General features: G+C 40.9%; 9 protein-coding genes, 1 long non-coding RNA gene and 12 other non-coding genes across 28 annotated transcripts; 4 read left to right on the top strand and 18 right to left on the bottom strand.

The window, feature by feature from the left end:
• The first annotated feature begins 27,369 nt into the window (after positions 1–27,369).
• Positions 27,370–32,846, top strand: badb (BCL2 associated agonist of cell death b). 2 transcript variants are annotated; one of them, XM_034105779.2, is made up of 4 exons: positions 27,370–27,462; positions 29,154–29,306; positions 29,573–29,793; positions 30,362–32,846. In XM_034105779.2, the coding sequence occupies exons 1-4, from the start codon at positions 27,444–27,446 to the stop codon at positions 30,479–30,481; spliced, it is 513 nt and encodes a 170-aa protein (XP_033961670.1). In that variant the 5' UTR covers positions 27,370–27,443; the 3' UTR covers positions 30,482–32,846. The 2 variants fall into 2 exon arrangements, with proteins under 2 accessions (XP_033961670.1, XP_033961671.1); XM_034105780.2 differs by lacking the exon at positions 27,370–27,462 and adding an exon at positions 28,319–28,489.
• An 87-nt stretch (positions 32,847–32,933) lies between these two features.
• LOC117463515 (glyoxal reductase-like) lies at positions 32,934–36,387 on the bottom strand. Its single transcript, XM_034105778.2, has 6 exons — positions 36,243–36,387; positions 34,923–35,214; positions 34,521–34,666; positions 33,831–33,970; positions 33,583–33,741; positions 32,934–33,471 (listed from the first exon to the last, which is right to left on the bottom strand). The coding sequence occupies exons 1-6, from the start codon at positions 36,292–36,294 to the stop codon at positions 33,292–33,294; spliced, it is 969 nt and encodes a 322-aa protein (XP_033961669.1). The 5' UTR covers positions 36,295–36,387; the 3' UTR covers positions 32,934–33,291.
• A 205-nt stretch (positions 36,388–36,592) lies between these two features.
• On the bottom strand, positions 36,593–41,584 carry LOC117464093 (glyoxal reductase). Of its 3 annotated transcripts, none has more exons than XM_034106632.2 (6): positions 41,457–41,584; positions 40,615–40,907; positions 40,337–40,482; positions 39,889–40,028; positions 39,633–39,791; positions 36,593–37,153 (listed from the first exon to the last, which is right to left on the bottom strand). In XM_034106632.2, the coding sequence occupies exons 2-6, from the start codon at positions 40,857–40,859 to the stop codon at positions 36,974–36,976; spliced, it is 870 nt and encodes a 289-aa protein (XP_033962523.1). In that variant the 5' UTR covers positions 40,860–40,907; positions 41,457–41,584; the 3' UTR covers positions 36,593–36,973. The 3 variants fall into 3 exon arrangements, with proteins under 3 accessions (XP_033962523.1, XP_033962521.1, XP_033962522.1); XM_034106630.2 differs by having other exon boundaries at positions 41,453–41,582; XM_034106631.2 differs by lacking the exon at positions 41,457–41,584 and adding an exon at positions 41,165–41,391.
• LOC117464094 (membrane-anchored junction protein) lies at positions 41,351–47,581 on the top strand. 4 transcript variants are annotated; one of them, XM_034106634.1, is made up of 10 exons: positions 41,351–41,421; positions 42,087–42,194; positions 43,040–43,085; positions 43,243–43,318; positions 43,679–43,789; positions 43,982–44,016; positions 44,114–44,238; positions 45,670–45,736; positions 46,630–46,793; positions 47,232–47,581. In XM_034106634.1, the coding sequence occupies exons 2-10, from the start codon at positions 42,094–42,096 to the stop codon at positions 47,269–47,271; spliced, it is 765 nt and encodes a 254-aa protein (XP_033962525.1). In that variant the 5' UTR covers positions 41,351–41,421; positions 42,087–42,093; the 3' UTR covers positions 47,272–47,581. The 4 variants fall into 4 exon arrangements, with proteins under 4 accessions (XP_033962525.1, XP_033962526.1, XP_033962527.1 ...); XM_034106635.2 differs by lacking the exon at positions 41,351–41,421 and adding an exon at positions 41,722–41,847 and having other exon boundaries at positions 42,092–42,194; XM_034106636.2 differs by lacking the exon at positions 41,351–41,421 and adding an exon at positions 41,722–41,847 and having other exon boundaries at positions 45,673–45,736.
• Positions 47,582–53,470: 5,889 nt separating this feature from the next.
• gpha2 (glycoprotein hormone subunit alpha 2) lies at positions 53,471–54,901 on the top strand. Its single transcript, XM_034105786.2, has 3 exons — positions 53,471–53,545; positions 53,737–53,921; positions 54,011–54,901. The coding sequence occupies exons 1-3, from the start codon at positions 53,473–53,475 to the stop codon at positions 54,113–54,115; spliced, it is 363 nt and encodes a 120-aa protein (XP_033961677.2). The 5' UTR covers positions 53,471–53,472; the 3' UTR covers positions 54,116–54,901.
• Positions 54,902–55,960: 1,059 nt separating this feature from the next.
• On the bottom strand, positions 55,961–58,334 carry LOC117463972 (glycoprotein hormone beta-5-like). Its single transcript, XM_034106502.2, has 3 exons — positions 58,277–58,334; positions 57,245–57,446; positions 55,961–56,163 (listed from the first exon to the last, which is right to left on the bottom strand). The coding sequence occupies exons 2-3, from the start codon at positions 57,443–57,445 to the stop codon at positions 55,975–55,977; spliced, it is 390 nt and encodes a 129-aa protein (XP_033962393.1). The 5' UTR covers position 57,446; positions 58,277–58,334; the 3' UTR covers positions 55,961–55,974.
• A 4,678-nt stretch (positions 58,335–63,012) lies between these two features.
• On the bottom strand, positions 63,013–103,858 carry ppp2r5b (protein phosphatase 2, regulatory subunit B', beta). Its single transcript, XM_034106386.2, has 13 exons — positions 102,552–103,858; positions 80,175–80,371; positions 78,706–78,807; positions 77,934–78,026; positions 77,445–77,575; positions 76,269–76,328; positions 70,130–70,238; positions 67,499–67,552; positions 66,379–66,429; positions 66,185–66,304; positions 65,571–65,698; positions 64,592–64,693; positions 63,013–64,010 (listed from the first exon to the last, which is right to left on the bottom strand). The coding sequence occupies exons 1-13, from the start codon at positions 102,742–102,744 to the stop codon at positions 63,776–63,778; spliced, it is 1,575 nt and encodes a 524-aa protein (XP_033962277.1). The 5' UTR covers positions 102,745–103,858; the 3' UTR covers positions 63,013–63,775.
• Positions 103,859–107,446: 3,588 nt separating this feature from the next.
• Positions 107,447–113,493, bottom strand: batf2 (basic leucine zipper ATF-like transcription factor 2). Its single transcript, XM_034105525.1, has 3 exons — positions 113,144–113,493; positions 111,735–111,842; positions 107,447–109,725 (listed from the first exon to the last, which is right to left on the bottom strand). Exons 1-3 carry the CDS (start codon positions 113,225–113,227, stop codon positions 108,757–108,759), a joined length of 1,161 nt encoding a protein of 386 aa, XP_033961416.1. The 5' UTR covers positions 113,228–113,493; the 3' UTR covers positions 107,447–108,756.
• A 1,550-nt stretch (positions 113,494–115,043) lies between these two features.
• arl2 (ADP-ribosylation factor-like 2) lies at positions 115,044–118,007 on the top strand. Its single transcript, XM_034105958.2, has 5 exons — positions 115,044–115,498; positions 115,808–115,918; positions 116,535–116,697; positions 116,923–117,003; positions 117,568–118,007. The coding sequence occupies exons 1-5, from the start codon at positions 115,434–115,436 to the stop codon at positions 117,700–117,702; spliced, it is 555 nt and encodes a 184-aa protein (XP_033961849.1). The 5' UTR covers positions 115,044–115,433; the 3' UTR covers positions 117,703–118,007.
• A 1,023-nt stretch (positions 118,008–119,030) lies between these two features.
• LOC117464117 (small nucleolar RNA SNORD31) lies at positions 119,031–119,102 on the bottom strand. The gene has a single exon (XR_004554012.1). It is a non-coding gene; the product is annotated as a small nucleolar RNA SNORD31 (small nucleolar RNA).
• Positions 119,103–119,267: 165 nt separating this feature from the next.
• On the bottom strand, positions 119,268–119,337 carry LOC117464115 (small nucleolar RNA SNORD31). Its single transcript, XR_004554010.1, has one exon. It is a non-coding gene; the product is annotated as a small nucleolar RNA SNORD31 (small nucleolar RNA).
• A 460-nt stretch (positions 119,338–119,797) lies between these two features.
• Positions 119,798–119,861, bottom strand: LOC117464168 (small nucleolar RNA SNORD29). Its single transcript, XR_004554058.1, has one exon. It is a non-coding gene; the product is annotated as a small nucleolar RNA SNORD29 (small nucleolar RNA).
• A 1,032-nt stretch (positions 119,862–120,893) lies between these two features.
• On the bottom strand, positions 120,894–120,957 carry LOC117464167 (small nucleolar RNA SNORD29). The gene has a single exon (XR_004554057.1). It is a non-coding gene; the product is annotated as a small nucleolar RNA SNORD29 (small nucleolar RNA).
• A 1,024-nt stretch (positions 120,958–121,981) lies between these two features.
• LOC117464114 (small nucleolar RNA SNORD31) lies at positions 121,982–122,051 on the bottom strand. The gene has a single exon (XR_004554009.1). It is a non-coding gene; the product is annotated as a small nucleolar RNA SNORD31 (small nucleolar RNA).
• A 177-nt stretch (positions 122,052–122,228) lies between these two features.
• LOC117464173 (small nucleolar RNA SNORD31) lies at positions 122,229–122,300 on the bottom strand. Its single transcript, XR_004554063.1, has one exon. It is a non-coding gene; the product is annotated as a small nucleolar RNA SNORD31 (small nucleolar RNA).
• Positions 122,301–122,950: 650 nt separating this feature from the next.
• LOC117464162 (small nucleolar RNA SNORD29) lies at positions 122,951–123,014 on the bottom strand. Its single transcript, XR_004554052.1, has one exon. It is a non-coding gene; the product is annotated as a small nucleolar RNA SNORD29 (small nucleolar RNA).
• A 652-nt stretch (positions 123,015–123,666) lies between these two features.
• Positions 123,667–123,738, bottom strand: LOC117464171 (small nucleolar RNA SNORD26). Its single transcript, XR_004554061.1, has one exon. It is a non-coding gene; the product is annotated as a small nucleolar RNA SNORD26 (small nucleolar RNA).
• Positions 123,739–124,771: 1,033 nt separating this feature from the next.
• LOC117464113 (small nucleolar RNA SNORD31) lies at positions 124,772–124,841 on the bottom strand. The gene has a single exon (XR_004554008.1). It is a non-coding gene; the product is annotated as a small nucleolar RNA SNORD31 (small nucleolar RNA).
• A 178-nt stretch (positions 124,842–125,019) lies between these two features.
• Positions 125,020–125,094, bottom strand: LOC117464177 (small nucleolar RNA SNORD31). The gene has a single exon (XR_004554067.1). It is a non-coding gene; the product is annotated as a small nucleolar RNA SNORD31 (small nucleolar RNA).
• A 1,692-nt stretch (positions 125,095–126,786) lies between these two features.
• LOC117464166 (small nucleolar RNA SNORD29) lies at positions 126,787–126,850 on the bottom strand. Its single transcript, XR_004554056.1, has one exon. It is a non-coding gene; the product is annotated as a small nucleolar RNA SNORD29 (small nucleolar RNA).
• Positions 126,851–127,054: 204 nt separating this feature from the next.
• LOC117464160 (small nucleolar RNA SNORD29) lies at positions 127,055–127,118 on the bottom strand. Its single transcript, XR_004554050.1, has one exon. It is a non-coding gene; the product is annotated as a small nucleolar RNA SNORD29 (small nucleolar RNA).
• Positions 127,119–132,868: 5,750 nt separating this feature from the next.
• LOC139435713 (uncharacterized) lies at positions 132,869–133,864 on the bottom strand. The gene is made up of 2 exons (XR_011644926.1): positions 133,184–133,864; positions 132,869–132,963 (listed from the first exon to the last, which is right to left on the bottom strand). It is a non-coding gene; the product is annotated as an uncharacterized lncRNA (long non-coding RNA).
• Between the last annotated feature and the right edge of the window lie 7,398 nt (positions 133,865–141,262).

Genomic DNA, 141,262 nt, shown 5'->3' with positions numbered 1-141,262 from the left:
AAAATCGAAAAAGAAAGCTGGTAAATTGTTCACTTCAAGCGATAAGGGCATGTTGTAGGTCTCGGGCAAGTGGATTTTAATTCCACACTAAAATTAACTGTAATAAATGGCTCCTCAAAAGCTCCTTATCCTAAACCTTAAAGCTGCACGTCCTAACACTTTTAAATTAGCAATAGGTCAAATCACTACTGTACATGTAATGTGAAATGGACTCGCATAGAATTATCCCCCAACTCTGTAATTCCCCTCTGCTCTACGGAGCACTTTAGCCTCTTTCAGCTTGTTGTTTGGGTTCACTGTTATCGACTTCATCCAGCTGCAACGATCATCTGTTTTCAGCTTAACAAAACTCTACATGTACAATACGTCTATGCTACCATACATCAAATGGACATAGAAACTGGAACCTTAATCTGCTAAAGAATTAGATATTTTCCCTAGGAAGTTAGTTGAGTTTTGCAAATACGTTCACCCCCAATAGGTACAAAAAAATGCAGCTTCATTGGGCTAAAGCAAAACTTATAGCATTGTTACTTAAAGTATAGGACGATACATTCCCCATTATAAAGTAAAACAACTCCAGTGTTACTCTGCAAAGCTGTACATGCTTAAAATAAAGAAAAAAGCTAAGATTTAAGAACTGAAAACAGTTAAGTCAAAGTAAAACAGGCTACGTGGTATTGATGATTGGCCCGCCATTCACACGGGTAAAGAGCCTGCATTGCAATTTCTCACAACCCTAAAACATACGTGCGTGTGTGTGCATCCAGTAGTTCAATCAGGGACGTCTTGCTTCCACAAATGAGTCAAATTAAGGCCGAGCGATCGATCTCCAGATGCAGAGGTCGATGTGACCCAACTGAGGCAAGCATGAAAGAGCTTTTCAAAGCGCTCGACCCTCGCCCGACATCCTTCTTAAACCAGCGGATCTGAGAATAACAAGCACTCATTACACAGGCAATCCCGCACACAAATATTTATGCCGTCTAAACATACAGAAAAACCACACACAGGTTTGATCTAATGTTCCTGCTTTCACTATCATCAATATGTAATGGGTGTATGTACAAAATTTGAGTGTGTGGGTGAAATTTCACAGATCACACGGCGCACAGCATTTACTCGTATTCTTTGAAGCCGATAATTGCCAACAGGCTCATTGTGGAGATGTGGAGATGCATGTGTGTGTGCCTGCATAATGTGTGTGTTTATTATCTACTTTGATCCGTGTAAAAGCATGTTTGAAGCGGCGACTGAGATCCAAGCAAGCAACAGATTGTCATGCTGGTAGCGGCAGAAGAGAGATATAAACGGGAGGAGGATGTTAGTAGACTAGAGAGGGAGAGATGGAGCAGAGGTAAAGAGTAATGGAGATACAATACAGAGGAGGAAATGAGGAAAGTGTCTGCGGGGCCTTTAGACTGAAGAGGCCAGAAAAGGTTTGGTGGAGTATCAGCAGACAGATGAATGGCTAAGTCAGCGTGTATGAATGTTTCATTCCACCTCCAAATTAGAGAACAGACTTAATGAACATTTCCCCTGGGCTGGAGGTTAATAACTACTGTCCATAAGCTTTATAGAGACATGGTCAATGATCAGAAGGGGGGGAATAACTCAATGGACCCCGGTCGGTGAAAGAGGATCATCCTAGAGCCGTAAAAGTCAGCCAAAGACAGACTGAGATTAAATGGAGGATACAAACCTACATACTGTATACTCTGTCATGTAGAGAAGAGATTGGAACTATGATTCAAATAGGTTGGTTAATGTTTCAATAACCCCTCTACATCATCGAAAACTTGATTAGCCTTTCTGTTGCATTTTCATACTGAATGAACACAACATTCTCTGGCAAATTTGGATAAATTATGATTATTTCTAGTGTGGGATTCCTGCCTTTGGTTTAAACTGATTGGGGATTTGATGGAAAAAAATGATAGCAATTTCAGGCCTTTCCAATCCCTACTAAATGGATATCATTGTTGTTTTATCTAAATTAACTTTGATTGTTGCTCATCTATCTTTATTCCCCAACTTTAAAATGGTTGTTGTATCAATATGCAAACTTGGTCTCCTTAAAAACTAGCAACAGAGTGTAGGTTCACATATTATAGGTTAATAGATGATTAGATTTTGACATGATATGCGTGTTTCCAAGCCTTCACATCAGGTTCAAAAGCAAATGCTGGTCAGGTGGTGTTGTGTAATGTTTTCATAAAATATCTGTCCTTTTAATATAATATGAAAATGCCCACATATTCTCACGTATAATATAAAATATTGCTATAAAATCCTTTGTAATCTGGCTGATCTCTGGTGTCGCCACCTGGCCCAGACCTTAATCAGATGTAACTTTTTTTAAATCAATCCCACATAAATTGGCATGATTGCATAATGCTCGACTCTGATTGGCTGGTGGGTGAATGCAATTTAATGTATACTAGCAGAAGGTGTTTGATCCCCGTTTTATATAAATGCTTAATTAATCATGCAATGTCATGTGATGATGTGCCCCCTCCATGCAGGAACATATTGATGTCCAGGTGTTTAGAAAACAAACTGTATGGTAGCAGCGGTGTTACTGCACGCTGTGTGAGGGTACGCCTGCCTTTAAATGGCAAAGGCAGTTTGAAGGTCTCAAACTGTGGCATGAGATAATCCCTATAATGTAATGTATGCAATCTCATAATGCATATTATGGTTTTCTATTGCGTAACACAGATTCGGCACAATCTTCCCCCGGCTTTCTGTGGATGGGATGTCATAGATATGTTTGGTTCCCGAGCGCAAGTCATATTGCAGATGTTCATATCCAGTATCTGCCAGCCTCTGTTTGTTTGTTTTTGCCTCTGTGTGTGTGCGTGTGCGTGCGTGTGCGTGTGCGTGCGTGCGTGCGTGTGTGTGTGTGTGTGTGTGTGTGTGTGTGTGTGTGTGTGTGAGATATTGAGAGGTACTGGCAGCACGGTGCTCAGACTTCCGTCCCCTCACTAATGTCACACACAGAGAGGATAGCGGATTGCCTCGGGGAGCTAGCTAGCTAAAGCCACACACACACGGTTATCATGCATAAATAAATGAATATGAACATTGAGAATGAACATTTAAACTCGGCACACTGGCAGCAGCGCACCATTCTTCCACGCAGCCTGTTCTATAGTGTTCCTTCACTCATGGATTTATTTTTGCTACAGTGACTTGGTGACACACACACGCAGTTCATTTAAGTGTTATTTCTCTGCTGCTGGGCCCAGGTGACACATGCACTCACATGGTGTTCACAACTAAAAGTCATTATGTCGTGTGGGCCTTTCCATCACATCGCTCTATACATAGAAGTGCTCTCTGGCTCTGTAGCACACGCAGTGAGCACCAGCCGTCCTGAGGGATCCTCTGCCTTTGAACTATAAGCTCACCCTAGTCGCCTTTGCACCTCCACCCAAGGCTTCTCTCAATGTTCATGTCAAGGCTGAGGAGTGACTGAGGAGTGACTTGCAGTAAGTACAAATCATAAAAAGAAATCCGGATTTGAGCCGACCAGCTATCCCTTTATGAATAAAGCTTCATGAAATGTGGATTAAGCCAAGTGGACGTTTTATAAATCAGCAATGTCTTGTCCCATTCAACATCAAGGAAGGGGACTTTCTTTAAAGAATGTGGACAAAATGCAACTCCTTTACGCAGCTCAGCTATAGGCAAGTCAGTTTGATACATTTAATACATTATTTATCGAATTTAAGTTAACTAGGATAAGGGCCAAATTAGTCGGTTGTAATGTGAGGGACATCTTGTAAATTATCCAAAAATATGTTTAAAATCCTTTTGACTTTTCAAATTGCTACGTCAGAAAAACACATTTTGTAAAACCCTACTTCCAATGTCTTCTTAAGAAGTTTGAAAGGATGATTTATGACTTTTAATATGTTGTATTCAGTTCAATTAATCTCTTCAGACAGCTGGAACCTGCATCCTCCATTTCCCCTGAGATGATGAAGTAACACTGCTTCTTCAAATGAATGCCAAAAAGAGGTGTGTCAAATTGCGTGTGTGTGTGCACGTGAGCGCTGCCAACAAGCGGTACAGTTTGATAAGAGAGCAGATGGATTACACAAGCGTGTTTGATTTGTTTGTGGCAGGAAATGAGAGCAACAGAGCTGCAGTCAAACTAATGAAGTTAAATGGAACCGAGTCTTTCATTAGCACAAAGCTTTCCCGTATGATATAAAATACCCAGGCTGGGCCCTTCCTTTATTTCACAAGCGCGGGCAGTGAAATCCCTCCAGGTCCAAAATGTATTATCAAAAAGAGGGGATTATTTTCAAATCGTAGAAGGGGGATTAAAATGACTTTTGGATTCTTGCTGACACGTGTGCCCTTTTGAAAACATTTAAGTCTGAGTGCCTTGGAGAGAATGTTAAACTTCCACAAACTTGAGCAAGACGAGTGAAAACGCTGGAGATTTGCATTGCTTGTGAAACAGAAGCAGAGAGACAGCAGCAGCATGCCAACAGAGTGGATTACGGTTATTTGGAAGCGCCTGTCGTCCCCTCCTGCGTCATTATAATTGTTATTGTTTTCTCGTTTATCGCTCCATCGCTTCTGATCCTCATCTCTTCTTTAAACCAATCAGGAAAAAAAACAGGCACGACAATCCTTCCTCGACAGTGTAGAGGAAGGATTGTGTGTGGGCTGCTCGCTCTCTTCTCTTGATCGCCCTCTCTCAGAGAACACTTCACTGCCCGCTTCATTGTAGGATTTCTGCCATGTCTCTACTTTGATTTGACCATCTCTGTTCTTAAGTTATGGAATACTAAATAAGTAATTAGATACCTTACACATTACTGCGCTCATAAAGAATGATAAGAATAAGAATAATGCGTATTGAACTGGTTTAATTAATTAGTGAGTTTATTTAAGGTAATTATAGAAGCCCTATTTTATCAGTATGTCTGCAATGGTCAAACTACATTGATATGGACCGCAAAACATGTCCCTGGTTTTCATTTTAAAAATCAAGTCACCGAATGCAAGTAGTTGCCTTAGCTTATTTTGTTATGAGATGATGATGTGAATTACTGTTCAAATTAGTTGATGTAATAATCGTTTTGGTCTTATATTTTTTTTCGGGGGGAGGCCCTTTTTCCAGTTTAGAGCAATAGCCCCTCCAAGTGTCTGTGCACGTCCCTGTGTGTGCGTGCGTGCGTGCGTGGATTCTTATCAGATTACATCAAATAGGTTTGGGTTTATGCTGCTGGGACAGATTACTGGGCAAGAAAAGGACAGAAAGATCCAGAAGAGAGGAAGTAAATTAAGATATAATGTAAGACTAGAATGGCACTCAGAAGTCCGCAAAGGCCAATGATGCATTCAAATCCTGCTCGGATTGTCCCATTTATCGATTTAGGAAGTCGCTCTTCCGATTTGCACACGAACATGAGCTTTAGGCCGTAATCTGTTGTAAACTATACAAATGATATCTGTTTTTATTCCGAGTTGATGGCTTCCGAATGAGGATTTTCCCAGTTGGGTAACCTTTTCCTGGATTATTTTGATACCGCAGCAATGTTAGCTAAAGTGGAAAATAACTTGTGTATCTGCCCGGTGATTCGAGTTCGCTTCAAAATAAATGGGCTCTTTTCTTGGTCCATGCAACCCTCTTTAACCAAGTTTATGACAAGATGTCCAGAAGTCTTTTCATAATCCTACTGACGGACAAATTGAGCAGAAACTTAACCTTATTCGTAGAGGTAATAACGAGTTATGGAGCAGGACAGGGTAAGGACTGTTAAAACTAAGAGGATGTTGAGCTGGGCAGAAAGAGACAGTAATAAGAACATTTGGAGTGCTGAGGAAATTAGAAGGTAAAAAACAACCCAGGAGGAGGGTGATGTTGAAGGGCACCGGGTGAGGAGGCCATGGGGAGTAATGGGTGAGAGGAGATGAAGCAAGAAAAAGAAGAGGATTTGTGAGAGGACAGAATGAGAAAGACACTGATAGAAAGGGACAGCCAGGAGTAATCCTGACGAGAGGTGACAGGAAATGAAAAGTGACATTAAAACAAAAGAAAAGAGATAAATAAATATTAAAAAATACAACTATTCAAGTTTCAACGTAATCATAAATCACAAACCAAGGGATTTCACACCATGTAAATTATTTTGTGTCATTGTTTGTTTGTCTGTTACCTTACTTCACTTGTACCACTCCTAACCTTCTTTCCAGGAGCAACATGCAGCAGATGTATTGAAAAAGTCAAGACAAACCCCGTAACGCCAGTAAACAAATTGGAGCATTTAGAAGCTAAATTGCCACATATCTCCCACAATAAAAATGGTGGAAAAGAAAAGATAAAAGGAGATTGGATATATCAGGTGGTAAAAAGAACAACGGGTAATGAATGCCAACATTGTTCTGTGTCCGTGGGTGTGTTGAAGGTAATTGTTCTGCAACAGGTAGGTAGTGATTTGTATAATGTTGTGTTTACAGCTTGTTTAGTTCAGGCCAACAAAAACAGAATTATATGATCTTCCCTTTTTTTCCCCAGTTACTAGTTTATGGTATGTGGAGGTTATTACTGCGTGCAGTGGGGCAGACAAATAACACTATGATAAAGACAGAGCCATTTTGACTTGTTTGGCAGTTTGGGGCACCTGAACATGAATTATGATTGGCTGTTTGTTTTAATATTGGGCTACTCTGAGAGGTTTACAAGTGAAATATCAAGGTTAGATTGCCATAGATAGCAGTAATGGAGATTGGACTTTCATTTTGAAGGGTGTTGGTTTGTTGAGTAAATGTGTTTTAATACAAAGTCTGTGTACTTAACTGTTTTATTGGTTGTGTTTTGAGAAGGTTTACCAATTGTTTTGTTTTTGAGAGAAATGTAGTAAAACACATTTAAACCCACTTAATGTACGCAAGCTAAAGATCCTGGAAAAGGCAGTGTAACACATTATGTAATAACACCATATTCTTCAATAATCTGATATATGTTGTAATAAGAGGGCCTGAATAACATCTGTATTCCATTTAACAAGAATTTTGAAGTAAATGATCACATATTACAATGGTTATTAAAAAATGTGAGTGGCCATTTTTTTCATTGAAATGTAATAATACATGCAGTATGTATTGCAATGAGAGCGAACGAGACGAATAGAGGAGTCAAACGAGTGCGACAGACACGGAGACAGGAGAGATGGAGTCAATTAAGGAGTGGAAGCTGAACAAACAGGGGGGAGAAGGAGCCAAAATAACAGAGCAGAGGAGGGAGGGAAAGGGGGAGACGGACACAGAGAGAATAAATAAATCCATGCGTCAGAGACCTGTGCTTCATCACTTCTCACGACGCCTTTTCAAGCCCATTCATTCAGAAATGCTTTAAGGGTCAATGTCTTCTTCATCGGTGGCCATTTTCACAGTTGATTGTATAAGTCTGTGGTTATCCATTTCGCATCAAGCCTCCCATTCATGAATTCAAAAGAGCAGATTGTGCTGAATATGGCCTCCCGGAGCGACTGAGAAAAGGACAAAAGCACCTCTTTTTTTCCCTCTCACTGTCTCTTCTACCATTTCCAGAAATTATCTCCACAGTTGTCACTTTTCTCCACTCAGCGCAGCCCCCTGTTGCCAAGCATCAAGCTATTCCAGAAATGTAATTTAAGGCAACAACAACAACAATCTCCAGGACAGCCCCTGCATACAAATCAATAGACAAAGACACAGTTACTATCTCTCAAAGACTCTTGAGCCAGTTCATGTGTGTGTCATAGGCTTTTCCGAAAATAACCGTCTCCTCTCCACCTGGGAGCTTTCTATTCTTAGCAGCAGCAGCAGCAGCAGCAGCAGCAGCAGCAGCAGCAGCAGCAGCAGCAGCAGCAGCAGCAGCAGCAGCAGCAGCAGCAGCAGCAGCAGCAGCAGCAGCAGCAGCAGCAGGGCGAGCCCTCCTGCATATCAATGCCCGGCTCATCTTTAAACATCAACTGGTGGGGTGGCACAGATGATGGCGCCATCATATCTGTTTGTAAATGTATGTCAGTCTAAGGTTGTCCTGAGCGAAGTGTGTGTGTGTTCACCTTTGGATTACGAGGGATGTCTGCCTGTGTTTGATAACCTGGTGAAGGGGGCCTGACAAATCTTACTTCATGCCTGATTCTGCAGAAAGATCCTCAGCCAGTGAGATTAAGATGGTTTATCTAAACAAGTAACTGTTCCTATTTATATTAAAGCAACAAAATGCATGTATTAGTTGGAATGCCTTAATGCTGCTATATGTCCATTAATAGAACCAGAATCCAGATTTATTGGAATGACAGTCACGAAAAAATTGCATGAAGATTGAGACTTCTTGAAACCGTGCAACATTTGAATTCTTACTGATTCAAGTAAAAAATATATTTAACGCAACATTGCTCAATTCAATACTGATGCGATAACAAATGCAACAACTGCTGTGCCATGATTGAGTATATGTCCATTAATAGGACCATTCACATAGGAATCCAGATTTTATTGAAAAACAATCACGAAAAAATGGCATTAAGATTGAGACTTCTTGAAACCGTGCAACTTTTCAATTCTTACTTATTCAAATTTGAATTTAAAAGATATTTAACTCAACATTGCTCAATTCAATACATTGAGGGATTTTGCTGCTGCAGCCTTTCTTTGTGTGCTATGACCAATAGGTCAAAAGCAGGTTGCTGAATAAGGCTTTTTGATTAAGTGGTACACTTTTCATTCTGGTGCATCTACAATTCCTCCACCTACATCATGTACATCCGTCACTAAGGCTGGAGAAAGCCACTTGAGACCCACACAGGCTGCAGTGATGCTGCACTGCTCCTTAATCTATTGAGGTATCTCCGACTGTGATGGACTGTTCCTCCTTTGATTGATTGACATCAATCAAAATGGGGTCATCTGGAAATAATGTTATACATGTTCCACCTGTGTGTTTTGTGAGATAAAATACTGCATGACATAACAAAACAAAACGCTGTAATAAAGATATTAAAGTGGATGTCTACTTTATCACTCATCTCTCAGCATGCACAGCCTTCTCATTCATAATATACAATCTGGAGATGTATGGCTATATAATGGGCTTCATAGAAATAAATAACTTTACACTCTTTTGAATGTGATTAAATATCATTTACAAGAGGCGTGTGGGTGATAAATGGAGTAAATGCATACAATAGATTACCTTCACTTCTAGGTGATATAACACAAATCAATACTGAGAGGAAAATAACACTGAATGTGAGTTAATTTGCAGCTTCACTCCTGATGGCCAAATCAGTCTGCCGTGCAAGTCAGACCCCTTTTGGTGCATCAGGAACTGCCGCCCAGCTTTGAAATCACACCATTGGGCAATAAACGTGTCAAATTAATCCCTGAAGCGATGCTTTAGGGGTGATTGGAAACTGAGCGGAATGAGTGATGGAGGCCCCATGAGATGAATCAGGTTTATATTAGGTTAGCACTACTCCTCTTTATTGTTTTATTTTTAAATCACAAGGTGTTACTTTCACAATGAATCATGGTTCCAGCCCCGTGCAAGTGATTATAGTGTGTTCGGTCCCTAGGTCACCTCGTGTTAAATATATTTTTACATTTTCTCCGAGTGTTTCCTGCACCATCAGGCTTTAGCTCCAGTTATATTTTCAGATATTACAGCTAACAACTCTCTGCACCGACGGTAAAGTTTTAGGTTAGACAGATTAGTTTGATAGTATAAGCAGCACCCTTGGCCTCCATCCACAGTAGCCTCTAGTCCAGCCAGTGTTTAGCTGCCAATATGTGATGTACTAGCGCTGGGGCAGAGCCGGCAGCATATTGGGCTCTTGTCAAGCACTGCATTAAATAAAACAGGATAGGCCAACAAGTCTGTGCCACAGCCAGGAAGAGATGAACACCACGATCTATCACTGTCAACACATACCATTGTTATAGGAACTTAATTAATCAACCTGCAGGAGGATGGCATGCTTGCTAACGCCCAAATGGGGGGGGCTCGATTTGTTCTTAGGTGGCAGTGAGATTAAAATGCCTCTTGAAATCATCCTGAGTAAAGCAGAAGTCTAAACACATAAAAGAGATGGAGTGGGCTTTTTTAAATCAACAGGCAGGATCCACGTGTTGTAGTTGGTGAGTCAGTCACAAAGCTTGGGGTGGGAGCTGAAAGTGTAATGATCACTGTGGGGGAGGCATGAGGAAGCAGAAATCAAGCATATGGAGCCCCAACGTGCTGCAATATAAAGAATAGCACTGATGTCTAGGTCATTTTTATAAACAACTATGTATTTGTTCTAAAAGGCCCTTCTGAACAAAACCTGATGTCTAGATGTAAAGATTATGACTTAGAATCAAAGCCATTAAACACTGTTGTAGGTCCGGAGGCCATAAGAGGACCATAAAAAAAGATTGGTGAGTGATTAAATATTTGAACGCTATGCCTCAGTTAATTAAAAACCTAAACATCATTGTCAAATGTCCTTTTTTACTCAGTTTTTACAGAAGCCATCAGACTATATTCCTCTTCCTCTTCTTAATTTCTTCTTTTTCTACTTCCCAGTCTTTATCATCTTCCTCCTGACACCAAGCAGACACAATGTATCTCCAGAGCTAACAGCCCCTCACTGACAGTGCTAACAGCATGTAACACACACACACACACTCAGGAGAGAAGAGGATTATGACCGCGGGGACTTTCCTGTCCCTCCCAGCTATTAGCCAGACAAGGTAAGCTGACAGTAGCGGGATCCCGGAGAGCCGGAATTGCTAACCACACAAGTAACCCTGAGTCCAGTGCCAACGATGCACAACCAGATTAACGTGGACAAGAATAGAGGCCAATACAGGGACTTACCACCTTCTCAAGCAGGGACGTGAGTGTGTTGTTGAATGGGTCCATTGAGGACACAGTCACAGGTAATGAAGCACCGGGCGGGCATTAAGAGAGTGTGGGATATTTTTGGCTCCAAAACAAACAGAAACTAAGCAGGTACGGGAGCAGCATGCATTATGTGCATACACAAAACACACACGTAACCCGTTGCCAAATGTGACAGCCTGACCAAATCAGACAATATTGACATTTCTAGGATTAGGCCTTGGAAAAAAGAATGAAGAAATGCATGAGGTTTTACTTCCAAACACATGTTTTCTCTGGACTTTCGGTCATTTACAGACGCAGCTTACGCAGGATGAATATTTGGACAGATGGAACTAAATCAACACGGATGGAAGGAAAGCCCAAAAACATACTGCTGCTGTTTAAGGGCAAAATTAAGGGGTTGTCTTTTTATAAATGAGAACTTTGAGTGAAGTTCCATTACATCAGCGTTTCAAGAAGTTATTTCTGTGTCATGGCCTATAGACCAAGGCTTCACTTGAGAAAGTTTTAACCTTTAATCATTAAATCATGCAATCTTACAGCCAGGAAAAATCGAACAATATTTTTGACCCTATACTAGAAGCTGGAAAATGCTTTGCACGTCTGAACTGTCAGAAATGTTCCATCACCGCCCTGCAGACATGCAGCAAATGCCCAGTGGATCGTAGCAGCCAACTAGATGGCTTCAAGGCTTCTTAACACAAAGACTCATTGTTGCTGATGGAAGCTTAAAAATGGTTTGAGATATGCAAATTAATCTATAGCCTACATTTCTTTAGACAGCTTGGGTGTTTGAATTATTAAGAAGGCGACATATCTTCATGTTAATTATTTATCTTTGTGGAAAAAAATCATCATGCTGTCATAAGCTCAGCTATTATTACAAAACTAACACCACACCATTTTCAACCACATCATTCACAATGTTGCTGTTATCAAAAGGCTACCTTCACAATCATCATCATCATCATCATCTTATAACAACATCATCATTAAAACCACTGCCACATGCTACCATAAGGAATTTTTACTGGAAGCATTTTCATCTTAATGTTCCTCAACATCATCATGCTGCCTTTATAAGAAGTGGATGTGATCACTATGATGTAATCCATCGCGAAGTGGACTACAGATTTGGCATTTCTGCTGTTGCCATTTCGTTTTTTTCGAACCAGGAGTGACGTAAGAGACGATCAAAATATGTTTAATCTTTTATTCCCTAAAAGGGGATCATAAATTACATGTTGCATCGATGAAGATTTGAAACTAACAAGTGACACAGCAAAATGTTTGATAAATCAAGCAAGATGTCGGGTCATTTTCTCATCGACTTCTATAGAATCTGATTTATTCTAGTAAGCAGGGAAGTCGCCCCCTGCTGGCCATTAGAAAAATGCCAAATGCCAAATGCCATTCCTAAAATGTGATTCATGGTAATTGTAAAAAATGTACAGATGCTTCAATGTAATCGTCTGACAAAAATAAATAAAGAGAGAAATGAAGGTACTTTTGCTTGCGTTCAGCTAATGTATCATCTTTACAGGTACCTTCATCATCCTGCTCCTCTCCCAAAATCAATTCATCAATAAAACCATATTTGTTTATATTTCTTATATTATTACTTTGTTTATAATATAAAAATTGTGATTTCAGATGAAAAACTGATTATGAACAAAAGTACAACTATTTAAGACGAATGCAAAAACGAAGAGAATGTCATAAAACCATTAAAAATAGAGATCAACCAATCATCAGCAGCAGTGCCATCATCGTCACAGCACGAATAATGTCTTAAAAAAGCATTATGTAATCATTCCTACCTCTATAGAGCTCTTATTTCAATCAAATAATCCAATTGACTGCAATTCAATTGTCATCATCATCATGCTCTCTCACCGTTCAAATGCCTTCATCAACATCCCATTCTCAGTGCATCTATGTGCTGCCCTCGCCTATCTCCTCTTGCACCCTGGCTGCAGTGCTCAGTCCCTTTAGACCCGGGTGCGTCCACTATAACCTGACCTTAATCTCATCATGCTGCCTCCCCGGCCACCGGCACCGCAGCCCCGGCCCAAGGGGTGAAAGCCCTGTAGCTTCACTGTCACTCACCCTTCTTCTAGCGCGGAGAGGAAACTGCGCTGTGGGGTGAATTGGAGCGGTACTGGATGCGTCTCGCGGACAGGGACAGGGGGCTCAGCTCAGTGAGACCCCGGGCACGCATTGCTGTCCGGTACATTCCTCTCCCTCCCTTTTCTATTAGATCACTTTCCTTTTCGCTCGTCTCCCCCTTCATTTGATCTCGTACCGACAGGTTTTGCGCTCCTTATTTACGCACGCATGCACCGATCTCTTCAATTAACGGGCTTCACATACGGCGTGTGTGGACACTTACCGACTGCCTCCTGTCACACAAACGGCTCACATATGACATCAAAGCAATCAGAATGCACGCACAATGAATAAGAATAGTAATACACACGTGGTTTGAGTCTTCGGTTCTCTGGAAGAAGCCCGGGTCGGGATCATTCATTCACTCATCCCTCTATCTGTGCATCCTTCCCTCCGTCCCTCATCAGCAGCTGAGTAAAAGCTCCTCTGCTCTGAAACGGCGACAACAGAGCACGCGCACTTCACCTCGCTCTTGCGCCCTCCTCTCTCTCTCTCTCTCTCTCTCTCTCTCTCTCTCTCTCTCTCTCTCTCTCTCTCTCTCTCGCTCTCTCTCTCTCTCGCTCTCTCTCTCTCTCGCTCTCTCTCTCTCTCTCTCAGCATCTCCAATCTCGTTCTCTGGCTTTCTAGTGCATCAACAAGATAGAGAGGGAAGAGAGATAGAGAGAGAAGGAGGGAGGATGAGTGGAGGAATAAGACAAAGAGAGCTAGACAGAGGGTGAATGTGAACCAAAGGACACAGATCATTGGAGAAGAGATGAGACATAAAAGGAAAATTGAAAAGTTCAGGGCTGCATCTAAAAATATCTCTGATGTGCCTGATGGTAATAAGTCAAAAACCATACGAATAAATCAAGAAAAAGCTGTTTGGAATTATATGTTTCACTGGTGGTCGCATTACCTCTTTAGGGTTAGACCTTTTGCATTTACAAAAGTTGAATGAGTCTACCTGTTACTTGATATAGTACCAACTATTACTCAAAAAAGGAACCCAACAAACTTACGCAGTACAATTGACAAGAGCTGCTGTTCCTATGTTTGAGTAATTGTTTCATGCAAATTTAGATTAATTGCATGTAAAAAAGTTGGAAAGGAGTCAAATGATCATTACAGACACAGGTAGTACTTATTACTTGACTTGTGAGAGAGACCTTAAAGTATGTAGTTTGGATGGGAGTGTATTTAGTGTCTACAGAGGAAGAGGAAAAGAAGGATAACCTCCGATGAGATTAGACAGGGGTGTGAGGGGATGAGAGATGGATGAGGGAGAGAAGGGCAGTGAGAATAATGGAAAAGTGGACACAAAAATAAAATAATAATGTAAGAAATGAAAAGATGAAGGCCAAAAGAGGAGAAGGGAGAAAAAGGAGGGAGACAGAGGAAGCAGTGGGTTGTGTGAAAATGGGAAGAGGAGAGCAGCTGGAGTCAATGTAAATAATGAGAGAGAAAAGAGGAGTACTTTTACATTATCCATCTTTTGGACACAGTTGATCAGAGTTCTGTCTCAGCGTGAAGCATGGCCTCTACACCGCAAGCTCATTCACACCCCGAGGGGACATCACTCACACACACACACACACACACACACACACACACACACACACACACACACACACACACACACACACGTGCACACACACACACACACACACACGTGCACACACTGACACTGAACAATTACAGCCAAACTCTTACATTCGCTGAGAGACACACACGTCCATACACATTCCAGCTAAATGCATAACTGCAAATTCATAGCCGGACAAACGAGCACATTTGCACACACAAAGAAAATATGCATGAAAGAACAGAGCACATAATCACATGTGCAGACTTACACATACACCCACACAGACTTGTATTACAGACTATAAGTGAGGATTCTGTGAATGGTCTTGCATTTTATATTAAAGCACATTATTCATTTATGAATAACATGGTGGGCGGTCCACCGTTGTCACATGACAGAAACAAAGCGCATCAAGCCAAAGGTAAAGAAATGCGGGTTTTTTCCATAATGACACTTATAAGACAATCAACGGCTGTTTTCCGAAGAAGAAAAAGGGACTATAAGTGGATGTAAATTGACTGTGCAGGATTACCCAATTACGTCACAGGCTGTTAGGTGTGTCAAGAAGAGTTACTTCTCAATACTGAACTGAATTACAGAACTGATGTACCTGTAGTCACTTAGAAAGAGAAACATAGAAACAATAGCAATGTACCCTTTAGTCTCTGGTTTTGTTATCGTCAGGAAATCCCATGGAAAGTCCAAAAGCTTTAAGTAAGTTTGTACCCTGTTTAAGGCTCATAATAAACTACCGTACCCACAGTCATGAAGGTGGGTGTGGTTTTGGACAACAATAGAGCTGTGTAGTAAAGAGGATTAAGCTACAGTTGGTCATGCGAAGAATAGACTGACAATCCACAGAGGGAGGAAGTCAAGGAGGGTGGGTCAACAAAACGTTAACCATTAAAAAAACAGGAGCTGATGCTGGTTAGTTAACCGTTTCATACTGAAAGTCAGCATTGGCCAGATACGTTCCCTTTCCTAGACCAAATTATAACATCCATCAAGGTCTTGTTTAAAGTTCCCCGATGTTCATGGAACTTGGTGGCAGTTTGTTACATGGACCAAAAAATAAATGATCAGAAGAAAACAGGAGTGGATCAGCATCACAGGCTGGATACACAATTATCTTTCACTTTCCTTGCGAGATATGTAGCTACTTGCCAAAAGTCTACAATCTCCGAGGGCTTTACTTCATATTTAAACCATTAAAACAAGGACCCCCAACCGAACATATTGAGTTTCTCGACTACGTTTTTTGTTGTTTAATTTAACTAATCATAACAATTGCGGCATTAGATCAACAACCTAATCCTTGTTGTTGTTTTTATTGAACAAAATGGTACAAAATGCTAAGAAAAAAGCTTTCACTTTAACAAATGTTTCTCCAGAGATTTATGACACTTATAGAAAAAGTTCCAGCAATGTGTTCCCACAGTAACATACAGGCTTAAATTACAAAAGTTTAATTTATCTTGCCAAAGAAAACAATGACGAAAACATCACCAAAAATATTTTTCTTCTAAAATAAAAAAATACTGTATCGGGAACTCCATTTTTCATTTTAACATTCAATTCCTCAATTCATTGATTAGCTGCTAGAAAATTAACCACTGAGATAGCTCGTATCATTCAATGGAAATGCCAATTTCTGACCGCTGCAGGGTCAGAATCCCATTGATTGAAGGTAAAGGTTATACATCACAGAAACAAGAGTCTAACACCCACACTGCAGACAAAAGGCAATCAAAAAACAACTAATGAATTCAATGTGAGAACAAGCGAAATAAATAATTATAGATCGAGTTTTACGTCATTGTACCAGAATTCTGTTCCATGTATTGAGATTACTGGGAATGCTGTATTCCCTCCTCCCTGCACAACATCAAAGCATCCCAGATTCAGCGCCTAGTAACCCTCCCCCATCATCTCGTAGTGCTTCTGCCTGCCTCACTACTACACTGCAAATCAAACCACAATGATAACTACAGAGAAAGCTACATTTTTCCCAGTTTCTATGGCAATGAGAAAATAATCGGATCCCTCGGTCTTATTTCTGTAATATAGCAGAATACCATGAAGTGTGAACACTTTCTGCCCGGAGGTTACTTTCTGTTTTCCATGAAATATTAAGTCGCTTCTCTAACTTGATATACAACTGTGACACAATGGGTACAGTCGTCTTCGTCATACAACAAGATGATTTATGAAATCTAAATGTGGTTATTATTTATCTGATCGCAACCTAATAGTGGAATACATTATGTACATACAATAGGCAATTGGTATACTAGAATGTCGCTCAGGTCCAAGACCTTTCTTTGGCAAATGAGAAAAGCCTTCTCCTATACGAACTACTCATGTTTTTAATTTTCCTTTACCAATTCCTTTGTCAGGAGAAATAAAGAGAATAATGAGAATTGTCCCATGTTTTGGACTGACTCCCTGGTCTCCTTCATGTATTACAGACTCTTTTGGCAGACAAAAAGACTAGTTGGCACAGCACAAAAGCCGGTTCAAAAGTAGGCTAGGTTTCTTCACACTGATTTGGCCCCTGTTGATGTTCCCTACAACAATCCCCTTTGTACTCGATACAAGCTGGTCTACACTGGCTGCATTCATTGTACCTAACAGTAAGCACCAATAACACACAATTCCTTTCATCTTGTATTCAGAAATGCAACATGTGTTTAATTTTATGGTAGGAGGATTATTTGATATATGACAGGGGCAACCAACTGTACCAGCAGAGAATTGCGGATGTACTGTCCCCTCTCATGTCTGTTTTGTAAATACGAAGCTAACAGCTAGTTAGCTTAGCATGAACGCTTTGAAAAACAGTTCGCTTGGCTTTGTTCATAGGTAACATAAACCAACTTCTAATAAACAGATTTTACATTCTTTGTTTAAAGTGACAATAGACAGGTTATTTGCTCAATCTTATCATTATGTAGTGAATATTGATTGCACAGTGAACTGGCTGAACAATAATGAAGCAATCAGCGTCTACTTTGGTCCCATTCAAGCATTTACTATGTTATTCTATCCGCCAACGCGTATGAGCCCTTGGGAAAGTGAAGACTCCATTTACAGCACTCAAAGGAGGGGATAGTGCTCGAGTTGACTTTATCCTCAAAATGTCAAACAGTTCTTCATAGTCAAGATGAACCAAACCCTTTCTGACCTTGTTGACGGTTGACGGTGGACCATTCTACACCAATTTCACAACCAGTGAAAAAAATAATTGACTTCTCATTTCTAAACTCATCACTTTCACTTCCTGGAATAGCATCGCTTTCCTGAGAGGATCAAAAGGTCTATAGACAACATTCAACCACTAATACTATCACCGACTGATATTATTTTGTAGCTAGAAAGGAGCAACTGTGATTAGAGAAACCATCTTCGGTAAATAAAGGTAAAAACCCCAAATCTCATGTCAGAATCCTCTCGTGTGCCCAGGAACACAGCTCAAATACTGGCCATGAAGACTACTAATGAAGGCATTCTGCTCCATCTCTAATCTTACAGCGTTGTTGGCTGCTGATTATTACCAAGTCGTCTCGCACTCATTGTGTCAGGCCAAGGAAGCAATTGTAAGTCATGCTGAGTATGTTCCATAGGGGAGCTGTAAAACACAACTAAATGATGATGAGGAGGATTGCAAGCAAATGAGCCTTGATCATTTGAAAGGGAGAAGATGAGCGCCGCCGCTACAATACACCGCATCTCTCTCACACCAGCTGAAATATGCACGATAATACATTCTTTCCTTCTTCCATAAAGTCATGTTCAGGCTAATTAAAACCACACATGGATCAGAATCACTGATACATACATGGTCGAATTCTTTCTGTCCACACAAGGTTAATAAGGCTTTAGCAGACATACAAGTGTATTTGTCGCTTTGGCAACTTGCCGTTAGGCCACCCATCAATCACAACAAATGTCGATGGCTAAGTGCTTAAATGGGGCCGATTGTTATGGGCACAAACACACACACGCTGTGTTCTCACTATAGCAACATCTATCCGTTTAAATAAAAGACATACCTTTTAAGCAGATGCATGCATTTAAACTGTCATGGTCTGATACCGTATGACACTCAAACACACATACAAAAGATTCAGACGAGGTGGGGAAACCTCCATCAGCCTGCTGGGTTATTGACCAGCATTGAAATGGAGCCGCATATCAATCAGGAGGCTGAAACCAATCAGATCTATCAAACGCAGCATCCCAGCATGTGTCCTGCTTGATCTTATTGAAATCCCATATAAAGGCACCCTGAATGACGGATGTATGATGCCGATGTTACCAAAGGTGGCACTAAGCTGTCATTAGAAACTAAAAGCCAACAGCAAAACGAGAAGTGATTTACTTTAATTGTTAAGACGCAATTTATGACGTACATCTCCACCAATAATGAAATGTTTTCCTTGTCTGAGGTTCTTATGTCCGTTGTTGCAGTTGTGTAATTGTTCAGTAAACGTTCATAAAGGAGAAGTAGCTGCCAACGAAACACGTCTTAGGAAACAGCTACCATGGGAACTTGCTGCAGGTTTGCAACCAGAATTATTGTGTTTTGTCACAAGTATATTTTTCTTTTTGTTGCAATGATAGATGCTAAGAAGCTATAGGTCAGGTTGAACGCCGGGCATCTTTGAAACTCCACTGAAAAAAAGCTCAAATCAAACGTATTGTGTGTACTTCATCATCTACACGCCGCTTCAACTTGTAAGCAAACACAAACCATTTGTATTAATGTTGTAACTTGTGTGCACACATACTTTACAACTAACTTTGTCTCGGCTCATTCACAAACAGAAAAACACACGCAAATTCAGGTGCAAAAAAATGTGTATTCAAATGCACCTCTCTACAATCTTTCTTCCTGTGTCTCACACACACTCAAGCAATTCAAAATAACCTGAGGTGTTGCAAAGTAAATGGTACCAAAGTGCTATTCATCACTTCTGTCTCCTCTGTCTCTTCTACCCACAAGCAATACTGACCTTTCCCTATGATTCATACGACTGCAAACACAGACCACTAACACACACAAGTGTACTTCCACACACATGTTGCATTTTGACACACGTATTGTGTTAACTTTCAACTTGTGGCTTTTATGCTTTTCCATTTAGTAAAACTGAGGTGTTTCCCTCTTTGCAGAAATGTGTAGTTGATGGGATGTGGAACCGCCTGCAGCGGGGACTGGACCCACAAGACTTTAGCTGAATGATATAATGGGCTTCAAGTATCAGAAGTGGGATGAAAAATACTTTGGGTAATTGGCAAATGTATTCCCATTCCTTTCCTTGTAATGATGGCCATCTATCACAGCCGTTATTTTATTATTTTGTAAGCAGATTTGTATTGTTGTGATAATTACCGTTACTTATCCCCTTGCTGTTTTGCTGACTGGGACTTGCTGGAGCCAGGAGTCAGTGTACGTTCTCATTAGTGTCACCCGGTTTGTTGATGTAATTGTGCTGCTCCTTCAACCGTGCTTTACAGCACTTTTCTAACTTTACAGTTATTAGGGCAAAAGCTAAAGTTGTACAAAATGAGACTGTATGGGGAAAACATCAGGGGTAGAAGTCAGTTTTGTATTTAAAATAACACCAACATTTTAAAAGTTAAACTCCTTCAATCATTCTAAAGTATAGTATAGTAAAGTACACAAGAATGTTGAAGAAATTGTAATTAATCAGTATATAAATGGGATCCTCAGTCCTGACATTATTAATATAATAATAATAATAATAATAATAATAATAATAATAATAATAATAATAATAATAATAATAATAATAATAATAAGTTTCATTTATAAAGCACTTCATATTTGACTTCAAATCCCGAAGTGCTAGAAACTAAACAATTATATATTGTTACACAGCTTAGTTGGATTCTGATTGGTCAATTTGGACATTACAGAGATTGTTAATACTCGATAACACACTGCTGCTAAGCTATATAATGACAGTTGCACCAGGGGCCTATACTGCGAACCTGGTTCAACCTAACCTGGATATGTTTGAGTTAGCCGGTTGGCTTAATCCAAAACATACGCGCTCTCGCTAAACTGTACTACGACGCTGGTTATCAAGTGGATCGCTCAAGCCAGCCGTGTCCTATCTAGTTAGGTGCGCGTTCACATGAAAGAGGTGGTATTTGGAGCATTCGACCAATCACAAACATGGAGAAGCGCACTGACAGCGCAGCGTCATACTTCCTGAATGAAAAGTGAACTTTAATACTAGTCAAAAATGAAGAAGTTAAACTTTAAACATCCATGACTTAAACACTTTATCCAGGATCAAAGCCACATAGCTGCACCTGCAAGGTGAATACAGCTGGCAAAAGAAAAAGTGTTTGAATGCGTACATTAACAGGTTTATGATAACACTGCCCCGTCTAAAACACGATCTGACTTCAATTACATTTGTCTCGAGTGTTTCGTCAACTTATGTGTTGCTTAAAATAATACTTCTGCATACAGTATGTGACGCTGTGAGTGTTGCACGGCCAGATACGGCTCAGCTGACTCAGATAAGGAGAGATATGATACATTATGAAGTGATATGCCGCGGACTGTACTTAATGTACTCTGATCCGGTTACTTATGTTGTGGCCGATATTTAAGTAAGCTTTCTTAACGCTAATGTTATAATAGTCAGATTGCTCTGAAGATGGGAGGTGATATTCTATTAATGTTCACGTTCACACAGTCGGTGATTTTTGCCGGCCGTCTTTCCTGCGACGGCAGTTTTTCTGTATTTCCTTTCTCCTGTAATATGACTTGATCGCTTTAAACTCCGCACACTGAGCTCTGATTGGTCAGCAGGCGGTGCTTTCACTGAGTTGAGCTCTTAGCCTGCAACCTAACCTGCTCCCGACCAGGTTAGCTGCTTAGCATATATTACCATGGAGATCTAGCCTGCTAAAAAGAGAACCAGCTTCGTAGGACCGGAAAGCCGGAGTTTCCCCTGAATTTAGCCGGCTAAGCGAAAATCCTGCTTCGTAGTATACCCCCCTGGTCCCGACCAGGTTAGCCGCTAAGCATAAGTTACCATGGAGATCTAGCCTGCTAAAAAGAGAACCAGCTTCGTAGGACCGGAAAGCCGGAGTTTCCCCTGAATTTAGCCGTCTAAGCGAAAATCCTGCTTCGTAGTATACCCCCCAGATCCACCTGATGGGCCCAGCCTAACTGAGCATCAAAATAAATCCCCAAATATTTAAAACGTGAAACCTGCCCAACTCCTTATGATTATTGATATGGTGCAGCTGGCTGAAAAAGAGGTTATTGTATGCATTTTTGTAATCAGTTGGGTGGTTTTAGTTACTGTAAAACAATGCATTGTATTTTATATACTCAAACATCTTAATCTGAAAATAACCAGTAACTAAATTGTTCATATGTAGAGCAGTATAATTTAAAACGTAGCATAAAAATACAAATCAAAAAGACTTAAGGAAAGTACAAATACCTTCAGAATTGGGAGACACTCCAAAACTGGTAATCACCCAAGATTATATGATTCTGTGACTCCAAACACATTGTGTTTTTAAAGCTTTTATCACATTTTGATGTTAAGCTTGTTCTGGTTTTAGGGCAAAATATGAAGACTTTGTTACCACCTGACTGAATCCAACAAGCAGCTTGTCTCTATAACAATACATCAATTAAACAGGGGCCATGACGCCACCAGCAAGCAAGCACGACATGAACTAGTTCAGTCAGCAACCCAGATACACAATGGGGGAGGTAAAGATGGGGGAGAGAGAAGGGGGAGACAGAGATTAAGACGTGAGGTAGAGATGGAGAGAGCTTGAGACGGAGATTTGAGAGAAGAGGAAAAAGGTAAAAAAACGAAAGGCACGGATGGACCAAAAGTGACAGAAGGCACAAAAGGCAGGGAAATGGAAGAGGAGACACAATGGTAGAATAAAAAGGGGGAAACGCTGGGAGTCTGAGTGGGTGAAATGAGAAAGATGGGGCCTCTGCCATGAAGGCAATGGGGGAAGACGGATCTGCAGATACCGTGTTTTCTCATCTTGTTTTGTACCACGCTGCGCCTCTCCATCCAATTTCCTGCCTCCCTGTCAAAGCAAAGCAAATCAAATCTTTAAGGAGGATGGATTACCTAGACTTCTGGTGATGATGGAAAGATAAACGGAGGCTTGGAGTGGCACCTAACCTAATAATTGCTAAGCTACATTGTCTGGGAGTAGCAGTTTGACAGGCCTCCTTAGTGGACTTTAAAAATAAAATTCCACAGGAAAGCCAGGGTTTTCTTTTTTTAAACTACACAGTTTAGTCAAACATTGTTGATTCTACATATTCCGGTCTTTTTTTCAATTATAGATTTGAAATAACAATACAATTCATAAAGTTTGACTGGCAATATCATTTCAAACATTTTAAGAAAATACTCAAATATGTGCTTATTTTCTGCTGCTGCTTTTTTTCCTTGTTGCTTTTGGTATTCCTTCATAACAAGTAAAACATATGTCCTTTAATTCTGTCATGTCTAAAGTAACTTGAGAATTGATTTTTTTCTTGCAAATGTTAGCTAATGTTTAACTTTTGTAATACATAAAGAAATGTTATACCTTAAAAGGATAACATTTAAAAGAACGTATATACAAACCTCTTTAATACTGCTTGAAGTAATTGATTATTTTGTCTTCTACTTTGCACCTCACTGTGTGGACAAAAGACTAATACGGAGACTCTGCCATGATAATTAAGTGAAGCATGAAAAATGTTTTGCTTCAGGCAGACCTCAATGGTGGAATACATAAACCGATTAGCCAACAAAAGCTAAATTAATTGCAGTCAATTAAAGCAGCATAGTGATAATGCTTACTTAATGATCTATTATTAAGTTGCAGCAAACAGTGAATAATTCAAACACTGAGCTTGTGCACGTCTATATGCCAGGACGCAATGGATTGAATGTGAATGATTGCAGAACAGGACGTCGCTTATCATGATTTTATTTCCACAGCCTGAGCCATTCAAAGACTACATCTACTCATTAACTATTATTAGAAAACATAATGACAGTGTGCACCTAACAGATTTCATATGGAATACATATGTTTCCGAGCAGCATGTATACATATACATTAACTCTCTGAGCACACGTACCACTCACACCACATGAAAACAGCCCAACCATAAGTGATGATATTAGAGGGTTGAGAAGGCCTGGATGAGAGAGTGGGTGGCTTTCACGTTGACAAGATAGAGAGCAGGCGTGGGTAGGAGTGAGTGTGTGTGTCCACTGAAGTCAAGGCAGGGGTTAATTACAGTGTTTAACCTGGTTTTTAAACTTAGCCAAGCCAGGACTGGGAAGACTTTTACTAAAGTCCCATTTACGCATGCAGTCTAACCCTACTGTATCATATCATGCAAAGGAACATGAATATCATGAACTTATTTTCAGTCAAATCTGTACTGTTGATTTCCCCCAGACCTAGACGCATTTAAGGGGGACATGCTGATAAAAGACTAGCCTGTAAATGCCATAACATTGCAGGGACAAGCACACATGCGACAGATGAGCTTAACACCTTTTATGCTCGTTTTGATCTCTTCAACAAAGAGTCTGCTGTCAGTCTGCCCCGCCTCCAGAGGACCAGTCACTGTCAGTCTACAAAGCGGATGTGAGAGGACTCTTTCTAAAAGTGAAGACGAGCACTGACATCAAGTCCATTCTATACCTAAACATTCTTCTGGTTCTACAAAACAACAGCCACCCTGGATCTACACCATTCTGCATACAGTACAAAGCAAACAGATCGTTAAAAGACACCTTCTACATTGCCCTAGCTCCTCTGAAAAATAACAACACTTACTTTAGAATGGGGTTTGTGCAGCATTCAACACAATCTCCCTCATGAAACTGATTAGCAACTTTCGCCCCTTAGGCTTGAGTATCACACTCTGCGATTGAGTATTGGACATCCTTACAAATAGACCTCAGGCTTTTCAGAAGGGTGGTCATACCTCCTTCGCTCTACTGTTGAACACTGAAGTCCCCCAGGGCGGTGTGCCCAGCCCCCTCCTGTTCATGCTATATACCCACGACTGCTGCCATCAACATGAAGAGAACTCAGTTTCCGGATGGCATCACCACGATTACATACAATGATGAGAAAATGTGCGAGTGATGTGCTTTCTGTCCAAAATCATACATTTCCATAAATGTCAAACCGTTCTTTTAAAGTTTAGAGATATTTGATTGACAACAGCTTCTTGAAACAAAAACTTTTTTTGCACAGGGGAGGGGAAAGTTCCCTCAACACTGACAGTTTTCTCACTTGTCAAAAGAAAAGAAAGATTTCAGCAACGGTCCTCCATCAAATGTCTTGCTGAAGGGGACATTCTTTGTATTTTTATCTACCTAAGAAAAAGTAAGCAAACCGTTTTCAGGCCAAAACTTTAGTTTATAAGAAGAGCTGGGTTATAAGATTGGAAGGCTGCACCAAGGGTGGGGTGGATGAAATTAGAAAGCTGCCTTATGCCGCCCTTGTGATCACAGTCTGTGACTTAGTTATATAGCGAGGGAGCGGCTCGTAGATAATGAGCATGTACTGAAAGAAACTATGAAAGTGCTCCGGTTGGTAGCGAAGGCTGGAAGAGTGTATTCACTCTGATGTAGGTTAGGTTTGCTTTTTTAGCTCTTCTTTACACCTTTGCCATTCCTCTGATATCCGTCTCACAGACTCTTCCTCAGTCTTCCTAAAGTCGGCCAGTTATTCTGCTCTCCTGTCCTTAATTCTCTCTTTGCACTCTTAAGACACATCTCTTATGTCATGACTGCCTTTGATCCTACATCTGTTGCTTTCTCAATAACTGTGTCCCTTCTTCCTTCATTTTTAAGTGCACACTGTCAGTATTTCTGGTGTACTTCTAATCTTTTTCTCAGGGATTGGGAAACCCACTTCTTTGACACCATCTTTCTTCTTCTCTCTAAGCTTTCCCACTTCAAATAATTCAAAAACCTGCTCTGCATCCTGCTCAGTTCCCACATAGACTGAGCTGGAGTCTGCAGAGAGGGGGAAATGTTTCAAAGGACGGTGAGTGAAGCTGCGGCGGCGGCAGACAGACAGACAGTGCCCTGGCATTAAATTGGAAGGAACATTTGGTAGCCGCTAGGAAACGCTGCTGCTCTCAAACAGCCACACACACACACACACACACACACACACACACACACACACACACACACACACACACACACACACACACACACACACACTGAGTGGTGGTTTAGAGACAGTGTGGGAGTGTGTACGCCTCTGTGTCCCAAAATAATCACCAGATGAGGGGCAGGGAGGCAGGGCGAGGCTGGTACAGGAAGATATAAATGGATGCTAATTGCAAGGTTCCTTAAGATTACACTGCAAACTTAAACAAACTCTGTCTGTGTACGTGTGTGAAAATCATCCAGCATGTACAGGACAGTCTTTCTCCCTCACACACTCGAATGGATACTAGTGTTATGACTCTAAAAATTGTATAAATGTAGTACAACATGGCTTTACACTAGCACACACAGATTAAGATTGTAATAACTGTATGGTCTCTCATACAACCAACCAAAAGAAAACTGAGCTTCCATGTATTATTTCTATAATCCCTCTAAAAATAGTTCAAAAGAGGCAAGTCTTAACTGTAGCTTTCCAGAGCTGCACCATCCTTACACCAAAAGCTGACTCTGCCTGTTTTTCTAAGCTTAGAAACTCACATTAGCTCTGTTTGGATACACTGAATTAGAAGAAGCTGCATCGCATCGCCTCAAATCCCATCACAGTTTCGACAAAAATAGTTTGCTCCTCCTACTCAAGTGTCACTTACTGATTTAGCAAAATACACTAATTTTCTTTCTAATCCCACAAGAGGCTCTTAATGCAAGAGAGGCGAGAGAGAAGGATGATGTCGAGGAGGAATGGAGGCAGCTCTAGATATAAATGGTAGATAATTACATAGTTGACTCTCTCACATTGATGTGAGGAAAGTGCAAGAGAGCAAAGTAGAGAGGCAATCAGTGGTGGATGCACAGATACACACCCCTATACTGTAATGATTTCATAAAAACAATAAAAGACATGTTTTTAAATAAGAAAGACTCAGTTAAAAGCATCCCTTCTGCAATTCCAGCTTTTCAGGAAATAAGAACGGAGATTTCATATTGCAATTTCAATGGAAAACCCCCATACTGACATCAAGAAAAATACACATGTTGCAAAACACGTTATTGGAAAATCAGAAAACTAGACATGGGATTATTCTCTATTTTCACAGGAAACCACACAACCTGTGACAGATGATGTAGCAGTGAGACCAAAGAGGAACACAGCTCAGCAACACCAGTACAAATGAGTTTATGGGCCTGAATCGCCATCTGCTGCCCATACCAGGCATGACAACAAACTCTATCCTCTCCTCGTCTTACATTTATCAGTAAGAGAGAATAGGAAAAAAAGAGTGTAAATGTCTAACACGTCATACACAAATAAAAATCACTTTAAAGAATGATTATTTCCTAATGTTCAGTAAGACACAATCTGCATGTTTACACAGGCATGCCCGCCCAACCCTCTGCTTATCAGCTTCAACATCTGACAAAAGCAAACCTCATATAACTGTTGTGTAACATGGGACTGCCCTCCGTGTCTATGTCATATTAATTAACCTTTACCCTGCAGTCTCTGAATTCCTTTAGGAGAGAAAGTAATGAGTGTCTTTAGGAAGAATGAAACTCGTTTTATATCAGCAGGCAACCCAACATGGACCAAGCCTATTCAGGTATTTCCATATTTCTGGTCTGTCAGTCAGTATGTATGTTAAGTGTTTTTTATAGATGTTCTCTTTTCTAGACAGGATAGAGAGAATGGATATAATGGAGAATGATACTCAACTTTACCGCTAACAGAGACAATAAGTATTTATTCTGCCATGTAATATAATAAAGCCTTGATACAATTAATTAGTGCACAAATACAATTTAGAAATGCCTGTTGTTTACTTCAGTAGTCATTGTATGCTTTCTTTTACTTCTACAAAACTTCATTGTCATTTGAAAGCTAAGTTAACCTTGGCTTTTAAGATTTTACATTCAAAACAGATAATCTGTCAATTAAATATGATCCAATTGTATGTATTAAACCCGTGTTTTGCAAACTTTTTGGTCTGAGTTACCACATTACATAACTGCAACATAACCACCCAACAGTAGGCTATATAGGCCTAAGTATAGGCCTAAGTAAGTATAATCTCCACCTAGACCAGCTACACAATTAAAAGGTTGCTACTTACACAATAAGCAGCTACAATATTAAAAGGCTGCTTGCACATTAACACATTAGTAATAATATTCCAATAATACAGTTAATAACAAAATGCCTCTTAAAAGGGACTATTCTGCTGCATATAAAAGATAAGTAAGGACTTTAACTTGTAATGGAGTTGTATACAACTGTAGTATTACTTTTAGTAGTATAAGATCTGAATCCACCAATGATTCAAATAGAAAAAGATGGATACAAGTACAAATGCCAATACTTCTGTGCATTTTAAATCATGCTGTGCCTCTAATATGAGCATTACGGTATCCGGTGAGACAAACAAAGCACCAGCCCAGTTCCTAGCTCGCAACAGTGACGTCATCGCGCAGCGGCGGTACAATGACGCTCGGCGATTGGGTGAGCGAGGAGCTAAAGAGTATTGTACATTAAAAAGACAAGACGCCGATAACCAAAACAACAGCTGCGGCCGCATGAGGCCAGCTAAGGACGCACTCGCACTTTTCGGGCACCTGCTAAAATGATTTCGGGTAAGGAAACCTATTAATACACCTTTTTAACGAACTAATTTAGCTCCGGAGCAGCTTCCGCCCTGTAGTAAGTTTCTTTTGTCCTCTTCAGTCAACAACAACAAAACAACCGAGTCAGCGTGTTGACCGGAGAGGAAGGTGTGCTGGCTTCTTTTAAAAACAGTGTAACAGCGGGTGATTTAGGATATCAAATATTGGTCCGTGTTGCCAAAACGGGTCTGTTATCTCACTGTGAATACCTTTGGACTATCTTATGCCAGGGAAGCGTAACATATATGCTGCTGGGTGTGTTAGGCAGCATCAGCCATACAATGGATGATGCCATTTTAAAATGCTCGAATAATTAGCTTAGTAAAACGAAAGCACACTTGCTATATGGACACATTTTTGTAGCCATGCTCTTCTTTATAATAGATATGTACTGTATAGGAACACATTTAGCTTTACATTATAATGGACAGTCACATTTCTATGTATTATCTCATACAGGTCAAGTGCAGGGCAACACTGATATCAGCCAGCTGTGGTTTAATAACAATGAAATGTACTCACAATAATATGTGCACAGCATGTACATCTACTTATGACTATTTCATTGTCTGCCATATGTAGTAATTCATTCATGTTTACCTCTTTCCAATTTTTGGGAATCTTACTTCTCTAGATGTGACGATGGCTGCACACTTTAATATTTCTGACAGTGAGTCAGATTCATCAGAGGGGGCCGAGGAAGGAGAACATATCCAACCGTCCCCTGTGCAGGGGCAGCAGCTCCCTCAACGACACTCCGTCACCCTTCCTGAGCTCAGATTGACAGGTAGGAACACTCAAGGAATTGTGTGAGAAATGGGAATGAAATAAACAGTGCTTTAAAAAATATTATACATTTATACTTATGTACTTGGTGAGATTGCATTTTGGGTTGAAATGTAAGCATTTGAAATGTAAATCCCCCTAGTTTGACATTGTTGAACACGTTTGTCCAGCCCAGTGGTAACTAATGATTTCTTTTCATTCATTCTCATATAAGCCCTCATGCTCCTGTGATCATTACTAACTCCTCTCACCTTTGTCTCTTTAAAGGGACCGGGCGAACCAGGCTCAACTCAGAGTCCCACGCCTACTCTGTCTCCAGAGACGGGGAGCTCCAGGCTCGGGGGGAAGACGAAGTTGGCACGCCCACGGAGGGTGCTCCATTCAGGGGACGGTCCAAGTCAGCTCCCCCTGCTCTGTGGGCAGCCAAGAAATACGGCCAGCAGCTCCGAAGGATGAGCGACGAGTTCGACAGCATGCTGGACAAAGGGGTGAGAGCGAGGGGTCAGAGGGTGGAAGTCCATCTTCAGTTGTATTTGAAAATGTGGGGAATAACGGCTAAAAAAAAGTACAGTTTTAACATTTCAAAGGATTGACTAAATCTATGTTATTCATTTTGTTGACAAATGTTCCAACAGTTTTCAAACTCAGAGAAAATGTGATGTTTAATTAAGGGAACGGTGTGTTTTATTTGGCCGCCAGTAATGGTTTCTTATCCTTTTAGAACATGCGTCAGCGCGTTGAGGTTGTAATACCTACATTTACTTATATCCCATTTGAAGCCACATTTTTATGATCTACTTTTTAGATCCTAGATGTTTTTAATTGTATATCAAATCCAGTTTAAAGATTGGCTCATCAAGCGTTCAAAAAGCCTTAACGGTTACAGGGGGAAAACACTGCCTTTAACACGAATCTGCTTTTTTTGTTTGTTATTAATTGCAAAAACGGCCATGATCCCACTCTACTAGGGCATCAATTGTTATTTGTTGATTGAGATCCCCCTAGATAATATCACATAATGTCACGTGTCTTAAACATTGTCTCTATTTTGCGCAGGAAATGAAAAAGGTGAGAAGTCCCGGGCCGGCCAAACAGATGCCACACTCGAAAACCTGGTGGAGCTACCTCTTCAGTCACCAGGAGATGGAGGGAGAGAACAACCACCGCAACGAATAAGCATAAGAGAGAAAATTAAGAGGGACTTGAGGTTCAAGGAATGAGCAGAAAGCAATGGGGAAGCCAGGAGAACAATCGTGATGAGAACAAAAAGACCTGCTCTGACCAAGTGTCCCATCCTAGTCATGTCATTTTTATACGTCATTGGTAACTACATTTAGGTAAATCTTTTTGCATTTGTGTTGGTTTTGATGTTAACTATATAGCTGGGCAGCGCACTGTGAAATGGTAAGAGTCACTCAGGCATGAGGATGGACTGGTGGCTATCTGAACCCCATAGAATGGATCAAAAGACGGGCCAAGGGAGGAGAGAAGAGCTCTTGAAAACATAAAGAAAGACCAGCATTAAGTGGATTTGAGCGGTGACTACTCAGTTTGAAACCACTTCAGTTGTCTCTCCCATCAACACTATGCAATATACTGTGGATGGAGAGGTATAAATGCACTGGAATCAAAACACCCAAGGCCACCTTGAATGCTGTTAGAATTTCCTTCCTCATCTTCTTGAGGACATGTTACTTATGCTTGTTTTGCTTCGAATGTTAGTTCGTGGAGACCACTGTAATTGTGTGCCAAAATAACCTGCAGGTAACAGAGGATGGAGGATAAAATGGGAAGGATTTTTTAGAGTATTCAGCTCAGGCCTTTATCTAACTTCCTTTACTACTACCTGCAAGCTAGTACAATTTAAACAACTGTACGTACTTGACTATCATTAACTGCTTTATATCTGAAATTTATCAAAAGAAGAACAATCTTGTACAAGGACAATCTATAACAGAAAATACTATCTTTTGTAAGACTTCAGGTTTAGATTATATCTGAAGAAAATGATATTACTATAAAATAAAAAAAGCACAAACCAATGTGAATTTATCTTTTCAAAGCCTTTGATGAGCAAAAAAAATAAGACCTTGTAACTTTAATGTGTAAATATTTTGTTAATATTTTATCAAATTGCAGGGGTAGGGGTGAAGGGTTGCTTTAGCCAGATTTGTATTTATCGAGTTCCTATTTTACAAGGTTACCATGCTATTTAATAAGGTTGGCCAACCTAGGAATAGGCAGTGTACAATCCATGGCTGTTGCGATAGATATATTAACTGCTATACAAGAAGCCTACACACAAGCCTTTGGCCTCGTTTTAATCAGCAACGAGTGCATAACGGAGGTGGATTTAGAGTACAATCACATTTCAAACACTGGTGGAAGGGATTTAAACTTGTCTTTATAAAACTATCTGTTCAGGAAAATCAGTTTCCTGTGCTTTTAAGGTTATAAAACAATGAGTTACATGCAGGTTGGTCACTCTTTATCTGCATTAGGATCTGAATAAAATGGATCTTAATGTATGAAGCCTTAAGTCTAAGTGCTGATCTAAATTTGCTTTGTATGCGTTATATTCTGGCTTATATATTAACTAAGATCGGGACTTCTACATGGATTGGCTATTTGTGAATTGTTTATCAATGTGATTATTGAAAATGGTAATAGGTTTGTTCTTCTTGTCTAACTCTCTTCCTCTTGACTGGTTGAGTTGTGAAGTGATGCAGGCTGAGGGGGCTTCATTTGTATCGTCTTTTAAACTAAAAAACCTTTATAGCTTTTCTTAAACTTGGTTAAACGGGAGATTTTTAGACAATCTGAAAAAGGGGCCATTGTTTTTTTGAGATTTAATCAAGTTTACTATATGTTTTGGTAAAGCTCCCAACTCAATGACTACAGTTAGACTAGGCTGTTACATTTTGGCTACATTAAAGTGACTCCATTATTTGATATCCCATTTCATAAACAGATCAATAGGGAAATGAGGAAAGGGTGTTTAAATAAATATTGTTTCCACTCCTAGTAGACCTGTACTTTGACACAAGAACAACAGTAAATCAGCTGATAAAGAGTTTGTACACGGTGTTCAGAGCTTAGGGTCAGATATGAGTTTAAAAGAAAATCATATTGTCAACATGAATGCCTTGAACATGCTGTAACTGGTGTACCTGTGCATTATCAGCCATGTCTGTTTACCGCCTTACATTTTACGGTCAGTCACCTTTACGCTCAAGAAAAAGTCACAACTGTGAGAAAAATATAAAATGTCGATTGATGGAATTCACATTGTGGTTTTGACTGTTAAACATTAGTAGCAGTGAACACACCCCAGAGGAGAGACCTGCCTGGGAACCTGGAGTTTTGCAACCATCCTTGGTATTACTTGAATCTGGAGATGTGTGTGGGGAGAAAATCGAATTTGAATATTCCCTCTTGTTTTGGAAATTCCTTTTATTAATATCTTTTGCAAATGTTCTCTACAGCTGTGAAACTTCTTGTATATGCGGTCTTGAATAAAGAATTTTAGAGTCGTTTAAAAGTGAGTCGCTGTGTAATTCTTTAAAGTTCTCTAGTACAAAGGACACTGAAATCATATTTCTTTCAATGCAAATATGTTCATTAACAATTCAAATGCAAAGCTAGAACACAAACAAACGGAATAATACTTTGAAGTCTAAACTAGTCAGTTTACTAGTTATAAAAGGTGGCACATATGTCAACATATTGTTGTTGTTGAAAGGTTCAGTGTTTCATGGATTATTGGTCATGATAAACAGTATACATTATTGGAAACATGTGTCCCAAATGTTACTTGAGCTCTTAGATATTTCAGTAAGTACATTTACTAAATCCTTAATACATCAGCCCAGCACATTTGATACATTTCTAATTTCCCATTTGTTCTGGTTGTGGTATCCTGTAATTGCCAGTAAAAACGAAAGAACAGCATTTAGGACGCTTAATATGAGCCCATGTGTGGTTTATCAAACCACCTGTGATGCGTCCCGGCAGAACTTGTGCCCACAGTCCAAAGCTGACAGTATGTCCATGTCTGTGTCACTCAGTGTGAAGTCAAAAATCCTGGCATTGTCCTTTATTCTGTCTGGATTTGAGGACTTTGGCAGCACTGGGACACCCTGCTGCACAGCCCAGCGCAACAGGACCTGCAGGGGAACAACAGACCTAAAGGTTTCCAAATAATGTCTAGAGGGGAGGCTGCCACAAAAATATGTTCATTGAGAGGTATTTTATTTGTTTGTATGCGTGTGCGTTACCTGTGCAGGCGTGCGTTCACAGTTCTTTGCCACCTCCAGCACCACAGGGTCAGTGACCAGATCTCCTTTCCCCAAGGAGGAGTATGCTTGAAAACACACTCCATATTCCTCACACACTTTCCTCAGCTCTGTCTGGCAGAACTTTGGGTGAAACTCTACCTGAAGAAACAATTAAAAACACAGTGTGCATCAGCTCTTAAAAGACTATTATACATGTGATCCATCCTCCTCCTCTATCAGTGTCCTACCTGCAGCAAAGCAGGAGGGATCTTGCAGCTCTGTATCAGTTCTCTCATGTGTGCTGGTGTGTAGTTGGACACTCCGATGGCCTTCAGCTTCCCCTGGGCATGCAGCTCCTCCAGAGCGGCCCAACTCTCAGCTCTGTTACCTGCAATTAAATATTCATCAGGATCTTATCATCCGTGTAACTCAAGTACAACTAAACTGTAGCGGAGCGTGAAGAGATTGAATCTTAACTCTTAATTAGTAAAAAGCATTACATTATCAAATATTGCTACACATGGTAAAAGTTATTCAGTGTCTCTTATTACAGTATATGTAATTAATTTAGTAATGCATGTAGCTATAAAATGCATTTCTCTCTCAAATGTAAAAGCTAAAGGTAAATTCCTCTCATGTAAGGTAATTTAATCTTAAAATGGATAGTTAGGTAGAGGTGTATTTGTTGAAATTGTCTAAATGATTAGCTTCCTCTTGCCCATAAACTAATGTTGTCTACTTTTGTGAGGGTGTACCTTAACATCCCAAGTAAATACTGTCAAAAAAGTATCCTTTGAAGAAAATGTACTTTAGATAATGTGGACCTTTACAGTCTTTTTTGCTGAACACATTTATTGCGACTGTCCTGCTTTCGTCCACTAAAATTAAATCTGTTTTGCCGTCTACCGTCTTAAGCAGCATGAATATGAATTCTTTACCAGAGTTGCGTGGGTCAGTTATCTCTAGATCCTTTGTTCCAGGCCAGTGGATCAGGTAGAGGTCAATGTAACCCATGTCCAGATCAGACAGGCTGTGGAGGGCTCCTTCCATGGCTCGCTCACCCTGATCCTTGGAGCCCAGCTTACTGCAGGGAGAAAGAGAGAAGTTGAGTATTGTATGCTGTGCCTTTGAGAGTCATCAGTGCCTCAATATGGTTTCTTAGAGAAGATAAGGTTATGAGGAAACCGTACATTGTAGTGTTTATATTTGTCATTTTACCTAGCATCAATTTGATTATATTCCAGCTGTATTCAAGTTTAAATACATTTAAACTTGCTACTATTGTACTTCATAGATCCCTTATTTACTGACATAATGTGCTCTTTTGGAAAGGACATCACCTGGTTATGAACACATCCTCTCTGGTTAAGCCATGTTTGGGCAGGAGCTGCTTAAGCGCTCGGCCCAGTTCAGCTTCATTCAGGTATACGGCTGCACTGTCAAAAGCCCGATAACCAGCAAGCAGCGCTGCATCCACAGCCCGGGAGACATCTTCAGGAGACACCAACTTGTAGGTCCCAAAACCCAGGAGGGGCATCTGAACCCCGGTTTTTAGGAGGACAGAATGTGAAGAGGAAGACATCTGATCTGAAGGCAGTTCTGCTTTTCTGTATCCTGTTGGTTTACCCAAAACTGTGAAAGAAAGAGACAGGGATTTTTCTTGTTGAGACAGTAGATTGATTTTATACATCGACCTTTAGCAACAGTTTCATTCATTACAGAGGAAGGTCCGAGGGTTTTAATGTGGAATGTTTTAAAGAGGGATAAGGAATGTAGGGATGAATTATGTATTGCATCTTGTTGTATGGTCCTATATTGTTTAAGTTTGTGTCAGGTATTGTTCTGTCTGTATTATTTTTTTGAGTTTTGTGTATTTAATCTATCCATCTATTATTAAGTGTGTATTCTGTACCATCATTTGTGAATGTGTTGTTGAGTTTTATGCATTTTAATAGGCCAATATAGGGACAGGCTTTACACATATGCATGATAACAAATGCTGTTGTGTGGCATTGCTTTATGCTACATACCTGTCCCTATACAAAAGATACAGTGTTCATGCAATATCAGGACATAAGGATGTAACAGTGCAACTTGGAGTGCAATGTGGCTGTGGCAGTAAGTGACTGTATATGCAAAATACAATGCTATCTGGTAGTACAGTTTCTCATAACAGATCATGTAAACGTGGTTAATGATCTACAATGAAACAGAACATGACAAAGTACAGACTAAATGAGCAGAGCCATGCCATATAGAGGGGTCACAGGAAAAACTGTCTCCCTTTAAAGCAGGGCTGTGCTCTCTCTGCACCTTAACAGAGCTACACTTTCACACCAAATGTGAAAAATAAAAAAGCGTTAGGTAATTCTTATTGTATTTTAAGAGTTGCTAGCTTACAGCAATCTTTAAGTTTCCGTCTGCCATTATAACTGAAGGACAGTGAGGGATATATTATGTACACGTTATTTTTGGTTGTTTGTTATTTTTGCTGTTTTAAACGTCACAGAATTACGAACATAACCGCAATTATGTTAATATTGGCAGTGTGACGGCTATTATGACACAGTATTCATAAAAACGAAGAAACCGTTACATTACCGTAGTATAGTGTAAAACGCGATTAAATGCCATATTTACAGACAATATTTTCATCTCACCTTTTCCGCTGAATACTTTCCAAGAAGAGTAGCAGCATTTGTGAGTGACCATGCAAGGAAATCTCTCCTTATTTCTAATTTTAGCCGTTACACAGGAGTGTTTACAAGTATTTCTTCCTGCTACACGTGGGAGCTGACAACCATGTGACAGTTAGGACGCTGCTGATTGGTTGAAGACAATCAGAAGAAGCAGAGCCGTATTAGAAACCGGAAGGCGGGAATGGGACACCTTTTCTTTCTTTTTTTTAAAGAACACAATCAAGTTAGTATCTTGTATATTAGATTGAAGAATAATAATATGCACTGTACACATTTATATTTCAAATTGAAGACATTTAATAAACACAATGTTTCTGTTTTTTAATTATTTTATTCTGACTTTGCATATGAATTAAAGTGTGAGACACCAAAGAATATAGAAATAGTCTTAACATGATGACACGGCTTTGCTCTACATGCAGCACATTTAGGCCTAAAAGGCTTTGCATGTTTCATGGCATATGGGTGACAATTAAAAAGGACCACTTATAAGTAAATGTTTTCTAAAAGGTTTCCTGAACTCTCAGAAGCTTAGTACATATATTTGCCAAATTTCTGAATACATCAGTCCAGTGCATTTATTACGTAACTGAGTTGTCCATATCCAACCTCTCACCTTTACCACCACTTCGTTTTTGCAGTCAGAGCTAAAGAACAGCCAAATTAAAGAGGCATTGTGAATATGTGGTCTTTCAAACCACTTCTGATGGATCCCAGCAATATTTGTGTTCACAGTCCAAAGCTGAAAGTCTGTCCATGTCTGTGTCACTCAGTGTGAAGTCAAAAAGCCTGGCATTGTCCTTTATTCTGTCTGGATTTGAGGACTTTGGCAGCACTGGGACACCCTGCTGCACAGCCCAGCGCAACAGGACCTGCAGCGGAACAACAGACGTCAGTGTTTGTACAAAAATACTGTTAGTCAAGATACTCTTAGGCTGCGGCCCCACGAGGACGAATTTGGTCGTTTGCGTTACTGTTTAGTGTCATATAGACCGTTCGGCCACACGAGGACGACCGAATATGGCACTAAACGACAACGGGTCCCAAGGTGGATAGAAATGCATACGCCACTCTCTGGGGGGTCAAACAGCTCCGTGTGTGCGCCCTATACGGACATTTTCAGATCACTGATAGTGATTGCGCAATAGCCCCGCCTCTCCCCACCTCTTCTGCTCACCTCCGCTTACCCCGCGCCAGTGCTGAAGTGTTTCGCCACCAACAACAACAACACTGGCGGATCGCAGAGTTGCTATCGTGCTCCGGACGCTATTGACCATGCTACAGTTGTTTGTGCAACATCTACAGCAATAATGATGAGGCAATAGCCCCGCCTCTGCTGCTCACCCCCACGTCAAAGTAAACTGCACCCTGAATTCAGATTATTTATCTTTCTCTCGCGAGTGAAATCTAATCTGACAGGACGGAGACACGCAGCTCTGCTCACATGCAGCTCCTCCCGCTGCAGCAAAACACACACTTCAAGTCAGATCATCACCCTTAGCTATTTTAATTACCTCTCAAACTCCCTAAACTAGTTATAAATATGTTTATTTTTACAGTCGGCCGGGTCACTGATTACTGGATGAGCTGCTGCATGAGACAGACGTTAGGCTTGTTTGAGACACATTGCGGCTCGCCTCGAAAGTAGACGAGAGTAGCCGATCGCAGCCGGGGGAGGTGTCAAAAAGCTCGTCTTAAATCGGACAGCTCGGACTCGGAGTCGGCTTGACTGGCTGGGTTTGCAATGGCGGAAATTGCGTTGGCGTTTTTCGTTGCAGATGAAGTGGATGTAATAGAAATGCTCCTCCCTCTTAATGTTTGCAAAACTGATAGGTGGACAGGCTACAAATGATCAGTCCCTTCAGATCCGCACACATGAAGCTGAATGAGCATGAATTGAACAGACCTGCTGCTGTGTTAACTCTTTAGCTGCCACTTTAAGCTTTATGATGTGTACAACATGGATGCAATTTGATTTAATCTTGCCATTTTAAATGATGTATTCAATAAATAAGGTTAAACCAAATCATTACAATATATTTTATTTTAATGATTTGGTTTAACTTAAAGAGAAACTTTATTGTTATTGCACATATTACAGGTACTGAGACAACGAAATGCAGTTTAGCTTCTAACCAGGTGCAACAAGCAGCGAAGTGGAAAGTAATGTACACAATCTACAGAATAACATATAGAATGAATGAAATGATGAATAAACAGTGGGGTATGAATACACTAGATATCAGCCTGTGAGCAGTATGAACAGTGTGTATGAATACACTAGATATCAGCCTGTGAGCAGTATGAACAGTGTGTATGAATACACTAGATATCAGCCTGTGAGCAGTATGAACAGTGTGTATTAATACACTAGATATCAGCCTGTGAGCAGTATGAACAGTGTGTATGAATATGCTAAGATATATAAAGTATGAAAACGGTAAGCAGTGCAAGTATAGTATAAAATATATAGATATTAATTTCATGATGATAAACATTGTGGAACAATGATGAAAAATGGGAATGGATGTGACGACGTAAAACTGACACAAAACAACAACAAACTTTTGCCAGCCAATTGGAGAGTTTCATCAGCAGCACGTGGTAAAAACCACCAATGAGCGCTCAGCTCGAGATACCAGCGAGCCGTTTCCCATCAAGCATTTCGCTTCCGCAGCTCGTGGAGAGCAAGTGCGCCAACTCGCCTCGCCTCGCTCTCAAGGCTGCGGGCGTCTTTGTCCCGCGAGATTTCAAAGTCTCATGTGGGCGAGTCTCCAGAGCAAGTCGGACAAAATGACTAACCATCATGCAACGCACCAGCAAGACGTTGATCGCAATTGCGCAGGTCTGCGCAGGTCTTGCTTGTCTCAAACAAGCCTACTGGCGCTGTCCGAAGAGAGGGAGGAAAAAGAGAGGCTCCGTGTATTTTATCATTATATTATATAGAGTCGTTATTCATTTGTTTTAAAGCTCAATAAATAACAAAGAAGACCTTTGACCGGCACTTTTATAATTTTGTCCGGAAGATTTCAACTTTAATACACGCTGACTGGCGAAAAACTCTGCCCGGTTCCCTCGGCCCCCACCGCGGAGAATAAACAGAAGGGCAACCATGACAACCATGCTTCTTCGCTGCTTTTGTGGAGGAAGTTACAGCGCCACGTAGAGGCTCCTGCATATGTACTGCAGCTTCTCCAGCGGTTGGAGCTAAACGGAGCGGTCTCGTGTGGGCAGACACTATCCGGATAATTATTGCATGTGGACGGAAGCCGTTTGCGATTGCGTTTGCGTTAATCCTATGCGTTTAGCCGTTTTCGTCCTCGTGGGGCCGCAGCCTTAGTGTGTGTTTACCTGTGCAGGTGTGCGTTCACAGTTCTTTGACACCTCCAGCACCACAGGGTCAGTGACCAGCTCTCCTTTGCCTAAGGAGGAGTATGCTTGGAAACACACTTCATACTCCTCACACACTTTCCTCAGCTCTGTCTGGCAAAGCCTTGGGTGAAACTCTACCTGAAGAAACAACAAAAAAAAGAAAATGTGTGAATTGTCTCTTTAAAAAAAAACTATTATACATGTGATCCATCCTCCTCCTCTATCAGTGTCCTACCTGCAGCAAAGCAGGAGGGATCTTGCAGCTCTGTATCAGTTCCCTCATGTGTGCTGGTGTGTAATTGGACACTCCGATGGCCTTCAGCTTCCCCTGGGCATACAGCTTCTCCAGAGCGGCCCAACTCTCAGCTCTGTTACCTGCAATTAAATATTAATCAAGGACTCAATCAAAGATAAGATTCAAGATGTCAGTTTATCTCCCTCTTCCATAATGTAGCTGTACTTGGATAACACTGACCATTAGTGAAGCAATTGTTTATAAAACATTTGATTCATGGGTAACTAGGATTTTGAACAGAGAATATGTTTACACTGATGTTACAACTTCTATTTAAGTTAAAGATATGAGTACTTATTTCACCACTGAACACATGCATACGGCAGTTATGATTTAAATTACATTTTTGTACCCGAGGGAAAACTTTGACTTTATCCGGATTCTTTACCTGGGTTGCGTTGGTCAGTCACTACACGCCCCTGTGTGCCAGGCCAGTGGATCAGGTAGAGGTCAATGTAGCCCAGGTCCAGCTGAGCCAGGCTGTGGAGGGCTCCTTCCATCGCTCCCTCCCCCTGATCCTTGGGGCCCAGCTTGCTGCAGGGAGAAAGATCACATGATATGGGTTATATACAAAAAACGATTTAGTTTCGAATCAGTAATCAAATATTCCAGCTGCATTCTATATGTATGTTTTAAATGAGTTATGGGCAAACCCATGTATATCACCTTGTTATGAACACATCTTCTCTGGTTAAGCCATGTTTGGGAAGGAGCTCCTTCAGCACTCGGCCCAGGTCAGCTTCGTTTCGATAGACGGCTGCACTGTCAAAAGACCGATAACCTGCCGCCAGCGCTGCATCCACAGCCTGATAGACATCTTCAGGACCCACCAACTTGTAGGTCCCCAGACCCAAGAGGGGCATCTGAATCCCAGTATTTAGGAGCACGGAAGGTGAAGAAGAGGAAGACATCTGATTGTTCTTTTTGGCACCCTGTTAGAACAGTTGGTCTACAACAAACTGGTAAAGGGGGAGAGAGAGTTAGGTAAGACATACATAGAAAATATTAATTTACTTCAATGAAAAATCAGTAACTGTAAATACAATTTTATAATGTGCCATGCCCTACAGCTTTCTGTGTATTACAGAAATGCATTTCCACCATAAACATGATCCTGGGAAAGGACCCTAGAGTCCCTTGCCCTTGCAATATAATACCATATTAAGGGAACTGGGTAGGAATGCCACTAAATAATGATTAAAGATTATAATCTCACCTTTTAAGTCTTTTCCCTTCAATTATAAGAAGGCATAGCACGTTTTAAAAAGTCAAAAGTTCATAAAGGCAAACGTGAAATTACTTCTAATATTTACAACTACTCCTTCCTGCTATGCGTGGTCACATGACAGACATGTGATCTTTGAGGCGGTTTTCTCCATCACTCGTTTAACTCGTCTGGCTCGTTTGAGATGAGCGAGAACGACGCAGACCAGCGCAATTGCGACCGCCGTCTTGCTAGTGCTTTGCATGAAGGTTAGTAAATAATATTGTCCGACTTGCTCACTTGCTTTCTGGAGGCTCGACTTCATGAGACGTTGAAATCTCGCGGGACAAAGACGCCGGCAGCCTTGACTCCGAGCTGTCCGACTTCAGGCGAGCTTTTTGAGACCTCCCCCAGCTGCAATCGGCTATTCTCGTCTACTTTCGAGGCGAGCCGCAGCTCATCTCAAACAAGCCTAGTGACTCCTGCTCTGCCGCTGGTGATTGGAAGAAAATCTAGCTTATCAAAGTAGGCCTAACGATCCAAAGGCGGGAACTCACTTCTTCCAGCGAATCATGGGGCGAGGAGTGTTTGATTGACGGTCATAGTTTTAACCGTTGGCGTGCTGGTGGAGGGGGAGGTACATTGCTGCTAGACGACCGACCAACTTCATGCCCACCGTTTCTCTAGACATTACGGTAATTTCAATAGAGCGCGAATGAGAAAAACAATATTTTTGACAGTTATTTAATATACTAAGTAAGGAAATGTTATCACCATAAATATTTAATTATAAATGTGTGCAAGCTAGTTAGCTAAATCAATTTAACATTTCCGGTTATGTTGAACTGTATGTTGGTTGCCCTCTGAACCAAAAGTCCATCAATAAATAAATGAATAGCTTGTTTTTGTGATTTTGTTTTCCAAACCATGTCAGGTCAGTCATGCCACTGCAGGCCTTCTCCTCCACTTTTGCTGAAACTCGATTCTTCAGAGCTGGTAGTTTTATCTACAAGATCAAGATAAGAGGAGGCTGCAGCTTCAGGCAAGTCACACAATGTCCTTTACATCTTCACAGCCCTGCCTTATTTCTTGATATATTTTTCTTCCCTTCTCCTGTTCTCTTTGTTGAAAAGAGCGAGACAAGTCAGCAGATACATCCCAAGACAGCCCAGTACAGTCTTGCTGTTTTACTCAGGGCTTAGCCTAAAGGGGAGCAAAGAGAAAAAGGGACTATTGTGACATAATAAAGAAGGAACCAGTTCAAAACCATGCCAGCTGCGATTACTTTGCTAGTAATAACATGGTCTAAAGTAGCTGTTAGTTACTGGTCGCACATCTTGGTGATTATCATTCAAATAGTGATAAGCGTACCTAAAAAAAGAGAGAAGGCTCTTAGAGCAACTAAAGACAGGAATTATTGTCCTTCTTTCTTGAAATCAGAGAAAAACAACACAGGCCCCTAAGGCAAACAACAGTAAGACTATTCATGGTATCCACTCTTATCTCCTTCCCTACCTCCTTTCCTTTTTTCCCTCGAGATTCAATCCCGCAAAGCATTGCAACATTTTCCTAAATCTTAAAAGCAGTTGGGGAGATGGCTGAGCTTCAGGCAACAGAGGAAACATTGATCTTTTCTCTCCATTTTAACTTGTTTTCTTCTAACACTACTGCCTGTAATGGCTGCTGTTACACATTCTGATGTGTGTCTTATTTTGTTTCATCTGTGAAAAGAGGATCAAAGGCCCCACAGGATCTGTCTGCTTTGATTCAGGGATAAAGCCTCAGAATAAAAGTCCTAACTGATCCTGAAATGCCTTAAGGCTGCAGAAGATTTTCAGAAAAAAAAAGTGTAAAAAGCTATTGTGATATGTGTTTATTTTTCATCAGGGGAGAAGAGGTCATGGGAGGAAACTGCTTCAATCAGGAACTGGAGGTAATTATGGGTACTGCAGGTACAGCACTCACATGTGTTTTGTTCACACTATTCTTAAATTAAATGTCTACATTCACACTTAACTGACCCCTTCTTGTTCACAGTTTTCTTTTTCCTTTCTAACTCCCTCTCTTACTTTCTCTTTTTCTGTTTTTAGGAAATTATCAGAACGGTTCTTGGCAACCTGGACAGTCTCCAACCCTTCTTTAGTGCCCACTTCAATATCTTCCCCTGTATCCTTTGACATATTTTATTCATGAACAGTATTTCTTTTTCAGTCAGCTTTCTACCCATCCCATTGCTGTGTATCTCTCTGCCACACTTCCAGCCTGTGTCACCTTTAAACATGGGCACGAGCTCACCAATTTTCACCAAAATTACTTCTACTTCTACTTGTTGCAGTAACAAAATAAATCCAGGGCATGACACAATTAAAGTTCAGTCTTGAGATCACCATCATTCATTTTGATGCTTTAGCAAATTGCACGGTAGCATCTTTGTTCATTATACTTTACTAAACACAGATCAAGGAATAAATCTCCTGAAGCATATTCACTGGATATTACCTGTATTTTGTTAACCGTGAGTACCAGATCAAAAGCGGTGGGAAGGGGCACGTCAGGTGGTGCCCAAACACGGTGACAGGAGGCTGGCAGCCTACCCCTACTGCCTGACCCTCTACCTGGAGAAAAACATGCAGCATGGTGAGGGCTGGGAATTCATAAAGGGGCAACGAATAAATGTTATTTGCTCAAAGACATGGGCATCTGTTTTTAACTGATTGTCCTGCTGATGTAGCTGTGTGATGAAGAACAGACAGGTCTTAGTACAGAACACAAACAGACACAACATACATACATCAGGCGCTTTGATGGCTCACATTCAATGTGTTGCAGAGGAAGCAAAGCAAGCAGAGGAGAAGCTGAGCTCAGTGAGTAACACAAAACATAGATGAATGTAGGGTTCATGTTTTACTATCAAACCGTCTTTGTATCTCGTAAAAGTTGTAACTGCTGCATGTTTTCTAGGAGAAAGACGCTGCCGTTTCTGAGCCCCGGTCAAAGCGCTGTAGAAGATGTTCACCACTAGAGGGGGCCATACTAAAGGACTTAAACCAGGATTTTGAGACTAAAAGCAAGGCTTCTGCGGTCGGGTGAGTGTTTGCAGTAACCTGAAGCTACATTTACTCTCACATTTAACCTCACAGGGAACCACGACTAAGTGCTTAGAAGAGCAAATAAATGTGTGCATTGACTACAAACCTACCCTGTGGTTGCAAAGAGGGTCACATATGGGCTCCTTCTGAACTTCATGAGTTTAAGATTTGTTTCTGAATATGTATTGTCTATATTTGACCAAAATCTAATACTAACAGTAGTCGTACGCACCCGAATATGCACTTATATTTCACAATGTGGCGATAGAAAGAAGAGTTTTTATCTATTCTGCCCTGCTTCACACACACACACACACTAACACAGAAACACACACACGCACACTAACATAGAAACACACACACTAACACAGAAACACACACTAACACAGAAACACACACACACACACACACGCTCCAGGGATTCGTGCAGTTATGACACAGACAAGAGGCGAACGGGCGCCACCTCAATCACACTGACAGTCAGATCAGTGGGGCGCAAATGATGATTTTAGAAGCACACACACACAATAACTAGTTTGTGTTAAACTTATATAAACAGAATTGTCTCTTCTTGAAGGACGCACACTCAGATGCACAAACTGTGTAAACATCCTGCAAGCAGCAGAGCCTCAAGCATCATTACCAGCTCACAGGAAATCAAACTCTCATTGCATTATATTCACCACGCTGACCATTACACTTACATGTCCTTACAAAGGTGCTACACAAATACAACACACACTTGTATTCTCACAGTGATGCCCTGGAGAGACAGATGGTTTGTTTTCCTGTTAAACCTGCTGGAAAAAGGGAACAGAGAAGAATGAGTTTGAAACATCCTCTAACGGAAGGTCTTTGGAGGCCATGCACTACGAGGCACGAGACCCACCAATTTACTATTTGAAGATGAGCCTTTTTAAACCTTGGAGCCCCGTTGTTCATTGACAAAAAAAAAAAGATTATTTTCCAGATTTATTTCTTGTAAATGTATTTATTGTTTTTTCTTTGATTTATCGGGAATTTACGGGATAATATTTAAGTTTCTTTATGGTATATCTGTGACTTTTTAAATGTATCGTTATCACTTACATCTGAGAGAATATCCTCTCTTTTTTCCATGAAGGTATGACTTTAATCCTATCAAGTTTCTTCTCAGAATATAACCCCCCCTCCCACAAATCTGTTACAAACCTGCTTTAACCTACAATAGCTTTAGTAGGCTTTTGTTTAAAAGATAAGCATGGGCATTATTATTTTTATTCTATTCCTATAAAATATCTGTATTCTTCTATAACATAAATTGTGTAAATCATATTTAAATGCCACCTGAATTTGACTGTACAGTATCTAGTTAATTCTTTATTTAAAAGTAGAAAGCTTAGTTCCTCATGTATTTTAACTTATTGTTTTTTGATGTCCAACTCTCAGCAGGCCCTCTCTGGATCGTCCACGGACACTCAGAGATGCAAAAGAAGATGCAGGATGCTTTGATGAGGTGATTTTTTTATTACATCTACAAAAAGGTCCACATCAAATCTAACTGCTTCACTGATCCGACACTTTCCTAAATGTCAAATGAAGTAATTTCATCCCACAGTTGTTCTAAATAAATTGAATAACACATTTCCTTCTAATTTTAGCCTTTCGTTTCCTCTCTACCACATCTACTGTATAAACACACTCTTGGAGCATCTCTGTCTGTATTGTAGCCCCAAGCTAACATTTGTGCAGACTGTAGCATAACAAGTGTGATCAAGGTGAATAAAAGCATTACATCAGGCACAGAGTGTGTGCTTCTGGGTAATTGTGCTCCCTCCTCATCTCATCTGATCCAGGTTTCTTTTACCCACTCTTTTTCCCCTCACATTTGTTTCAAGTGGAAAAAAGGATTTAAACTAATCGTGTTGAGCTTTAAAAAAGGATTACGCTTGAACAATGAAGGCAGTCATTAAGTTCATGGCACAAACCCACTCAAAGACCAAGAGACAATATTCGGGTTATCAAAAGTACATTCTTAAGCTCATAAAGAAGTCCAATTGACCGTTAACTGTGCCCCACCACTCAGATGGACTGTTAGTATGCTAAAGCCTGATTTTAACCTCTGTCTCAAGCTGAGCTTTTTATATTTTTGGCCAGAAACTGCATTCTTGAATTTCTGAAATGGCAGATAAACATTATTTTGTAAAAGACAAGAATCCAAACTCTATTTATGGATTATTGCTCGTACCACAGACGCATGTACGCTGCTTAAACTTATAGATAACTCTAGATCTGCATTAGATAAGTCCTTTTTGGTGGGAGGTGTGAGCAAAAGGTGAAATAAAACACATTTGACTACTATAACTGTAAAATAGATTTGATATTCTGTCCTTTTATTCTCTCCCTCAGAAAGACGCACCACAGCAGAAACCAGGTGTCACAGTGAAAGGAAGTGGGACTCCAGGTGAAGTGCATTCTGGGACAATAGAGCCCATGGAAGAGGATGAGGAAGAAGATGAAGAGTCTGCCCCTGGGACCCCTGAGAGGCCAGGCATTCTGAGTCGACTAGCCAGGTCTGTGTGAAGCCCCTGAGCAGCCATACTAACAAACAGGGATGTGTTAGCACGCTAAAAGCTAACGCTGAGAACAACATATCAGTGTATTGGCAAACAGTAAGCGTAAGACTCACACCTTCTTCAGAGAGGAGGGCGATGTCACTGTTTGTAGATATGATTGACTTCACAGGAGGAACAAGAGATAATTGTTGCTGCACATCCGAAAGAAGAAGGTTGACAAAGATTCAAACGGATCGGGGAAATCCAGCTATTGTAAGCACAGAGATGACAATATTCCTGGTTGTGTTGAGACAGGCGGAGATGCCCCGAGGCGCGCAGAGAAGCAGCTCCGCTCTCACACAGCACGCCAAACACATGGAGTCCTTTCCTGGTAATAATGATATGCAGCAGCCATTAATCACAGTGCGTTAACGTTATCTGTCTCCCTCTCTGCAGCCATGTCTTCCCCTTCTCCCTGCTCTTTGGAGACCCCTGAGGGCCACGGCACGGAGACAGGAGCTGTTACTGGGGAATGAAGCGGAAACTCGCCGGGGTTTGTTTAGTTCAAGTTCTGCACAGAGAACTCAGGATTTGTTTTTTCAGGAACATTTTAATAGGCCTGTTTGTCTCCCTGTCTTTGAAGAATCTGTTATATAAGGGTCATTATTAATCATTCTTATTGTTCAGACTTATGTAAGATTTTCTAATTTATTTATATATCTTAAGTATATTTTAATAAAACTATTACGTGCAGAGTTTTCTGTTGCAGCTCTTATAAGCAAATACAGATGTTGCTTCCTTGTTTCCATTGGTAGTTTTTAGTGATTTGTTTATAGCATCACCTGCAAGAACTCTTTCAATCAGTGTGAATTCATGTGGACATTTCCACAGCGATTCACTTTCATGAACTCCGACCCCCCTCCAAATCCAACAAAAGAGCAGCATGTCTTTTATTTCTTGGTTTCCCATCTTAAGTTCTGTTAGATTTAAATTGCCTTCATGATCTGCGGCCCCATTTGCATCTGATCTCTTTTTTCTTTGCCTACACACTGCTTTAATGATGTTTTATGTTAAGCAAGTGTTTCTTATGAACAATGTACCAGTTTAATTCATCTAACTCATCTTTCACGGGAGTGCGTTGGGTGTTTAATTCACGTTAGCACATTCCAACGGACAATGGCCGCTTATTTCCACTCGTGTGTGTGTGTGTGTGTGGGGGGGGGGGTAAATGGGTCAACTGGACTCGAACATCACCTCAGAAACAGGAAAACCTTGCCTAATCCTCTCCTAACATTGTCATAGAGCCCAAAATAACACACACATAATCTTACACTAACGTCTACTTACACACTTTGACCACTCACAATATCCTGTCAGACATAATGATACATATAAAATAACACACTCTCACACATCATACACTGCAGCACAGACACACACATGCATCATATACTTTCACACACACACACGCTGAGATTAGAATAACAGGGCAGAAGTGGAAGCGGACGCATTAATGATATTATAGTTATTCAAGACGCCACGGTTTCCACGGCAGCCGAGAGCGACGGGGCCACTCAGCGATACAAACATCAGTCACCCCGCTGACTCACACTGGAGAAATGTGTGTGTGTGTGTGTGAGCGTGTGCGTGCATCTCAGCTACAAGAGACTCCAGTTTAACAAAGTCCATTCACATCTAATTCTCTCCTGATGAGGTGCTGTGGGCCACTCAGATTTATAGTCTCTCTCTCTCTCTCTCTCTCTCTCTCTCTCTCTGGTTGGCATGGAATCAGAAGAAACACACTGCAGCTCACAGTCAACACACTAATAGTGTAGTGTGTGTACATACGTGTGTGTAGGTGGGGGGTTTAGGTGATGATGTCACACATTCCGTTTTCCATTGAAAAACGGTGTTTGGGAATGATTTGGGATGGAGGGGCCATAAGATGATAATTGTGTTTTCCTTAGAAAAGTGTGTATGTGTGAGGATGTGAGTCAGTGTGAAGCGCTGGGAGCCAAAGCATCACCATCTACACTAAATCATTAACGGACACAATTATATTTAGTAACATTTTTGTCCATGTTGTTCATTTGGTTAACTAAAGATGAGACAAAACGATGGTGAGACGGCACATAAACTGGTGACATAAACGTGTGTTATTGATGACGCAAGAAGACTCAAATGCAGTTTGGACATAAAATCTTTACCAAAAACAGGGTGAGAATAGTTGAATATGATAAAAAAACTAATACGGATATTTCACACAAGACTATGACTAAATTAAAAACAAGAAGCTGACAAACTTTATTTTGTAATGTATTGTAAAAGGAAGGTTTTAAGAATAGGGCTGGAGTTATTCTGTATTATTCTAGTGTCAAATAAAAACATATGTTAGTCTATATCCCTATCTGTGGCAGTTGGCCTACAGCAATTATTTTCTACTAATATCATATATCTAAAGAAAAAAATATATGGCTTCATTTAAAAGAAAAAACGAAGGCTAATTATCTATTACAGCTAGTGATTGTAGTTTTTTAGGAAACAAACGCCAGTACAATTTGGATTAGTTTTTCAGCTGAACATTAATACACATTTGATAGTCGAGTGAGTTTATACAGCAGCAGTGTGTATTTTAGATTGAATATAAATACGAGTGTGTGTGTTTTTATGGTTCATTTAATGGAAGAAATTCATGTTTGTGTTGTTATTTTATTGAATTGTGTTGATAATACGTCTTTGTCTTTAAGTGTGATTGAATTTTGGTTGTGTTTTGTGAAAAATTCTGCCAGCAACATTCATTTAAAGCAGATATACTCAAATTAAGATTTCCCTTGGTTCTAGTGTGGTGATTATTCTCATTATTGGAATGTACAACAAGTGTGTTTCTACATGTTTTAGGACTTAAATGTAGATCATGTCCTTTGCCATGAGTAAAACACTCAAACAGAATCGATCAGATCCTTTTGTTTCCTGGATGAATGACATATTAACGGCCGTTTCTCTTGGAACTGTTTGGAGAGTTGTTCAAAGGTCATAACAAACGTCTACAGTTTGTATTTCTGGAAGAATCGCCTCCAGCTGTCCCGAGTCTGATTCACAATACAAGACAGATGTGGAGCTCTTGCTAAAGCTAACAACATACAATAAAACAACTATTATTACTGCAATATAATAAACTGCATCTGGGAACCAACCAAAGGATTACGCTGAAAGAAAATGTGACTGTTTTGTGACTGTGATTTTGGTCTTTGACTTCTTAAATCAATTCTCCTCGCAGTAAATCAAAATCTGTCAAATATATTATTATATTTATGGCCCAATATCAGTGGGTGTCGTATCTCCGTGGGCGTTATAGACCCACACTGGCAACAATTCCCAACCCAGCCCAAATTCTCCCAGGAGACGTGGAAAAAGTCATTGAAAAACCAAAGACGTAACCTCGGGAGATTCAGATCCTTTGCTCTTCCAGTAAGTATTACATCTGTTTCCTCACCCTGAAAGCCACTTTAACCACAAGGGCACAAAAGACACTCATTTCGGGACATTTTAATGTCATATGTGGTCCGATTGGAACGTTAGTGACCTTTGTGACATGTCACCGAAGTGTCCAGAAACTGCCCAACAAATAATCTAAGTTTAATAAAGGAATAACCCGCTGTAGTTTGGACAGCGCGGTTGCTAAGCAGGCTCCCTCCTCCACATTTGACCCATCATGTGCTACACAGAGTTGACCCAAAGCTACAATATCTTCTGACCCCACTCTGCCCTCCCTCCTGCAGCCACAAATGGAAAACCCAGGCAGTGTGTGTGTGTGTGTGTGTGAGGTCTCCCACCCACTTTATTTATTAGCATCAATCAGGCCGAGAAGATAATTGTTTGTGTGATTTTGCATAGCCTGTGCGTAGCCTGTGCGTGTGTGTGTGTGTGTGTGTGTGTGTGTGTGTGTGTGTGTGTGTGTGTGTGTGGTAAAGCTGTGTGTGTTCTCACTATTGTGGTGGTGCGTTGATGGAAAACCTATCTAGTTTTCCTCTGTGTCACAGCCGCGGTCCCCCTAAAGGTTGAAATCAGAGGGGGAGGGTGCAGGGACAGAGAGAAAGACGCTTACACACACCAAGAGGAAGACGTTAAAGAAAAGAAGGCAATTTTAATCATTTTTTGTAATCATCTCACTTTTTTCGTGCAGGTTGAGAGAGAGGGACTTGCAGAAAAGAAGGGAAAACATTAACACACTGTCAGCTCTAATTGTGGGTGTGTCCAGAGCTATAAGTGCCTTCACTCTTACCTGTGGTACTTATATCCCTGCATGAGGCGAGCAGACACACACACCTGTCAGTCGACTCACCTGCACTCCAGAAGCTAAACTCTGCTCCACATCTCCAGGTAAGAAACACTGAGCTGCTTTTTACACCTGGGATGAAATTGAATGCATCATGTTGGTGGAATAGACCTTTAAATCATCTGGTTCGGTCTTGAAATAGTTGCTTTCTTATAGATTGTAATCTTTTTTTGTTATTTGAATTGAACATGGAAGGGGGGTCCATTCTTATTCTGCAGAGCTCTTCCCTGTAAGTTAATAATAATAACAGTTCTACTGCATTCATGCACATTTTTATATTGCCTAAAGCTTATTTAATTATTTTTAAAATTAGCATAAGTTTTGCTGTGTTTAGAGGGTTTTATTACGACACTACTGACTACTCAGCTGTCTTCTACTGTCATGACAATAGGTGTTTTTATCTAGATGCTGCACTATAAAGATATTTTGTAAAGACAATGGATTATACTGTGTGTCTCCTTTTAGTCTGTGCTATTACTAGACAGTATTCTTCGTGACCATTTTAACTTAGCAGAGAACATGCATGCAGATTGTTCTTACTTAAAGAAATAAAACTGTATTGAACTTCATCCTATTGGCATTATTCAGTGTCCAGTTTAAAAAGAAGGGGTTTCAGGTACTTGACTCCATTCATGTCACTTCATCGATATATCAGCTATTTATAGTATTCAAAATAAAAATGTCACCTGCAGCTTGGGTCTGCACCTTACATGAACTGAGGTGTTCACATACTGTAATGTACATTGAAGAGAATTAAGAAGTCATATTTCTCCTTTAACTTTCCTAATATCTGTAATATCCAATCTAGGTCCTTGTAGCATTTTGCTGCCTTTACAGTTCTGAAGGGCATTTTAGGAAAGCTTAAGGAAGTGTACTTTGTGTCATTAATTCCTTCTATTCACACCTTTAAAATTATCTTTAAAGGCAGCACTGAGAACACGATTTTGACAATGTTTTTGGTAGTGTGTTTACAATATCTTTAAGGATCTAAGAGTATTAATTATTTGGGCTGTTTTGGTGATCTTGGTCTTTATTACAACCCACTTTCCTCAAAGACAAACCTACCCTTCAGGCGTGGAAACCCCACATAAGAGGAAAAAGCGGAGCATTTCCCCTGCCTCTCCAGCTGACACGGGGTTAATGAGCCCACACACAGTCCTGACCCGTTAATTTGCCCGTACCACCGGCGTTAATGGCGTCCCCAGGGGTCCTTCCACCATCACCACGGAGGCAATTCCTCCCGTCGGTGGAAAGTGGGGCTGGAAAGAGCTGCCATTTTAGAGGGCAAGGGTCAGAAATCTCAGGATCACCACATTCTCAGGAAAACATGACTTTATTGTTTACACACGTGTTGGAGTGTGTGTGTGTGTGTGTGTGTGTGTGTGTGTGTGTGTGTGTGTGTGTGTGTGTGTGTGTGTGTGTGTGTGTGTGTGTGTGTGTGTGTGTGTGTGTGTGTGTGTGTGTGTGTGTGTGTGTGTGTGTGTGTGTGTGTGTGTGTGTGTGTGTGTGTGTGTGTGTGTGTGTGTGTGTGTGTGTGTGTGTGTGTGTGTGTGTGTGTGTGTGTGTGTGTGTGTGTGTGTGTGTGAGGGGGGTGTGAGCATATATGCACACATACATGTTCCCATTCATGTTTATGTGGGTTAACAGGGAAAAGGCTGATGCCTTACTCTATTTGAAAGAAAGCTTTGTATCGTGATTATGCTACCGCTGCCGTGTGTGCAGCTATGTGTACGTTTGCACGAGTCAGTGGGAGCTGTGTACGTATACGTGTGTCAGCAGGTAGCTGTGAAGTGAGGCTGACACAAAAGATGAAGACTGTATTGTTTTTATTCACATTAGCTGTGACACACCGGCAGGCAGGCGAGCAGGGTGGGAAATCACCCTGGTAGATAAGGGAGGGGGCTCTGGGCTTTGATTTGAGGGGAAAGTTCAGCAGGAGAAGATCACCTCAGGTTGAGGGAACTCAGGGTTTGAGAAAGCTGCGGCTCCTTTAGTTTATTCAACTCATTAAACAGGATTAACTAAACTCACAATTTTAACTACAGTAAAAAATGATTTGTGTGTCCACATCATGATTCAGATTCGCTCCTAAGTCCTACCTTTTCCCATGCTACAGTTTCATTTCATTTAACTGGCGTTCTTGTTCAGTTTGTTTGTAGTAAAAGTCTAAAGAGGATCAACTCTTGCTGAGATTGGAAACATTTATTTTGTTTTGCTTGGAAACCTCTTAAAGAACATTAAATGTCAGATATTCTATAAATAAGTTCTTACATACTTTGCTTTTTTGTTTGGGTCCTCCAGGCTGCCGTCCAGATGACGCTTTGCACAACTTCACATTTCTGCATGCTGGTCCTTCCAGTGATGTCACTGCTGCTGTTCTTCTCTCCCATTGGTTGGAGCTACGATGGCCTCACCCCAGGGTGTCACCTACATCGTAAGTAACCCACTGCACTTCAAGCCAAAACCGCATACATTTATTTGCACTTTTTCCTTGAGTTTTTTTTTAACTCCAACTCTGCGGCTTATACCAGCTTATTGCAATAAATATAACAGTGTTGTTATTTTACTTACAGTCCCACACACGTACACAGTGCTTGATTCCCTCCACCCTTTCTCCTCTCGCAGCCTTCAACGTGACCATCCGCAGTGACCGCCGCGGCACGTGTAAAGGCACCCACCTGGTCTACGCCTGTGTGGGCTACTGTGAGTCCAGCGCCTTCCCCTCCAGATACTCAGTGCTGGTGGCCTCCAACTTCACCCACAACATCACCTCCGCCTCACGATGCTGCACCATCAGCAAGGACGCTAAGGTAAAAACTACGTTCCAAAACAAAACAAAGGCAATGTCAGTAACTCTACATTTTGGCAAATGTTTCATGTCTGGCTTTTCCCACCTCAGGTCAAAGTTCGCCTGGACTGCCCTCGAGGTCGTCGCCATGAAGAAATAGAGATCCTGACCGCAAAGGCGTGTCGATGCGACATGTGCCGCAAGTCCAGCTACTGAGACGTCAAGACAATATGCTGCAATGTACCACAGGACCAAAAACTAATTTAGTCAGTTAAGCCGTACAAACTTAAAAATGATTGAAATACAGGTGTTTCAGGCATAAACCATCATTTTCCTATCTCTACTCTAAGTATTTTGAATGTTGAAGAAAATGCCCTTTAAACTATTTAAGTGAAAAATAATCAACTAAATTACTCTCAGTATTAATTTCCTTCATTCGTGTTCTCAAAGAATAAAAAGAAGGTGGATGGAACATAGCCAAAAGATGAAGGGTCTATGCAGATCTCCCATGTCATCAAACATGTTTGACTACATTTAAGTATAGGCAGAGTAACCCCTGCTCACGATTATTCCCCATGAACATTAAGATTTAAATGAGGAATTCACATTTTGAAAAGTCTAAAAGATTGATGTGAGTGTGTGTTTGCGTGTTTTTGTGTGATGTGTACAATGTGATGTAAGGGAGGTTTTTCAAGAAAACTTGATTGATGCACATTTGTGCTTTAAAGGCGATATAAACCATTCTGTCACTCCAGGATTATAACCAATCAAACCCCTAAAAAGACTGCCTTCACCTTATTTAACATGTTCAAATATGCCAAAATGAACAACAGCTTTACATTACAGTTAAGACAGTCAATCCATCTGCATAAAGGTTATATAAACAAATAGTTTCACCCATTGCATAACCACTAAACACAGACCAAAGAGACCAAAGAATGTACACATTTATTTATATTTATGAATTTGAAACTAAAGGACATTTTGTAAATAATATGTATTAATGAAACTAAAGAATGTTGGAAATGTCAATTTAATGAAAATAATGCACTGTATAGTTTGCAATGAAATTGTATTTCAATAAATATCTATTCTGCAACAGTAAAGTCATTATTGTGGACATTAGATTTTTCTTCTAACTTTCACACATTTTTCCATAAATGAATGAGACATCACATTGACTTGCATTCATTCCCTGGTGACTAACCCTTACCTTCATCACGGCAACTTCATGGTCCCCAACCTTGACCCTGTCCTTAAGCCAAGTCTTGGGCCTCACATTAAAGGTTACTTTGTGGAGACTTGGATGTTGTCCCCACAATGGAGGAGAGTCCCCACAATGACAGTGGTCCCCAGTTGACCCCTATCCCAGTTTGTGTGTACAATGTATTTGTGTCTGTTTCAGTTTCAAGTAAACACATTAACCTGATTAACATAGAAATATGTGAGCACAATATCAAATTAAATCATTGAAAAAATTGAAAAAGTATTTCAATCCATTTCTAATGTGAAACTGTTAAGTAATTATTGTGGACATTTGATTTTCATTCTCACTTTACACACACATATGCACTCATGTACATCATCTAATGAGACATAAATTAGTTCCCTGGTTTTGATTAAACAATATCAATTTAAATAATGAAGATATTGAAAGATATTGCCTTAAAACTTATTTTTTTACTTTTATTTAACATCATAGTGTATTTAGGGGATTAGGGGATCAACATTATATCGAATAGACTTGAAGATTTCCGTACATGTAACAGAAAATGTAGTTTTCCCCAAATATTCCCGCCCTTCTCCATCCCCGTTAATACATTATTTTTAACCTCCAATTTTGCTTACATCAAAATAAAAAAACTGATATTTTGAGATATAATGCTTTCTCTGGTATTTTCTTCTTTCTTAAATACAGACATATAATCGTAAACACACATCGTATACAGAAAGACACACTTTTAGGTGTCAAGAATCACACTTTTTACAATGTCTTATTTTCATGATTTTATTCAGGTTCATTCATTTGAGTAAAACTGATGATAACATGGTTAGCTGACGCAGCATCCTGCAACTCAGAAGGTCTCACACTCTGCGTCCTGCATGGAGCAGATGGCGCAGTGGCAGTGCAGAGCCATGGGGTAATGGTAGAGGGGGGAGACGTTGGGCTGGCACCCCGGCAGGCGGGCCGTCATCTGGCGGGTCCGATTGTACGTACACACTCGGTGGTGACGGTGGATGTAGGGAGGATCCAGTATAGGTTTCTACAGGGTTCACACACACAGGTGGCTACTTTGCTCTCCATCAACTGTTTTACTAGACATTACTTTCCCATGCACTAATAATGTCAGTAAATGCAACATGTTTCTGAGATGTCAACCAAATCCGACCAACAGATTAAAAAGGCTAGGCTAGAGATACATGAGCAAAGGAAAGACCACATCATTGGACAAACACTCCTACTTTAAAGATCACAAAAGACTTGGATATCAACAGGTTTTGAGATATGGGTGAATTTCTTTGGATGGGATTTATGATAATTTGAGTATGCACAGCTGCATGTAAACAGGGATATTAATGGAATATTAAATTCCAATAGCCATGTTAACAGCTTTTAGGAATATTATCTTTTTCAGTATAATCTTTGAATCTTTTTGTGCGTGTATACATAATGACTGGAGTTAAGATGTCTTGTCATCAGGAGCCTCCCTCTGCTGAGGAGGACAATGAAATGCTGTTGAATGTCCTGGAAAAGTCAAGATTTTAAACTCTAATATTGACCTTTGCCATGTGACTGAGTCAGCTCTGTTGTTGCTGATTCAGAGCTCTTTCTCCTCTAATAACTTTGAATCGGACTGAGTTCCCCTAAAATCGTTTTTTTAAATTAGCTCAGAGATTACATTTGAATCCCTGCAAAAGAGAACAAGTTCATAAAAGGTTCAGTACCCTCCTTAACTGCTCGGAGGGATTTTAATACTTCTTACGACAATGACATATGGGTCATAGATGAGAATTAGTCATGGGCTTTCTTATGGTTTGGGTTGAGTCATTAGATTTCTTAAGATTCCAGTATGCTATTTCAACAATAGCAGCGGAAAAAGACTTTGGTTTAATGTGACTTTTGTTCTCTCACTTTTTGTGTGTGTGTGTGTGTGTGTGTGTGTGTGTGTGTGTGTGTGTGTGTGTGTGTGTGTGTGTGTGTGTGTGTGTGTGTGTGTGTGTGTGTGTGTGTGTGTGTGTGTGTGTGTGTGTGTGTGTGTGTGTGTGTGTGTGTGTGTGTGTGTGTGTGTGTGTGTGTGTGTGTGTGTGTGTGTGTGTGTGTGTGTGTGTGTGTGTAAATGTTACCTCCCAGGTTTGACAGCGCCCCCAGCAGGCATCTGTGGTGATACGCAGCCCCATGCAGCCCGGCTTCTGGGCCACGAACGAGAACTCTCTCACGGCGCAACCTCGGAAGCCATGAAGCGGTGTCGTCACGGCAACGCACACCTCTGATGCCACGGCAACAACGAGGACGAGGAAAAAGACGGACAGTGGATGGAGATACATGCTGGGGATGATGAATGGAGAAAGAAACAATTACAAAAAAAACAAAGTAACTTTATCATATATCAATATTTTGCCCAGCTACAGGTGACGTCATGCACCAGTTCAAGGTATGACATGTATGTTGTCATATTAACAGACTAAAATATTCAGTTTGGCCTCTTAAATGAAAAAATAATGAATTGCTGGACGTGTTACTGCCAATATTTTACATCTATAAAGAAAGATGATCCACAAATCTGAATTTCAGAGCAATGTTTTGACATTCAGTATATGACTCTCAACTCCCTCTAGTGTTTATTATGCTAACTGTAGTCAATGGTACTAGTGACCTATACTAAAAATATAATTCCCATTTTTATCCAAACTAAAAATAGAGTAAAACATTTCTAATTATACTACAAATGACAAATCGGGAGTGTAGTTACTTAACACATAAAAACTTGTTTTCTTTTCTTGTTTCAATCATTTCTTTAATACTGGAGACATCTGCTTAATTACTCTTCAAGCAAACCACTTAAAGTGCGCTGTAAACCGACTGGAATCAACTCAACTCAGCCAGACTGCAGACTGCCCAACTTGAATGAAGAAATATTACACTGAAATAAAAATACTTTCTGCATGATGTGGATACTTTTATAGGCAATGAGACACCCCACTGTGAGTACAATGACTCCACATAGGCTACGAAAAGTGCACTGTGTAACATAGCCTGGTAACATCATTATGTACACTTTCTGTCCTTTCAGCAGTTTTTGAGAATCTTGAATTAATTATTAAAACATGAATGAACCCCTACATTACTTATTGAATGAAGAAAAAAACACTTCTCACCTTTTCAGCTGGAGATCTTGCAGAGATTGGAGCTGCTGGACTGCGGTGTCTCTCTGTCCGGACAACAAGCAGTGAATGGAACCAATCTGTCCTTGTTGTTGTTTTTAGAAGGCCATTAGGGCGGACGGACACTCTGACATCATAGCAATTACAATGAAATACCATTAGAGACCCCAAGCCAGAAATAATGGAGACTCCCTGGAAAATCCTGATGCTTGTCTATGTTTTCTTAACCTCAGCCTGTATCTCTCTGTGTGACTGTGAGCAGTTCCAACTTTGGGCTACGCTCAGTGATGTGAGGACTTTCAGAACTCAACCTGACACTTACTGTGACAAAGGATTGGTGACATGGGTACATAGGACGGGACTTTTTAAACTCTTACCGGGTGATTTCAAACTTTTGACACTAATTAAACCAAAAGGCTAGGACTTTAAAAACTTGTGTCAACTCCAAAGTTAAGGGTTTAAACCAGATAATATGAACTAATTGTCTCCACTTCTGTCACATGGACATCTTCTCAAAGCTACATACAATAAAATGTTGCATGTGTAAGCCCCATAAAAAAAATATATAAACTTAAGATGACTTTGATTTTGCAAACCATGTTGCTTTAGACTTTTGGGCATGTTTTTCTGCAGTTAGACAGCCATTGACTTCCATTCACTCTTCCATATGTTAGGTAGCTCTTCATGCAACAGCTATTTGGCAGATTTGATGTTAACTGTGGCACAAATAAGTTATTTGAAATAACACAACTCAACTAAGTTTAAAGTCTACTAATAGATTCTGACTCAAAATGGAAATGAATGGAAATCAATGGTCTCCTGGAAAACTGTCAAAAGTTTTACAGATATTCAGCTTATAAAGTTGGTAAGATTCGTACATTAGTCAACAGTTGATAATGTACATATTCAGCAGGCAGAAAGCTACATTAGCATTCTCTCCTTTTAGCTCTGTTTTGGTCTCCACCCTCTCCGGAGGGACTATTAAGCTATTCCAGTGCCTAATGCTAACTGTACCTGTTGCTTGATGCTAGGTTATAAAAACATGCTAAAAGAGGCAAAAAAAAGTTCTTAATGCACATTGTACCTGTTGATCAAAGCATACATTTAAGGAAGTGGAATTCATATTATCCAATAGCAATTCATGAATGTTATTTAAGAGACAAAGAGGTGACACAAAAAACAGCAGACTCCCAGAGTGTTTTCTCAAAGTGAAGTTTCATTTTTAGCACATAGTTTTTTTTCTCCATTCTACACCCCCCTGTAATGTTACGTACAGTAGTAAGCCTCTCTACATTCAACCCCCCCCCCCCCACCGCTTTGTTGGTCCCCAAAATATACATCTTCTTCTGCATCGTCTTAATCATCTTCTCTAAGGTTTTTCTTCAACACAACAAACACAGACCATTGGGCAGACAGTGCAAATCTAGAAATGCAGTGAAGTTGCTACGTAATGCAGTTGTAGGTTTCGGTAACATTATATTCTCATTCTGTTACTGTTGCTCTGACTTATTGCCATTCTATCGTGTCTAACTCTACGTCTTTTCTCTCCTCTGTCTTTCTCCTCCTGTTTTTTTTTTTAAATCTACAGTATATCAGCTGCTTTAATTGAATCCGTTCACACCTCCCCTTTGATTTAAAACTTTTGTTTCACTTTGGCCTCAGAGGGGATATGTGACAGAGAATGAAACCAGCGTCCGATGTCTGTGCGGCGATACCCGAGCTCTCTTCTCATACTTTCCATTTCTGGAGCGGTTCTAGAATTTACGGCAGGTTTCTAGAAGTACAGTAGGAATATGACTGTTGTTTGATATGAGTGAGGATTGTAGAAGAGCGGGAGCGTGGGGTTCCGTTTTCCCCGAGTCAGCTGACCGACTGACAATAACAATCAAGAGGGTTTGTGAGGAAGCTAGCCAAAACTAAAATCATAAAGTAAGCTGAGTTTTATGACAGTGAGGTCAAGTTTTGTCTCTTTTCAGTTGTGTTTTTTGCCTGAATCAAAACAACGTTTGAAATCCTACAAAAGGGGCCTTGGTGAAGGTTGCAGGTGCAGGCTGCTGTTTCACCCAATGCAGCAGTGTTTTCTGTGAAAGCCACGGAACACGTCATGTGCAGAAACAGGACAGAAATAGACTTATGTCAACGCTTCCTAAGTTTTGGGTCCTTCAATAAATCGTTTAATTTTGGGATGTTCCTTAAATTAAAGCCAATTTGAAATGTTGAAGTTGAGCACTCAATTGGAACAAACACTTGATTTGTATTTTGCCCAAGACTTATGAATTGTAATAAGGGAGACCTCTCAAGGCTTCTGAAAAAAACATGAACAAAAAAAACACTCTTTGGTTGATCTCTGTCCACAAACAGGCCGAGGAGTTTTGTTTGTTTCAATGGGTCACAAGCCAGATGGTTGGGAACAAATAGTACATGTGAATTAATGATAATGAATTGATGATTTAGTGTCAAATGACTGAATCCAAGTTCACCAAATTAACTTTCATGCACACATTTGAAAATATGGCTGCCAAATGTGTTAGACTTGAAATGATATGCAAAGCAGCAGTTTTAACATTTGAAAGCAATAATATATTTTTTTTTTTCAACAAAGCAATGGAAGAATAGGTGATTGCAGCCTGAAAGGAACACAGTTGGCCAAACTCAGACTTAAAGTGTTCAGAAAAAACCTGGAAAATTGCTTTAAATGCTAAATCAGTCGTGTACAGCTCAATACAACTTGCCAAGTGGATTTCAAAACCTTGTTGACTCAGGCATGATTGGATGTGAGAGTTTAAAAAAAAAAAACTGCTGGTTCGAAGGGTTTTTGAATGTTTGGTTACGAAGCAGCCGACAGGTAGCTCTGCGTCTCAAGCGTCAAAAAAACAATCCATCGATTTGTTTCACGATACATTCAGATTCAAACCCTGTCCCTCAGGAAGGAGAGAAGGAGAGAGAGAGAAAAAGAGAGAACCGTTTTTCTCTCGTTCTCGATCGCTCTGTCTACGCTCGTCTCCTGCTCACTGATTCACTCACCGGACACACACACACACACACACACACACACACACACACACACACACTCACTCACTCACACACACAACCTGACCATCATCTTCAAAATGGTTACATTTCCTGATCAAATTGAAAATAAATAGCATCAGTATCAGAATTCCACAAAAATGAACAAGATCATACAAAAACGAAGAGAAAAAAACAACGTAATTACAAAGCAAAGATTCTTTAAATAAATGTACACAGAAAGTACCTTTAAGACAATGTGAATATCAAGGACGCAACAGGAGTAAAAACAAGAGTGGGGGGTAAACATTTGAGAGTGACACCCACTTCCTGTTTAACCCCCTAAAAAACACAGATTATCCTGAAAGAATGAAAATATTGCTAAAATAATTTTTTCCAGTTTTTTCCCCCACGTCACTTTTTCATCATGATCAGACAAGAATAAACTGATTCTTCTCGGTTCACACCAAGTCGCCACCGAGCAGCGTCAGGTCTCTGCCTAAAGGAACAGACGCTCCGGCTCCGACATCAAACTGGATGTGTGTTTTTCTTTTTAGTCTGAAACACTTGTGGTGCGCTTCGTTTGTACCCCGGTACCCTCTGTGTGGGGTCGGGTTTGCTATTACGCATGGATACATTTTTGGTTAGAAATTGGTTGATTAAAAACTTCAACTTTGCGATAAGTATGGAAGCAAATTAGTACATTGTAAACAAAAAAAGACAATTGTGTGCTGCAAATTTAAAATAAAAAGTACCCTGTGGAGTTTTTTTGTTTTTATTAAGCGGGCCTGTTATGTTTCTATTGCGCACAAGGGGCAATGTGATTCCCATCATGCTACCAGTTTCATGCTATTCCATTGTTTGTGTGCGAAAATGTGCAAAGAAAGTTAGCAGTGTGCTGCTAAATAAGGGAAGAAGAAAAATGCTAGCAGGTAAACATGGATGTAAACAATTAAAGAGTTAAAATATCTAAAAATCAAGTGTTTTATGGTCATCACAATTTGTATATGTGTTTTGTTGAGCAACACTAGATTTAAAAATAACTTTGTTTACAAGAAAGCTCCACTCGGCAGCCTAATGCAAAATGATCTCTAAATATGGAATGTTTTTGGATTTGTTACGAGATACCCTTTTTAAATTAAGCCCGCCGCACCACAAACATCCCGATTTTCAAAGTAAAAGAAAAACAGCCACCACCAGTCCAGTTCATCCCCCTACTCTTTAAGGTCTGTTAAAGGGGAACTCGGCTGAATTCCAGCACTCACCATGATGGCCGCGTACAGCTAACGTGTGAACCCAGAATTCCAGCCGGCCTTCCCCTCTATGGTATCTGCTACACTAGTGTTTCTCCCATAATACACTACAGAAATATCCAGAGACATATGTATATATATAAAAACATCATCATCATCATCATCATCATCATCATCATCATCATCATCATCATCATCATCATCATCATCATCATCATCATCAGTAGTACTTAGAGTAGAGTAGAGTAGTAGAGTAACAAGTAAGAAGAAGGAACAGTATTGTACTTTATATAATCATCATCATCATCATCTTCATAGGCCCGACCAACCCGGCAGAACCAGCTGTGTGTGTGTGTGTGTGTGTGTGTGTGTGTGTGTGTGTGTGTGTGTGTGTGTGTGTGTGTGTGTGTGTGTGTGTGTGTGTGTGTGTGTGTGTGTGTGTGTGTGTGTGTGTGTGTGTGTGTGTGTGTGTGTGTGTGTGTGTGTGTGTGTGTGTGTGTGTGTGTGTGTGTGTGTTTGGGTGTGTGTGGAACAAAAACTGGATGAAATAATTTGATGCTTTTTTTTGTTTGATACATTTTCTCTCTGCTCTGTCTACTCATATTTACAGTAAATATGTACCTGCGACTATGTGTGTGTTTCTGTGTGTTTCTGGTCTGTGCAGCAACAGTTTCGGGACATTTGTGTGAAATTGCTTCCTTTGTTTTATTGACGTATTGTGCTGTCCACGCATGAAATAAGCATCTCTGAGCAAAAGATAAATACGCGGCCACAGTACAGACTCGGTTGGTTAAATATCAAGACAAGTTAGACACGTTAAACTTGGTAAGTGTTGCACCAAAAGAGAAATTTCATCTCTTATTTTGAGGCTGATTTTAAGCAGGCCAGCTACCAATGTTTGGATACTGACCTGCAGTTAGGAACCAGCCGCTGATTAAAATGACAGTCTGCACTTTTGGGCAGTATTCATCTTCTGATCTGCGACATGATGTGTGCACAGCAAAAAGTGAACCACTTTCACACAACTCTGTCAGAAAAGAAAGGTGCAGCCTTTACCTCGGATCACTGAGCTTGTGCGCTTTTTCACAAAAAGCCACGCCCTCCATGATACAAGATAAAAAGAGCTGTGGATTCGTTTTGTACCTTTTCTCTCCCAACACTTTTCACCATCAACCTTGTGTTGTCTCCCTGTCCCATAACCCCGTGCTATCCATTCTCCGTGGAGCAGCACCTAGGTGGCGCTCTCCCCGGCTCCAGAGGAAGAGGAGGCCCCGCTGGGCTTGGGCTCGGGCTGGTCGGAGTGAGCCGTCTGCAGGGACGAGGGGCTCGGCGGGTCCCCTCTCTCGCCTCGCTCCTGGAGGTTGCGCTGGTTCCTGGCGGCCTCGGTGAGCATCTGCATCCGGCGGTCCTGGTGCTCCTCCAGACCCCGCCAGAGGTCGGCACGCTCCCGCTCCCTCTTCATCTCTCTGGAGAGGCAGGGGGGGAAGAAGAGGAAAGGAAAAGGATGAAGAGAAAGAAAAGGTGGAGAAGCCGCTGAAGATATGTTGCTCTGTGTTGGAGAAACCTTCACACTTTCCTCTTAAATGTCTTATAAAAAGTGCAATTTAGGTAGAAGTCTTTCAAATATAGGAAAAGTGAATACAAATGGTATCTGCACAGCTTGATTACAAAAGACATTTAGTAAGCGTATTCATTTTACATGTTTAAATAGAACCAGGCTAAAGGTATCTTGTGCCCGTCTCTATGCTGCAGTTAACCAGGCCATGACACCGACTCCGCGCTGAACTCACACACTTCAATAGAACCCATTATATTCCCTTTAAAACCCAGTGATGAATGAGTGGAATCATGATGTGATTCATGTTGAAAAGATGACCTAAGTGATAAATACTTACGCCGTGAAATATAATGTGATGGATAATGGAAGAAATACCATTTAAAACATGACTCAGGACCTCTGATCTTCCTGTCGTTGTCACTGTACTATCCAGTGACACACGCGCACGCGCACACACACACACACACACACACACACACACACACTCACTTCTGTTTCTCCACTTTGTAGGAGGCAGTGAGGTCATCAAACAACTTGCTGTTCATCTCCATGAAGGTCTTCAGCACATTGTAGATCAGAGACACGATGGTCCTGAAAAAAGAAGACATCATGATGAATCTCAGCCCCATTGCATTATGGGTCAGGAGTTAGAGGTTTGCAAGTGTGAGATGGCCAACATGTGTTTCGTGGAACACGACCTGGGCATCACTCATATGTGTCCCTTGTAGTTTATCAGCTCTGATGCTAACGTTTTTAGCATGTACTTAATACGTATGATGGGAGGATTGTACATATGTGTCACTGCTGGAAAGTTAGTGTTGCTAAGTGATCTTCTTACATAATAGGAGTGGCGCAGTGAGACAGTACGGGAAAACATTTTTTATCACGGTCAATTATGAGGTTTTTGGCTATTTTGCTTCAATAACATGTTTTCTCTCAGACTTGTTGAAAGAAGACATCCAAAATGCAAATGTGAAATTGAAAATGAGTCAACAATCAAGCGGGAAAGTTTCATGGTGATATCTATTAGACTTGTGAATTATAGAATACATCCTTTAAAAAGCAGTTTTCTCAAAATACTTTTTTTCTTATGTTCCAAGCCAGAAATCTCTTCTTCAGTGGCTCTTACACACCACACTTTTCCTATATTAATCTGCACTCTGATGGTTCTAAGGGTTTCTTTATATATCGTTCAGAGAGTGATTTTAAGAACCTTTTTGTTCTTTAAGAAAAGCCGAAACCTGTATTTTTGTATAGCTTGCCAGTTGTTTCTGATTTATGGAGCGATACAAAGAGATATCTTATACACAAGTTGCCCCTAATTTAAAATAAAAACAATGTCAATTATGAGTTGTGCGAGTGTGTATTTGTGCGTGTGTGTGTGTGTGTGTGTGTGTGTGTGTGTGTGTGTGTGTGTGTGTGTGTGTGTGTGTGTGTGTGTGTGTGTGTGTGTGTGTGTGAGACTGACTGGTTCCAGTGCTCCTTGGAGACTCTGTACAGCGTGGCGAACACCAGCGGCAGGATGACTTGACAGTTCTCCTCGATCAGACTGAGGATGTACTCGTTGTTCCAGAAGTAAAGAGCCCGCTCCGCTACCTGAAACACACACACACACACACACACTTCCATTTAGCAAAGAGGTAACAGGATTATTTCCATCAGACAAGTGTTAGTGCCCACAGTTTGTAAAGTTGTACGATCTTGAGTGGATTGTTTTTTTCTAAAAGTGATATAATACAATTTATTTGCAATTTGCAATTTTCAGGGTTATTACTCCCAAAACACAGAAATGTCCAGATTAAAACCATATTGTTTTAATCCTACAGTCCTGAGAGAATGGAATCACAAGTTCTATTATATCAGGCTTTAGATCTAGAGCTCTAGCTTCAAAGTGTCCTTTTCTACTGTTGTCCCCCAAATTACTGTGTGTGTGTGTGTGTGTGTGTGTGTGTGTGTGTGTGTGTGTGTGTGTGTGTGTGTGTGTGTGTGTGTGTGTGTGTGTGTGTGTGTGTGTGTGTGTGTGTGTGTGTGCGTGCGTGCGTGCATGCGTGCGTGTGTGCGTGCGTGTGTGTGCGTGTGTACCTGGAAGTGAGGGCTGGAGATGCAGGCGGCGATCTGCCTGAAGAGCGGCTCCTGGACCCGGATGAACTGAGAGGGCTCGATTACATCCAGGATCTCCTCAATCTCCCCCAGGAACATCACCTGAACACACACACATTGGTATCATCAACACATAAAGGACAGAGTCTGCATCTTTTTATCATTCCCCTTCTCACCTCTTTCTGCGTGCACGTTTTCGGCCAGTACTTGAGCAGCCCTCTGATGATCTGCAGAGAAAATATGAAGCACATTAATATGAATAAACACGGCAGCCTTTATCTCAGCAGGGGGTCTGGCTGGCGTCCATCTGTGCCGTTCACTCAGATTCAGACTCCGGCTGGGCCATTAACAAATATGTTATAAACGTTGTTCTTTTTATTGTATTGGTTGTTGCCAAATGAAGATTTGTTTTGGTTATAGCAAAGACATTGGTGAACTAGTAACAGGACTAACACTGATTATGATGTTTGATGGTCATGTGACTTCAGTTTATTACTACTTGAGTCTTACTTCATAGTTTTGTCACTTATATCATTTATTTAACTGCTTTTGGGTAAAAAATGCGAACGTTTTTTAATTTTTAAACTACTTTGATCAACTTGGGGAATCAGGCATTAAGATATAGTGCAACACAAACAACATTTCAATTGATCATTACAAAGCCAAGAGATTAAAATTAAATTAAAAACAAGTTAAAATAGAATAAGACTGGAATAAAATACAAGAATAGAAGTTACGGTAAGACATCTGATTTATTCTAAAGCAGTGGCAGTGAGAGTTCATTAAAGGCAGTGTTTATAGATCTTCTGGCACAACGATGATATATTATCACCGAATAATGTTGACGTGGCAAACAGGAACCAACTTACTTCACACATCGTGCAGACGCAGAGTTACACTAGCAGTCATTGGGAGTCATGTTTCTGGCTACCTGGAGAACCCAAGTCCAGTATTCATTCTCCTTATAGCTCTGTTTTGGTCTCCTCCAACTCCTTAAGGAAATATCTGGTTCATGGCATGTACAACCGTTGACTATGTTTTGGGAAATTCCCCTTTAGAGAGCCAGCTGATCGAAGGCTTATTCACTTTTACCAGGAATCAGACGTCGCTTCTTTTTTCTACTTTTTGTCCAGCACCATAGAGCACCTTTATTACACTTGTTTGAACGTGAAAGGACCCGGGGCCTTTCCTTTTTTCCTTGGTAAAGATCTCAGCAATTACTTCGGTTGATAGAAATGATGGGCAAGACTTGAAAACCAATATGCTTTAAATTTAACGTGTAAAACACAGTCTTACGTATTCAGTCACTGTAGCATCTTTCTCCATAAACTGCACCACACAGTAGGCCAGCTGTAAGGAAAGAGGAGATGTGGTTAGAACACACACTATATCTTAATGCCTTACACATACATACACACACACATATACATATACACACATATACACGCACACACACACACACACTAAAACACAGTCACATTCCCTGAAGCTGTCAAGGAGACAATGGGGATCTTAGCACTTATCCCTCAGGATTACACCCGGCTAAAGATCGGAAAGGCAAGTTTTCCAATGGGAGATGTGTGTCACGAGTGTGTGTGGGTGTGTGTGTGTGTGTGTGTGTGTGTGTGTGTGTGTGTGTGTGTGTGTGTGTGTGTGTGTGTGTGTGTGTGTGTGTGTGTGTGTGTGTGTGTGTGTGTGTGTGTGTGTGTGTGTGTGTGTGTGTGTGTGTGTGTGTGTGTGTGTGTGTGTGTGTGTGTGTGTGTGTGTGTGTGTGTGAGCCCTTGTCTCATCTTATACGATCTGGCAATCATTTCCTATTATTCACGAGTGTGTGCGTGCGTACATGTGTGCGTGTGTGTGTTTTGCGGTTGCCCCCTCCACCCAGGCCTGTTGCCGTGGCGAGTGGGCACCGTGGCGACGGAGTCTGTGTGTGCGTATGTTTACTTCGGAAGGAGTGATGTCACACACACACAAAGTCCCTTAAGGGCAATGTGAGATAGAGGTTAGACCTCCTGTCTCTGCCTCTCTGTCTCTGTCCTATTTTTACCTTTGCCTTTTTCAACTTATTACTCTCCTGGTACATTTCACGACTTTCAGATCAATATGTTCATGTCATCAATACAAAACTATGCTGGATTGTCCGTTTGTAAAGTTGCACAGTAGAGGATGTGTACCGTCAGATTATTAATGTTTGGTTTTTACTTAATTTTTATTGTAACCGTCCATAGCTTTCACCTTTTCCTTACCCTGTCTAATCCCTTTTCTTTCTTGTTCTATCGCTCCATCCCTAACTTTCCTGTCCCTAACTCACAACACAACAGAAGCAGAGGATAAGAGGAAGCAAAGGCAACAAAATAAAGGTGATCGGAGAAAGGAGGGATGTTAAGTTTGACAGAAAAGCAGGAAAAAGAGAAGGATTAAAGTACTGATCGGTCAAACTATTTAGAGTCTTAGTGAGACTTTAAAGAAGCCTCTTGGGGTGAATATGTTGGATTCTGTTGTCAGGCTTGTCATTGTGTGTATAGGAGGCCGTTATTAGGCTAAGGATTATGGAGGTTTTAATCTTTTAAAGCTTATATTATATTAATATTTAATTATTTATATGTCAAGGTCACAGGTCAGATAAGGGTCTATTTTTAGGGGTGAATTCATTCTAGAGATGTTGGCTTCTTGTCTGCATATTTCCCATGACTTGCACATAAAAAAGTTGACTTTTCAATCTTTTAACACTTAAATGACTCTGAGATAAACACACATTAGCACGATCTGTGAATCATGTAACAAATTGGAAATGATATTCTCCTCACTTTTTACTATCACTGCAAAAACAAAGATAAAGTGTCTTTTCTTTACATTTTTCAGCCATCAAGGAAATACTGTTTTGTTTTTTGCATTAAAAACATATATATCAGCTCCACTTTAAAATAAACAGTCTTTTATGTGCTTAAAATATTAAAGCACTGCATTTGCTTTTTGCCATTTGGAAGCATGATGCGTAACCATGGTAATGCTTCACATTATAGCTGTTACTACAATCCAGTGACCTGAATAAAAATGAGAAAAGGCTACGGGAAGGATGATTCAAAGTGTCTGAAAACCTTAAAGATGAATCAAAGGTGCTGCTGTGATCTAATATCTTGATATTAATATGCAGAAGTGGGTCACTCATGCAGAGCCACGCCTACCGAGCACAAACTGCTGTCCGCCACCACTGTATCCCCCGTGACCCTGTCAAACTGTGTGTTTGAGTGTGTGAATAATGTATGTGTGTGAACCACAGAGAGAGACGGGGAGGAGAAATGTAGGGCACGGTGATGCTGAGCCTCAGAATACACACACATCATCTGATACGTGTGGCAGAAACAAAATGCACACACCAAAAACTGGCTGCCATCTGCGCTGCCAAATATTATAATAACCCAAACACACATTCACGTACAGAAACACACCGAAGGCCAACGCACTGAGTGTAATTCAAAGGTGAGTCTCTGCAGCATTATCTGTGACCCAACTCTGCCTCCTAGTGGCACGTCAGAGACATTGCAGGAAGGAGACATATTCTTGTATGATTGATTTGTTAGTTGCTAACTCCTCTTAATAGTAGAAAAGTCTGAAAATAAAATACAAATCGGTTTGATTTTATGACAGTAGGGGGGGGCAAGTTCTCTATAATCTTCAGTAATGCATGCCTAAGTTAGGAGAAGAACTGCCCATTTTGGGTTTAATTTCGTAGTTTTGTAGTTTCAGTGGCAAACACAAAACATTCATCAAAGTTTTGTTGTTCTTTGCTTAAAAATCTAAAATCATTAGAACCTAACCTTAATGTGAACCCTTGAAAGACATATAATACACATCGAAGAAATATTACGACAAATATTTACAAACTAAGACAATTAAATACTGGAATTATGCATGGATGTCCCTGACCTGTGCGTGGAAGATGGAAAGGGACTTTGCCGTGTGTAGCGGGATGAGAACCCGGACCAGGAACTGCTTGTGTTCGGCCTTCAGGGGCAGGGCGAAGCCGTTTATGATGCTGCAGGAGGGAAAGGGACAGGTAAATACAGTATAAATACTTCCACTTTGTGGCATTTGAACTCTTTTAAAAATCATGTTTGCTTTCTTACTTAAGAAGGTTATACTTTTGGTATGTTAACTTTATGGACAGTAGTTAAATGGATATGTATTACTATTTACCAAAAAGCATTGCATTAAACTCCTTAACCTACTATATACTTCAATGAATGTATTAATGTACAGGCCTACAGGGCCAACGACAAAATGTCCCTCAAAAAGACATACATCAACCAAGAAGAGATTCAAAATGTCTACGAAGAAACATAAAAAGACTATAAAGAGATACAAACAGACTCATGATGACTATGAAAAATCGCATGACGACCACAAAGAGACAACAAAGACACATAACGACCACAAAGAGACAACAAAGACACGTAACGACCACAAAGAGACAACAAAGACACATAACGACCACAAAGAGACAACAAAGACACGTAACGACCACAAAGAGACAACAAAGACACATAACGACCACAAAGAGACAACAAAGACACGTAACAACCACAAAGAGACAACAAAGACACATAACGACCACAAAGAGACAACAAAGACACGTAACAACCACAAAGAGACAACAAAGACACGTAACGACCACAAAGAGACAACAAAGACACATAACGACCACAAAGAGACAACAAAGACACGTAACGACCACAAAGAGACAACAAAGACACATTACGACCACAAAGAGACAACAAAGACACGTAACGACCACAAAGAGACAACAAAGACACATAACGACCACAAAGAGACAACAAAGACACGTAACAACCACAAAGAGACAACAAAGACACGTAACGACCACAAAGAGACAACAAAGACACGTAACGACCACAAAGAGACAACAAAGACACGTTACGACCACAAAGAGACAACAAAGACACATAACGACCACAAAGAGACAACAAAGACACATAACGACCACAAAGAGACAACAAAGACACATAACGACCACAAAGAGACAACAAAGACACGTAACAACCACAAAGAGACAACAAAGACACATAACGACCACAAAGAGACAACAAAGACACGTAACAACCACAAAGAGACAACAAAGACACGTAACGACCACAAAGAGACAACAAAGACACATAACGACCACAAAGAGACAACAAAGACACGTAACGACCACAAAGAGACAACAAAGACACATTACGACCACAAAGAGACAACAAAGACACGTAACGACCACAAAGAGACAACAAAGACACATAACGACCACAAAGAGACAACAAAGACACGTAACAACCACAAAGAGACAACAAAGACACGTAACGACCACAAAGAGACAACAAAGACACGTAACGACCACAAAGAGACAACAAAGACACGTTACGACCACAAAGAGACAACAAAGACACATAACGACCACAAAGAGACAACAAAGACACATAACGACCACAAAGAGACAACAAAGACACATAACGACCACAAAGAGACAACAAAGACACGTAACGACCACAAAGAGACAACAAAGACACATTACGACCACAAAGAGACAACAAAGACACATAACGACCACAAAGAGACAACAAAGACACCAAACAGCTACAAACAAAGCAAAATGACTGCAAAGAGACAAAAAGAGACTCAATGCAAGTGTCTCCTAGCACTTGGTTTGAGTCTCTAAAAAAAGTGGCGCAGAGCAAGTGCTAAGACACACAAACGACTACAAAAGGGGCAAAGCAACTACAGACCAATAAAAACGCAAAAACTATTATAAACACAAAACAACAACAGCTGAAAGAAACAAAAAGAGCCTCATAACAACTATGAACATGTGCAAAACAACCACAAAGACACACAAAATAACTATGAAGAGACAAACAATTACTACAGAAATAGGGGAAAAAGACTAATACCAGATAAAAGAGACACATTAATTAACTATAGACTCTGTATGTTGCTTCTATGTAGGAGCGTTGGCGGGGCCTTTCTGCACATACTGTATGTGCCCAGGGGCCGACTGCCTCTCAATGCTTTCATGTTCTGTGTGCAAATGTGTGTGTGTGTTGGAGTCTATTCTTGTACTGTGTCCATTTCCAAGTGACTGGACAAATGTGTGGTCTGTGGCCACCGCTGCACTGATTGTCATTGTAGTTTAGCCTGCGGGGGAAAGGGGGGGGGACTAAACCTGGAGTGTGACTCTTATTTACCTGTCTGTCTGTCTTGCCTTCATTTTCTATTAGCATCTTTGTCTAAAAGAAGATTTCTTCAATAATATCTCCCTCCTGCTGTTCCTCTGATCTTTCCCTCAGCCTCCTCTTCTCTTCTTCCTCTCCGTCTCTCTCTCTCTCTCTCTCTTTTACTTCCTGTACAACGCATCCTCCCTCAGCCATCCCTCTCTCCCTCTCTCCGTGTGTGGGAGGAGCTATAAATACCTCTGTTACCACCAACATGAATACGAACCTCTCTCTCTCCTCTCCTGCTCTCCTCTTCTGACTCACTCATCCTCTCTCCCTCCCTCCCCCCCAACCCTCCCTCCAGTTTCTCACCTTGTATTCATCCTCTTCTCTACCTCCCCCTCTTTTCTCTACATTAACCCACATTCTGAAACTTCATTCATATTTCATCTCACTTTTTTGGTCAGGTGAAATGGTAGCCCAGATTTTGTATGAATTGAGTGTAATGTTAAGTATTAGCTCTTTCAGACAAATCCTTCCCATCACCCTAAATATTTTCAATCCAAAAATTATTTTAATTCTCTTTACTTTTTTCTATGCTAAACATCAATAACGATTATTTAAAGTCTTATTAGTGTCAAATAATGAAAGAGAAAGAAGGACTAGATTCCAGCACAGAATGCCCTTGAGAGAAATTCATATCTAGCACTGATTTGTTTGTTTGTTTCCGATTTATCAGCTTCCATCCTCTTATGTTAATTCTGTCTTCGTCAATCTCTCTGTGTCTAAACTTCTATCAACTTTATGTATGTCAATTTAAAACTAATTGCTAATATCTCTGCCTCAAACTTGCTCTGAAGCAAGTCTACATTGTATATGGGACAGATTCATTCATATGTATGTATGCATTTGCTTGCTTCCACAAAGGAATTAACAACCCTCTCCTGTTATGTGCGTTAGCATCACAGAGCCACTTCCAGGGGCGGACTGGGACAAAAAAACAGCCCTGGAATCTCACCCAGACCAGCCCACGTGAATTGTCAACGAGGGGTGCTAGTGACTAGGACTGTCAACGCTGTCGGCGCAACTTCAATGGTGCCGTTTAAAAACATAGACAATTAAGGCGTCTCAGGCTGTGGCCACACGAGGACGAAAACGGCTAAACGCATAGGATTAACGCAAACGCAATCGCAAAAAAGCTTCCGTCCACACCCAATAGTTATCCGGATAGTGTCTGCCCACACGAGACCGCTCCGTTTAGCTCCAACCGCTGGAGAAGCTGCAGTACATATGCAGGAGCCTGTACGTGGCGCTGTACCTTCCTCCACAAAAGCAGCGAAGAAGCATGGTTGTCATGGTTGCCCTTCTGTTTATTCTCCGCGGTGGGGGCCGAGGGAACCGGGCAGAGTTTTTCGCCAGTCAACGTGTATTAAAGTTTAAATCTTCCGGACAAAATTATAAAAGTGCCGGTCAAAGGTCTTCTTTGTTATTTATTGAGCTTTAAAGGTGGGGTAGGTAAGTTTCAGAAACCGGCTCGAGATACACTTTTTGTTATATTCCATGGAATGCTCTTAACATCCGGATAGCAATGAATATCTTAAGTGCTTTGACAAAAAATCCATAAAAAAATTGAATCTGTAGAAGCCGTAATACTGAAAAAAGTACAACCGATTGGTTGTACTTTTTACAGTATTGGTTGGCCTACCTGCCTGTCAGCCTTCCATCGGGGCACAAACTTATCTCGTGCCCTCATTGGTCATGTGCGAGTTCATGTGTGTTGGAGGAGGGGCTCTATAAGGAAGTGGCAGATTTTCTCCGGTTGTGTATTTTCAAATTCTAGCGATCTCGAGCCGGTTTCTCAAACTTACCTACCCCACCTTTAAAACAAATGAATAACGACTCTATATAATATAATAATAAAATATACGGAGCCTCTCTTTTTCCTCCCTCTCTTCGGACAGCGTCAGTGTCTGTCTCATGCAGCATCTGATCCAGTAATGAGTGACCTGGCCGACAGTAAAAATAAACATATTTATAACTAGTTTAGGGAGTTTGAGAGGTAATTAAAATAGCTAAGGGTGATGATTTGCTGCAGCGGGAGGAGCTGCAGGTGAGCACAGCTGCCTGTCTCCGTCCTGTCAGATTAGACTTCACTCGCGTTTAGGTCCATATCGAGAGAAAGATAAATAATCTGAATTCAGTGTGCAGTTTACTTTGACGCGGGGGTGAGCAGCAGAGGTGGGGAGAGGCGGGGCTATTGCCTCATCATTATCAGAAAATGATCGTATAGGGGCCGTTGGACCCCCCAGAGCGTTGCGTATGCCGTTCTATCCACCTTGGGACCCGTTATCGTTTCCTCAGTCGTTGAGTGCCGTATTCGGTCGTCCTCGTGTGGCCGAACGGTCTATATGACACTAAACAGTAACGCAAACGACCGTTTTCGTCCTCGTGTGGCCGCAGCCTCAGCCGTCAGCGAACCGAGCCGGCCGTCAGCGAACCGAGCCGGCCGTCAACGGCCCTTGACGACAGGTCGTTCTGTGATTCTCCAGATTCTACAGATGGCCAGTCCGCCCCTGGCCACTTCGCACATCGCCAGCCAACTAGCTTAGGGTGACCAGACGTCCCCGTTTTCCGGGGACAGTCCCCGTTTGTATTGGCCTGTCCCCATACGTACCAACCCAGTCTCACGGCATTTCGAAATACATTGAATCTATTGATTCGTGTTCACCAACACGATTTTCCCATTTTTTTCGTGTCACACAGAACGATTTTAAAAGCAATGTATTTCTATTGGTAGAATGTTTCGTGCCTGCACCACGTCTTTTTGTCCGGTCGGGTCTTGGAAGACCGGAAGCTGTGTGATACATAAAAACATTTTCTTACTCAATATCAAGGCACGATTATTGTTTTTATTTTTAATCGTATGATGTCGGACCTTTCTTGCTGTCCGCGAGGAAAATAAATGGAGTCTCAGAATACTGAAATCTGTATTTTTTTTATCTTTTCCTTCTAATTTGTTATTATTTACATCGTTTTTAAAATCGTTCTGTGTGGCACGAAAAAAAATAGGGAAGTCGTGTTGGTGAACACGAATCAATAGATTACATTTCGTGACTATAACACGAAATGCCGTGAGACTGGGTTGCACGTACCTAGCCAGCTAAATACTGTGGCTATGTTGTGACCTTTTGCTAAGCTAGCCATGCAAAGACTTTAGTTTAGTAACACACAGACATGGATGAGCAAAACAAACGTTATAGTATCACAGATTTTGTTTGTATTCATTCTCCATATTCTCCCTCCCATTTCATTGTCTTTATTACTGTGTCTCCCATCGATTTGCTTACGAGCACAGGCAGAGAGTGGGACATGTTGTTTATTAGCCCCTTGCTCTCTCATTTCTATCTTTCTCATATTTCTGTTACTGGCTCTAGAGACAAAGCAATACACCACACAAACCTCTGAGTCAGTTCCATGTATGTATTTAACCTCCCTTCCTTCCTGCCACCCCCCAGATTTACTAATTCCAATACAACTAATTTCTCAATCTGTCAAGCTCTAAACACACAGTTGTTTTTACCTGATAAGAAAGAAGCAACTAAGACGATAAATCAAAAAAGAAATGCTTATTGCTTATTGTGTTGAGCTGTTGCAGCCATTTTTCGTAGTTGCTCAATTCACTGAGTTTCCAGCTGTCTCCTGAATAGGAGCAGCTGGCCAAGTAGAGTTTGTGTGTAAGAGTGTGTGTGTTTGTTCACACTCAAATCAAAATGCATTCATTAAGCAATGATATACTACAGAGTATACTTTCCTCCATAGCAGCAGCTCTAAAATGTGTGTGTGTGATTATGGTTACGAACCTGCCGAGGATTTCCAGAAGCTCCGCGACTCCGTTGAAGTGCTCAGTTTCATATATGAACCTAAAAAACAAAACACAAATGTCTTGTAATTATGCATCAGTAGATCTAGGAACCTTTGTAGGTCAGCAAATGTAAAAGCAACTAAAAGAAGGACTGCATTTTTTTCAATGCTTAAAACAGAGTGCTGCAGGGATCACATATGTGTGTACGTTAGCATCACCCTGGTTCCCTCCACAAAAGCCCAATTAGATTTTTCAATTGGATTTTGGATTATTGCAACAACAAAAAAATGCATATTATTCCTTGTTATTCCTGCAGGGAATGTGCTGTGTCTGTTACCTCTGTGGTGTTTAGATGAGAATAAAGTACAATAACAGTTTAGCAGAGTAATGCTTACCTGCACCCGTCAAAATGTAAAAACAATGATAGCGGAACAAGTTGACTGGGACAGAAAAAGAGCGCGTTGCAGTGCTGTGCTTGAATTATTTTGCACAAATTGACAATTCAGGAACACTCAGTGAGATGAAACATGATTGTACATCGCAGCACTCTAGTTATTTGAGGAGATTTATGTCACAACACGATGATTCAACACTTTGGATAGATGCAGAACGGAGATGCGTGGACTGCAAATGTGCACAGTCATGTTTTGCTTCTTTAAAATGAACCGTCTTCTCTGTGTTTATTCTTATGCACCATAGACTTCATATTGTCCAGACTTTAATTACGAGCAGCTGTGTGGGAGAATTGTTAACGTCAGCCTCTTAGGTGTAGTTCTGAGTCAGCAAAAGAACTACAGAAGCCATCCTCACTCGCGGCTACATATAAAAAATCCAATATAATTACTAGGATTTATTCACCTAATTAAAAAGGAGACTTACACTGTGTCGGGTTTCACTACAAAAGTATAGCACATTTCGTTTTGTAAGACAAGCAAAGAGGGTAACCAAACAATGTGTGAGGTTTTCCCTTATTTAGGATTGTGAAACACTTTAAAATGACTTGCTATAAAATCATGACGCACCAGGCTGAAACGATGCATTACAGTGGTTATAAACGCAGCGTTTCCCCCTGCTAATGGTCTTTGTTGGCTAACGTTTGATTTATTGATGTTAAAGGGGCTATAAATAGCACCGTTACGTCCTGTGCATTGGATTGATGGTACGCGGCCTATACCTGAGGAAGATGTTGTTGATCTGTTTGCGGATGTACGCTCGGAGTCCCAGTAATTTTCCATAGACACGGTGCAGGATGGTCTTTAGGTACTCCCTCTCCCTGGGGTCCTCGCTGTCAAACAGCTCCAGCAGCTGCACACGGAGGAGATAATTACAAATACATTATAACCTTCTCCCTTCTACATCCAAATCGTGGGAACATGGCGGTATTTTTACCCACCAAAATGAATATTACAAAGTGTTTTTTACTCCATTACTAAAACAGGATTAAAGAAAAAAGATTACACGTCAAGAACTTTGGAGTCTCTTTGTCAATTTTGTATACATGCCCCAACTTAGATAACTACATTTGAGAGCGCTCCAGCAGGGATATAAGATGGCTGCCGTTTCAAAGAAGGGCTTAATTTATTTATACCTCTCCATTTATCAAGATTTTAGAAACATCCCAGAGATTTGGATTCGACAAACTGCGAGGAGAGGAGAGGATTACCTGCAGGACAAACTTCTGGTCGACGTAGCGCTTGGCCATGGAGGGCTGGAAGTCCGGGCTCTCCAGGAAACGCAGAAAGAACTCGTACACCAGCTAATGGAGGCACAAACAGCAAGAGATAAGACGTCAACTATTGTCTGCGTTTGCCTCCTGAAGGAATAGTTTGACATTTGGTGAATTATTCATTTTCTTGACGAGAGTTGGAAGAGAAGATAAGAACTCTCATGAGAGTGGTGTCAATCTCCTCATCTCACTTTTGGCAAGAAAGCATATAAGTGTTGCTCTAGGTAAGATGATGACCGCTCAAGTTTATACCAAAAGATCCCAACTATGCAGGAAAAGAAAGAATACTTTGCTTCATGACGCATTTTGGACTTCACACTTTTGATTCATCTCGTCCTGAAGGAGGAGAAGTGACTGTACACACCACACCCAAATGTCCTCTGGGCAAGTGAATTGAGAAAATGTGAATTTCTTCTTAGCGAGAGCTCCATTTTGTAAGTCCCGCTGATAAAACAGCTCCATTTGGCCATAAGGATGTTGCATTGAACAGCAGATTGAACTGCACTGAATGTGGCATTAAAAGCAACACCTGGGAGATGTGTGCTTTAAGGCATTGTCCACAATCGCAAATACAGTATGTATATATAGTAGGGCCTATTTTTCAAGCAGTTACTGACACTGCATTGTGTTTCACTTTGTTTCTTTCACCTCTGCAGGAGAAAACGCATGAAAGCATGTCAATTATTCTACCACAACGTGAACAATGTACCTGCAGATGCGGCCAGGAGGCTTCGAGTGTTGGTTCATCTTCCTCAGGGTCAAACTCTGGGTTCTCGCTGGGCGGGAGGGTCCGGAAGATATTTACTGAGATCTGGAAAACGAAAAAGAGGTTGAGAGGTATAAAGGCAGATAAGAAAGAGCCAAATGACCAAATGACCGATAGCACATTCCTGTATCAATTAGATTCAGTTGACCGTCTCTGATGCTGTTCTGTGTTTGAGAGGAACTGTTTAGCGTTGCAACCCGGCTGCCAGCAGAGTCATGATTAATTCAACAAATGCATTTCCATTGGCCATTTAGTGCATAAACTATATTGCAAAAAGCAAATGCCCCATTATTCTCCTGCTGCTCCTTCTCTCCATACATATGCTTACATTAAAACTTTGTAAGAAAAAACTGCAGGAAAATATAGGCTTGTTTCACATGATGTACATCTAGCTTGGATTGAAAAAAGTTCATAAGCACACACTTCTGAGGGATAACGACAATAAGAGTGAAATTCTACAATATTTCCATCCTCTCTAACTTTCATCCTGTATGGCATTTATTCTGTTGCACTCTAACCTATGCACTTATGAGCATCTTCTTTTAAGGTTCCTTCCTTGTGGCCACACATTAAAGCTTTTCCCTCTTTCCTTTCATCCCATCCTCTGTCCTATCAGCATTTTCACATCCTCTGGGTATAGTGACTCCATAGCATAAGCTCTATCTTCTGCCCGCTTCACCTTCTCTCCTCAATCCCCTTTTCCCTTTCCTCCTTTCTATATCCTCTGGGACTTGCGTTGGTGTGCACACATTTTCCTCCCCTCTATCGTTCCTGTCCATCCCTCCCTCTCTCAACATCTGTGCAGCCTATTGCTGCTTCGCACCCTTTGCAAATTATCTCTTTATTAAAGCCTCAGCTGGATATCACAGTGTCTCTCTTTTTCTAGGTGTCTGGGTGATGAGGATTGAAGGAACACTGTTTGTGCTCAAATGTTCTTCCTTTCATCTCTCCATCTGACAGTCCATCATGTCCACCCCTCTCCCCCTGCCATGGCCGGTTCTATGGGGGTGCTGTAACACTGTGCTTGGACCCCTCTGAGCCCCCCCTCCAAAATAATTTTTTTTTCAGTAATATAATTAAATAAATTAAAACTAAGTTACTAAAACAAATACCGACAAATATGAAATTTTTTAAGAAAAACTATGTTTGGCTACATAAATAATGTATGTAATACCTCAACTGCATTTAGGTTAATGGTAAAGTAAGTAACTAAACTAAAATTGTAACTAAGTCATTGACACAAGAATGTTATATTGTATTTTTTGTGCACTTTGATTGAACTGAAAAAGTTTAAATCTTGAACAATGTCTTTGTCTCCCTTGTCCAGCATTAAATGTGTCCCTCTCATTCATTAACTGGCCCCAGCTCGGTCCCCCCGGTTCAATTGGTGTAGAGTCGCCATTGCCTCCTACCATCTTTATGGCCTCGGGGTACAGAGGCTCTATGAGAACTCCTCTGCTCGTGGCCACGCTCTCCACCAGCTCGTTGAGCGCCGCACGTTTGATCTCCTTCCCCTTCAGGTCGGCCACGCAGTCCAGGAAATCAAACAGCACGCAGCACTGCTGCAGCTTCTTACAGAACAGGTCATGTAACTCTGCCACCGGGGCGTCTGCAGGAGTGAGAAGGGAGAAAGAGAGAGAAGGAGACATGTTAGACAAATAAGTTCAATGACAAAAAGAAAAAGTCTGAGCCAAATCCGATGGCGTTCCTGAAAGGCGCGTGGTGTTTGGTAGTGAATCGTTTGACAAAGTGGGAGTGTTGGAGTACACATAGATGTATTCTCCAGGCGACATCGTCTCTCAAAGGTAATGAGGGAAAGAGCAGACTATTACTCTATAAACAAATTTGTACACACCCACACACAGAGGCTTCCTCCATGCACACGCACGCCACACACACATGTCCACACACACTTCTTCCAGAGGGCTGTGTTGCATCTCAGTCCTATTACCTGTCGGATTCGTTCCACAGACCGGTTCGTCACAATGAAACGTCCTGCTGCCGGCCGTCTGATTAAAACCCTGTTCCTCCAAAAAACAACTCTTCTCACAGATGTAGGGAAAGTGGCGGATAGCTATGGATTCCTAAACTCATGCAATGAGTGTACATTTGATTCCACAGGCCCAAGGGAGGGAGAATCTTTAGCGGCTAAGCATTGTGAGGCAACATGCTAAATGTAAAGAAATGAAACATTAACATAGAGTTATAGGCTTTGACAGCAGCCAAATGGGAATGCTTGGTTCTTTTTCTATGAAACCAGATGATTGATGACTCAAAAGCTAAATATAGCAGTGAAATATTCAACGTTTAAATTCCTCTATAAGTGAAATGTATGTGAGGCTTGGTCTAGCAATAATATGCTGATCTATTTTGAGATAAATCATATGAAAAGACACATGAGGTATCAAAAACGTCTCGTCTTGGCAAAGTTTCTTTTCGAGCAGAGTGTTGCAGGTGTTTAGGCTTTATATATATTCATGACACGATACATGACCCGTTTGTTATAACTGCTATAAACGTAAGAGAGGGTGAGATGGACTGATATTATAGACGGATTCATTTTGAATAAACTATGTTTGCAGCTGTGAATAATTTTACAGCTGAAATTTGTATGGTACAAAACCTTGCCTTACATTATATTATATAGTAATGTGCAGTATTGTTGTGTATATCGTTATATAAAAACAATATTTTATTATTTGTATAAAAGGTTGAAGAATTATCATGTATAATTCAGTTAAGCAAAAGACTAATCGACTGGTCAGAAATTAATCAATAAATTAAAATAAATAAGAAAAATGTGGATGAATTGACTAAAACAAATAATGTATTGATTAATCAATAAAAAAATAGTCTTTAGTTGCAGCCTTAGAGAAAAACGTCTTTGCAACCCAAAAAATGAAAGTGGTCGCAGCTACTCTGTGATGTTTTGACTACTTTTTAAGATTGAGATAGTTGTGGGACAAAGAAAAGCTCTGCCTTGGTGACTTAATTAGATTCTCTTTCAACTTAAAACACAATCTAATACAAAAGCATCCCTAACTACAAAATAATATAGAGGGAAATTACATTGACGTGTTCCTGACAGCGTCAACAGAAACTGATAACTCCGTGTGCTGACAGTCTTCAATTAATAATCTCCCTCTGTCAGAGAGAAACACTGCAGATTCAGGCTGGGAAGCAGTCTAGACTAACTGTGCAGTTGGAATGAGGACAATCCAAGACACACACACACACACACACACACACACACACACACACACACACACACACACACACACACACACACACACAGCAGGAGCAGATTAGATTTAACCCTTCTTAACCCCAAGGTGGGAAAAAGAGGATGAGTGAGGGGGGTGCTGACTGGAGCTCCTCTAGCCCCAGACCCCCTCACCTCTTGTGGGCACACCATGACCATCTGCTCCCTCTGGCACAAAGCAGCACAACAATGGACCAGGACGGCCCTCTGCTCAGTGTCGTGGCACAAGACACACATTTCAGAGAACCAATCATATTTTTGTCAATCACATTATTCTGACTATGCCTTAAGTACTTGGATATTTGTACAGGTTTAAAACGTACCAAAACTGATTTGCTGTTTGATCAAGTCTCAGGTGTGTGATATGGAAACACCCACAACTAGTCAATGCAGTATTGTGATCCTTATGAGCATGGTCTCACTAAATGGCAAATATGAATAACCCGCCATTCTTTCACACGTTTATCATTATCTTTTCTTCTCACGTGTCATTTCACACCGTGGCAATATTAGATACTCAGAGCAAGTGCTCCTGAAGGACTGACACAGGAAAAGCATAACATGTGGGCATGACTCGCAAAATGTCCTAAAAAAGGATGTGCTTCCAAAGAGGTCACATTTCCAGAACTTTCTGACTTCCGCCTGTGTTTTTGGCAACATTCTGGTCAAATCGACAACACAAATGGTCTCCTTTAACAGCACATTCTAATTCACTTTAATATGCAGACGATTGTGTGTTGTTCGTGTATAGAGACGACGACGCCACTTGCATGCTTCTTACTTTTTGTACATTCTTGACGTGACTTAAATAAACAACCTCTGTGACTTTTCTTTAACCTTCCTTTTTGCATCTAGTCTTGAAACCTCTGAGAGCCATTGAGCTGTACTGAGCGGGCCATTTGTTCTTGAATTGCAGCCATTTCTCAGTGACTGAACAAACGTGTGACAGACAAGTTCACACTATTTTAGAACCATTTGTCACGAAAAAACAAGTGATAACAAATATCTAAGAGGGTGAACTGCTTATTTTGACTCTGCTTTGAGAGCGGAGGACAGCCTAAACCTCTGTATTTGTGAGGTGTTGAGATACCAGCAGCCTCCTCAACCTCCATCCTTTCCCTTCCTAATCTGCTCCCTCCTAACCTCCTCTCCTGATTTCTCACAGCTCCTCTCTGCTCTGTCCACTCCCTCCTTCCCTCAGTAGACAGACTGTGAAGGTGAAATCTAATCCATTTTTAATGGAGAGTAATTGTATGAAGATGTGCCGTGCTGTGACTGAGAAGGAAGAACAGAGCGAGGTGAAAAGATGAAGGGAAAGGAAAAGCATGCGTGTGTGTTTGGGAGGCAGAGAGTGCGATAGGAGGTGAGAATAAGAGAGGCAAGATGAAGGGAATGGAGAGACTTGGTGGGTCATGTGACAGCAAGTGTGGGAGAGAGCAAAGGAAAGGAAAGTGAAAGAGAGTGGAAAGTGTTGAGGATGACAGGCACAGACAGAGACACATATTTTAGTGGCAAAGAAATGGGCTAAAACTATTTTCTAGTCTGTGTTCGCTAAACTGCCCACCAGGAATATCTTACCGTCCATAAAACAAACTGAGCTAACTGAGTGAAGTGGATTTGAGTTGCTATGTAAGATCAACGCAGGTCACTACATTCAAAGCAGCTTTTAATACCATGTCAGTGAGAATATTAACAACATCCTCAGTGAGTGAGTCATCTGTAACTGCGCTATTGTCATGTTTCTGACAACCCAAATTGGTGTTTTGAAAGCCTAACTTTGTGGGACGGGTGGCGCAGTGGTCTGTGCATCCGATCATCCGATCATCAGATCAAGGGGGAGTGCTGGGGAACTCCCGTTCGAAACCCGCTCCCGCCGCCACTGCGTCAGGCCGTTGTGTCCTTGGGCAAGACACTTCACCCGGATTTGCTCCTGTGGGTATTGTCCACAGTACATGTATAATACCAATGTATACTTGTAAAAGCGCCTCAATGACCTCGAGGCGTGAAGATGGACGGTGTGGCGCAGTGCGCTGTGCAATGATCATCAGATCAACGGGTGAAACCCGCCGCTGCTGCGTCTGTAAAGCCGGTGGGTCCTTGGGCAAGACCCTTCACCTGAACTTGCTCCTGTGGGTATTGTCCACAGTATCTGACCATTGCATGTATGATGTGCAATGTGTGTATATGTAAAGAGTCATTGATAATGCACTATAATAAATGTAAGGAATTAATATTATTAATTAACTGTGGCTTTAAAACTCCAAACATTGAGTGCCTGTAGTTACATTTCACTCCTTCATTTATTTCATCTTCATTAAACTCAAAAAGTCCCTCGAGTTCCAAACTCATATCGACAACATGGCGCACCATTACCAAAGTTACATTGCGCAATTATAAAAGCATGTTAGAAGAGTCTGTACGAAAAGCAATTACGCTTTTCATTCATTTATCTTTACAAAGAGTAGTGCTGATACAAAGTGCTAGCAGCTCTGTACTACTCTACTTTTAATCTGCTGCATGTGACTGTGCAGATAAAGGGTCTTTTCAAAATGCACATAGAATGACTTATCTATTAGTTTGTGTTTTTTATTCCACTTCTCAAGGATGTATAGCTCTACTTGTCTTTTTTTAAAGCGTTCTTAGCTGTCAGCAGAAGTCCTTCTTGCATGTGGAGTCATGTTTAGCAGTAAAGCCAGATATCCTGCACATGCGATGTCATACAACGGTTTCTAAGTCAGCCCTGTAGCTGTCTAAGAAGAAGTGCAAGCCTCTGGAGAGTTAACTCAATGAGAGATTCCCTCTCCACGGATGGCTGAGTGCGATGGGAGCCCTAGGTGGTAAAAAAGCAATTACAAAAAGAGAAAGTTGTAACAGTAACACAGAGTCCAACAGTCAGATTGAGACATACTGCCACAAGATAAGAATACATAGACATAGTCCATTAGCAGTAATCACATTACTCCAAATCCAACATTGTGTTTTAAGTCTAGAAAGCTACTACATCACTTTAAACTGCAAACAGTGTATGATACAATCGGCCATTAAATAAGGAAACATTACATCTAGTGGAGTCTCATGAGAAATGCTCCCCACTTGTCACAACGTCTGCCTCGGTTATGTTTATTCTGCCTCTGCTGTCAATAGTGATGTACCTGAACGCGTTCAATGAACGATCGTTCATGAACGCGTTCATATTTTGGGCGAACGTGAACTGAACGTACTGTATTTCCGCTAGATGAACGTAATTGAGAACGCGTTCATTATCAGCACTGTATAACGGCGTTCAAAAGTGCGTTCATTCTCAGCACTGTATTATAACGGCGTTCAAAAGTGTGCCAGATTTCATATGCCTTTCAGCCGAAAACCCAGTTAAAACACACCGTAAACAGGCTTCAAAATAATGCGGAAAACCACCCAATCTGGCAACAGCAAGCTGCCTGTGACGCGTACGCGCCTGTCACCCCTGGCTGTCGCACTAAAATATAAATATACTAAATATACACAAACAATGTGGAACCGCGGAACCGGCGAGCATTGAATGAAGTATGGACGAAGCCGAGAGCAGCTGCAGCAGCACTCGCTCAGAGTGAGACTCTACGGCAGGGGTGGGGAACCTCCGGCCTCCGGGCCGTATACGGCCCGCGAGACAATTTGGTACGGCTCTCGAGGTAATTTATAAACACACGCAAAAAATAAAAAATGAAAGAAATCTAGACCGCAAAAAAATTAAACAAGCGAGTGCCTGTTTTTCCTGGCCAAGGTTAGGGTCCTTGAACACAACACGAGCCTAACGTGTCATCACGTGGTATATGTCTCGACCATAGGTCTCGACTGACAGGGGTGCAGTTCTGACGGAGAGCACCAGAACGCCACTCCAGCACTTCAGAAATTGCAGTACCGATAAGTCCATACACATGCCGCAGTTTCTGCGTGTCTGTGTCTTTAGTTGAAAGCCCAGTTGCGATCTGCTCATCTGTCATACTGATCAGACAGTCAATAACTGTGTTGTTATCATTAGCATCTGGTTAGCTAGCTATGCTAACGAATATAAGAAGCTTTGTCTACAACCAGTGAGGTAAAGGCACATCTTTATATGATCATTATAGTTATCAAAAAAATAAGAGAATAAAGTAAACAGGTATAAAATACTATATGACAGTTATTAATAAAGAAGAATACAGTTTGAAAGGGGAGTGATTTGTCAAATATCCATAAATTAAAAGAAAATCTGTTTACAGTTGTGTTTGGGTGTTGAGAGATGTGTCCATAGATCTCCTAATGTTGCTCTCAAAGTGCACCAAATTGATGCTTTTAACTTCAACATTTAAAAAAAAATCTTCCCAGGGGAGCATGCCCTCCGGACCCCCCTAGAGGAGGTTAGGTCCCCCCCCCACTTAAATCATGTTCACATGGATAGGAAACTAAATACATTTGCACACATCTTGTGTCCATATCTTTCTGTTTTGGTGGTCACGCCACACCCTGCACGTGCATGCATACGCGAGTCATGGTGAGATATCTGGATTAAGAGGTTGCTTTTTCTTTGCACAGAATGAAATGAATGAGTTGTGATTTTAGTTTTTTTAAGCAGAGGTCAATAACTTGTACGGCCCTCTGAGGATATTGTAAACATTGAAATGGCCCATTAACATCGTACAGGAGACAAATAATAGCTCGCAGCAACGTATTGAAAAAAGAACTATGAACTATAAATTAGTTCATTTTTGAAACCATGAACTTTAGTTCAACATTTTGAATTATGAACTATGAACTGAACTAGTTCATTTTAAAATGTGTGAACTGTGAACTGAACTAGTTCATGTAGAAAGTGAACTTTCCCAACACTGGCTGTCATAAATGATGCAGCGCCGGCTGCAGGTATAAGTATTCCAGTTGCCTTGTCTCAAAGTCAATGGCTTTTGGAATGGCTTTTGGTTTGATGCCTGAAATAAGGTCTGTGGCAGGGCTCGACAGTAACGGTTGCCATTCAGAAAAAATGTCAACCACTTGTCAACAAAAATGTCAACCACTTCTTGGCCTTTGGTTGCCATCAGTGGCAACCAGTTTTTAACATAAAGAAATAAGGACAGCAAACAGCTAAATGTGCACCCCAAAATAGATAAATATTTGTTGTATTAAGAGTGATATTTAATTATTGTTGTGACCAGTCGGAACCTGATACCTTAAGTTACACGTGCATTGGTGTGATTACGGAGCCAGAAAGCGATGCACGTTTAAGGTACGTCTACACAGCAGCTTTAAACAAATCTTCCAACGCTTCCAACGCTTCTCTGCCCATTGACTTTGAATGGGGATGACGTCAGTTGAGCAATGTTCAACTTTTGAAGCTGAGCTGGAAGCGTCAGCCAATCAAATCCCGTTTATGCAAATCTGACAGTAGAAGCGCTAGCCAATCAAACCGCGTGTAAGCAGGGAGAACCAGTTCATTTCCTCATATTCCAAACGAGAAATTACGGTAGCAAATCACCCGGTTCTTTACGACCAGAACTATTAACGGGATACAAACCGGAGGAACCAGGCATGGAGGGAGGTGGCAGAGACAGTGGGTGAAACTGGTAGGGTTTCGCCTGTTTGGGGAGTTTATATATATATTGCTCGCATAAAATCCCCGGGGTTTTTTGCTTTGTATGTCGGGGGCGGGAGATTCATGTGATTGGTTGTTGGTCGCGTTGCTCGCAAAAAATCCCCAAGCTTTCAGACACACCCAGCTTCAAGATTTTTGAAAAGCTGCTGTGTGGACGTACCGTCACTCGCGTGGGCGGTGCGCCGTGTGTTTGATTTACAAAAAATGGCGACGCAAATGAAGTTGTTTGACTGTGGGGTAAAAAGTTCAGCCAACCCGTCACACATTTTAAATATAATAAAACATATTAAAGGTAATTTACAGCATTAATTAATATCTAATTCTTAACTGTGAATGGTTTTCATTCATTTAACATTGTATTAGTCTGGCCAATGACAGAACCACAATCAAGACTTCAATGCTGAAGGGCCAATGGATTTATGGTGGGGGTCAGCACAAAGGTCAAGAAAACCCACATTTGAAAGGGAGACAACGGATGACCAATAAACTAGTGACTTGCTCAATTCATTTGTGAGGGATCTGTGAAGAACATGACAACAGCTGCACTACTGGTATTTTGTATACCAGCAATTGAGGGCGGACAAGTTTCCTACCACTTAGGTTTCAAATAATTATTTTAATTACTTATTGTAAAGCATTTGAATATTATTTTGTGTCACATGTTCATTATTAAGTTGATGTATAACTATAGTATCTTAATTATTTAAAATATAAGGTGACTAAAAATGGCAACCGTATTTTCAGTTTTGGCAACCAAAAGCTGATGCCTGGTTGCCAGTCTGGCAACCACTTTTAAAAGTTAGCGTTGAGCCCTGTGTGGTTAACTCAAGCTAAAGGGATATAAATATGCTTCATAAAACAGGTCAGTAAATATGTGTTTCCGGAAAGGTGGTTGCTAACAAGTGGAGATTATACAGGTTGTAATAGCTATTCAACGCCATGTAATTAAGACTGGGAAACACTCCACTAAGTGAGTTTAAAGGCACATTACCTTGGATTGTGCGCAGTAGGAATTGTGAAATAAAGGAACCAGGATTAGGCAAACATCCAATTAGGCCTACGTCATATAGCACTCATATGAGTTAATAGGGCATTTGTTTGGGACTATTTTCAGTGGCGCATTTATACAAATTTAGAGCACAATCAAATATTTGCAGCAGCAGGTCGGTGGGTGTAGAGTCAAAATACACAAGAGTGTGTGTGTTTCTGTTTGTTCGTATGTCACCTGCAACAGTGTGACTCATTCATGTGTTTTATTTAACTATAGATACTTCCGGTACACAGCAAATACTTGTTTGTAGGATGGAGTCATTGTTAGTTCTGGGATTTGTTGTTAGTTCTGGGATTTGTTGACAGTACGAAAATGAAGGCACCTCTCCATACGCATCCTTTAAATACACGGAGGAGGAAGAAAGAAAAAAAGACCTGGAACACAGTGAGGGAAAATATGTGACGTAGAAAGGATGGTGAGCTCGAGAGGAGGGGGAGAGAGGGGTGGGTGGTGGGTGGTTTTGGTGAAAAGGAGCAGCAACATATAAGAATGAGCAATGCCTACAGCTTTGAAAAACGCACACATACACACAGCTGCACAAATCTAAATATAGTGCTGCTGGAGAGAGACACAGCGAAGAGAGGAGAGGAGGAAGACGAATCTGGGGAGGAAACGGGAGGCGGGAGAGGAGAGCGGCGTGGGGGTTAAAAGATGACATCATCCCCCTGCTTCTCTCTCATCTTTCCATCACCAGGGTACCTCCCTTCTTTTCCTGCCTCTCTCCTTCTTCGCCTTCGTCTACTCCACCCATCAATCTCTCCGAAGCTTCTTTTTTTTAAGCAAGTGTAGCGCTAGTCTTTAAATAACAGGTATTCTGTGTGTGTGTGTGTGTGTGTGTGTGTGTGTGTGTGTGTGTGTGTGTGTGTGTGTGTGTGTGTGTGTGTGTGTGTGTGTGTGTGTGTGTGTGTGTGTGTGTGTGTGTGTGTGTGTGTGTGTGTGTGTGTGTGTGTGTGTGTGTGTGTGTGTGTGTGTGTGAGGGAAAGACAGCTTCTGATTCAGCCACCATGCAAGCCGCCTCTGCACCTCTGTCATTAGGCACACACTCAATGCACAGACACAGTGACGCAGGGAGGAAGAAAGGGGGAGGGAGGGAGGGGGGAGGGGGGGAGAAGGGGATAGAGGCAGATGAAAAATAAAGGGAAGCGAGAGAAATGCAGGTATAAATAGAGGAAGGGAGCTTCGGATGGCGATCAGAAGCAAGTAGAAGTCAGAGCAGTATAAATATCACCTTAAGGGGTTTAAGTGAAGCTTTAAGTCCATCTCTAAGTAATCCAACCTTCCTTATAAACCATCATGGTACAACACTTTATCCTACTTATACGCAGCCTGATTAGAAAAAAGGAAAAATTAGCAGGGATGTTATCGTGTGTAATTGACGACAACCCACTCGAGCCTCCTCAGAAGACTGAAGAGCAAACAGCAATTTACCTGCCGAGAAAGAACAGGACAAGTCATGCCGCCGCTTTGAGTTACGGCCCGTTCACACAGCGGCTTTGGAAAAAGCTTGCCGGCGGGCGTGTCTGAAGCTCGACCAACAACCAATCACATGAATCTCCCGCCCCTGACACACAAGCAGCGGTTTGATTGGCTAGAGCTTGTACTGGCATATGATTTGATTGGCTGACGCTTCCACCGAAAGCTTCAGAAGCTTCAAAAGTTGAACATTGCTCAAACGCCAGGAAAGCTCCGCTCTGCTTCCCACAATGCAGTTCGGCGAAAAGTGACGTCACCCCATTCAAAGTGAATGGCTTCCAACGCCGCTGTGTGAACGGGCCGTTAGAGCAGGAAATACTCGGAAGTGGCTGATGGCACTGAGAATAGCAAGTCTGCTAATGGTAATCAAGCTGAACATGCTGACAGATATAGAAAGGAAATGAGCCCACGTTTCAGATCTCTGCTTAAGATGTTTTATTCCCTTTTAAGTGTGTGACATTTCACCAAACTAGGAACAGATTTTCATTGGTGGTCAGATTGGGCAACGGAACACTTCATTTGATTTTGACTTATCTAAAATGTACACTTCACTTACAAAAACGACAGAAATAGAGACTGGTTTCTAAATGTTACTTCTTTCCAGTGTCAATACTCTCACCTAAAATGACAATGATTTGTGTTGATCTGTCTTGATAGAAGCGTGTGCTCTCGGGGTGACTATCATTTACTACCTCAACCAAATCTGTTTCTGTTTGTTTCTCAGCAGGATGAGGGGAACTCACTCGCTATAAAACTTAATGGAAGGATGTAGAATTGGCCAGAGAACAACCTATTACATTTGGGAGCAGATTTGAAGCACAAGGGCAGATACACAAACAATTTTTGCGAGATAGAGCATTTGGCCTAGGCAGAGGTCTGTGAGTGCTCTTCTAGATTTGGAAAAGTGGCAATATCTTTTCTTTCTCGAGGTTTTGCTCATAGTGACGACCGCACAGAAAATGAAAACCAACCCTACAGAGAGTATGGTGTCGGATGTGGTTTCTTTTGTCGAAGATGGAGATTGAATTACGGTTTTCTACGGGGTGAATGCAGGGTCAAAATCAATTTCTGAAAAATAACAAAACTAAATAAAGGCTAATGCTAATTTATGGAAAGACTTTAAATAGCACTCGATTTTAAAACACGCCATAAAGTCTTTATATAACAAGGTACGCATAGAAGTCCCATTCACTTTTTAAAAAAGAGCGTGAGAGAAGGCTAAATCAGAGCAAAAGATTAAGAGGTGCGCTAAACCCATCTTTAAATAATCCAATGATACTAATAATACACATTTCCAGCACACTGCATAATGAAGCGAGACACACTGGGTGTTACAGGCTGTGCTTCATATCTGTATGCCTTGTTGTCTGTAATTGTTGCTTACTCTCCCTATAATTACCCAAATCACTATCAATAAATACATTTCAATTAGTATCAATAAAAACAGGCTTTTTCACAGGTCTTTGGGACCTCTTTCATCCAAATCTCCTTGACCGCAGAGCGACTTTCAGCCTTTTTTAGATATTGACGTTCTGCTCCAAAGCAATATTTGTTGAATGAAATGTAAACACAATTTTTAGAGGGTTAGCAAACAAATACGGTAGACGGTTATCCCGGCAGGAGACATCCTCAACATTTGATTAGCAGCTTCGTAACCATCACTTGTTGAATAATAATGTGTTGTAGCAGGCTCAGTGCTGCAATCAAGCATGCATCTCTCATTTTGGCTATTTGAGATTCATTGCAACATGGAGGCCTTTAGTACAGATTCACAACATGGCCCCTCTGCATGTCCAGTAAGAGATTTTCTTTGTTTGCTTTGCACTGCCTCGAAACAACAACAGCATATTGAATGGTCCATCAAGGTGAAAACTATTTGCCCGATTATTAGCATAGTCCTTCAAGAATCAACTCTTATTCGTAGACATGGCAGAGTTTATTGCAAAGCTAGCCGTTTTATTACTGTCAACTTAACGTTCAGCTATTTCCTCTCTCCTCATCCACTCCTTTTCTTTCATCACTTTCTCCCCCACTCTCCCTCTTAATTGATCCAAGACCGTCATATAGCAAAAAACTACTCCATGCCTTCTGTAACCCAATACCAGGCCCATCCAGCTGGCCTCTCCCTCACACACACACACACTTATACACACACCCCAAACACACACAAGGAGACATTTAATCTCCCATACAATCTGTGTGAGAAGGTGACTGTTTTACAGTAAACAGCACATTTAAAACAGAGCCTGCCGTGCATTCGTCGTTATAATGTGGGCAAACACTTCCCAGACAAACAAGAAAGAACAAACACATCCTCTCAAGCAGATAATCATGTGACCTAGATCATGTGAGGTTATGTTGCATGTTGCACTGGGAATAAGTCATATTTGACTAGTATTATGGCCTGTAGGAATACAATCCAAACAGGAAGTACACATGAAAGCTGTGGGCTTATTATTAGAAGATACTACATGTTACAACATTATTAAAATATCATTTTTTTATGTCATTAGATATTTCTGAGCAACTTTAAAAAGAAAAAATACAAAAGGAAAGATCAAGTTAATAAGAATTCAAATGTATTTTTGCTCAATTCCATAAACTCACAAGTGTTTGGACGAGAAAGGAACTTGGTAGTGTCCAAAAATTCAAATCTTCTGGAAAGATGTTATTAGGTGTCTGTCAGAGATGTTTAGCATCAATGTCCCTTTGAACGTCAAACGTTGTGTACTTGGAATATATCCAAAGGACTTCCAACAGGCAACAAAACAGACAAAACGTTTGGACTTTAGGCTTCTTCAAGCCAGGAGGGCTATCGCTCTGTGTTGGAAAAATGTGGATGCTCCATCACTGAAGATTTGGATGAAGGAGCTTTTGAGTAGGGTTGGTGTAGACTCTAGACTTTGTTCAGCTTTGTTCAGAACATTATGAGGATGGGAATGTGGACTGCCTCTGAAAGGAAATATGTGAAATGTTTCTATTTCATTTATTTGATACGAATGCCATTTAATACTAGTGCAAGTTGAGGGTGTGTGTGTGTGTGTGTGTGTGTGTGTGTGTGTGTGTGTGTGTGTGTGTGTGTGTGTGTGTGTGTGTGTGTGTGTGTGTGTGTGTGTGTGTACGTGTTTGTGTGATCTAATATATAAAAAATCTCAATAAACATATTGGGAAAGTCTAGTACTGCCAGTTGATTATGGTGGAATATTATGGTGTGAATGTTGTAGTATAATGACCAATACTGGGGTGATTCTGGTTACTGTACCACTATCCGATAGTTGTCATTTCTGTCTGCATTTCTTTCTTCACTTTTACCATCATGTTACTCCACTGTTTTCAAGGACTCAACCCTTTTTAATTTAACTACAGTATAGCCTGTTATAACAAAAGGTTGTATCCTAGCTACAAAAGCCTCCATTTTTAGCTTTAGATTCTTCTTAGGACATTTCAATGGCTGCCAACAATAACATTCTACATATCAAATAAAGCCGTCAGCAAAGAAGAGGATAAAAAAAGGTTTTCAGAGTAGAATTGTAGAGGAGCACAACGGATATCTGCTTAAAATGACCCTCACAATAACAAACATCTTTTTTCATTTAATTTCATATTACTGTACAAGGGAAGTCAACTGAAAATATATCGTAAGACATTGAAAACGTCCTTAATTTAAACTCTCATGGATAAAATAAAAAAATAAATGTTCCTTCAGTCGTTGACATTTCAATATCCTGTTCAGGATGACCCTGACTACGACCAGGCAAAAATTGAAATGATTTTACTATCCGACTCCAAACTAAATTGAAAAGTGAGCAGCCCTAATATTCAATGGTAAAGGTTCCTCTCTCAAAGGTTTGTGTGACCGGTCCTTTCACAGCGAAGTGAAAATCTAATAGGATTTTTATTGAAATTCAAAGAAATAGTCTTATTCAATGAAGTAACGATAAATGAAAGAATGTGTGAAGTAGTCACACATTACAATCTTGAATTTATTCCACTACAAACACATCATTTTGTATTTAAAAGCTTACTAAAAGAGTCTTTTTGAACCTGTACACTGCATGGCAAAGCATGTTCTTAAAATGGTTCTCTTCCCTGTTTTATTTCATGAGATGGTCTTTAAGATTTTATAGCGGGAATGTTTGACGGCATGTTTTCCTTCTAATCCTTTCATTGTTAGCTGTGAAAATGGCCCATTTCTGAGTAGATTATGAAACACAAGCGGCAGTGTATTTTTGTTCTTTCGCAGACAGCAGTGGGAGCATTTTAAATGCATTTCCTCTCGTTCCATTGAAACAGAAGGCTTGTGAAAGCACACTCGTGACCCGTTAAACAACATCCAGTGGGCCGAAAGCATCATCCAATGTTTAGATGCAAAAGGATTGCGCACTTGCTCTGCAACACGGATCATTCTTTCAGATTTGAGCTATGAGCACATCAACTGATGCTTCACTTTACTAGTATACCTAAAATGTCTAACAACATTCAATTCTTCCTGTTATCTCACTCTGGTTCAACTCGCCATCTGTTCCTCTGTGCAACAAAGACAGATTGAATTACATTGTCTGTAGTGCTCTTCTTATATGTACAGTGTGTTTCTTGGCTTTCAGAGACACTTTAATGGTAACGCCAACCAACAGGAAGGCTTTCGTGCAGGTACGGGAGATTTAACACTCTCTCTAAGCTCACACAACATCCTTTAGGGCTTCACACAGTTATTCGAAGCCAATCAGCAGCCCTTTGAAAAGCCACTTCTGCTGGCAGCCAGCGTCTGATTGAAACCATGGATCTATAAAGAGAACTGGATACTGCGTTGGAGGCGGGCTCTCATTCATTCCTAGGAAAGTTGCTCAGTGTAGCTTGAATTATAGAGTATAACGTTTTAATTAGTCTGTCTTTTGGTGTTATCCAACTTACTCTCTCGGGTTGTTCACAAGAAAGATAGCACAAAAATAACTCTGGATTCAAGCATTGGTGAACTGTTCTTTTAGGACCTTAAGGATTCTAAATAAGGGCGATTCAAGTTTGTTCTATTATGTTGATTTTTACTGAAGAGAAATGATCTGCTGACTTACAGATGTGTCTTTCCCAATGTACTTCAATGGGGGAAAGTCTTGGCTCAACGGCATTACGTGTTGGTAGTTGTAATTCCACTGTTTGGGCAATGGCCAAGGTCCCTGGCTCTGTTCCTGGGCTTAATTGAAACATCAAGTGCAGAAAGTAAGTATCATGCATCGCTATTTGTTTATCAATATTTCTTTTTGCATGGATGAATAGCCATTAGAAATGCTGTTAAATAGGTAGAGTATGCTCTCAAAAACTCAGTCCTTTTGGCTTTTGCCCAAATTTGAATCCAATCCGATAAATGCTGTAAAAGTTTGCAAGCAGAAGGGTGTTTGCACAAAACGTCTTTCAATTACTTGATGTGAGTGCTCTAGTGTTAACGACTTTTCTGTTTCTGAGGATTCAGCAGCCAGATGACGAGCTGGAGCCGAGCATGTGGATTCATTTTTTTTAAAGCAATTAGCCTGCTGCTCTCCTGCTTTCACGTTGATGTGGTAGATGATAATAAACAACGAGGTATCAATTTTTGATGAGAAGAAATTCAACACCACGGTTCAAACAGCTGAGGTAAGATAAAAGGAAAATAAACTGGACTATTTCATTTTTTTTGGCTTCAATTCTCCTGATCAGATGATAGACTTTGAGTAAGTAGAGAAAACTAGAGCCTCCACTGACACACAGTTTACAGAAATAATGTTAGTATGATCATCTTGTGACTAAAGATCCACGTTTGATACTGCCTTAATTTAAAATGTACAAAATGAGACTCATTGTCTTTTTATAAATCTTAGCAAAAGCTTTCTAAAACATTGCATCATGTGTCATGTCAGCCTCGTGGTACATTTGACTGAAATCACAAATGCAATGCAAGACGAGGGATGGTAGAAAGTGCCGCTGGGCAGAGACGAGCAGAAAGTCTGTTTGGTGTGTTTCTCTCTGAGCTCCTGCTGAGGTAGCTGCTGGCGGCAACACTGTTCCCCAAGACCTCAAGATAGAGCAGAAAGTGTCCCATGATCACTCTGCATACATACCAGCTTCACACAAACACACACTCGGCTCTTAATCAATGCTCGGTGCATCGGTAAGACTTCATCCTCGCTCAGAATAGAATCACTGACCTAATGCAACCACAAATGTCAAACCTATTCTCCACCTACATCACTAATCGTGCTGATTTAACACAGATCTCTATTCATAGTCTTTAACGATGTTCCTACTGTGACATAAGCATCCAGTGACGTTACTTCTGCCTGAGGCGGGGAGGTTTCTGTCCTTGCTGAGGAAGTGCATGTATTCCTCCAGTGGATACTTTTTCACAGATAGTCACACTGTGTAGAGCGTATTTTCACCTGGATGACTCTGTAAGTCAAATCAAAATGCCAGCCCAGTGGTCTCGCGAAGAAGATCGCGTACAGATTGTGGCGCATGCTGAGTGCATATATAATGTGTGATTCACAGTATACAGATAAGAATTGCAATTTAACACATAGAGGGAGAGGACAGTAGAGGAAGAGGTGGAGCAGTCTTCAAATTCACTACAAGTGGGCTTGAAACGGAGCATATCTCAAGGTCAAAAGAAAGGAATATAGTGCTGCCTCTTTTGTTAGTTCAATCTCTGTTTTTTTAGAATCGTATTTTACAATAATCACCTCTTCTTTGCTAACGGTCTTTGGTGTATAAGATGAGTTTGTTTATGTGTTGTGAGATGTATGGGCCTGAATGTGACCTTAGTCTGTTAGCCTGACAGCGACGACAGTACAGCCTCCATGACGGGAGAGCCTAACTGGTGTCTGCAGCCCCAGGGGAGAGCCTCGCAGCAGGGGAGGAGCGCTGAGCGATCAGCCTGCTCTCTGGTGAGACAGAGCTGCAGTGTATCGGAAGACATGGAGGAGGAGAACCGGGAAAAAGCCAAAGACCAATAATAATCCACTCTAAAGCAAACAATAATGATTGTTGGGCTGTGATGTATTCAAATTACATAATCAATTAATTTGATATCTTTGAGTTAGTTAAAATCGGTAATTTATTGACACACTTAATGATTCCAAAGGTGTAATATCTGAATCAATTATAACGAGATGATGTGTAGAATTTATTTGGTTGCTGTTTTGGGTTAACTAGTCATTTTTAACCTTTTTACATTTTCAACTAACCTCTCAAACACTGACAAGAAACTATGAGACATACTAGATGTTACACCAGCCTGGCAAAGTCATTACAACAAAAGGCTGGTATGAGGGCGGAATTTTATCCCATTTATTTTGGTTACTTGTTCTTAAAGGAGGGTAGGTAAGAATGGAGAAACCAGCTCGAGTGCTCTAGAATTTGAAAGTACACAGCCGGAAAAAATCTGCCCCTTCCTTCAGACTTCCTCACAGAGCCCCTCCTCCAACACACATGAACGCGCACATGACCAATGAGGGCACGAGATAAGTTTGTGCACAGATGGAAGGCTGACAGGCAGGTAGGCCATCCAGTTACTTTAGCCGGGCCGGCTCAGATGATTGGTCGTGCTTTTTACAGCGCCACGGCTTCCACAGAGGACATTTTGTTATGTATTTATTGTCAAAGCATTTCATATATTCATTGCTATCGGGACAAGTGTTTCTGAAGTGAATTACCTACCCCACCTTTAACAGTACTCTAGTCTAACAGTCTTAAACTAACGTTGTTGTTTTTGTACTAAATTGCTTTAAAGCTAAATTGATCTTTAGCTAACTTGCTGTTTAGCTGCAGTTTAGCTAACTTGCTGTTTAGCTAACTCACCGTTAAGCTAACTTGTTGTTTAGCTAACTCGCTAACTTGCTCTACAGACAGACAGACATACAGATCTGGTGGTTTTGTAACTGTGACACTGAACATTTTAATTTGCCTCTGATCCAGAGAAGTTTATCGTGTGACTCAATCATCATCTCTTTTGGGGCCCTGTCTAAAAACATTCAGCAGCACTTACATTATAGCTCCATTTAGAAATTTAAAATATTTAGACAGAGGAAAAACAGGGAAAAACACTTAAAACAGAGCGACTGCTAATGGCGGTAAAGGGAATGATCAATTTGTTGAGAGTTAACAACACAAAACGCCAACTGAAAGACGAGGTCGGGTTGGCTTTAACTAGATTTGGGGCTGTTTTTATGAAAAAGACCTTGAAGGATAAACTTAAGAATTCTGTGTATAAAACAAGTATTTCCAAATATATCCATTATATAAACTGTATAAACTCTCCACTGCAGTACAGCACTGGTCCAAGAACACAGTGTACAGAAAGGGATGCATGTGTTTGCTGCAGGCCTGTGGCCAACATGAGAACACTGTAAAAGGGATTAAATGGACCCTTTCTCCTTCACCCTTTTTGTCCATTTAATTAGCTGCTTTGACCGTCGCTCCTGCTCTTTTATTGTTCGGTTTAGTGTTCAAGCTGCATTTTGAGAGGTGATGACTAATTAATTGACATGTTTTTTGTTCTGCCAAACTTCTATAAACCTGCCTCGTGTACTCATACCGCTGAAGTGTCTGTTCCTTGTTTTGTTGTATTAAACACTACTACGGATAACTCATATGTAGCTGACAATGATGAAAAGTGGAGCTAAAATGTACATATTGCAAAATGTTTTTATCCAACAAAATATTCTGCTTCAATCCATATAGTTGGCGTTAAGCCTTTCAAAAACAACATTCTGTACAGCAAACAAAAATCAGTCTGCTCTCCCGCTTACTGCACACAAAGAAGAAGCAATTTAACAGCAACAGCTATACAACCAAAACAGAACATCATTGGGGTGATGATGCAATATAAACACAACAGCCAGATCAAATATAATAAATGTTTACATGATACCAGACTGCATATACAGAACTCCCTACATTTTTCTTTCGTAAGTTTGCAGAAAACAACACATTTTCTGGGTAATATATTTCACACACTACTGATGACAGATCTGCGGAGATGCAGGCTGTGACTGCATTGCATTTGGATCGATTGAGGCAAGGAATCAGTATGTCTGCCTCTTCTCTGATGGATTCCCTCCTGTTGTGACTGTTGAAAATTGGTCCAAAATATAGAGTTCTTGCTTTTTCTGAGACTCACATTTAAAACGTGGTGCTTACTGTTTGTATTTGTATGCTTTTCCTTCTGTCAAAGCATTGTTACTGTGGTGAAAATGTTAATGTTGTTGCCTATTTTTCAATAATACAACATCAAACAACTATAATTGTACATAAAAAGGCAATGCTTATCACTAGAGGCTCTTTTTTCTTTTTAAAGTGATGACTATGTCATTTTCCACATTTACCTTTTTTGAATCTTTTTCCTTCTTATAACTTTTATTTTTCATATTCAGCCGGAAGATGCAATCAAGACAGAAGCTTTGCTCAGGGCTGAAAGTGAAAGAGATCTGCCGATGCTAACAGGAGGAGCAGTTGAAATTAACGATGGGAAAGGGATTCCCTGGAGGGTAAAACACCCACAAGTCTGCCTACACTTGGCCTACATACTGCCCGTTGCAGACTTCCCCTCAGCAGGCTTTTCTCCTGCTCCGTGCTGCAGGATCTTACTACCAGCTTCTCTGGGGGATCCAGAATCGGTGCCGCAGCGGTGCAGCAGCCATGTGATAACTGGGACTTCTATCCATCCACAGAGAGGTCGGAAGCAAAGGTGCTGTAAAGATGCAATGAAAACCCTCCATCATCATGCTGCACACGCCCCTCCATCACAGGAAGCGGAAGCCAATGAAATGAGGTGTAAAGACACATACACGCACCTCGTACCATCTCTAAAAGCAGAAAGGTCTCCTATTCATGGAGGGTTAATGGAACGACATTGTAGGCTACATGAAAGAGAGAGTAACCTTTTAAAGAGGCATGTGTGAAGACTCACAATGTAAGGCCCACGGATCACAAAGAAAGAGACGGATAGAAGGTGTAGAGAAATATATAGCAATACAACAGAGAGCATAATAGAAATGGCGAAGGCATGTCTTGTTTGCTGTGTGAACCATAAGAAGAAGGTACAAAAATATTGATTTCTCTGTGTAAACAATGTCGAAACACTAGCAAGAAAATGTGTTTTAAGGGTTAAATCGAGAGAATGATAAAAAGTTGAGTATCTAAGTAACTTTAGTACTGCACTTTGAAATATTTATATTACACTTGAGTATTTCCATCTCCTGCCGCTTTACACTTTTACTCGACTTAAAGATAACCTCCTTCTTCACCCGCTGCAACATTAAAGTGCATCAATAATCATCATTTAATAATGTTATATATATTCTTGAGAGGAGCAGAATGAGTACTTTTGTATTTCAATTTCGATGCTAATACTTGTTGCAGCAGGACTTTTACTTGTAACAGACTTTTTCTAGACTGCGGTATTACTACTTTTACTTAATTAAGATCTGAGTACTTTGTCCACAACCCAACAAACAGAAGCACATTCCTCCAGAGGTGGAACTAACTTTTACAAAATATACCTTTTACGTTAAGAAAACTGACCATCATGGGAACAAGGAAAAGCTCTGGAACAAATCCCAATTACAGGGCAGATAAGTATTTTCTACTTTCGTTAACATTGCGAGATGCACTGGGCCTTGGTGGAGGTCTGTGCTCACCGAGTGCCCTTCTACTTTGGATTATGGATTCAGCTGTCATTCTCTTTTTGTTTGATTAATAATTTAGTGTCTAAAAAGGTCAGAAAAGGGTGAAAATTGCACAACCCAAGTGCCCAGAGTCCAGGTGACATCTTGAATGAAATGTCTTGTGTTGTCGAACAACCATACAGAAACCCAAAGATATTATAGTTTTAAACCACATTCAACACGGACAAACCAGCACATCCTCAAATGTTAGCCGCTGGAAAAGGAAACTCGTTGTATTTTTGGTAAATAAATAGCCCTATATTTGGACTACTAAAATTGTTGCATTTTACACCTCCTACTTTTCTGTGATTTACTTCTGTTCTTATCTATGTTCAATCTAGCAGGTAGATTTATAAGAAATGCAGACAGCACTAAGGTATATTTGAAACTGAACGCCTTGCCCTCATTCGGAGAGGTTATTGAATGAGCACAGATCAAAGTGGATTATGTGCAGTAACAGCAGCTCAGCAATGGCACACCTGCAGAATACCGTGTGAAATATCTTATCGCCTCAATTTCTTAAAGTATATTTCCTTGATTATTTTGTATTTAGTTTGAGTTTTGTCTAATAGAGGCAGCAATGGTCTGTCATAGAGAAACTCGCCAAATGGGGAGCTGCTTCTACAACTTCCACATCAACCAGCCAGAGACAGGCTGATGGTTGGTGTTTCAATGAGTCTGTTAGTGACTCTGCAGAACTTGATGTCAACTTAAACTGGCACAGTTTGAAGCATGTTTTTTTATAAATGAACACACTAACTTTCATATTCAACCAGATCACAATGCAAAGTTGTAATCGATGATTTAGAATAATAATAATAATACATGGTATTAATATATCGCTTTTCCTGGTGCTCAAAGAGGTAGTTATTTCTAAAAATGAGGAAAATTGGAAGAATCACTCATTTCTTGTCCCTTCTATAATTTCCTAGTTTTATACAATTTGATCTCTACCTCAGCAGTAATTAAATCCTCATTAAATATGAAAATGGACAGACATTGATTCATTAAATGATTAAAGAAATTGTCAATCGACAGATCTGAGTTGATTTAATTGAAAGATTTTAAACTGATGTTCTCAACGATTAATGCAAAATAACCACTTTAAGTCTTGTGTTTACCGGAGATGTGCTTAAAAGTTTATAGCAAATAATTCATTTAGAATAAAACCTTGACCAAGACATTTGTAGTAGACTAATTTAAAACAGTTAACAATTTGGGTACATTGTCAAATACAGGTTTTAATGTTTTTTGAATCATTGTAACTGAAATTATTTTGGGTTGGGCGGACAAACAATATATCTGAAGACATCACCTTGGACTTTGGGGAACTGGGGTGGACTTCTTTCACTTTTTTTGTAATTGTGATAATTTTGTAATAATTATGCATGAAAATAATGATTAGTTTGAGCCCTAAATGAGAATATTCCAGCAACCAGCCTTTAAAAGAACCCAGAACAGGATTGGATCTTATCAGGCAATAAATAAAAGCCATCACCTCTGCCAGATGGACAGGACAAGGACAATATGTAGTGGACACCTATAGAAAAAGCAATACATCACCTTCTCCCGAGGAGGTGCCTTTCACTTTAGTGTAAAGGTGTTTAAACAATGAAGATAGTGGAATCAGTGAGCGTATGGTGACCTTGTTGGGGGGCCTATCACTATGACATATTGACCCATGGTTGCTGGTGGAGAGTGTCTCACCTTTGAGCAGGGGCAGCGGGGTGAGCTCCACCTGGGAGCTCTGGTACCGGAACTGGGAGGAGCTGTGGGACCTCCTCTGCCGGGCTCTGCGCATCGACCTCCGCGGGAAACCATCCACCTTCTCCGCGGAAGGCACCGAGAAGCTAGTGGTCGGCGAGGACGGGCTGGAAGGAGGCAGCTTGGTTGTCTCCATGATGGCTGTAGACGGCGGCCTGTGCGCCTTGGTGTGTGTGCGTAAAGGGGGACGCTTGAGAAAGGGTGAAAGAAGTGAGGAGTGGATGGCTATCTGAATCACAGATGGATAATCAATTGTTCAGAATGATAAAAGCTCAAGGAAGGAGGAGGAGAGGGGGAGAGATACAGGGGGAGAAGGTGCAGAGGCGGAGGAGAGGTGAGGAGAGAGATTTTCTGGATGTCCAGTCCCGTGCTGCGCGCCTCGCTGTCTATCAGAGCCGCACTGGAAACGGCAGCAGCATCATCCCTGATTCTTCGGTTTTTCACACACAGATGTAAAATCGCTTGTGTATCATCCCCGTGGAGGAGTAGCCCGTGCAGCTACCAGATGATGCTCAGACAGGCGCGCCTCCCCTCACACACACACGCCTCTCTGCTGCTGTATTGGCGTCACACACAGACTAAGTCATGGGCCTAAATTCGGATATGTATTTCTTTAACTGAGCTCCTGTTGTTGAGAAATCACTGTATCAAGCACCTTGCCTGTTTATCCAGATCAAAAACAAACAGACGGACCCCGGGTCAGTTTATATCTGAATCTCCTCGATGATGCTCCTTATCAATACAATCAGTGATCGGTCCTGGCGGTGGATGATGATATCATAAAATCATCAATCTGGGCCCACCTCGGCTGCCGCATCACTGTTGTCCTTCTCGCTCGTTTCAACGGATCCTCTTTCGACCGTTACAGCGGCCGCACCTGCTGTGTGTTTTTATTTGTTTTGTCTCACAGAGGTGGATAATGTTGCGGTTTAAACCTCTTCCACACAACCTCCTCCTCCTGTATTAGGGCGGGGAAACAAACGCTCCCTCACCGCGCCGACATGTGCAGGTCCTCCGCCAGCGGCCGATGCAACACCGAGCCCCGCTGCTGCTCCGGCTCTACCTCCGCGGGGAGAGGGGAAGAAAATAGGGGAGAAATAGACAGAACGCAGCCGCTCCTCCTGGAAGCCTTGAGTTAAAAAGACCGAAGGCCAGAGTTATACAATAGCACCCCGTCTAGGTCTGTCAGACTGAGGCGTTTTGCTCCTGTCCCCCTTCTCGGTCCCGTTATCCAGTCGTCCTACAGCGCCTCAGCGAGCTGCGTCAAGAAGCACGCAGTGAGTCAGAGACACACAGGAAATTAGGCGTCATGACTTTCAAAATAAGACGAGATAAAGAAACTAAAAAGTGTGCGTTGGTTTCTAGGAGTTGAGTCATAGCAGGAGGCAAAAATAAACCCTGCTCTTCTTCCTCTGCACTACATGTGGTATTTAAGACATATATACATCAACTCAGATTTGCATGGTAAATTTAAACTAATAGAAAATTAAATATTGTTATATGCACAACAATAACAGAGAAGCAGTCAAAATGTTGGATCTCAGGCTTCCCACAACCATGTATAAAAAATATATATGTTTTAAGTAAAGCAAAATAGGAATATGAGACATATAAAAAGTGCAAGGTAAATTAAATACATACATATTCTGTTTAAAATAATGAAAACATATTTAGTAGTGAAATAGTATACGGTATTGCAAGTTCACAAACAAATGTAACTGTTTGTACCTAAAATCTGTAAACAGAGATGTAAATGTGTATGCATAGTAAATATTAGTAAATATGTAAAAGGAGGTGTTAACAGTTTGTAAAATAGATAATACATTAATAGTATTTTGCATGGCCCTATTAAAACACTTTAAAATCAGCAACAACATTAAGCTTTGAGGAGTGGATATGTTTGCTTTAGCAACTCTAATATTGCCCAAATAAAGTGACAACAAACAAAACGTACCAATTGCTGTACAATGAATGGGGCTTCTGGGGGTCTATTGGGGCCACTGTGGATGTTGTCTGGATTGCCCAATGGGTAATCCAGCATTGAATGACATGGATTTCTGTTAAATTTTCTCTACCAAAATACAGCAAGATGCATCACAATGCTGATCTCAATATTTTAAAGGACGATCTTGCATCCAATTGCATTCAATTATTCAACACAGAGGGCATAACAGTGGAGGTTTCTCAAGCACACCAGGGACTTCCATGCATAACATATTATCTCCAAAAAATATGTTTTTGTTTGCAATATAAAGCTTTTATTTTGAAAGCTTTAACCGGATGCTCGGTTATCTCCCTCTGACTGTTGCCGTTGGTTCCTCAGCCTAAAGGTGGTGCAAGGAGAGAGAGGAACGAGGCTCCTCAATGCGGATGACGCTATAGGATGGAGTTATTTATTTATTTGTTTGTATGTATGTGCCCTGGCTTTGCCATTTAAACGCGTTTAATTGTAAACAGATACGTCATTAGTGATCCTCTGCTGTCACTGCATCACCAATAGACTGTATAAAGCATCACCTCTGCCAAACCTCTGGCTGCGATATCACCCTGTTATGAAATATTTCCTGCTTCACCGGTGAGACGCTCCTCGGTGTTTCTGTCTGACTCCTCTCCTCCCCCATCCCTACCTTTCCTCTTTTCCTCGCTTCCTATTTGAGGTGAGCGTGTGTTCGCGGGGGTTGTAGTGGACTTTGAGGATCAAGTCCCATCTATTGTCTACACTAAGCCACTTGTGCCCTCATTCACAGACACGCGCGCGCTCTCTCACAAATTCAAAAGAGTAACCCACGCGCATTCACCCCCCCCCCCCCCCCCTCACGGTCACACCTTGGCTGCTAGTGTGTTTGTGTGTGATGATAGTGTGTGTTTGAAGCAGATATAAAGGTTTGAAGCCAGCCTTGAGCCTGCTCTTCATACCACAAACACACTCCAGCCGTATAATATTATATTCAGTACAAGGGCGTGCGTCCCCCCCCCGTCCCCCTCCTCCTCTGTGCTCTGTCGCAGATGAGCTCAGCCGGTTGCCTTCCGGGAAAAATACCGGGGGGACCGGCAGTCCGGTAAGAGGCTGCTCGTTTGCATCTCTCTTCTGGCTGTTAATACTGCACTGACATTTAGAAACACTGTTAACAGAGCTTTATTATTGCACTGTGCTCTATAACTGTGTGCAAATATATCAAATGTTATATCCAATCTGCTAACATTTGCCTAAATGCTGATAATATCCACTATAAAATCTATAAATAAGAGTAAACAATGGCAGTGCTTTGAGAATAATGCTAAAAACATGCTACGCTAATGCTAACATGCTGGACATTAGTGTAGGTAGGTGTTAGTGTGCTAACATTCTAATGAACACAAAACACAGAAAAAAGTCAGTAGCTTTTTTTCTGTCATATAACAGATTACATGGTTCTCGAGAAGAAGCATCACCAAAGTTATTACAGTAACTCATGTAGCCTACTGTATGCACCAAATGTCAGATAAATCCATCAAATGGATAGTAAAGGTCACATGTCATGCTTTTCTGGTTATTACCCGTCCCCTTGTGTGTTATGTAGCTTTTTCTGCATGTAAACGGTCTGCAAGTCAAAAACCCTCAAAGTACACCCTGTAGCGAGTAAAACTCTAACACAGAAAATACCTGTCCATGCTGCCCCAAAACGCCTCGTTGGAGATTTCTAATTTTCCATTGTTTACTTCTTGGGTATAGTGACGTATTTGGGTATAGTGACGTAACGTACGTTTGGACCGTCTATGGTTTGGACCAATCCGCGGACTTCCTCACACACACACACTCGGCGGGACGTTGCGAGGCTCGCTGATGCGAGGAGCGGGATAGTGTGAGCTGGCTCACTGGTGTGGGGTCGGCGAGACAGCGAGACACCGCGGAACTCAGCCTGAGCACACACCCAAACTCCGAGCCAGGCTGCGTGTGTGTGTGTGTGTGTGTGTGTGTGTGTGTGTGTGTGTGTGTGTGTGTGTGTGTGTGTGTGTGTGTGTGTGTGTGTGTGTGTGTGTGTGTGTGTGTGTGTGTGTGTGTGTGTGTGTGTGTGTGTGTGTGTGTGTGTGTGTGTGTGTGTGTGTGTGTGTGTGTGTGTGTGTGTGTGTGTGTGTGTGTGTGCCCAGGCTGATTTTTTGTCTTGCTGTCTCGCAGACGGCCACTGGGCTCACAGGGAGGGGGGGGCAGGAGCTCCAACAAGCCATTTAGGACAGAGAGTGAATACACATACTTTACAGAGATGCTGTGTGAGAAACCAATGTGAGTTTGGAAAATTTCACAATATAAATCTATTCTAGTAGACCTCAACAATTGATTTATGATCAGTAGAAATGGCCATGACATGGGACCTTTAAAGGAGGCCCCGGAAAATATATGGCGTTTTTAAACACAAATAAAGCCAACCTGAGCACTTCACTGAGAAAAGTCAAGGGATCATCTCTGGGAACCATGAATATATGTACGAAATATCATGACTAAATGCATCCAGAAGGTGCTGAGGTATTCAAGCTGAAATACACAGAACAACAACATCCTTCGAGGCACCCCACAAGCAGGGCTAAACAATTCCTGTCCAACACAATCTATTGATGTCCTATAAACTTATACTATGCAACTCGTGTCAAACAATTAACTTATGGCCACATAACACATATTTGAATGCAGAAATAAAGGTGTACAAGTTGCATAGAGAGTAGAAAAGGTTCCCAAAGTTGGTTATATAACATCTTAAGTTAGCAAATTAATAGCTTATTAATTCAACTGTCCATGGATATCATTTGAATCAAAACATTCTTGTAAACTAAGCAAAACTACACAATACATTTTTCAATAAAGATGTTTTATTCGCAACTAACTTTTGTATTACAACCAGTATTGAAGGATAAATATATTGCTCTAATGCACGGTAAATACAAAAACTTCATAATTCACTCATACACTTCTATGTGGAGCACATGCATCTATATTCCTTATACCTAGATATAAAGCTGAATATTCTGCCACATAAATCATCATTTGAAAAACAAAATCGTCATTTTCATACAATCATGATTCATATGTCTATATATTTCCTAACTGTCATCATATAAATTGCCTATGTAATCATTCCCATGTTTCACCAATAGGGAGCCCCGGCAAAAAAAGAGCTGCTGGCCATTTAAGACCGTCTGAGGTTATTTAGTAATACACACATTCATTTAGATACTTGTAGATAAATCAAATAAATAATATAGATAACCAAACCGTTAACAATTAGAAATTAATCAAATCACCACACATCGACAGGCTGCAGACACACACAATCTGGGGCCCCTGAGGGTTTGGGGCCCTGGGCAGTGGCCTATTTGTCTGGTAATCACAAAGTAGATAAAAGAGCCAAATAAAAAAGTAGTCATAAAGTAGCACACTTACAGCCAGGAAGTACAAATAATGCATATATATTATTTTAAAATGAAGAAGAGATTTTTATCATCTAAAATATAGAAAAATAAATAGTGCTAATTGAGTAAATGATCAGTAGAAATGTGTGAAAAGTGTATGATGTGTATTTTAGAATAGTTGAAACAAATTAGAAGAACGTTTCCTGCCGTTATAAAACTACCATACTCGCCAGGGCAGGGCTGTGTAGTACTTTGAAACATCGATGTCCACACATTCAGTTCCTGACACAGATTTTCCTAGAATTTGCAGGGAAGTGAGTACACCGCCCAATTAGCAATAACAAGTCAGGATTTGAATGTTGAATCATTTTGGCTGTGTCTTGTCTCTTGATTAAGGAAGGGATAAAACACCCACCTAGCTGACTTAATTAGAAACTGAAAAACTATACTTGATGTTATTGCATGGTTTCGTCTCAAGGGGCTTGTAAAACTATGGACAAGGGGCACATTCATTGAGTTTTTGCTTATTTAGAGTTTTAGGAAACTGAAGCAGGAGTAAAAAACGAATCCATTATCTGAAAACTCAGCTGGATCATAAAAAAAGGCAGAATTTCACAAATTCATATTTTTTGGTGTGAAAAACCCCCTGATAATGCTACAATAACATAATTACGGTTATCTCTGCTCCACTTTTATAACAGAGAGTCTGCATTACACAAACTGCAGGTGTTCGCAGTGTTTAAATACATTACTAAAAACATATAAATTAAAAGAGCATGTTTTCACATTGTGGCATGCCTTGGCACTGATGACTAGTCCCGCTTAGAATCCACTCATTGCCCTCCAGGAGCTCAGAGAGGGAGAAATCTCTCGGGGGATCCCGCAGTGGTGGCAGCGAGGGTGGGGGCGGAGGTATGTCAAAGCTGCTGGAGGTAGTCGGAGGCACGTAGAGGGGGCTCGGGACGGTGAGCCGGGAAAGCAGAGACGCAGGATTGAGGGTCAGTTGTCGACTATTTCTCGGCTTTAAGGCAAAAGCTGAGGCAGCGGGCGGCTCTGAGAGGGACTTAAGAGCAGGTTCTTGAAGAATATGCGATAAAAGAGAACACGACAGGGTGGAATTTCTGCTCAATTGTTCTGTATGAAGCTGGCGCACATTCATGGGACTGCCTTGCACTGCTTTTCCTGCCACTGAATGGGAGTTTACGTTAGATGAAGGGGTTAGAAAAGGAGCTTGTTTCATTAGAAATTCATTCATTGAGAAACTAGCATTTGCTAAGCTTTTATGGATGTTTGCTTGCTCAAATTTAGTTTGAGTGGGTGCAGGGAGGGAGCTAGAGGGGTTGAAAACAAGGCTGGTGCACACAGGAGGAGCATCTTTTGGCAGCCTTGATGCGATTATAGGAGGAGGAACCTCGTAAAACAAAGAGTGAGGAGCAGGGACTGCAGAGAAAGAGGCAGCGTAAGGAGCCGATACAGAGCTGAAGAGTTCAGTAGCCGAGCCACTAGGTGAGGCTAATGTTGAGGTCTTGGGACGAGGAGTTGAAGAGGACAGTTGTTTGCTTTCACAGACGGCTGAGGGGGGAACTGAGAGGTGGGTCGAGGAGCCGGATAAGGAGTCTTTGAGGAAGCAAGGCTTGTGGCTCTCCAGAGCCGTTGTATAGAGGTTGAGGTCTTTCTTCAATGCGGCAATGTCCTTTTTCAGGGCTGAGTTTGATCTCTCCAGACTCTGATGCTCCTGAGAAGAAGAGCGGAGGGAAGGAAAGAGATAAGAGGGGTAGAAAAAGAGAGGAGAGAAGAGGGACAGAAATGGCAAAGAGTTAATGTTAAGCTGAGACTGGGATGGAGGAAATACCAGGGAATTTGACTTCCTTTGTTTGATATCAATCCAGTACAATTGTGTAAAATGCTTAAGCTACGTTAAAGACAAACATTAAAAAGGTACATTTAAAAGATAAATATTATAGGAAGCAACACAAAAGGGGTCAAGAAAAAACTAAAGGATTGCATTCAAGGCGATTGCACATATTGCACAGGGGTGTAAAGTATAAAAGTGTTAGCATCAAAACATATTATCAAAATTAGGAGTGAATGTGGCAGGTGGTAAAGGTGGAGCTTTTTTATCCATACTCTTAGGGTAGCTTGTGAATTTCACAAAGGTACGTTTAGGTACTCTTCTTTAAGACACCTCCTGACTGCTGCATTAAAAAAAAAACTCCTTCTAAAGTGGAACTTAGAAGGAGAACTGAAATATATCTTTCATTGAGAGAACTGCAATTTTAGTAATAGGTAATGGAGGGACAAAACAAAGTCCCCTGCTCCCCGAGTCAAATTCAAGCTAACATCCCTGAAAAATAAACCTGCTTTTATTTATACTTTGTAGAATAGTTTTTTCCTGAAATATCAATCAAATAAATTCCCACTTTTGTTTTATGGCCTCATTGGGTTTCAGTGCAGCCGGAAAACACTTTTCTTCCATAACAGCCAGCATTCATGTCCAATGAGCATCAATAAGTGCAAGTGCAGACTTGAATTACACTCTGAAGAATAGTGTTTCCCTCAAGGATAATACCTACAGTATACTCATAGTCACAGCAGTAGTAGTGAATCACATGCGTTGACACTTTAAACCTCTTTAGTTGACGAGAATAATACTGGTTTGTGGCAATGATGCTTCTTCACAATTAACCTTGAAGACATGCAGAAAGAAAGTGAAAGTATGGACTCCTGCCACATAAAACACACGCACAGCCATTCATACATTTGGTAGGCACCCTGATCCAACCAGATGAAAACAGTTGAGTGGAAAATCATGCCAACTGGAAGTAATGTCAAAGAGAAACTCCCCCAGCCAGGCGGTTGGGTACGGCGCTCTGCATGTGAGGATTTCATATCGTCAAAATGAGAGTCATATAACACAATTTATGGGTGTGTGTTTTGAGATGTATTCATGGCCTGAAAGTAATCAATCATGTGAACAATATATGAAAATCAGCTTGTAAGCGTAAGTCATATACATTGAGAAATAAACCAGGATTTTCTCATGTGCTTAAAAAAACAAAATGAGTATGCAAAAAGGTAACGAATAAACACTTTAGATTCTTATATCAACCCCTAACCCTAGCTCCATGACAAAACCTTAAAACATGCATGATGTTTCAGAGGGATAAAAACATGTGTTGTAGTATGTGATAATGACTTATTTTCTAACACCCACATCTAGAAAGAGTCAGGACCCCTATTGCTTCTTCAAATCCAAACCGAAAGTCTCTGTTGCACAACCTGTGGAATTTTCCCCTCAGGAAAAGTGTGTGTGTGCGTGGGTGCGTGTGCGTGTGTGTGTCTCCGGCAGAGAGGAAAGGCAGGGCCAATAGGGAGGGAGCACCAGAGGGAGTGAAAGCCTTTCTTCTAAAGCAGAGTATTTACAAGAAATGGCTCCAGCATGCTCTGGGATTACACAAGACACACAAACGGCAAGTCACACAGCCGGTGTGTGTGGGTGTGGGTGTGTGTGTGTGTGTGTGTGTGTGTGTGTGTGTGTGTGTGTGTGTGTGTGTGTGTGTGTGTGTGTGTGTGTGTGTGTGTGTGTGTGTGTGTGTGTGTGTGTGTGTGTGTGTGTGTGTGTGTGTGTGTGTGTGTGTGTGTGTGTGTGTGTGTGTGTGTGTGTGTGTGTGTGTGTGTGTGTGTGTGTGTGTGACAGAAGTCTAAGGAAGGAGGGAAGGAACGTTAGGAATGATTGTTTCGAACCTCATGAAGTTCGTCCGCTCTCTCCGTTTGTTTTCTCCGGCTCTTCCTCGCAGAGTCTCTGTTCTTTTCTGTTTTTCTCCCTCTTTTTCTTCTCACTCCTTCTCTCTCCTTTAAAAATAAATGCAGCACACAGTAAATCACACACATCTAGGATACTCTGTCTACAGTATACGCTGACACTGTGTGTATTTAAAGTACATTCTAGTCCTGCACAATCCCCTTCCGTCTTGTAAGGAGCTTCCTCAAACAAGCATTTTTAGCTTCTGAAAGATTGAATAGTTCAAAAGGTCATAAAGTCACAAGTCAAACCCATCACATGAAATTTCACATGGTTTCTTAATTAAAGCAGGAAGTTTTTGGGTTGGAGTGCGTGACCTTTAATTCATGAGCAATGCAGAGATAAAAAGACAAGGTCTTTTAAAGGGCAACCAATGAAGTGTAGATGTAAGTTTGTCTATAAAACAAATGGAGCTCTCAAAGCTACATTCTCCCAGCACTGTGCTCGTCTTCAGTTTTCTTCATCAAATGAACCCAAAATGGAACCTCTAAAAAGGACTGGTTTATTCATAATAGATTACGTATCTGCCACTACGTTTTCTTGCACTACTCAATACTGCTCGTCATACGTGTATGATCTGTGTAGTTATTGAATTGCTCTTTTTACTGCACTGTTAGTGTACAGTTTTATTATTATACTGCTGTGTTTATTAAATCTTTGTAATTCTGGCACAACAGTTTCCTTCGGGATAGATAAAGTCCTATCTTAACTTAACTTAATAGCAGGTTGTCAAGTGCATTAAACTCAAAATGAAAATGAGCTAATGTCAAATTGGAAATGCATCACTCTAAACAACTTAAACCACTTGTTAAATACATTTGTTTTGCTATTATGTGCACCTTTTCTCTATATTATTCTATGTTTGCACAGCTGCTGGCCAGGCTTCTAAAGCATGTGTTAATAAATGTTTCCGGATTATTTTCAGGTGACAGGCTGATTCTATTTAAAGTATTTTTGGCAGGGGGGGGGTGATGTGCAGTCCCCCTGGGACTTCCACAGCATGGTGTCCGTCTCGACCAGGAAACCCCCCGGTTAATGACCCATTCTTGATGGGAAATGTGACAGGACTAATAGTCACAGGGACTTACGCTGTATCTGAGCTGCTGCACTCCAAAATAAGTTAGAATGTGCTTTAAAATAGACCAAAACAAGAAATGCATAAATCAAAGTAAAATAAGATTTATGTAATCAACATTTTATCTTATTATTGGCTATTTAATTCATTCATATGACTTTTATTCAAATTAAAAATAACCTATCTATATTTGGATATATGAAACTCCTCGCACAATTAACGCAATAATAGTTGGTATTAGATGATCTGATGCTTGATTGATTGAGAAGTACTCACAGATCCAGGGGTGTTGCTCTCCCCAGCTGACACCGAGCCGGGGCTGGACAGGTCGTACCCGGTCTCCATGAATAACGGGGACATGTATTTTCCTCGGTTTGCAGGATTCACCGAGCCATTATCCTCCGAGCCATTCAAACCCTGAAGCTGTTGAGAAAACTAGCGCGCAGCAGCAGCTTGGAGTAGTTTTAAGGACTCTGAATGAAGGAGGATGCTAAACCTGTAAACCTGCTTGATTTGCTAAATAAAATGATGCTTGATGACTTGTTGCTTCTGTAAATGTTTCCCGGAGTGAAGCGCACCGGTGCTTTAAAGCGCATGAGGTTTGGCACCAGACGGCTGATGATGCAACATGGTGATCCTGATTCTGTTTCAGTTTCAGTTTATTTTAAACTGACCCATTGCAAGAAGGTGCTGCAGGGAGGGTGCTGCATTCACGTGTCGCATGTTAGTTTCACGGTTCAAGTATGTATCACGCTTTTTGTATAGACTCAGTGACAGAAACCGGATGTTTAGGTGGCAATACGAAGAAAAAACAGCAGAGTGAACTGAAAATATGAGTTCAAGTCTGTATCACGCTTTTTGTATAGACTCAGTGACAGAAACCGGATGTTTAGGTGGCAATACGAAGAAAAAACAGCAGAGTGAACTGAAAATATGAACATATTGACTGACGTTGATGTTTCAATAATCCATATTTTGACAAATCTCCCCCTAATCTACTTGAGTGTCTGTTTTCTGCAACTAGCTAATGTAGGCTAACTTTTGAGTGCCATATAAGTACATTTTCCATAAGCATCCCACAGCTGCGTTGTCTTGCCTAATATTTTCTGTGGCACACGAACGCATCATTATAAATGGGAACATGTGTTGGGTACACCGGAAGAGGTCTAGAATGACCATATAAAGATGAAGGATGCTCCTCCTTCACGTGCGGGGGATTTCTCAATCGTTTTTGCCAGGAAATTCAATGTCAAGCCCCCGGAATATATCCAACCGGTTGTTTTACCGCTTTTCTGCAGGATGTGATGTAATATAGGCTTAATATCTTCTAAGAAAGGAAAAGGAAAACATAGCCCACATTATTGGTTTACAAAATTGATATTGACATCCTTAATACTTATACGTGACAGTTATGTTCATTTGGAGAATAAGAACTTAGTGCTTACATTGGAAATGTCATAAAGATCATGTAAATATCACATATCCATTAAGCTGAATTCTTAAAAGATATAGCTATTACAAACCTGTACAACTAAATAACAACTGATATAGTAACTTGCCTGTTATTATTATTATTATTATTATTATTACATTTTTAAAAAGAAAATTATAAAATGTTGACAAAATAACATTTTAGGAAAAAAATGTAAAGCTTTTGCATTGTTTTTTTTGTTTTTTAATGTACAGAAAGTCTCATGGGATCAATGCCAAGCCACCTAAAAGTTGTTTAATCTCTCTGCCTTTCCTCAAGTAAATAACACAACCCAGTTCTAACTGCTAAACTATTACCGTGAAGCAACATATTGAGGACTTAAAGAAGGAAATACAATGTGAAACCTGCTGTTATACAAGGACACTACAAACGAAATATGTATATCAGTGTAATTAGAGCGTCAAATTATATCGCAAATTGATAACGTCTTCTATTATTATTTTTTTTATTCAAAAGTTAGCTTTAAAATATGTATTTTTGAAACAAGCGTTCCAGGTTGTATATTGTTTTGCATGTCATTCCACGCGGGACACACGGTGGCGCCAAACGGCAACTAAGATAAGATAAAATTGACTTTTATTAATGCCTCGTGGGGAAATTGTTTCTCTGCATTTGACCCATCCTAGTGTTAGGAGCAGTGTGCTGCCATTTTGAACGGCGCCCGGTGAGCAGTGTGGGGAACGGTGCCTTGCTCAGGGACACCTCGGTAGCACTTGGTCTTGCCGAGACTTGAACTGGTGACCTTCCAGTTGCCAAGCCCAAAGCCATAGAGAGATATATTAGTATCTCTAGGGCTCTGGCCAAGCCAAGTCCCTATCGACTTCGCCACCACCGCCCACTACTGCAAGGCCGCACCTTAAAATGGTCACTGACCAATCAACAAGCTTGGAACGTCTGCAACAACCAAACAATGTACGCGTTATACCAATCAGTCTCCGCGTGGCACAGGATCATAACTACAACCTCTTCCTGGTTGACAATGCTGCGTATGGATGCTGAATATATTGAATACAAAGCTATAAATCAGTAAAAATCGTTTCCTATAACATCTGCAGTTGAGCGGATACTTTCGCGATGGGTTTACTAACGATTTTAAAGAAGATGAAGCAGAAGGAGCGGGAGATGAGGCTGCTGATGCTGTATCCTTTCTGTAACTAGCTTAGCTGGGAACAAGGTAGCATACATGTATGTATAGCAACGTGAATATTTTAGCTGTATTGGTGTCAACAACTTAAAATCGTGGACAGCAAATTATATCAGTGTGTGATACAACAGGATAACGGTGAGGTTTGTTTTGCGCATTTTGTGCTGTATCATGGTACCTTGCTAGCACTGTTAAGTTAACTAAATGTGGGTGAATGATAGTTAAAGTCCTATTCATTCATAAAATTAATATTTAACAGTGAGGTATATGTGAGAGGGTTGTTTCTTTAACATGGTGCGTGCAGAGGTCTGGATAACGCGGGGAAGACGACCATCCTGAAGAAGTTTAATGGAGAAGACGTGAGCACCATCTCCCCGACGCTGGGCTTCAACATCAAAACACTGGAACACAAAGGGTAACACGCGCACGTATCCATGCGCACACACAGTGGGCCTTATCATAAATAAGCTATAGCATATGACGCACTTTCCACCTGACATACAGCACGGTTTCTCTCTATAGGCAGTTTTTCACATGTGTACATATTTAATTAAATGCTGGAATAACTGAACATGGGACCACTTTTTCTGTATATTCACTATTAAATTGTAAGAAAAGACAGTAGTTGCATGACTTAAAGCACATACTGCAGCTGACCTTAGAAAAGTGTTGCCATGCTATGAATTGGGACTTACTGAATCTATGTATGGCATACCAAAGCATGGTGATGTGGCTATTGAAACACTGGGAGGATATGCTATGATAACAACTGTTTGTATCACTATTACATACTTGTGGTTATATATGAACGTTAAGATTAAAGATATGCACAGTAAAACATTCTTGATTTTGACTTTTAAGAAAGATAACATGTTTGTATGTATTCTGATAATTGCCCAAAGTACCAGGCATTTTCTTTACCTTTTTACATTAAAGCATTCACATATTTTTCCAAGACAGGAACAGGATACATTACCAGGCTGTATTTCTCCAGTCTACATCACAATTTCCTCTCTCTCTGTGTTTTCTAGGTTTAAACTGAATATTTGGGATGTAGGTGGACAGAAGTCGCTGCGCTCCTACTGGAGGAACTACTTTGAGAGCACAGATGGACTGGTGTGGGTGGTGGACAGCGCAGACAGACTCAGACTGGAGGACTGCAGAAAGGAGCTCAGTTCACTGCTGCTGGAGGAGGTACAGACCAACACACATAGGCCTACAACAGTTTCAAAAGAAACTGCAAGAGTCCTAAAACCTGGAAATGAGTCAGCATTTTGGCAAGCACAGCCCCAAACTATGAGGCATGACAGTAAATAGCTGTCTTTTTATTCTTGCAGTTTGTAGCTGAAAACCACGTTGCTGTTTAACTTCTGTATCAATATTATATTAATCTATTAATTGTGTGTCCTATCCATGCAGAGGTTAGCTGGTGCAACGCTGCTAGTGTTTGCCAACAAACAGGACTTACCAGGAGCCCTGTCAAAAGAGGCAATACAAGAGGTGAGACTTATTCCAGATGAATGTTTTCACTTCAAGTAATAACCAGGGTGTCCGCGGGGTCTTAAAAAGTAGAAAATAGCGAAAATTAAGGCTATTAAATGGCATTTTCCAAGGTATTACATTTTGTAGCTTGTTTTCAATAAGTATATAAATTGTCCAAAGAGGTTGTATTCTACAGTGTGCCTGAATGTAATCATTGCGTAGGTGTGTAGTGTGATTCTGTGTAGTTTATTTATGGCATCCCATTGGATTTGACATCATCTGAACAGGACATCGCACGCTCACTGCTTGATAGCGCGCGAAGGACCGTTTACACCGGTTGTTGAGCAACATCGTTATGGGGAAATGCAAGTTTGCGTCCAAATGGTTGGAAGATAAGGAGGAAGGACAATCAATACTGTATATAGTGTGTCGCAAACGGTTAAAACTCGAAGTGGTATGAGGTCTTAAAAAAGTATTACATTTGAATTCAGGATTCCTGCATATAACTGATAAATGTATTTTCATTGTTGCTGCATCAAATTCCTCCTGTCTGATGCCTGTTGTTGCTGTGTTTCCCTGCAGGCTCTGGCCCTGGATGACATCAAAAGCCATCACTGGTGCATCATTGGTTGCAGTGCAGTCACAGGAAAGAATTTGTTAGCTGGAGTGGACTGGTTATTAGATGATATCGCTACAAGGATCTTCACCACTGACTGAGATTGTCCCCGATTTCTTTATTAACAGCTGCCTCGTGTTTAAGGGGTGACACGACTCCAGTTTCATCTGACTACAGTTATCTGTATCCATAGTTCAAGAAAACATCTGGATTATTTTTTGGACAGTTGTCGATACCACGTCTTAGTTTAAGAGATCTAGGGTTTGAATTTGTCAAAATGACAAGTTTGTTTACAGCATGTCATGTATATTCACTGACATGAACCTTCTCCCAGTTGCTCTCGTACCTTGCATTAGTGTTCTGATAAATTGAAATGCCTTTTGAATAAATATTGAAAGGAAATCAAGCCGATTCTAGTCATTTATTTAAAGTTCGATATGCTTGCAACAATTGTCAAACAAATGATTTTTTCACATTCTCGTTAACATTTTGTTCCCATCACAAGCACCTGAAGGTTAGACTACTAAGCATGAGGTTGGTTTCAAAGCCACTTTGTCAGAATTGCATGAAATATTTTCCATTTGTCTGGTGCAGTGGTGAAAAGTAGATGTACTAGAGTATAATTTTGACATACTTGTACCTCTTTCTCACTACAATCAGAGGTAAATAGTGTACCTTAACTACTTTACTGATTCAGATTAATGTGAAATAACGTTTTAGTTAAACCTGGGGTAAAATGCACAAACTACCCTCTAGTAAAATGAACACGATTGAGAAATGGGCTAATCTGCATAGTGAGTACTTTACTGTTAGCATCTAAAGGTACTAATACTGTTGTACTTCATTCGAGTAACATTTTAAAATGCAGTACTTTAAAAAAAATTGTAAATGAGCATTACTACACTCTTCGTCAACTCAATTACAAGATCCGAGTTCCCACCGCTGATCTGGTGTCAACTCATGCAAATAATCAAAAGCGCTTTACAATGGCACAATATATCTGACAACAAAAAAAATGCACTTCAAACTAATCAGAAGTTAACATTTCCTTGCAATTGTTCAAGCATTGCTCACTTGTGGTTAGAAAAAGCTGGATGCCAATTGTCCTTCGATCTTTACTGAACAAACGTCTACACCACGCCATTTCAACTGGGTGTTAATAAAGTATATCACAGTTAAGAGCTGTCGTACACTTGTTTATTTGGTATCACATTCCAGCAATCTGGAAATACAAGTAAGGATTTAACTGCACTCCAAACTATAACATGTACAGGAAAGGCTGTACCACAGCTTGGAAAACTGCAGGGTTGTGTTGCAGAACAAGATGGCTTTGGACCTCTCTTCATGGCAACCGGTTTCTGCAAAGGAAGAAAACGTTTTAGACGGGTAGCAAAAAAACACAGCATGTTTTAACAACCATTTGTTTATGTTCTGATCAGAGGGGTAACCAATCAGTCATGAATTTTCAGACTGGGGCGGTAATAAGGAAATCACTTTATAAATTAAGACTGCAGCAGCTCTGAAAGACATTTTATAATGTACCTGCAGCAGTCCTGCACCTGTTCCCCACACGACTACAGTCAGACGGCATCACACCTGCAACAAGTAAAGGACGAGTTATTCAAAGCCACCTCACATGAATCAGGGCCATTTGAATTCTCCTTTAATCAGTTCGGTAACCAATCAGTCATGAATTTTCAGACTGGGGCGGTAATAAGGAAATCATCACTTTAGACATGTGCAGCAGCTCTGAAAGCAAACATGTTTATCATTTACCTGCAGCAGTCCTGCAGCGGTGCTGATCCACGAGTCAGATTGTATCAGATGGCGTCACACCTGCAACAGGTAAATAAGAAGTTGAACTCCAATGAAATCATAGATATTTGAAATCTTGTTTTATCAGAGGGGTAACCTATCAGTCATGCATTTTCAGACTCGGGCGGTAATTAGAAACTCATCACTTTGACACAAGGAATACTAAACATTTTGAACATCAATTATTCACCCTCTTACTTTCATAAAGTTTCTTCCATTCCTCCAGTGAATTCATTTTAGTGACTTACCGTTTACAAAGCATCTCACAACTTGGGGAGGGGTTTGAGATGCATGTTTTCTCAAGAGTAAGGAAACAGGGCGAGTAACTGATAGTAAGAGGCAAGATAAAGCGCCAAAATTAAACAGACTTTAAATAATGCAGTTTCTCAGTTGTTCGTGTCGTTTCACATCGGTTCAAAGTGAGCTAAGTTCATCATCATTGGAACTGCATTATGAAATGACATGAAGAATCAAAGAGTAAAGGAGACTCACCCTAAAACCTGTCTCAGCATGTCCTCAGATTCACACATCCACTGGTAAGAGGCCCTGAATAAGAAGTTCCAAATATGACTTTTGTGGCAAATCACGATTCAAATGTTTGATCAGGGCAACGACAACATTATTCACACAGTAACTTATTTTCATGTCACCAGTTTAGAACGGCAACAAGTCCATTAAACCCCATTTTAAGACTGGAAATAATACACTTGAGCCTCTATTTTTCTATTAAACTGACTGCTTGTAAAGCAAGAAAAAAAGCCTACTTTAAGAAACTACAAGACGTTTGCCGACAAACCATAAATCAGTTGCATACAAGTATTGCATTTGGTGGAGCCCATGTGCTGCTCAGAATCTGGTAAAGAAGTTTCTTCAAAGCCGAGTTGGCAAAAGAGTTCTGATCATCATCATTGCAGCCACAGAGCCAAGTAATGGCTAATCTACCCCAAAGGTTAAACATTGTATTTACCTGATGTGGAGAGCTTTGCCACAGTCTTCTCACACCTGCAGACAAACCCATACATTCATGGGTTTTAAGTCCACTTCACATGTGCGCTCTAATAATAAAAGAGTCATGCTACTCAAGAGTTAGAGTTGTGTTTTCCACAAAAGATTTCAGTGAGAGAGTTCAATTGAAACCTCACTGTAGCACGAGACTCCATGTTACACCCTGCTTTCACAGCCATTTAATTAACATCTGATAAAATAGATGTTAACAAGCCACATGGTGTGGATCATTTACCTTTGCAGCAACCAGTCTGTGGATCGTTCTTCCCCATCTAGAAACAAAAGGGAAGAATGCTTTAGCAGGGTGTAGCTAGCATGTCATTTCCTCTGCAAGGCTTCAGTCAATTAATCTGTTGGCAGAATACAGGTACATTTTAACTATGCATCTACATTTCTACAATTTAAAACACAAGTTAGCTACATAGATCAGGAGGCAAGATAAAGCCCAAATTAAACAATGTTAAATAATGCAGTTTCTCAGTTGTTCGTGTCGTTTCACATCGGTTCAAAGTGAGCTAAGTTCATCATCATTGGAACTGCATTATGAAATGACATGAATAAAAATAAAGAGTAAAGGCGACTCACCGTTCAACTTTTCTCAGCATGTCCTCAGATTCACACATCCACTGGAAAGAGGCCCTGAATAAGAAATTAACTTTAGTAGAGTTCCAAATATTACTTGTGGCAAATCACGTTTCAAATGTTTGATCAGGGCAAGGACAAAAGTATTCATATTAATTCACACTCGGTCACGTGTAAGGCCAACAGGTGACCGCTCCACATGTGCAGAACGACATGAGTCGGCAAATAACACTTTTAAGTGTCTCACATCAGAATAATTAAGTCCAGTCACAGTCATTCAGTACAGGTCTGTGTAATTATCATCATTGAGAGACACTGCGGTCACAGCAAACGAGCGGCAGACATTTATAATAAGAGTCTAAAATCGAGTTTCACTAAATACTACACAGCATTTAGAGAACATACGGCAGGATAGTGAACAGCTAGCTCGGTGCTGAGCATAAGATAAAAGCTAACACACCACTGGGGAGTGTAAATTGGTAGAAAAGTTTAAATGCTCAATTTCATATTAACTGTAATGTCACAGCAGTATTTTACATATTAAAATAAACACGTACTATTTAACAATCAGGTGGGCGAGACGATTGTTTCTTTAACCTGTGTGCAGAGGTCTGATAACAGTCTGAAGAAGTTTAATGGAGGGGACGTGAGCACCATCTCGCCGACGAGGGGCTTTAACATTAAAGCACTGTCGTTAAAACGTGTAAAGGAAATACAGACACTAAAGTATTTAATCTTTAAATCAGAGAAGTACCAATCAGTCATGACATTTCAGACTGGGGCTGAAATAAGGAAATCACCACTTTAGAAATTAAGACTGCAGCAGCTCTGAAAGACAACATTTTATAATGTACCTGCAGCAGTCCTGCACCGGTTCCCCTCACGACTACAGTCAGACGGCGTCACACCTGCAACAAGTAAAGGACGAGTTATTCAAAGCCACCTCACATGAATCAGAGCCATTTGATTTCTCCTTTAATCAGTTCGGTAACCAATCAGTCATGAATTTTCAGACTGGGGCGGTAATAAGGAAATCATCACTTTAGACATGTGCAGCAGCTCTGAAAGCAAACATGTTTATCATTTACCTGCAGCAGTCCTGCAGCGGTGCTGATCCACGAGTCAGATTGTATCAGATGGCGTCACACCTGCAACAGGTAAATAAGAAGGCTGAGTCAGCAATCCCAGTGAACTCTCCTGAAGTCATAAGTACTTTAAATCTCGTTTCATCAGAGGGGTAACCAATCAGTCATGAATTATCAGACTGGGGCGGTAATTAGAAACTCATCACTTTGATGCAAAGAATACTACAAAAATAATATCAATTATTCACCCTGCTACTTTCAAAACGTTTATTCCATTCCTCCAGTGAATTCATTTTACAACCTTAACAGCATATCTGTTGACAAAGCATCTCACGACTTGGGGAAGTGTATGAGATGCATGTTTTTTTCAAGGCGTCAAGTCAGGGTGAGTAACTGATTATAAGTATTTGACTAACAAGATACTTACATTCGCTTGGGCCATCCTGATAACTTGGGTTCCCAGTTCAGCATTGATGCTGACCTTTAGAGGAGAAGTGAGCAGCATGTTCCAGAGAGGCATCTGCAAGAGGTAAACGTCACGTGTCAGTACAAAATGTTAACAGTCTTGAACAGTTTAAGTTGACGTGTACTGATGTCAGATATAGATTTTCTCAACAGGAGTTCAGACGAACGAGATTCCATAGATATCTCTCATCATTTTCAGCAAGCCTGGAATAATGGCTGTTGGTTCTGTGTTTAGAGTCACGACAGCTTACCTTTGAACTCAGTAGCACAGCTTTAGGCCTTCAGTCAATTCATCTGTTGGCAGAATACAGGTACATTTTAACTATACAGGTACATTTCAAACAAGTTAGCTACATCGACCAGGAGGCAAGATAAAGCAAAACAATTAAATAATGCAGTTTCTCAGTTGTTCGTGTCGTTTCACATCGGTTCAAAGTGAGCTAAGTTAATCATCATTGGAACTGCATTATGAAATGACATGAAGAATAAAAATAAAGAGTAAAGGAGACTCACCGTTCAACTTTTCTCAGCTTCACACATCCACCAGTACGAGGCACTGAATAAGAAATTGGGACTTTAGTAGAGGTCAAAATATTACTTTTGTGGCAAATCACAATTGAAATATTAGATCAGGGCTTTGGTGAGAAACTGCCATGTGACATTATCGTCCAGATGTTTAATGGATTTACCCAATTTCATGCTTTCAAACAGTATTTCTTCAAATCATTTACACTTACATGTTGAAATATTCCTGTGTTGTCCTTTCCCAAAGCATCTTGAGAAACAAAGAGAGTTTAATCCACCTGCTTACATTTTTTATTATTTCTATCAGTTCATTTAGCGGTAATCAGATTAAATGTTGACATCACTGAAATCAGACATATGCTTGTCAAATGATCATCATATTTATACTCCAAGACAGAATAAACTCTTAAAAGCCATATTTCACTCACCTCAGTGCACTTGCAGCCGATTAGAAGAGCGCAGGCCAACCTAAAGAAAAGAAAATAATCTGTTTGATTATCGCATTACACGATGCATTAGGCGGAGCCCATGTGCTGCTCAGAATCTAGTAACGAAGTTTATTCAAAGCTAATTCGGCAGGAGAGTTATGCTACTCAGAGTTTGAGTTATGCTTTCCACAAAAGATTTCAGTGAGAGAGTTCAATTGAAACATCACTGTAGCACCAGACTCCATGTTACACCCTGCTTTCACAGCCATTTAAAGAACATCTGACCATATGTTAACGAGCCACATGGTGTGGATAATTTACCTTTGCAGCAAGCAGTCTGTGGATCGTTCTTCCCCATCTAGAAACAAAAAGGAAGAATACTTTAGCAGGGTGTAGCTAGCATGTCATTTCCTCTGTAGGCCACCACGTGACCGCTCCACGTGTGCAGGACTTCTTATTATACATCCATGTTGCAGAACGACATGAGTCGGCAAATATAACTTTTAAGTGTCTCACATCAGAATAATTAAGTCCAGTCACAGTCATTCAGTACAGGTCTGTGTAATTATCATCATCATTGAGAGCCACTGCGGTCACAGCAAACGAGCGGCAGCCATTTTTAATAAGAGTCTAAAAACGAGTTTCACTAAATACATTTCACTAAATACTACAGACAGCATTTAGAGAACATACGGCAGGATAGTGAACAGCTAGCTCGGTGCTGAGCATAAGTTACAAGCTAACACACCACTGGGGAGTGTAAATTGGTAGAAAAGTTCAATTGCATATGAATTGTAATGTCACAGCAGTATTTTACTAATCTTACATATTATAATAAACACGTATTATTTAACAATCAGGTGTGATAGGGTTGTTTCTTTAACCTGGTGCGTGCAGAAGTCTGGATAACAGTCTGAAGAAGTTTAATGGAGGGGACGTGAGCACCATCTCTCCGACGAGGGGCTTTAACATTAAAGCACTGTCGTTAAAACGTGTAGAGTAAATACAGACACTAAAGTATTTCATTTTTAAATGAGTTTGGTAACCAATAACTCATGACATTTCAGACTGGGGCGGTAATAAGGAAATCATCACTTTAGACATGTGCAGCAGCTCTGAAAGACAACATTTTATAATGTACCTGCAGCAGTCCTGCACCGGTTCCCCTCACGACTACAGTCAGACGGCGTCACACCTGCAACAAGTAAAGGACGAGTTATTCAAAGCCACCTCACATGAATCAGGGCCATTTGAATTCTCCTTTAATCAGTTCGGTAACCAATCAGTCATGAATTTTCAGACTGGGGCGGTAATAAGGAAATCATCACTTTAGACATGTGCAGCAGCTCTGAAAGCAAACATGTTTATCATTTACCTGCAGCAGTCCTGCAGCGGTGCTGATCCACGAGTCAGATTGCATCAGATGGCGTCACACCTGCAACAGGTAAATAAAAATAAGTCTGAGTTAGCAATCCCAGTGAACTCTCCTGAAGTCATAAGTACTTTAATTCTTGTTTTATCAGAGGGGTAACCAATCAGTCATGAATTATCAGACTGGGGCGGTAATTAGAAACTCATCACTTTGATGCAAGGAATACTACAAAAATAATATCAATTATTCACCCTGCTACTTTTAAAACGTGTATGCTATTCCTCCAGTGAATTCATTTTACAACCTTAACCCTCTGAGACCCACAGGGCCGTATACGATCCCAAAGATCACGTTGTGTTCAAAGCGTCATAACTTCTCAGCTGTTTCAGCCAGAGACATGCCGTGTTTTTCCTCTTCAACTACAGAAACGGCACTAAACAACTCTATTCAGTTTTTCATTGAGAGGCGTTTACTTATTTCGGTGAAATTAATGCATAAAGTTGTATATGCTGCGGATGGTCTCACCTTGATTCTGGCGCATCGCTCATCATTTATAGATCTATTCTCATCCACCATCTTTGTTTCTGACGTAAAGAGTGAAAGAGTCACGTTTCTGAATCGGACACTCTGAGTGGATGCAGTCACAGCCAATCGGAGTCTGATTCAGAGGGTTGCCTGTCTGTTCTGATGTTATGTTTACTGAAATGAGAGCCGGTATAATTCCACGCGCGAAATAAATAAATAAAAGTTGGAATACGTTCTTTTAGTGTTTTGAAAGTAAACAAGGACGGCAAAGACGTTTACTACAGCTGAGGCTTTGGAGCAGATTTTTCAAGGGGACAATGTTGATGAAAATTCAGACGAATCTGCTCAGCATGCCATGTGTGATTGAGGACATGATATATCATGTGTACTCTTCAAAATTGGCAGGACAGAAAATGACAATTCTTCGCAAAAAAACGCCCATGGACACTGCCCAAAAGAATGGGCATAACTATTGAACAGAATACGTTAGAATCTTCTAATCAGTTATGATACAATGATAATAAATGTGTGCAATTTTCTGTGTTGAATGTTTCTTTCAATGTTATGGTTAGCAGTTCTTTTTAATGAAATAAGTAAAACATTCAAGCTCCGTTTTTTATTTATTTTTTATTTATGGGCAAATATCCCCTATTATAGTGTATATAAGTCTCTAATGAGTGACACATATCATTAGCTGAGGTTGTGTTGATTTCTGGGATGTGTAAAACTTGATTTTACTGCAAAGAAATGACAATTTATTAGGCAAAACACAAAAATATACAAAAACAGAAATGTCCTATGTGGGTCTCAGAGGGTTAACAGCATATCTGTTGACAAAGCATCTCACGACTTGGGGAAGTGTATGAGATGCATGTTTTTTCAAGGTGTCAAGTCAAGCCAGGGTGAGTAACTAATTATAAGTATTTGACTAATCACAAGATACTTACATTCGCTTGGGCCATCCTGATAACTTGGGTTCCCAGTTCAGCATTGATGCTGACCTTTAGAGGAGAAGTGAGCATCATGTTCCAGAGGGGCATCTGCAAGAGGTAAACGTCACGTGTCAGCACAAAATGTTAACAGTCTTGAACAGTTTAAGTTGACGTGTACTGATGTCAGATATAGATTTTCTCAACAGGAATTCAGACGAACGAGATTCCATAGATATATCTCATCATTTTCAGCAAGCCTGGAATAATGGCTGTTGGTTCTGTGTTTAGAGTCAGGACAGCTTACCTTTGAACTCAGCAGCACAGCTTTAGGCCTTCAGTCAGTTCATCTGTTGGCAGAATACAGGTACATTTTAACTATACAGGTACATTTTAAAACAAGTTAGCTACATCGACCAGGAGGCAAGATAAAGCTCCAAAATTAAATAATGCAGTTTCTCAGTTGTTCGTGTCGTTTCACATCGGTTCAAAGTGAGCTAAGTTCATCATCATTGGAACTGCATTATGAAATGACATGAAGAATAAGGAGTAAAGGAGACTCACCCTAAACATTTTCTCAGCTTCACAAAAGATTCCTTCAGTCAATTCATCTGTTGGCAGAATACAGGTACATTTTAACTATGCATCTACATTTCTACAATTGTAAACACAAGTTAGCTACACAGCTCAGGAGCTCCAAAATTAAACAGTTAAATAATGCAGTTTCTCAGTTGTTCGTGTCGTTTCACATCGGTTCAAAGTGAGCTAAGTTAATCATCATTGGAACTGCATTATGAAATGACATGAAGAATAAAAATAAAGAGTAAAGGAGACTCACCGTTCAACTTTTCTCAGCTTCACACATCCACCAGTACGAGGCACTGAATAAGAAATTGGGACTTTAGTAGAGGTCAAAATATTACTTTTGTGGCAAATCACAATTGAAATATTAGATCAGGGCTTTGGTGAGAAACTGCCATGTGACATTATCGTCCAGATGTTTAATGGATTTACACAATTTCATGCTTTCAAACAGTATTTCTTCAAATCATTTACACTTACATGTTGAAATATTCCTGTGTTGTCCTTTCCCAAAGCATCTTGAGAAACAAAGAGAGTTTAAACCACCTGCTTACATTTTTTATTATTTCTATCAGTTCATTTAGCGGTAATCAGATTAAATGTTGACATCACTGAAATCAGACATATGCTTGTCAAATGATCATCATATTTATACTCCAAGACAGAATAAACTCTTAAAAGCCATATTTCACTCACCTCAGTGCACTTGCAGCCGATTAGAAGAGCGCAGGCCAACCTAAAGAAAAGAAAATAATCTGTTTGATTATCGCATTACACGATGCATTAGGCGGAGCCCATGTGCTGCTCAGAATCTAGTAACGAAGTTTATTCAAAGCTAATTCGGCAGGAGAGTTATGCTACTCAGAGTTTGAGTTATGCTTTCCACAAAAGATTTCAGGGAGAGAGTTCAATTGAAACATCACTGTAGCACCAGACTCCATGTTACACCCTGCTTTCACAGCCATTTAAAGAACATCTGACCATATGTTAACGAGCCACATGGTGTGGATAATTTACCTTTGCAGCAACCAGTCTGTGGATCGTTCTTCCCCATCTAGAAACAAAAAGGAAGAATGCTTTAGCAGGGTGTAGCTAGCATGTCATTTCCTCTGTAGGCCACCACGTGACCGCTCCACGTGTGCAGGACTTCTTATTATACATCCATGTTGCAGAACGACATGAGTCGGCAAATATCACTTTTAAGTGTCTCACATCAGAATAATTAAGTCCAGTCACAGTCATTCAGTACAGGTCTGTGTAATTATCATCATTGAGAGACACTGCGGTCACAGCAAACGAGCGGTAGCCATTTTTAATAAGAGTCTAAAAACGAGTTAAGAGTTACATTTCACAAAATACTACATACAGCATTTAGAGAACATACGGCAGGATAGTGAACAGCTAGCTCGGTGCTGAGCATAAGATAAAAGCTAACACAACACTGGGGAGTGTAAATTGGTAGAAAAGTTCAATTGCATATGAATTGTAATGTCACAGCAGTAGGTTACTAATCTTACATATTATAATAAACACGTACTATTTAACAATCAGGTGTGATAGGGTTGTTTCTTTAACCTGGTGGGTGCAGAAGTCTGGATAACGCTAGGAAGACGACCATCCTGAAATCCTGATGAAGTGTAATGGCGAAGTAGTCAGTGAGCACCGACGCAGGGCTTCAACATCCAAGCACTGGAGCACGCGGATTTATACTATAGAGAGGCGAAGTCCCTCCCTTTCCGGGAGGCTCCATGGGACCCCGGAAGCGTAAAATTATACATTGAAGTCAATGGAGAGAGAAAGGTTATCTTTTGATCCCGTTTGAATTGTGCCACGAATGACACATATGATGTTTGTCAATTTAAAAGAATATTTTGCAAGTCAAAAAAATTAAAATGTGTCGTAAAACTGTGAAGTTACACATTTGTTTGTGTGAAACCGCTGAGTGAACTACAGGTCTCTTGAGAGGCTTCTCAATACTCAAATTTCCCCTCCTCGACTCCTCGACTCCTCGGTCCTCCGGTAGTGACCCGGAAATGAATTTCAGCGCGCCATTTTGAAGGACGTCTCATTTCTCTAAATGCACACCGAGGACCGAGGATCGAGCGTCGAGGAGGCTCTCTGGAGGAGCTATAACCGAGGATACACTGATGGTTCCTCCACGGCTCCTCGCGGATGCATTTCCGGGAACGGTGGAGGCGTGACACACGGCCGGACTTATCTCAGCCAATGACAGCTCTGCATGCATCCCCTGGATATTATTTTAGAAACTGCTCTCATCGCAACGCGATGTTTACAGTGAGAACAGCTGTGAGGTCCTGCAGAAAGCAGAGCAGTGTGTAAAATAAATATCACTCAGTATAACAGACCTACTCTCTTTATTTGCTTTAGTTTAGTAGATATATACAAACAAAGAGTCGATATTTTTCTAAGAACATTTAGTGCTTCACATACTAAATACACAACGGCTGTAGCCTGATTATGCTTTAGGAGCTTAGGTGTGTGTGGTACAGTGTGGTGTGTGTGTGTGTGTGTGTGTGTGTGTGTGTGTGTGTGTGTGTGTGTGTGTGTGTGTGTGTGTGTGGTGTGTGTGTGTGTGTGTGTGTGTGTGTGTGTGTGTGTGTGTGTGTGTGTGTGTGTGTGTGTGTGTGTGTGTGTGTGTGTGTGTGTGTGTTGTGTGTGTGTGTGTGTGTGGTACCGTGTGTAGGTATGTCCTGTACAGTGTGTAGTGTGTGTGTGGTACAGTGTGTGCGCAGATGCGGCGGACAGACAGGTCTCAGTTGGTTTGGTGTCCTCTGCTTACTTTTAATACTTGCAAATACAACTTTTGGCCCGTAATTTCAATTCCCCATTTCAGCGACCAGAGAGAGAGGGGGGGGGGGGAGGGGATTATATCCAGTCTCTGATTGTGTTACGTTATTATGAGAGTGCTCTCATACTTTAAATTGCATATATTTATATAAATATATTTGGTGTGGTGTGTCCGCATCTGTAGCCTGTTATTGTCTCATTATACCGCACTCTCAATGAATTCAAGGTAAATATGTGGGGGAACAATGTTCAGCTGATCTAACAGAGATTATAAAATATGACAAAACACTCGACAGCTGATGCAGCTGTTGCCACGTAATAATGAACGGACGTCGCTTTAATATGACCGCTCAGAGGAGAGGAGTTCTCATTTCTTTAAACGTCTGCTGCTTCCCCTCCTCTTTCCCCGGTTCCCCTCCTCGGTCCTCCGCTCGCATCTCCTGTGGGCGGGACTAAGTCTCGAGGAGGGGAGTCGAGGAGGGGAAATTTGAGTATTGAGAAGCCTCTTTGGTCTCGCACAATACGCGTCACCATCACAAAGATGGCCGTCACGTTAGCAAATGTCACCTGTTTCTTTCAGAATGAGAATAAAAGTATAAAACGAGGTGACTACAAGACTGGACACGTTGAGAGCTGTACATACACGAAAGGGGAGTTATTCGGTTCTGTAAGAGCAGCGGGACCGGCTTTACAAGGTGTTGGTGAGTAATATGAGTGCAATGTGTAACGTTAATGTCAGCTAGCTAACATTAGCTAACAAGGTACACTAACGTGTTTTGTTTCAGTAACTAGTGTTCTCCTTTAGAACTTCGTGGTCTGTGTGTGCTGTGGATAACATTAGTGTTCACAAGAACAAGGTACACTCCCGTGTTTTGTTTTAGTTGCTCTTCAGATTGAAGCGGACAGTTTTATATCGACTAGACTGTATGTGTGATTTCCTTTTACATCTCGTTGTGTCATTTGAGTTTATTTGCTGTGTGTAGATTCAAGGGTTTTGGTTATCTTGTCAATTTGTTTGGTTATCCAGGCACAGCTGTGCGTGACTCCCTCGGGTACACTGGTATGTGTTTTCCTAATGTAGAGAGCATTGATTAATTAATAAACTACACACTGAGTCTAGATCCTGACCAAATCCTTTTTTATTGTTGATCAAATGTTTTTCAAAAATGTATTCATACACATTTAGAAAAATACAATGTACAATCACAACCAGTACAACACACATTACAAAAAATACAGAAAAAACAAACAACAACAACAATCAGACAAGAGGACAAAACTATGGAAAAATAACCCCTCCCACCCCAGATCCGGACCATCCTTGTATTATTGCTCATTCAATCTATTATAGCATGCTAACAAACATGGTACTTTCTTTATTTGTACAGATCTGCATGGGAGACGATGGCGCGATGCAGAGCGCTGTCTGTGATTGTGCACGGGGGATGTACAAATGCAGCCACGCTGCAGCATTGGCAATATGTGCCATGTGGCAGATCAGCTCCACAGATGTTGAGTGCCAGTGGAGGAAGCCTGGCACTTCCAAAGTAGTCCAGCCGGTGTCTCAACTCTACCAACAGTGAGAGGAGACATACAACCCACTGGCCAGAGACATCGCCACTCAGGATGTAGACTGGTTCAGGTCTGCACTGAGGGGCGCACAGTGTGGCATGGCATGGCTTTTGTCACCTGAGCCAGAGCCGCGGCCTCAACATCAGGCCATTGTCACCGTGCCGGAGCTGGTGAAGGGGGTCGGGGGCTTGAGGCAATTCTTGCCTCAATGCGACTGAGCAGAGACCAGCAAGCTGCCATCCAGACAGCCACCGGAGGACAGCGGACAAAGTGGCAGTTACACAGGCGGGGCAGGTTGACAGCCAGCAAGTTTGGTTCTGTGCTGCGGTCGGGACTTTCATCATCCACTCCATGCACGTCCCTCATGAAGAGGGTGCTCGGGGGGTACAACTTGGACGAAGTCATGGCTGTCAACTGGGGGGTTTTTAAACGAGGCCGAAGGCTTTTGTGCAGGCCTCTCAGGAGACAGTGTTCGAGTCTGGTCTCTTTGTGAGTGAGTCTGTGTTTTGGGAGCATCCCCCGATGGACTTGTGCAGCCATCTGCCCTGCTGGAGGTGAAGTGTCCACCATCATTATATAGGGATATATATATATATATTTGTATACATATCTGTAAATTGTATAATTTTATTTGATTTAAAAGTATTTTTGATCTCTGTCTATAAACACAAACTGAGTAAGATTGACAATAAAGTTGACTTTGAAAAATATATATATTCTTTATGAAAATAGTTGACTGTTGGAGAAATGAATCCAAATGAAACGTTGGACTGAACTACAACGCCTTTAAATCTCTATGGACTGTTCTTCAGTGGGATGGCAAGTTGCTATCTTTAAACATTTAGTAGTTTTTTCTCAACAGATTTGATTTTCTGAAGTTAATTTAACTTTGGCGACCATGTAAGGTCATTATTAAAAAGGTACAATCAATTGTTTAGGGTTGAATAAAATAATGATAAACATTTCATTTGGATAATTTACTGACAGAATAAGAAACTCAATGATGCTCTACTCACCTGTTCCTTTTTATAAAGTGAAACAGTTGAAACGATAGATTTTAGTAAACTTAAAAACAACCTTCTCCAAAAGCTATCAAGGAATATACCGAATACTTGTTTTAGAACTTTATTACATATTTTTATATAAATAGTTTGAGTGATCCATAATTGACAGAAGCTTGTGTTTACACTGACCTGTTACTCATATATTAATGTTCTTTGTAACTTCTTTAAATCACTACCTCACTCATTTCTTTCATTCATCACGGTTCAGTAAACTAAGTGATACATGAACCGGTTTAATCATTATAATAACGTAGGATTGCAAACTCTTTGAAACTGTAGGTGGCTCTTAAAAGAGCCGTTGTGTTTGGGTGTGCTGGTCTCAGGTCAGTCTAAGCCCTCTCGCGGATGCAGCGGGCCAGCTGGATGTCCTTGGGCATGATGTTGACCCTCTTTGCTTGGTTCATCTACTGGGGGGCAGCTACATGGATGTCGGTGCAGTCCACAGTCAGTGTGCAGTTGAAGGCAGAATGGATTTATTATTGACTCCGAATGAAGCACAACTTCATGTCATACAATACATTGACTTTATTTGTAATTGTGTGAAAACATATGAGCATTGATTAGCAAGCAGGACCCTCAGGAACAGAGCACGGTGATGGATGGAGCTGGGAAGAGAGAAGAATAAAGAAAACATATCAACTTCATTTTCGGATATTAAAAATTCAATTTCAAAACAAGTTGCCGCTCCTACAGTTTCCTCGTGTGTAAAGATGATTTCACTTGACCTATGCACAATATCACACTCAATACATGTGTGTCTCTGGGGGGTGCATTGTGCCTTTGATGTATATAAATAATATACCATAACCAAATACTATTACGTACAGTGGAAATCAGGTTGCCAGAGCAGGTCAGTCCAGTGTGCATGTTCCTCAGGGTCTCAGCAGTTACAGGTGAGGGAAAGGAAATAAAAGAGAAAAAGGTCAGTAACAACACTTTAAAGTAACAACACTTTGAATAATTATCTCTTTTAATAATGTTCTCTCAGTAATCACTCAACTACTGTCTTTCCAACAACCAGATTGACTCACTATCATCACAATGAAACACGTCCAGAAGAATTGACCACAGATGGAAATTAGCTATTAGCTATAATCTGGCATATTGCATCTCTTCTCTTTGCTGAGATTAATGTTTTTGTATGCATGGTCCTTCTATAAATAAATACATGTCATGCAAAGCTGCCTGCCTGCCTTCGACTCTCCCTGAACTGCCTGATCTTTTAATGTTCAATGTTAACCATTTGAGCAGATAGCATTAAGTAGAAAAGATCGCAGATGCTAATCTGCCGTTAGCCTACCTCCCGCCCCCTTAGCACCTGGCGATAGGCTCCTCTTCAAATGTTTCACAAAATACTTAACATCATGACTACTCTTACTGTTTAACATGTGGGTTCACTTCATGTTAAGGCTAATACAAATGACAAGGCTAAGTAATGTGATGCTAACTAACGTGCTCGCTACTAGCTATGTAGCTAGCTTGACTGTGTTCCATGCACAACATGTGTATTACCTGAGATCTCTGATCCAGCGACTCCTGGTCCTTTCATCAGACGGGAAGCGATAGAACGAGCTATGATCTATAAGTATGATCACTTATGTGATTACAACCTGGTACAAAGCACACAGGCATCTTGTAAAAGTGAACTTATTTTTAGCAATCTCTTATTTATTGGAGGGAATAATCAGTTATGAGATCTTCTTCTTCGCTTTAATTACGAGTCGCAACCACTTGGAGCATTATCGCCTGTGACATCACTTACGCGAGCCAGAATGGGATTTGGGATTTGTAGTCTTTGTAGTCGCGTATTTTTCATAGTCTTATATTTCAACAGTTTTACGACAAAATGTGACTTTTTTGACATGGAACTTATTGTTTAAGATTGACAAACATCATATGTGTAGTTTCGTGGCACAATTCAAACGGGATCAAAAGATACGTTTTCTCTCTCCATTGAATTCAATGTTAATTTTTCGCTTCCGGGGTTCCATGGGCCGGAAGTAGATGGGCGTGACTTCGCCTCTCTATAGGGCCTGTCTGCAGACCGCAGCAAGGAGGCGTTTCCTATAGGGGCGTTTCCTATAGAGAGGCGAAGTCACGCCCATCTACTTCCGGCCCATGGGACCCCGGAAGCGAAAAATTAACATCATTAACATCATTATCATTCGTGGCACAATTCAAACGGGATCAAAAGATAACCTTTCTCTCTCCATTGACTTCAATGTATAATTTTACGCTTCCGGGGTCCCATGGAGGCTCCCGGAAAGGGAGGTACTTCGCCTCTCTATAGGGTTTCCTATAGGGAACGACGGGAGCCGGCTCGCGAACGAGACGTTTTTTGTTTTGTTTTTGCGGAGGGATCTAGATCGGCATGAAGGCACAGTATGCAATGTGCAATGTGGACATTATCCCGCTTATTACACATGGCCACATTCTCAACAAGTAACGACATGACTCCCAATAATAATGGAAATGCTTTTATGGATTTAGAAAAAGATTGTATTGATTTAAAAAATAGTTTTTTGTATTGATTTAAATTGACATGCATCCGCTAAGAAAAGTAGTCCGTTGTTACTGTTTGAACTAACGTAACAACGGCAGGAACTGCTTCTATCGTGTTTTTGAGGAGCTTTTTGATTACAGATTTGAAAACATCGTTGCTTGCTTTAAAAGTAGCACAATTCATTATGTCAACCTTGAAAGATATCCCTGCCCTAATGCCAAAAGTACCTGGCAACTGAATATATGTCGCCGTAGCTATGATGTCTATGTCTGGACCGCTGCGTAAAAAGGAGGGTTTCTGACCCATTACTTCTCTTCTTACTTCTATAAGAATAAAACACGGAGGACGGAGATCCCTCTTCTCCCCGCTGCAGCCCTAGCAGTTGATTTCAAAGCAACGCTCCCCTCTCCTGCAGGGAGAAAAACTATATTTATATACTTTATATAGGTTGATACAGTAGCCCCTTTTTTTAAATAGTTTTATAGGTGTTGCCATCTGTTTTGTGTAGCGTGGTTTCTAACAAGCAAGTCAATGCATTCATTGGGTGGTATCAGAGAGTTACACGGGTCTGTAAATGCAATGAAAACAATTGGCCACAGCAAATAATTTATATTAAACATGTAATTTTACTTTTGAATACTTTAGTACAAAGGATGTCTTGAATAATTTAAGTGATATATGTGTACACATATAAATCATTAGTCAAACAGCGCTACATTTGATTTAATTAAAAGGTATAATATGTGGTAAACTGAAGAGCCCTTTGGGAGAGAGACAGCAAGCGCATTTCATGGCATCTGCAGGCAGTGGCAAGTCCTTCCGGCATATGCCACAGAGGCCGCTACTCTGTGGTAGCTGTGGCAAGTCCTTCCGGCATATGCCACAGATGCCACAAACTTGCCGAGGCATCTGCCGCTGCTCAACGGGAGTTGCCACAAGATGCCAGAGTAAGAGAAGGTTTACTGTAGCTGCCACTCGCCTTCCGTGGCAAATGCTGCTATTTAAACCCGTATTTATCGTGTAAAATGTCGCTGTTTAGGCATGACTTTATCGAACTGATCTGTACACAGGACTGATGTGCGATCTCTGTTTTTCAAAAAGAGTATACATTATCATTTCTATTCAATTTTACTTGGAGCATGGTTTGCTAAAATAACAAACGTGTGTGGTGACCACCTATTTAACCACTGGGACATAATTCATACTTGGAACTACAGTTGCGGTTATTGTTCCCACACGGACATGTTATGGGTTACCTATAAATAGGTGTGCCCTCTTGGCTCTCTCTCTTGTCGACCCGGGCTGCGACCCGACAACATGTCCTTTGCAGCTTGTGAATAAATAACTATTCTTGCACCTTCGATGCACCGCCTCTGACTCCATATCTCTCGGCACTACACTGGTGACCCCGACAAGTCTCGAGAAGTTTTCCGGGACGGACCCGAACACGCGCAAAGGAACTCATGTTTCCGTTCTCGAAATGCCGGGGATTTTTGGAATCGTCCGTGGCTGCCACCGGCACGCGGACTGAGGCTCGGTGCGCGCCCCGCAGAAGAGCTGGGGACGTTGCTCGCCGTTTCCTGCATCGGCTTTCCAACCAGCAGGGGGACGATGCACGACCTGCTGGGCTCGACCAGGCAAACCGATTGCTACCTCGTGGGCTTGTTTCTTCGGGGCGTGCGGCTGCACGTCCTGGCTGCGCGGGCTGACGACGACTAGCGGCTAACCACGAGGGGCTAACGACGGCTAGCAGCTACCCATGGCAGCCAGCTAACGGCTTCCGGCTCGCGGCCGTCGACACCAGCTAACAGCTAACCACTACAGCTAACGGCTAGCAGCTACCGACGGCTAACAACGACAGCTAACAACGGCTAACAGCTACCGACGGCTAACAACGACAGCTAAACAGCTAACAACGGCTAACAGCTAACGACAAACTAGCAGCGGCAGCTACGGCTAGCAACTAACGACGTGTTGACATCTGACTGATTCTGAATAATGTTAAAAACAGCCTGTAATTTAACAACAGCCTCCTTAATGGTGGGACCTGCACAATACATCACAGTATCATCCGCATAAAAATGTAAAGTAGCTTCATCCACATTATCACCTACGCTGTTAATATATATGGAGAATAAAGTGGTCCTAAACAGAACCTTGTGGTACACCATTAGAAATGTTTAACCACTCAGAAGACAGTCCATCAAAATGAACACATGAATAACACTTATCTCAGGCTGTACGTTATCGCTGGCAATTATTCTGGAAAGCTTTACACTTTTTTATGCCGCAAATGAATTTGCTGATTTTTACCATGATTTGCAAAGCAGTGAAAGGGCAGAACAAGTGACTGGAGAAGAATAAATGGAGACCACTGACATCAATATGCAGGCATAACTACCTTGATGTTACTGCACACTTATTCCATGAAAAATGGCAACTACACTCGTTTGCTTAAGGTATGGTGAGGAAGGAGGAAAGGCCTTTTGCTTAGGAGATAGTATGCTCTGTGTAGCACAGAGGGTGATCACAGTGTCTGTTGTCATTACTTTTGTCTGAAAATCATCAGAATCCACGCCAATATTTAATAAATCATGTTATGATTAAGTAAAAGAAAAATCACATTTTTCTTACCAGTCTGTCCTGCATTTCTGTAATACAACACCACACATGTAATTGTTTTATTATCCACCATAATACAAGTTAATACTAATTAAATCTTAAATAACATTTATTGACGTTAATAGTATTTGGCGATTAGACCTCATCATGATATCCTATTCTTAAGGGGGAAGTGCCGCCGTGAGTATAATAGGAAAACTCCCCCTGGGTCTAGATACTGGTGTTGATGTTGAAGACCTGGATTTGATGTGGAGAAGAGGATGATGAACATCTGGATTTAATGAGGAGAGGGGATGAAGAGGATGCTGAAGATCTGGGTTGCAGTCGAATTGTCCAAAAATCAGCTCCGATCGTCTTTTCCTATCCACTATTCCTTGACCTCTGTGTGAAACGTCACAGGGTTAAGGAATAGTCGATAGAAAAACTCAAAAGGACAAAAAAAAGAGGACTGCGGTGCTTTGAGAAAACCGACTGCACTTACACTATCGACGTATTTATGATGCGCCAGCGGACATTATTTCTGCTGAGTGGGAAACTACAGTTTATTTTCCTATCCATTATTCCTTGACCTCTGTGTGAAATGTCATGGGGTTAAGGGGTAGTGGATAGGAGAACTGAAAAGGACTACGGTGCTTTGAGAATCCGACTGCACTTACACTATCAACGTATTTACGATGCGCTTGCGGACGTTATCAATGTTCACAGTAAACACTGTGAAATGTTGGACTTTATTTGACGTTCATATGTCGCCTTTTGATTATTATAGTCTAACTTTCATGATATAATTTCTCGGTCTTAATCGGGTTGTTTTCGTGAACGGCCGAATGTTGTGTCACGGTAAATGTTGCGGCCGCAAGGTATTGTGGGACAGCATTTTCCTAGTTTCTTAGTTTCCTAAGCTAAAGGAGGTTATAAAGGACGTTTCAAAGCTCCTTTCCATCATCTAGAGAATTCGAACAGCTCTTATAATGGCGGCCACTGAGGTACTTCCGGGTCATTTCACTCCGTTAAGAAGGTTCCTAAGCTAAACTGACAATTCAACTGCAACCCTGGATTTGATGAGGAGAGGGGATTGAGGGGAGGGTAATGAGGTGAGGTCTTTGGATCAGCTCTCCTCGGCACTGGACATGCTAAAGGGAGGTGGATAGGGGGGAGGCGGGCCGCAGCATAAACACCTGAAATCACGCAGGAAAGAGGAGAACGATTTTAAAGTTGACTGCAGCATGATGATTGGCTGCTGGAGATTGTTGTTAAAATGTGATTGGTTAAAAGAGAACGCCCATGATGAGCTGATTATTGTAGCTATGGGGTAAATGAATGTTTGCACAGTCTTCCTGCTTAACTTGCACTGAGCTTCATATACTTAAATGTATCTGATATTAATACTGATTCATCAGATTATTATTGGTATTAACGAGATTACAGTTTTTCACAGAACCTCCCTTTGGAAATCCGAACATTTCCGTCCCGATTGTTAATTTAGACTGATTGTTTTCACCATGTTTATGCTCGCATGACATCCACAATCGGACCCTCAGGAGGGTGTACTAGCCCCCTACTCTGCTTTGCGTTCCATAACAAAGTATTTAAGTGTTACCTGAACACCCTGTGTTACCAAAACACTATTTTCACCCGTCGGTGATGTGATACTTGTTCCTCAGTACAAATCACCCAAAAACTGATCGTAAACCCTGGCTACAATGGATATCCCAATATCCTACTTTCCGAGCAGTCCTTAGTGAGGACTCGAGCAGCGGCGCTCTGAATCAGCTGCAGCTTCCTCATAGATTTTTTAGTGAGACCTGTGAAGACACCATTGCAGTAGTCGAGTCTACTGAAGATGAAAGCATGGACAAGTTTTTCCAAATCCTGCTGTGACATTAGTCTTTTAATCCTAGATATGTTCTTTAGGTGATAGTAGGCTGATTTAGTAACTGTTTTAATGTGACTGTTGAAACTCAGGTCAGAGTCCACCTAGATTTCTGGCTTTATCTGTTGGTTTGAACATTGCAGACAGAAGCTCAGCGCTCACTTTTATACGTTCTGACTTTGCTCCAAAAACCATTACCTCAGTTTTATCTTTGATTAATTGGAGACAGTTCTGACGCATCCAGTCATTGATTTGTTCAATGCACTTACTCAGTGTTTGAATTGGAGCATAGTCTCCTGGTGAAATTGTTACGTAGATTTGTGTGTCATCTGCATAGCTATGGTAACTTATTTGTTGTTTTTCATTATCTGAGCCAGTGGTAGAATGTAGATGTTAAAGAGAAGAGGCCCCAAGATGGAGCCTGAGGAACCCCACATGTCATATTAGTCAACTCAGATGTGTATTTACCTATAGAAACAAAGTTGTTTCTGTCCTTTAAGTAGGATTTAAACCAATTTAGAACTGTTTCTGAAAGTCCCACCCAGTTTTCCAGTCGGTCTAGTAATATGCTGTGGTCAACAGTGTCAAACGCAGCACTGAGATCTAATAATACTAACACTAGCTGTATGACAATTGCGGAGCCTCTAAAGGCCGGGTCATCAAAAAGTATCTCGTGTGCACGATCAAGTCAACGGTTCGCCAAGTAGGAAGTGTAGCACACAGGACACAACCGTTTCATTGCAGACTGTTATGTTTACGTGGGGAAATGGCAGTGCATAGGGGTGTAGACAGGGGCGGACTGGGACTACCGGCCCATTTCGGTACCACCGGCCCACTTCAGTACCGGCCCATCTGGATTTTACCCGAACGTCCCGATGGCCAGTCCCGCCCCTGAGTGCAGACAGGGTTCGAGTTATGTGGGAGCCATGGGAGCTGAGCTTCCCATAAGGACATAGTGAAATCATAGATCTGTGGGGGGGTCGCTAATAAATTAGACCTACCAACAACCATTATTTTAATCACCAATAATACATGTGTCAATGTAATGAGTATTATTTACGTTAACGAGGTAAATAGGCTAAAAGAAAAACATGTTTTCCAAAAGAACTATGCATCTCTTGAATGACCAATATGGCCTGCACTGCACCTCCATGGTGCGCAATCTATGGTCTGAGCGTGCTGCGCGACAACACGTTAGTTTTTAAAGACCCCCCATAGAGCTCAGTTTATAACTTGTCTGTTAGTCCAATAACTTGCCAAAATGGTCACAAATGTATGCCATGCCTAAGGACTAACACACAAGTGTTGACATGCACACTACTGATTTAGACACCAATTTGGGATCGAGCAGAACAAGAACCTATGGAAAAAAGGTGTACCTTCCCATCCTTTTTTTCCATATGCCTTGGGCAATGGATCGGCTGATCGGGCTCCCTCTCTGAACTAGTGTTTTGCCCTGGTGGGTGTCAGTGGTGGAATGGCTGGCTCACGGGTTCGAGAGGTCACAGATCCTTCTCCACAGAATGTTGATGGTAACAAAATGACGGGGGTAGCAGAAAAGGTTCAAAATAGTATTATTAATATTACACTGGATACATGCAGTATGATTAACACAAGTAAAAAGTGTTGCAATGATAGCAGCCCTGTGAGACTGTAACACTTATTACACACCAGAATAAAATAGTGGATGAATGACAAATGGAGAGACAGTCCATAAGTGAGTGTTGCATCCCCTCCTTAGTGAAATTAACAGTAAGGGAATTTCTATGGGGGGAGTTTATATGTGGGCCCATCCTGATGAGCTAATTGTTTACAGCAACACATTTCAGTAGACTGCAGATCTTGTCTGTTTGTGTCTTTTTTTGAAGTAGCTGATGAGTATCTAATAAAAATAAACAGTTAGAAAAGC

The sequence above is a fragment of the Pseudochaenichthys georgianus genome, chromosome 18, assembly GCF_902827115.2.
Source record: "Pseudochaenichthys georgianus chromosome 18, fPseGeo1.2, whole genome shotgun sequence".
Classification (NCBI taxonomy): Eukaryota; Metazoa; Chordata; class Actinopteri; order Perciformes; family Channichthyidae; genus Pseudochaenichthys; species Pseudochaenichthys georgianus.
The sequence above is the reverse complement of the archived record's forward strand: the minus strand, read 5'-3'. Positions and strand labels throughout refer to the sequence as shown.

What these genes read in the sequence shown, in the direction of transcription:
- LOC117463515 (XM_034105778.2), bottom strand. Translation starts at nt 36,294, where the DNA reads ATGGTCACTCACAAATGCTGCTACTCTTCTTGGAAAGTATTCAGCGGA. An exon ending in GAGGATGTGTTCATAACCAG is followed by an intron (nt 34,667 to 34,922) that starts GTGATGTCCTTT and finishes TTCTCCCTGCAG; the next exon opens with TAAGCTGGGCTCCAAGGATC. An exon ending in GTGAACGCACGCCTGCACAG is followed by an intron (nt 33,472 to 33,582) that starts GTAACGCACACG and finishes GTTCCCCTGCAG; the next exon opens with GTCCTGTTGCGCTGGGCTGT.
- LOC117463972 (XM_034106502.2), bottom strand. Translation starts at nt 57,445, where the DNA reads ATGTATCTCCATCCACTGTCCGTCTTTTTCCTCGTCCTCGTTGTTGCC. An exon ending in GGCGCTGTCAAACCTGGGAG is followed by an intron (nt 56,164 to 57,244) that starts GTAACATTTACA and finishes TGAACCCTGTAG; the next exon opens with AAACCTATACTGGATCCTCC.
- LOC117464094 (XM_034106634.1), top strand. Translation starts at nt 42,094, where the DNA reads ATGCCACTGCAGGCCTTCTCCTCCACTTTTGCTGAAACTCGATTCTTC. An exon ending in AGAGGAGGCTGCAGCTTCAG is followed by an intron (nt 42,195 to 43,039) that starts GCAAGTCACACA and finishes ATTTTTCATCAG; the next exon opens with GGGAGAAGAGGTCATGGGAG. An exon ending in CCACTTCAATATCTTCCCCT is followed by an intron (nt 43,319 to 43,678) that starts GTATCCTTTGAC and finishes CGTGAGTACCAG; the next exon opens with ATCAAAAGCGGTGGGAAGGG.
- ppp2r5b (XM_034106386.2), bottom strand. Translation starts at nt 102,744, where the DNA reads ATGGAGACAACCAAGCTGCCTCCTTCCAGCCCGTCCTCGCCGACCACT. An exon ending in CCTCCTGGCCGCATCTGCAG is followed by an intron (nt 78,027 to 78,705) that starts GTACATTGTTCA and finishes TGCCTCCATTAG; the next exon opens with CTGGTGTACGAGTTCTTTCT. An exon ending in TCTCCAGCCCTCACTTCCAG is followed by an intron (nt 65,699 to 66,184) that starts GTACACACGCAC and finishes TGTGTGTTTCAG; the next exon opens with GTAGCGGAGCGGGCTCTTTA.
- batf2 (XM_034105525.1), bottom strand. Translation starts at nt 113,227, where the DNA reads ATGTCCCCGTTATTCATGGAGACCGGGTACGACCTGTCCAGCCCCGGC. An exon ending in AGAGCAACACCCCTGGATCT is followed by an intron (nt 111,843 to 113,143) that starts GTGAGTACTTCT and finishes TTATTTTTAAAG; the next exon opens with GAGAGAGAAGGAGTGAGAAG. An exon ending in GAGCGGACGAACTTCATGAG is followed by an intron (nt 109,726 to 111,734) that starts GTTCGAAACAAT and finishes TCTTCTTCTCAG; the next exon opens with GAGCATCAGAGTCTGGAGAG.
- gpha2 (XM_034105786.2), top strand. Translation starts at nt 53,473, where the DNA reads ATGTCACTGCTGCTGTTCTTCTCTCCCATTGGTTGGAGCTACGATGGC. An exon ending in CCCAGGGTGTCACCTACATC is followed by an intron (nt 53,546 to 53,736) that starts GTAAGTAACCCA and finishes CTCCTCTCGCAG; the next exon opens with CCTTCAACGTGACCATCCGC. An exon ending in CCATCAGCAAGGACGCTAAG is followed by an intron (nt 53,922 to 54,010) that starts GTAAAAACTACG and finishes TTCCCACCTCAG; the next exon opens with GTCAAAGTTCGCCTGGACTG.
- arl2 (XM_034105958.2), top strand. Translation starts at nt 115,434, where the DNA reads ATGGGTTTACTAACGATTTTAAAGAAGATGAAGCAGAAGGAGCGGGAG. An exon ending in GAGATGAGGCTGCTGATGCT is followed by an intron (nt 115,499 to 115,807) that starts GTATCCTTTCTG and finishes TGGTGCGTGCAG; the next exon opens with AGGTCTGGATAACGCGGGGA. An exon ending in GTTCACTGCTGCTGGAGGAG is followed by an intron (nt 116,698 to 116,922) that starts GTACAGACCAAC and finishes CTATCCATGCAG; the next exon opens with AGGTTAGCTGGTGCAACGCT.
- LOC117464093 (XM_034106632.2), bottom strand. Translation starts at nt 40,859, where the DNA reads ATGTCTTCCTCTTCTTCACCTTCCGTGCTCCTAAATACTGGGATTCAG. An exon ending in GAAGATGTGTTCATAACAAG is followed by an intron (nt 40,483 to 40,614) that starts GTGATATACATG and finishes TTCTCCCTGCAG; the next exon opens with CAAGCTGGGCCCCAAGGATC. An exon ending in GACTGACCAACGCAACCCAG is followed by an intron (nt 40,029 to 40,336) that starts GTAAAGAATCCG and finishes ATTTAATTGCAG; the next exon opens with GTAACAGAGCTGAGAGTTGG.
- badb (XM_034105779.2), top strand. An exon ending in TCCTGAGCTCAGATTGACAG is followed by an intron (nt 29,307 to 29,572) that starts GTAGGAACACTC and finishes GTCTCTTTAAAG; the next exon opens with GGACCGGGCGAACCAGGCTC. An exon ending in ACAGCATGCTGGACAAAGGG is followed by an intron (nt 29,794 to 30,361) that starts GTGAGAGCGAGG and finishes TATTTTGCGCAG; the next exon opens with GAAATGAAAAAGGTGAGAAG.